Here is a 144,179-nt window from a genome sequence, read left to right as displayed (position 1 = left end):
ACATATTTTTGGTGCCCCCTATTTCCAATGTTTTTGCTGTGATGAGCATACTCTTAGATCACAGTGCCATAGCTGTACACGTATCAACGTCTGAGTTGAAATAATTGTTTTATTAAAAAAACATTTCTGGCAAATCGACATTGGTGTTTGTTTTTAATGTGCGTCAACATAACAAAAAATATATACGGGATAACTAGAACCTGAGGACAAGAGAGGCAAAATATACCAAAGCGTGATCTCAGAAGGGTTAGACCTGCTCCACACGTGTTCCTTGTGTTAGTACAAACCTGGTAATGAGTATAGTTTGGTATCTCACATTCGAGAAAAAGATGACCGGGTTGTGGTTACGACAGTTGGAACATATCCATCATCAAATGTTAAACACATATTTCTTAACGGTCAACCGACTCGTAATGGCGTTCGTAATTTTCAAAGGGGTGATATCAATTTCTGCACTTGGAACTCTTCGTTTTAAAAATTACTAGTGAGTAGCCATTTCAGAAAAAAAGGAGAAGGTCAAAATATAAAACTATAAGAACTTAATAGCACCGAAACAATGAATAAAAAATAAACATTACAGATATATTTAAAAATTCTGTGCTCTAATATCATGACTATTGATTAGAGTCTTGATGGCCTCAAGTGTTCTAAATAGTTTAACAGCTGTATCATCAGCCTGTAAACAATGAGGTTGTAAAAACTGAAAATGTGAGGTGTATGAGACTTTAATTTTATTTAAGTAAGAAAGTCAGTCTTCACCCACTGGTCGGTGTTTCTATCCAGGCACTCTTTTCTCATTCACCATTTAAAAATGACCGCCATGATATATCCAGCCGTGCGATAATTGGCGTTAAACACCAATCAACCAATCAATCAATCAAATATGATAACATTGTACTTTGTTCATAATAAATTTATTTGGAACAATTGGCTATTTTTCCGAAGTGAGTTAGCTTGATAAAGGCATTTTTAAATGAAAATCATGAGTTTAGTCGGTTTTATGGCGCAGCAAACCTTCTAATGGTTTGCCAGGCATTAACCTGGTTTCTCGTAGACATGTCCCTAATCTGACTGCTGTTTTCTCATAACCCTGACTTCCATAATTACCAATATTGAAATAAAAACGACAATAGGAAAACAGCAAACAAACATTAGAAGAAAAGATGCGTTGACATTGATTTTTTTCAATGAATTATTCTCAGCTGCTTTCAAGGAATAAGTTGACTATTGTTCTCTCAAAACGTGTTTTTTTTTTTACATACAACGGCAAGAACATCAGTTGAATCGTGCTTTAAATAACAAGATATAGAAAATGCATCCCGAGCGAACTTAATTAGCAGCTAATACATTTCCATGAGTAAGTCGGGTTGAAAAGTAGCCTATTATTCTCAAATGAAGCAGATGATACCAAGGGGACATTTCAATCTTGCAAGTAGAAAGGAACTTGAAAAAGCCATGGCAGTAGTTATTTAAGGCCGTTTCTGCCACAACACCAAATTATAAAAATGTTTAACATTTTTTAACACAATGTAACATTTGAATAGGTGTAAGAGTGGAATTTTAAAAGTATAATTACAAAATTGGAAAACAAACTTAAAAGAGTTGAGTAATATAGTATTATATCATGATGACTTCTTTTGAAAATGAATTTATAAGTGTCAATCCGTTTGAAGATAAGGTACAGGTACAACAAATTAAGAAATTTTAAAATGGAATGTACTTCCTACCGGGGTTATCTACCATACTGTAGAAGTAAACGAAGTATATGATAAGGTTGATAAGAGTAAAATTGAGAATGGAAATGGGGAATGTGTCAAAGAGACAACAACCCGACCAAATAAAATAACAACAGCAGAAGGTCTCCAACAATTAGTATACTTACCATGAACACTAGGGACGGGGACACGACAAGGATTTTGGCTTGTCATGGGTTAAACAAAGAGAAAGAACCCTTGGAAGATGCTTTTGTAATAAGTAAAGGAATTGAAATAAGTAAAATGACTAAACAAGAGTATTTTTCATACGACTTGGTAACAATGAAAGTAGTTACTACAGTTAACAACTAAGTGATTACCAGTTAATTTTTTGATTTACGTATCACTATATAGCTAGTTTACAAAAATATTTATGAAAATAAAAAAGAAACATCATTAAGAAATGAGTAAGTTATAGTGAAGAAATAAATTAATACAGATAAAATGTCTAGTCCATCTTGATTAACATCCACAACACACATACAGAGTGAAAGTGGTGGTGCTAGATTTGTAAGAACAGATGCACCAAATGAAAAGTTGCAGGTAAGCGTGACTATAAAGCAACAGACAGACATAATACGGCGATGTAGATGAGGCATTTTGTAAGAAGGCTTGCGGGTATAAAATTTTCAGAAAAAAACAAACATTTATTTTTCATTACAAATTGTATTTTTATCTTTCGTAGTTGTTACTTTATCATATTGTTAAAATGTTATGAAAATAATTTCAAAAAAATCAATTCGCTTCCTAGGTGACTTTTAAAATGTAGATATCATTCAAAAAGCTCCAAATTATCTCCCTTTGGTGCAAAAATCACATTTTTTGGCATTAAAATTAAAACATCTTGTTTAATTCATCGGTGGCATACATTTTTAGCTCACAGGGCCCGAAGGGCCAAGTGAAATTTTCTCATCACTTGGCGTCCGTCGTCCGTCGTCCGGCGTTAACTTTTACAAAAATCTTCTTCTCTGAAACTACAGGACCAAATTAAACCAAACTTTGCCACAATTATCATTGATGTATCTAGTTTGAAATTTGTGTTTTTTGACCCGGCCAACCAACCAAGATGGCCGCCATGGCTAAAAATAGAACATAGGGGTAAAATGCAGTTTTTGGCTTATAACTCAAAAACCAAAGCATTTAGAGCAAATCTGACATGGGGTAAAATTGTTTATCATGTTTAGATTTATCTGCCCTGAAATTTTCAGATGAATCAGACAACCAATTGTTGGGTTGCTGCCCCTAAATTGGTAATTTTAAGGAAATTTTACTGTTTTGGGTTATTATCTTGTATATTATTATAGATGGAGATAAACAGTAAACAGCAATAATGTTCAGCAAAGTAAGATTTACAAATAAGTCAACATGACCAAAATGGTCAGTTGACCCCTTTAGGAGTTATTGCCCTTTATAGTCAATTTTTAACCTTTTTTTCGTAAATCTTAGTTAACTTTTACAAAAATCTTTGCCTCTGAAACTACTGGGCCACATTTTACCAAATATAGCCAGAATCATTATTAGGCTATCTAGTTGAAAAATTGTGTTTTGTGACCTGGCAAATCAACCAAGATGGCCGCTACGGCTAAAAATAGAACATAGGGGTAAAATGCAGTTTTTGGCTTATAACTCAAAAACAAAAGCATTTAGAGCAAATCTGACAAGGGAGTTAATTTGTTTATCAGGTCAAGATCTATCTTCCATCAAATTTTCAGATGAATCAGACAACCCATTGTTGGGTTGCTGCCCCTAAATTGGTAATTTTAAGGAAATTTTACTGTTTTTGGTTATTATCTTGAATATTATTATAGATGGAGATAAACTGTAAACAGCAATAATGTTCAGCAAAGTAAGATTTACAAAGAAGTCAAATGAACAAAATGGTCAGTTGACCCCTTTAGGAGTTATTGCCCTTTATAGTCAATTTTTAACCATTTTTCGTAAATCTTAGTTAACTTTTACAAAAATCTTCTCCGCTGAAACTCCTGGGCCAAATTTTAACAAACATAGCCATAACCATCATTAGGCTATCAAGTTTAAAAATTGTGTTTTGTGACCTGGCAAATCAACCAAGATGGCCGCTACGGCTAAAAATAGATCATAGGGGTAAACTGCATTTTTTAGCTTATAACTCAAAAACTAAAGCAATTAGAGCAAATCTGACATGTTGTAAAATTGTTTATCAGGTCAAAATCTATCTGCCCTGAAATTTTCAGATGAATCAGACAACCAATTGTTGGGTTGCTGCCCCTAAATTGGTAATTTTAAGGAAATTTTTCTGTTTTTGGTTATTATCTTGAATATTATAATAGATGGAGATAAACTGTAAACAGCAATAATGTTCAGCAAAGTAAGATTTACAAATAAGTCAACATGACCAAAATGGTCAGTTGACACCTTTAGGAGTTATTGCCCTTTATAGTCAATTGTTAACCATTTTTCGTAAATCTTAGTAAACTTTTACAAAAATCTTCTCCTCTGAAACTACTGGGCCAAATATTACCAGATATAGCCAGAATCATTATTAGGCTATCTAGTTTAAAAATTGTGTTTTGTGACCTGGCAAACCAACCAAGATGGCCACTACAACTAAAAATAGATCATAGGGGTAAATGCATTTTTTGGCTTATAACTCAAAAAACAAAGCATTTAGAGCAAATCTGACAAGGGGGTAAAATTTTTCATCTGGTCAAGATCTATCTGCCCTAAAATTTTAAGATGAATCGGACAACTTTTTGTTAGGTTGCTGCCCCTTAATTGGTAATTTTAAGGAAATTTTGCTGTTTTGGGTTATTATCTTGAATATTATTATAAATAGAGATAAACTGTAAACAGCAATAATGTACAGCAATTTAAGACTCAAAAATAAGTCAAAATGACCAAAATGGTCAATTGACCCCCTAAGAAGTTATTGTCCTATATCATGTATATAATCAATTTTTAACAATTTTCATAAAATTTGTAAATTTTTACAAACATTTTCCACTGAAACTACACGGACAAATTTATTGTAGATAGAGATAATTGTAAGCAGCAAGAATGTTCAGGAAAGTAAGATGTACAAACACATCACAATCACCTAAACACAATTTTGTCATGAACTGTCTGCTTCCTTTGTTTAATTCACATATATCAAGGTGAGCGACACAGGCTCTTTAGAGCCTCTAGTTTATTGTTGTTTTCGAATAAGCTGTTCATTAAGTAAATAATTGTAAAATTTAAGCGATTTCTGTAATCTAGTTCTTTTTTTATTTCGATATTACCTCTATTTCTCCTATTAGTTCAACCGAAAAAAGGACATTCACAAAAATGTATGCTTCTTTCGAAGGCAGATTGTGAGAGTAAATGAACGGTGATTCCATTTTTTTTATTTCATTTTTCTATTCCGTATAAAATAAAGTTAATTTATATAAAAATATAGCGAAATCCTATATTGATTTTTTTTTATTTAGACCCGCAACCCCCCTTAACAGGTAAATATCGTGGTGCAGCACATTAGAAGTGTAACTTAGACTTTCAACTTCCAACCTCTTTTCCTATTATATTTCACAATTTAACAGGGCATGACCCCCACTTCTTTGTAAAGTAATTGGGATGTACCGATGATAAGATTGACTGCATTCCCAATACATGCAATACAGGTGAGAAGTATACTAGTTTTTAAAAGAAAGTAGAGGATACTCAATTATAAATGCGTTTCATTGATTCGCGTATGTTTATTTTAAATACTAACTGCAAAACTATGCAAGACTACCACAATTTATATTTGCAAGGGGATGTAAAACAACTTCAATACAATTTTGAAGACTTTAGAGAAATATGATTACAACATCACGGACTTGACCCTTTACGTTATCACACATCACCGATATATGCGTATGAAGCAGCTTTAAATTTTAGTAAAGTAAAACTGGAATTATTGCACGATATAAATATGTGATACATATTTGAAAATGCCACTCGAGTAGGTGTGTCTTAAATAAGTCATCCACATGGAAAGGCAAACCATAAAGACAAGAATTACCACGATACTACACAACCTACTACTTTTAAGAAATTATATGGGTTGACCATTACAAATACCTTACATACAGCTGACTTTGAATGGGAAGACTAAAAAAATAGTGGAATACATTTTACATTGAGGGATAGGGAGTTGGGGTGTATGATTGAATGTGATTTAAAGTATCTATCAGAGCTCCATGATAGTCATAACGATCATCCCTTTCTACCTGAAAGTATAAACATTAATGAAGTTGATGAATTAATTCCTCATTTAAATTCCAATCATAGATATGTACTACATTATAGAAACAGTGTCTTCCGAATGTCACCCTATTCACCAAAGTAAATCGTGTTATGAATTTGAACAATCACGGTGGCTTAAGTCTTACATTGACAAAAATACAAAACTCAGAGCGTTATACAAATAAACTCATTATAGATACCAGAATAAAATTGTGTATTTACACCAGACGCGCGTTTCGTCTCCAAAACAGAGTCTGTAAGTGATATTTTTTAAATTGATGAACAATTCCGTGTTTGGAAAAACGATGGAAAACATTCGTAAACGTGTAGATGTGTAATTAGTGACGACAGAGAAACAAGGATTTAAACTAGTAGCCAAACCCATGTTTGACCGGCGAGTCGTATTTACTGAAAACATGGCATCTGTGCATATGAAAAAAACCAAACTGAAATCTGACAGGCCTTTTTACTTCGGGTGTTGCATTTTAGACATTTTTAGATTTTTAATGTATGATTTTTATTATGAATTTACACGACAAATGCTTGGGGATAAGGCACAACTTTTGATAACCGATATCGACAGTTTAGCGTAAGAAATTCAAACAGAAGATTTTCACATGAAACCCCACAAACAAGACAAGTTTGACACTACCAACTTTGCCACTGGTATCCTTTAAGAATTCCAACAGGTATGAACTAAAAATCATTGGTCAATTCAAATTGATGATGAATGTGGGGTTAAGTGTTTGGCTGAGTTTGTATGCCTTCGAGCTAAAATGTATTCCCTTCACATGGATGATGACAAATACACTTAAACATCGAAATGTATGAAAAAGGCAGTTATAAAGTAACATTACATTTGACGATTACACAACTTGTTTAACCACGAAACAAGAATGATATAGAACGATGAATGACATTCGTACTCATCTTCATACTATGTACAGTAACGAACTTAACAACCCTTTCAGAGAACGACCACACACGGTACATCTTACCTTTGATAACTATTTACACCAATGGGTTGATGCCACTGCTGGTTGACGTTTCGTCTCCAAGGGTATCACCAGCCCAGTATTCAACATTTCGGTGTTGACATGAATATCAATAATGTGGTCATTTTTATAAATTTCCTGTTTACAAAACTTCGAATTTTTCGAAAAACTAAGGATATTCTAATCCCAGGTATAGATTACCTTAGCCGTATTTGGCACAACGTTTTGGAATTTTGGATCCTCAATGCTCTTCAACCTTGTAATTGTTTGGCTTTATAAATATTTTGATATGAGCGTCACTGATGAGTCGTATGTAGACGAAACGCGCGTCTGGCGTACTAAATTATAATCCTGGTACCTTTGATAACTATTTACCTAATGACATTAGCTCCTTAGCATATGGACATTAGACATTGAAAAAAAATACTTTAAAGGCATATGTTAGTAGAAGTAACCATGCCTGCAATTAAATCTGCTATGAAATTACATCGTAAAAAATCCACTTGTTTAGAACACCAACAGATGTCAACAGATCATTGAATACGCCAATATACGATCGCAATTTTTCGAATTTTTGGAGGCTAGAAAATGACAAACAGAAAGTTAGAGAAAGCGGTTACGAATCTTCAGCTACCACATTTAAGAGATGTATTCATCCGTGATACCTTACCTCCCCTACCTCACCATAAAAAAGTGGTATTTGGAGTCTTGGAACACATTGGGTGTGTTGGTTTAAGAATACAACCACCAGAGTGTTCTTTGATTCTTATGGATTCTTATGGATTACCACCACAAACGAAATGGTAAGTTACGTAAAACCTAAAATCTAATACAAAACCGATGAACTACAGATAAGATGATCAGTGGTGCGTGGACACTTAGTTTGAATGTTTTAAAACGTTTGTCGGATGGTCAAACTTTTGATGACGTCGTGTTTCCATTTGATGTAATAAACAAATGACATATACATTTGGATTTTATGGAAAGAGAAACAGTAATAGGAGTTAATTGCTTGAAGACCTTAACACTAACAACAGTCGTATTACCAACTTTAAACATCCGAGTTAAGGTGCAGATACTACAATAAAACGATGGTCCAACAAGTAAAACCGAAGCATTAAAATCCAAGTGTAAACGGATAGAAATATGACATGATGCATTAGATGTATTAATGGATAGCATGTTGGTGATAGAAAAGCAAACCAAAGAGGACTTGAATAGTATAAGGATATTCATGCAATTGAAACATCCTGCTGAATTATGAGTGGTTCGGTATCTGGTTAAAACATAGCTCAGTTATTTAAACCTTCACCACTATGATATAAATAAAAATGACAGACAAATTTGCAATGTATAGACATGAATACATCAATAGGAATAGTTTTCTTGAAGACCTGGACATGAACAACAATCGAATCACTCACTTAAAATCAAAACAATGGGTCATGTAGCAAGTGAAATACAATATAGAAAATTATAACTATAATTTCAATCCGATTGTAAGCAAATGAAAACGGATATCACAAAAATGAAAAAGGAATATGATGAACCTAAAAAGACTTACGAAGAAAGTCGATACGTTTGAAACCCGACTTCTACAAGAATTCAATGAAAAAAAAAATGAGTTTAAAACTATCTTACAACAAAATATCGATTGTAAAGTATTATCATGTCAAGAATTAATAAATAAATGGAACGTTCGTTGACGATGGGAGAGAAAAAACAAGAAAGATATGAACAATCTTAAAGGGACAGGGTTAACCTTTTTGTTCTTGGGACTCATGAACAAAACGCTAACATATTCTTATTGTATGTCTGATGGTTTGATCCAAGAACTAAAGGACTAAGTGTACCCTTTCCATGGAACAAAGATTTCTTTCACAACACCCTTGGTTCGTTTTAGAAAGATGCGATATATTTTTCGATTCGTCTTTTGAAGTTCGGGCTCGTAGAAGGAATTTAAACCCTTGATACGATACGCTTGAGGCTCAGTGTTTAACACGTGGGACACTGTAAAGACTTATTTGGTCCACCTAGGGGTGTATCCCTTTTCAAACACACCTTTCTTTTTAGTGATTTGATCTGTACCCCTTAATTTAAAGTTTCCCTGTTTTAATGGAAGAGGTTTACCATACAAATTCAAGGACACTTTGTTTTCGTGTTCTTTTAACTTGCAGCGATAGGAGTCACCTTATTTGATCTATGTTTAGACATATTGTACTGATGCACGAGATTTTTCAACACATCGATTGAAATTGGCCAAAATTTATTTAAACATTTTCTCTTTCATGGTACGGTTCCAACGTTCAACGTCACTCGACTTTTCTTCATTCTCGGTAGAGAACAGTTCGAAAGTTCGGAACTGTTTCCCCTATTATACAAAAAGGGCAAAGTAACTTAATTTAAAAGGGTATCTAGAGCGCGCAAAAATTTATAAAAAGGGCACCTAGAGTGTATGGAAAATTAACAAAAGGGCTACAGTTTGCTGCAAAAAAACAAACCCAACAGGTAACCAGTTCAATAATCACTATGTGAAGCATTGGTTGTATCTTAACCTTATTCTAACCTTAATTATAAATTACTGTCCACGTTCTTGATGTTGGTTGGAAGTAATTTAGTCTCATTTAAATTGTTACAAATTTTTTTTTGGTTATAAGTGCACACCAATTAAAGTGCTCCTTAGTAAGGAGTTTTAAAAATATAACAGGTGGATAAGGAGATGATATATTAATGCAATAATACATTGCATACATTGCAGAAGGTATTAACAGTTACTTGTTTACTCCATATATGTTAAAAATAAAAGTATTTGCTAAGTGCTCCTATATAAGGAGGATCATAAATACAAGAAGTACAACAGGAATCGCATGGTGCAATCTTGTTTATATGCAAAATACGAATTACTTTTAAATTAATACTCAGGGTTATGAAACATTTTTTTTTTACCAATTCAGTCAAAACTATGTATACCTTTAAAATTGTTTCACAATTCATTTTGATTTAATAAATTATACCTACTTAATTTTTCAGGTGTACATGGTGTACATGCTGTACATAAACAAATGGTTAACAAATTATGGACTAAAATTCACGGTAGTAAAAATTGTATTATAAAGTCTTGTTACAAAGAACTAGTAGCAAATAGCAATAAATGTAAAAACTTGGCCACTTGTATTATGATCTTGGTATGAATTATTATTGGGACAACCAATGGGTACTTAGTTTGGATAGTTCATTTTTTAAATTTACCAAACAACGAATATATGATCAAGCTAAACAAGAGTTGCATTTCACGCTTGAAACATCACCAAAGTGTAGATTATATAAGTATATTGTGTCAAATGTAGAATTATTATAACAAAAAGAAGGTGGTTTTTCTTCTGTTGATGTTATGTTGTAGTATGTTGGTTGTAGAGTTATTTGTTCTTTGAAGACCCATTTTCTCTCAACAGAAGAATGACTCTGCGAGAGTTGGTCTTATGTTGTTACATGCTGGGGAAAACTAGCCAGACGTAGATGCCGCTGTTAAAGCAAGCCATCGGTCTTTGTTGGTGATGCCCGGTACCTGTTGCCGAAATAGAGGCAGGCCGGACAAAGTTGCCGATGTATAGGCAGGCCGGGATCGACTGACACCTATAAGTTTTAAAATTCAAACTTTTTAATAAAATAAATTAAAACAAAAATAATACAAAACAGTTACAAACAACAATAAAGTAAAACAAATATTTTCAATTATTTCCCTAACAGAAAACAATAAATATTTTGATAAAACTTTATTTATGATCGCTATTAATTATCTTTATTTTAGTTAAACTTATTTCAATATATTTTACTTTAAATCTTTTATACTTTTAAAATCATGACTTACCTATAAGTTTCAAAATTCAAACTTTGACGTCTCAAAGCAGAATTTCTACTTATATAGCAATCATTTAAATTGATGTAATGCCAACGTGGCTTTCTTTTTCACTAATTATTTAGATAATACCTATTATGGTTACTGTCCGAAATTAGGTCAAATGTTGCATAAGTGAATGTTCTATATATAATAGAGAGGTCAATTTAACTTTGGTGATAATAAATAATCTTTAAATGACCGGAGAACTGTTTGCATTATCTAACGGTATACATATTGATAAAGATAATCAATACCTTTCTTATTTAAATAAAATTTAATTAATAATTCTAACGTCAGCTATGTCCAATATTTATGTCAAATATCTGTCACAATAGAATTACAATTTTATTTACTAAAATGTATTCCTGTAATAGCTCGTAAATGGATAACGAGAATTCGCCTGTCCTCACATAATCTATGCATTGAAACTGGTCGTTTTTATGGAATAAGTAGAAATAGTAGAATGTGTATGGTGTGTGATAAAAATGTAGTAGAGGATGAATTTCATTTTATTTTACAATGTACAAATTATAATGATATACGTAAAAAGTTTATCAAGAAATATCATTGGACTAAACCGTCAACTTATAAATTAGTACAATTGCTTTCTGTTGAAAACACTAAGGAACTCTGTAATTTAGAAAAGTACTTACTCTATGCATTTAAGTGCAGGAATAATACTTAAGACCTATGTGTAAACTTTATTATATGTAGTCTGAAACTCACAAACTGTATAATATGTAACTGATCTTTCTGACGTTTGTTATTTATGTGTATGTTAACGCTATACAACTTGTAAACTTGTAAACTGTATATTTATGCATATTATACTGATAAACTGTGTTGTTTAAAGTAAATAAAGAACTGAACATGTGGACATTTTCATTCTGTATTAAAATACCTAGTATTTGTTTAATTATCTTTAATCCTCTAATTAGCAGTAATAAAAATCATTAACAGAGGTGATAAAACTGTCATAGGCATTAATTAGAGTGTTACACAATCAGGTAACAATTTTACCGGAAATGCCAAAGGCATGAAATTTAAAATTTTATTGTTTGAAAAGTCTTCTATTTAAGGTATTTTCGAGACAATGGCGTCTTCTAAAGAAGTGAAAAAAGGGCATGGCGTCATTTATTGAAACTAAAAAGGGCATGGCGTCATTTAAAAATGGCATGGCGTCTATCCATGCTAAACATGCTTTGGAAAACACTTCCATGTTGTGCTTTCAAAAAAACCTCATTAACCTCTTTGTTGTAACATTCGGAACGTTTACATGGTTTATCCATCCTTAAATTTTGAGGAAGTCGTGATGATGATGTGAAGACTGCTTGGAATGCGTCTTTAACTGTCAACCCTTTCTTGTTTCTGAGAGATATGTGCTATCCATAGTTGGAAAACAGATCGATGATGCTTAGAATGAATTAATATTGAGAACTGAAATGGAAATCAAAATACTTTGTTATCTCGAGAAAATGAACTCATGTCGACGAGATCGGCAGTCCAAATCTCTTCAGCACCTCCAGCGATCAAACGCCTTTTCTTGAATTGACGTTAAATTGGTTAATGTAATTCTTCTGCAAATTGATCTGTTCAAAGAACATTTTTTTTTTATCCCAAACCAAACCAAATTAGAGGTTTAACGATACCATGATATATTTTCTCTCTCATTGTTGGATGGTGAATGGAGTTTTATTGTCAAATCTATTTTCACACACGGAATTACGTGTATCTTTATGTCGAGCATATATAACAGGGGTCATGACGATAGACCAAGATTTAGGTGTTTTAGCTGCATTGAGTCGTTGATGTAACTTTGTTATAGGTGCCGTAAACTGATGTCAAGGACGATGTATTTCTACGGTTAGATTTTTTATGAGTTTTTTCATAAACCTCTTACCTGGGATTTTTTTGATCCACACATTTGGCAGATTCCATCTTTTTGTCGTCGTCGGTTGCTAGTCGTCTCTTCATAGAGACCTTACATATATGTCATCCTTTTATATTTCAAACAATAGAGAGCCATTTATTCAAATAAATGAACGTTGAAGAAAACTCAAACAATGAAACGACTGTGAACAGAAATAATCACTTCCTCCTTCCACAGCGTTCGATTTGAGGACTGAATATTGGCAGTCAAACTGCGGAAAGAAAACATTACTTAACAACGTTCTTCTTAAAGAGAACTGGTAAGATTACGATTGCTTGCACGTGTTTGTAAATTACTTCGTCAACCCATCTATCAACTGTTGCAACACGCAATCGAAAATGGATACATAAAAAAGTACATACGATCTTTATTATCTGTGAAAAGAAAATGTCCTCACTATTTCATCGATGTTGTAAAAGACTTACCTCCACCTCAATATTCTAGTGGTATCGAGACCTTTTTTTGTGAACAAGGAGACGATGTACCAAACTCTCGACAAATGGATTCTCATCGTAAAACCTTAATGGTGTTTAATGATTTGATGTTAAGTAAACAAAACAAGTGTGAATATTACTACGTTAGAGGTCGACATAACATCGTGGATTGTTTCTGTTTAACTTTACTTTAATCTTTCACGTCAAACAATTCGGGAAAACAGTAATTGCATATGCTTTTTTTCACCAGACGCTACTTCGTTGAAGTGTTTGGTAGTAGAAGTAGTTGTAGTTGTAACAATGATGATGTGTGTGACAAACAATGTTTAACATGTGGTATTGAACTTCTACTATCAATTGGCCCCAGATTACTTTTAAAATGTAGATATCATTGAAAAAGCTCCAAATTATCTCCCTTTGATGCAAAAATGCAATTTTTTTACATTAAAATTGAAATATCTTTTTTAATTCATCCATGTCATCGGTGACCTATATTTTTTATTGTTGTTTTCGAATAAGCTGTACATAAACCAAATAATTGTAAAAGGAGTAGTTCCAGTAAGACTTTTAGTTATTTATTGGACAGTAGAATGCTTCTGCTACATACATATGGGCTGGGTTTTTTTTTACAATACAATGAAAATATATCGGGTACTAGCACCATTAAGTCATGCTAAACTACTGAAATCTTCACAATTCTAGCATTTTAGTTAAATTTTAAACGGTTTTCGTGTAAAACGAAAGTGGCCACATTCGTGTTCATCCTTAATATTAAAATGTAAGTTGTATTTTTTTATAATACATAACATATATAAAGGTTGAGGATGAACACGGATGCGGCCACTTTCAATTTTTACAAAAACTATCCGAAAAATGATATTTTTCAGCATATTTGGAAGATTTTTCATATTTCAGCTTGAATCGGTCCTTTTTATTTAGCTCACGTGGCTTATAACTCTGAAACCGAAGCATTTAGAGCAAATCTGACATGGGGTTAAAATGTTTATCAAGTCAAGATCTATCTGCCCTGAAATTTTCAAATTAATAGGACAACTGTTTGTTGGGTTGCTGCCCCTGATTTGGCAATTTTAAGGAATTTATACCGTTATTGGTTATTATCTTGAATATTGTTATAGATAGAAACAAACTCTAATTAGCAATTATGTTCAGAAAAGCAAGATCTACAAATAAGTCAAGATGACCAAAATGATCAGTTGACCCCTTAAGGAGTTATTGCCCTTTATAGTAATTTTTTACTAATTTTTCGTAAATTTTTGTAATCTTCTACAAAAATCTTCTCCTCTGAAACTACTGGGCCAAATTTAATCAGACTTAGCCAAAATCATTATAAGGGTATCTAGTTTAAACTAGAGGCTCTAAAGAGCCTGTGTCGCTCATCTTGGTATATGTGAATATTAAACAAAGGAAGCAGATGGATTCATGACAAAATTGTTTTTTGGTGATTGTGATGTATTTGTTCATCTTACTTAACTGAACATTCTTGCTGCTTACAATTATCTCTATCAATAATGAACTTGGCCCAGTAGTTTTAGTGGAAAATGTTAGTAAAAATTTACAAATTTTATGAAAATTGTTAAAAATTGACAATAAAGGACAATAACTCCTTAGGGGGTCAATTGACCATTTCGGTCATGTTGATTTATTTGAAAACTTACTTTGCTGAACATTATTGCTGCTTACAGTTAATCTCTATCTATAATCATATTCAAGATAATAACCAAAAACAGCAAAATTTCCTTAAAATTAACTATTCAGGGGCAGCAACCCAACAACGGACTTCTGACCCATCTGAAAATTTCTGGGCAGATAGATCTTAGCCTGATAAACAATTTTGCATTTTGTCAGATTTGCTGTAAATGCTTTGGTTTTTGAGATATAAGCCAAAAACTGCATTTTAACCCTATGTTCTATTTTTAGCCTTAGTGGCCATCTTGGTTGGATGGCCGGGTCACTGGACACATTTTTCAAACTACATACCCCAAAGATGATTGTGGCCAAGTTTGGATTAATCTAGCCCAGTAGTTTCAGAGGAGAAGATTTTTGTAAAAGATAACCAAGATTTACGAACTAGAGGCTCTCAAGAGCCTGTGTCGCTCACCTCGGTCTATGTGCATATTAAAAAATGGACACAGATAAATTCATGACAAAATTGTGTTTTGGTGATCATGATGTGTTTGTAGATCTTACTTTACTGGCCATTCTTCTTGCTACAATTATCTCTATCTATAATGAACTTGGCCCAGTAATTACAGCGGAAAATATTTTCAAAAAATGTACAAAAATTTATGAAAATTGTTAAAAAATGACTATAAAGGTCAATAACTCCTTAAGGGATAAACTGACAATTTTGGGCATGTTGACTTATTTGTATATCTTACTTTGCTGAACATTATTGCTGTTTACAGTTTATCTTTATCTATAATAATATTCAAGATAATAACCAAAAACTGAAAAATTTCCTTAAAATTACTAATTCTGGGGCAGCAACCCAACAACAGATTGTCTGTTTTGTCTAAAAATTTCAGGGCAGATAGATTTTGACCTGATAAACAATTTATCCCCTGTCAGATTTGCTCTAAATGCTTTGGTTTTCGAGATATAAGCCAAAATCTACATTTCGCCCATATTTACTATTTTTAGCCATGGCGGCCATCTTGGTTGATTGACAGAGTCATGCCACACATTTTTAAAACTAAATACCCAAATGATGATTGTGGCCTAGTTTGGTTAAATTTGACGTAGTAGTTTCAGAGGAGAAGATTTTTTAAAAGAATACTAAAATTTTAGAAAAAATGGTTAAAAAATGACTATAAAGGTCAATAACTCCTTAAGGAATAAACTGACAATTTTGGACATAAAATTGAGAAAGGAAATGGTGAATATGTCAAAGCGACAACCACCCGACCATAGAGCAAACAACAGCCGAGGGCAACCAATGGGTCTTCAATGTAGCGAGAATTCCCGCACCCGTAGGAGTCCTTCAGCTGGTCCCTAAAATATGCATAATAGTACAGTGATAATAGATGTCATACTAAACTCCGAATTATACACAAGAAACTAAAATTTAAAAGTCATACAAGACTGACAAAGGCCAGAGGCTCCTGACTTGGGACAGGCGCAAAATTGCAGCGGGGTTAAACATGTTTATGAGATCTCAACCCTCCCCCTATACCTCTAGCCAATGTAGAAAAGTAAAAGAATAACAATACGCACATTAAAATTCAGTTCAAGAGAAGTCCGAGTCCGATGTCAAAAGATGTAACAAAAGAAAATAAATAAAATGACAATAATACATAAATAACAACAGACTACTAGCAGTTAACTGACATGGCAGCTCCAGACCTCAATTAAACTGATTGAAAGATTATGTCTTCATCATATGAATATCAGGTACAATCCCTCCCGTTAGGGGTTTAGTATCATACTATCATAAAATATATGAGAAGAACATAACCCGTGTCATGCCAACAACTGTTTTTTTAGAAATAAATGTGTTTAGTTCCGATGCAATGACCCTATCAGTGAATCAATGTTAAAGCCAAAATATGCAATCTTTAATTACCTGACAACAGTATCGTAACTATATCCCCTTTTAATAAGTCTATTTAAAGGTTTTGTTAGTTTTTGAGGAGAATACTGGCATTTTTGTGCTTTATAAAGAATATTTCCATAAAATTTTGGATGTGAAATACCTGAACGTATAAGATGTCTGCATGTTGACTTATTTGTAGATCTTACTATGTTGAACATTATTGCTGTTTACAGTTTATCTCTATCTATAATAATATTCAAGATAAAAACCAAAAACTGCAATATTTCCTTAAAATAACTAATTCAAGGGAAGCAACCCAACAACGGGCTGTCGGATTTGTCTGAAAATTTTAGAGCAGATAGAAATTGACCTAATAGACAACATTACCACATGTCAGATTTGCTCTAAATGCTTTAGTTTTAGAGTTATAAGCAAAAATCTACATTTTACCCCTATGTTCTATTTTTAGCCATGGCGGCCATATTGGTTGGTTGGCAGGGTCACGCCACACATTTTTAAAACTAAATACCCCAATGATGATTGTGGCTAAGTTTGTTTAAATTTGGCCCAGTAGTTTCAGAGGAAAAGAATTTTGTAAAAGTTAACATACGCCGGACGACTGACGCCAAGTGATGAGAAAATGTCACTTGACCTTTTAGGTCAGGTGAGCTAAAAAAAGGTTAAAAATTGATTATAAAGGGCATAACTCCTAAAGGTGTCAACTGACCATTTCGGTCATGTTGACTTATTTGTAAATCTTACTTTGCTGAACACTATTGCTGTTTACAGTTTATCTCTATCTATAATAATATTCAAGATAATAACCAAAAACAGCAAAATTTCCTTAAAATTACTAATTCAGGGGCAGCAACCCAACAATGGGTTGTCCGATTCATCTGAAAATTTCAGGGCAGTTAGATCTTGACCTGATAAACAATTCTATCCCATGTCAGTTACTAGGCGAGTTAATAATTATTATTGTAATAAATAACGAAATTAAATATTTTGAAAACAAATGTTAATCATTAATTTATAAAGTGGTTACTCTCAAGACAGCAGCGTATGATGGCTTGATACTCTAGTTTTGAGCTGTATTATGAAAAATGTAAAATAAAAATCGTTGTTATATTTTAGGAAGAGTAAGAGGAAGATGGCAGGTTATATGTTATTATGTCATTTCTATGAAAAATTATCGGTAGTGTAATACATGGCTTACAGGTTAACTGTATGTATTCACTATTGCATGTATAACAACTCAACTTAGTTAGTTTAATCATAACTGCAAAAGAATAAACCTTATGTATTTTAAAGTACAGCTCTTTGTAAAATGCAGGCAGAGGGTGATTCATGACCCTTTCAAAAAGACATGAAATTTTATCACAGTAGCAGGATTAACCCCTGAAAAAAAAATTTGGAACTTTTTTTCCAAAAATTGTACTGGTTGCCATGGTAACCAGGGCAGTACTTTTACCTAATATGGAGGGCTAAATATGTCAAAAATCAACAAATTTCAAATGTCAATATATTTTTATTAGGATTGACAATAAAAATAAAACAAAATATGTTTTGAGCATACCAATTCATACATTTTCATGTTATATTATCAACATTTAAGTAATTGATATCAATAAAATGAAATAATAGACGTGAAAATGTGAAAAAAATGAAAATTTGCTATTTCTCAAAAACTGTGATTTTTTAGGCTTAAGATCGTTTAATTTCTTCAGTTACCAGATTCAATAACTTAATTGATGCTGTGCATGATACTATCCAAAGTATACTTGTTGAACAAAAACTTTTAAAATTTTGGGATCTGCGCCCATCTTTTGTTGCAATGGCAACAAAAATCTCTTATTTTTGAAAATTTCAAAAAATGTGAATTTCACTACTTTTCCAAGAAAACCTATATTTTGTCACAAAATAATAGTATAAAAATAAGAAGTGTGCCTAATAATAATTTAAAAGTTAGATATCACAGAAAGCTCTTAAAAATGTGATATATTACAAATTGCTGTTGCCATGGCAACAAAAAATTCATATTTGAAATAATTGTAAAAAAGTGAAATTTCCTTCTATTTTCAGTAAGATTATATTTTGTCATTAGATAATATTATGCAATTGGTGGTGTTCATAATAATGATTAAAGTACAGACACAATTTGAATTTTTTTTAGAAAAATAATTTTAGAACCATTTCAGTTTCCATGGCAACAAAATCTATGTTATCAAATGTTGAAAGACACATGAATAACACTACTTTTCCTGGTAAGATTTTACTTTGTCACAAAATCATAACATGAAATTGGTGTTGTGCCTTAAATTGATTAAAGTTTAAGACATATATGAACCCACTACAAAAGGAAGAATATAAAACCTGTTTTTGTTGTCATGGCAACAAAAACCTTGAATTTTGAAAATGTAAATGAAATGAATTTAACTGCTATTTAAAGTCACTAATATTTAAAACTATGCTTAATGACAATCAATATAATAAACAACAACGGTTTCAAAATGATTTTTGTCTCCTACTGATACTTTTAGAGCTTCTGCTCTTCACAAAAGAACCCCTTAGTGTGACTGGGGAATAGAAATATGGTCACTTGGTCTACTCCCGAACTACTCTAACATTATCAACAAGCAATTATATTTCTCTATATTTACATTTGATTTCATGGAAGGGTCATTTGGCAGGGGCGGATCCAGCCATTTTAAAAAGGGGTTCCTTACCCAGGACAAAAAAAAGGGGGGGGTCTAATTACATGTTCCCATTCAAATGCATTGGTCGTCAAAAAAAGGGGGTTATATCATTAATTTCACGCATGTCTGTCATTTTCTAATTTTAGTTTGCCTCAACCAAATGTTATGAAACATATACACAATGCTTATTACCACAAAACAGAGATCAAGTTTGAATTTAGTTGGCGTCACTTTAACTGTTCCCGAGATATGCCCGTTATGCGTTACTTTTCTTTGTTTGATACTTTAAAAATTGTTAAAACCGAGAACCAGATCAGATTCATAGGCGGATCATGGGTGGCCCGGGCCCCTTTGGTAGCACTACACAGTTAGGTGTGTAGTTTCGCATTTTGGCCTCTGTGGATTTTTCAAATATGAGAGCTAGTGTGCAATAAAATTTATTTTTGGATAGCTGAGTATTAAAATAGCCTTTGTATTGGGTTTATATGAATATCAAGGTTATGTAATGTATGTAATATAAGCTGTTTTCTGTATGACAGTCCGTATTTGCATGTCCGTACCATACATTGGTACGGCAATTATTGCAATGTTTTTTTCCAACTTTTTATCGCACGAACTTTGTGATTGGATTTTACGAAAAAATGAGGCGAAAGACACCCATTTTTTATTTGATCATTAGGAAGATTTAAGAAAACAGTTTCTAAAAAAGGTATCACTCAAAGGCATTGAAATTCTAGTTTGATCCAAATTTTGGGGGGATATATGACATGTTCACCCCCCTTTTTGCAATATTTTATGGTAAATAAATGCAGAATGTTGCCATGGATACACATAAAAGGAATTAATTTTCATCCTTTTAACTTTTGAAAATTGAATCTATGGAAGATACTGATTACATACATATGCACATGTACAACACAAACAGTTAGGTTAATGTATTAGAAATCCAGGAATAGGAGATGATAAAACATTTTGGGGCTCATTTTTAATTTTATTTTCTAACTGTGGAGTGCTACCTTTTGTGGGAAAAATTTGGTTGATTATATAGGGAATCACTGAAGTGTGACTGGAGCGTCCCCCCCTTAAAAAGAGTTATGGATCCGCCACCGAGTTTAGAACTGTATAGTTTACCTTAAATGACCTGATTAAGTGAAGAAATTTCTAAAAGTGACCATTTGATCTTGAAGGAAAAATTTTCTTGACAACGATTTGGACTAACTTGAAAACTGGGCCAATAATCAAAACCTAAGCACATGTTTAGATTCAGCACATCAAAGAACCCCAAGAATTCAATTTTTGTTGAAATCAAACAAACTTTAATTTTGGACCCCGCTTTGGACCAATTTGAAAACTGGGCCAATAATAAAAAATGTAAGTACATGTTTAGATTCAGCATATCAAAGAACCCAAATTATTCAATTTTTGACTTAGTTTAATTTTGGACCCTTTGGACCGTAATGTAGACCAATTTGAAAACGGGACCAAAACATTCAGAATCTAAAATTGAGAATGGAAATGGGGAATGTGTCAAAGAGACAACAACCCGACCAAAATAAAAAAAAACAAAAAAAAAAAACACAACAGCAGAAGGTCACTAACAGGTCTTCAATGTAGCGAGAAATTCCCGCATCCGGAGGCGTCCTTCAGCTGGCCCCTTAACAAATATATACTAGTTCAGTGATAATGAACGCCATACTAATTTCAAAATTGTACACAAGAAACTAAAATTTAAATAATACAAGACTAACAAAGGCCAGAGGCTCCTGACTTGGGGCAGGCGCAAAAATGCGGCGGGGTTAAACATGTTTGTGAGATCTCAACCCTCCCCCTATACCTCTAACCAGTGTAGAAAAGTAAAAGCATAACAATACGCACATTAAAATTCAGTTCAAGAGAAGTCCGAGTCTGATGTCAGAAGATGTAACCAAAGAAAATAAACAAAATGACAATAATACATAAATAACAACAGACTACTAGCAGTTAACTGACATGCCAGCTCCAGACTTCAATTAAACTGACTGAAAGATTATGATTTCATCATATGAACATCAGGCACAATCCTTCCCGTAAGTGGTTTAGTATCATACCATCATAACATATATGAGAAGAACATAACCCGTGTCATGCCAACAACTGTTTTTAGAATAAATGTGTTTAGTTCCGACGCAAAGACCTGATCAGTGACTCAATATTAACGCCAAAATATGCAATCTTTAATGACTTGACAATCTACATACACAGTTAGATTCGGCACATTAAAGAACCCCAATTATTCAATTTTTGATGAAATCAAACAAAGTTTAATTTTTGGACCCTTTGTGCCCCTTTTTCCTAAACTGTTGGAACCAAATCTATATATTTTATATATGTTTTGTAACAGATATATGTCTATAAAAAATACCGCCAAATTTCTACTATTTATTTATCTTTCTAAAAAAATATTATTCAAATGCTCTGTATTATTAGTAAAAATTCAAGCAATATTTCAACGTACTATGACGAAAAAAATTGAAAGACTTTTAATGTGTTATAATCAGGCTTAACCTTATAAAATTTAGAAAACACTATCAATTTAATAAAATCAAGTCAAATATTATTGTCATATAAACTTTACAGTTTGTGACCAACATATATTAATACAATAAACACAATTAACATATATACATACATATTAAACATACAAAATATGAACAGCATTAAAATTTAAGTTGTTAAGAGTCACCTGCCCTCAGTTCTAATGACTTTTTCAAGAAGGATCCTAACTTATTTGTTTGTAAAGGCGATGCTTGATTTAGTAAGTAATGAATTTTTTCTTCTTCATTTAAATTATTAAAGTTATTATTTTCTGCACATATGTGATGAAAAAAGTCATTTCTTAGAGTTTTATTATACTCACAATATAGTAAAAAATGTTTCTCACCCTCTAGTATTTTACATTTATGGCAAAGACGTTCCTCTCTTGGGATTTTAAAATATCTCCCCTTTTCAATCAAGAGGGAGTGATCACTTATTCTAAATTTAGTGATTAATCTCCTTATCTGAAAATTAGATGTATTTAGATAATATTCTAGTTTGTAATCTTTTTAAAGTTTTTTATAGAGAAAACATTTACTTTTATCATCGATGTTTTGAAATTTACTTTGAATTAAATATTCATATCTATTTTTCATTTTTAACTTTATATCGTTTTTTATTAGGTCTTTTCACTTTTCCGTGGAAAGACCTATTGGTTTTCTTCTGATTATTAGGTCTTTCCACTTTTCCGTGGAAAGACCTATTGGTTTTCTTCTGATTATTAGGTCTTTCCACTTTTCCGTGGAAAGACCTATTGGATTTCTTCTGATTATTAGGTCTTTCCACTTTTCCGTGGAAAGACCTATTGGTTTTCTTCTGATTATTAGGTCTTTCCACTTTTCCGTGGAAAGACCTATTGGATTTCTTCTGATTATTATTATTTTTTTTTTTTTTTTTTTTCTTCCGCCTAATTTTTTTCCTTCGCTGTTTTTTTGTTTCGCAAGATGTCGCTTAGATTTTTTGAATATGATATCGAACAATTTATATGCTTTTGAAACCAACTCTGCTTAACCCAATACTTTCCCAAATAAGAGTTATCTCCCCGAACACTGTTTTCCTTGTTATCTCTAAAGCTTCGCAACCGTATAAGAAACCGACAAATTTATTTTTCCAAATTGCTCGTTATATCCTCAGGATGTGCTGTTTTATTTTGACCGAAGCCGTATATAGATTCCATATGAGAGTTATCCCCCCTTTTATGTTTGATATAAGAATATGCATTTTTAACTAGTAAACCATAAGTGATAGAGACCTAGGGTCTTTTGATTTGAGATCATTGGTCCAAAAAAATGAAAATAAGGTCAAGGTCAAAGGTCAAGGTCATATTATAAATTTTGATTTTGGCTTATTTTCACTTATTTTCAAAAGCCATATAACTTATCGCCAAATTATTTTTAATAAATTGTTAGTTGCGACATGTCGTAACTTATAAATTTTGGTTGAAAGGGTGCGTAGACAATAAATGGGAGTTTTCGCCCCTCTTATGTTTAGAATTATGCGTAAAGTGATATTACTCATGAACCATACATATTAAGGAACTAGTGTCTTTAGGTTTGAGATCCTTAGTCTGTGACCTTGAAATTGAGGTCAAGGTCATAGGTTAATTGGACGTTCTAGATTTTGACCTTTGCTCCAAATTCATATTTAGACATCATAAAGTCATAGGAACTGACATATCAACTGAATTTTTAATATTTTCACATCAAAATATGTTGTAAGTGGTGGAAAGACCATCAATGGTTCTCTGAACAATTGGTTTTTAATTATTATTATTTTTTTTCTTCCGCCAACTTTTTGTTCTTTCGCAATTTTTTTGTTTCGCAAGATGTCGCTTAGACATATGGTATATGATATCGAACAGTTATTACGCTTTTGTAACTGACACCGCGTAACCAAAATCTTTCCCATATAAGAGTTATCTCCCCGAACACTGTTTTTCTTGTTATCGGGTAATCTTCACAACCGTACAAGAAACCGACAAATTTATTTTTGCAAATTGCTCATTATATCCTCAGGATGTGCTGTTTTATTTTGACCGAAGCCGTATAGAGATTCCATATGAGAGTTATTCCCCCTTTTGTATATGATATAAGTGAAATGCATTTCTAACTGGTAAACCATAAGTGATAGAGACCTAGGGTCTTTTGATTTAAGATCCTTGGTCCAAAAAAATGAAAATTAGGTCAAGGTCAAAGGTCAAGGTCAAATTCTAAATTTTGATTTTGGCTTATTTTCACTATTTTCATTAACCTTATAAGATATCGACAAATTATTTTTACTAAATTGTTAGTTGTGACATGTCGTAACTTACAAATTTTGGTTGCAAGGGTGCGTAGACAATAAATGTGAGTTTTCGACCCTCTTATATTTAGAATAATGCGTAAAGTGATATTACTCATGAACCATACATATTAAGGAACAAGTGTCTTTTGATTCGAGATGTTTAGTCTATGACCTTGAAATTGAGGTCAAAGTCAAAGGTTAATAGGACGTTCTAGATTTTGACCTTTGCTTTAAATTCATATTTATACATCATAAAGCCATAGGAACTGACATTTTCAACTGAATTTTAATATTTTCATATCAAAATAGATCTTTATTAGTTGAAAGACCTTCAATTGTTCTGTGAACAATTGGTTTTTAATTATTAATTTTTTTTTCTTTTTTTTTTCTTCCGCCTAATTTTTTTCCTTTGCTGTTTTTTTGTTTCGCAAGATGTCGCTTAGATTTTTGGAATATGATATCGAACAGTTTATACGCTTTTGAAACCAATTCTGCTTAACCGAATACTTTCCCATATAAGAGTTATCTCCCCAAACACTGTTTTTCTTGTTATCTCTAAGGCTTCGCAACCGTATTAGAAACCGACAAATTTATTTTTCCAAATTGCTCGTTATATCCTCAGGATGTTCTGTTTTATTTTGACCAAAGCCGTAAAGAAATTCCATATGAGAGTTATTTCCCCTTTTGTATTTGAAATTTTGAAATGTATTTAAAACTGGAAAACCATAAGTGATAGAGGTCTAGGGTCTTTTTATTTGAGGTCCTTGGTCCAAAAAAATTAAAATGAGGTCAAGGTCAAAGGTCAAGGTCATGTTCAAAATTTTGATTTTGGCTTGTTATCACTTATTTTCAGCAATCATATAAGATATCGACAAAATATTTTCACACAATTGTGAGTTGCAACATGTCGTAACACGTAAATTTTAGTTAAAAGGGTACGTAAATATTTGATGCGAGTTTTTTCCCCCTTTTATATCTTATATTAGTTGTATGGTAAAAATACTCATTAACAATATACAGTAGAGGCCACGGGTCTTTTGATTTGAGGTCCTTGTTTGTTGACCTTGAAATTGAGCTCAAGGTCATAGGCAAAATTAACGTTCTAGATTTTGACCTTTGCTTTTACCTCATATGTATACATGATAAAGACATGGGACCTTTTGCAATGAGTTGCAAGCAATGTGACCTTGTAAAAGCCAACCGGAAGTGACCTTTTGTTTACCGGTAGTAGCTATTTTTTGTTCTAAATAAATGTAAAAGTATATAGAACCATATATTTTTGGAATCAGTGTCACTTAAACTATCAAACTATACCGGAAATAACATCGTTTGAACCGAAAATAAACAATTATCTCCCTTATCTATATCTCTTTCCATAGAAAACATACATTTTGGGAATCAGCGTTCAATAAGCTGTCATTTGACGGTACAATTGACATTTAAAACCAAATTTTAATATTTTCATATAAAAAAAGATCCTTACTGGTGGAAAGACCATCAATGGTTCTCTGAACAATTGGTTTTTAATTACTAGGTCTTTCCACTTTTCTGTGGAAAGACCTATTGTTTTTCTTCTGATTATTTTTTTTTTCTTCCGCCAAATTTTCTTCTTGCGATAAACATTTGTTTTGCAATATGTCGCTTAGATATTTGGTATATGATATCGAACAGTTTATGCGCTTTTGAAATTTACCCTGCGTAAACGAATACTTTTCTTTGTAGGAGTTATCTCCTCAAACACAGTTTTCCTTGTTAGCGCAACTCCTTCGCAATCGTAAAATATTATGACAAATTTATTTTACAAATTTGCTCGTTATATCCTTCGCATGATTTGTCTTATTTTGACCGAAGTGATATGAACGCTCCATATGAGAGTTATTTCCCCTTATGCATTTGATATAAGTGATATGCATTTCTATCTTGTAAACCATAAGTGCTAGAGACCAAGGATCTTTTGATTTGAGGTCCTTGGTCCAAAAAAATAAAAATTAGGTCAAGGTCAAAGGTCATGGTCATATTCTAATTTTTGAATTTGGCTTATATCCACTAATTTTCAGAAACCGTATAAGATATCGACATATTATTTTTTCTAAATTGTTAGTTGCGACATGTCGTAACACATAAATTTTGATTGCAAGGGTACGTTAAACGTAAAAGTGAGTTTTCTCCCCTCTTGTATTTAAAAATACGCGTATGGTTATATAACTGATTAACCAAATATTATTAAGACCTATGGTCTTTTGATTTGAGGTCCTTGGTTTATGACCTTGAAATTGATCTCAAGGTCATAGATTAATTTGCCGTTCTAGTTTTTGACCTTTGCTTTCAGCTCATATGTATACATGATATAGCCATGAGACTTTTGGCAAAAGGTATCAAACCATTTAACCTTGAAAAAAACAACCGGAAGTGACCTTGTGTAAACCGGAAGTAGCTATTTTTTGTACTTTATTAATAAAAACGTATATAGAACCAGATCATTTTGGAATCAGTGTCAATTAAATATTCAAATATTATCGGAAGTAACATTTTTCAAACCGGAAGTAACAAATTATCTCCCTTATTTAAAAAAATATTGTATAGAAACCATATATTTCTGGAATCAGCGTACAATAACCTATCAGTTGACGATTGAAATGACATTTTAAACTTAATTTTACAACTTTCATATTAAAATACATTGTTTTCAATGGAAAGACCTTCAATTGTTCTCTGAACAATTGGTTTTTAATTATTATTATTATTTTTTTTTTTCCTTCCGCCAACTTTTTGTTCCTTCGCAATTTTTTTGTTTCCCAAGATGTTGCTTTGATATATGGTATATGATATCGAACAATTAATACGCTTTTGAAACTGACCCCGCGTAACCAAAATCTTTTCAATGTAAGAGTTATCTCCCCGAACACTGTTTTTCTTGTGATCGCTTAATATTCGCAACCGTATAAGAAACCGACAAATTTATTTAACCAAATTGCTCGTTATATCCTCAGGATGATTTGATTTATTTTGACCAAAGCTATCCGGAGACTCCATATGAGAGTTATTTCCCCTTTTATATTTGATATAAGTGATTTGCATTTTTAACTGGAAAACCATAAGTGTTAGAGGCCTAGAGTCTTTTGTTTTGAGGTCCTTGGTCCAAAAAAATAAAATAAGGTCATAGGTCAAGGTCATGTTCAAAATTTTGATTTTGGCTTGTGATCTCTTATTTTCAGAAATCTTATAAGATATCGACAAAATATTTTCACACATTTGTTAGTTGTGACATGTGGTAACACGTAAATACATGTAGCAGACAAAATTTGCAGGCAATATTAATTAAAATGTGCGCGTGCGCGAGAGAGAGAGAGAGAGAGAGAGAGAGAGATATTGATAAATCTTACCCATCTACTGTAATGATAATTCACTATACACATACTTATATTTAGTTAACACTTATATATTAATACACTTGAAGTTCTTTCATAACAAATAAAACCTTGAGAAAGTCCTGTGTTACTAAAAATAGTTTTTACCCTCATTAAAATATTATTTTATCGATTTCTGTCACACAGTGTACTTGTTGAATTTCTTTGTTGTGATGAACGACTTAATGTTAGGTTGGGGTTTCTTTTTTTTTGCAAAGGTATTTTATTTAGAGTCTGCGAGTGGTTTCTTCGTTGCTGTATTCATTCATTTATAGCATTTTATTTAATTCTTTATATTTTTTTACCTAAACTCTTTATCTATACTAGAGCACACCCGTGATATCGCGGGTCCGTGACTGAATTAAAGTATATAACTATGCGCAAGCCTTATCTTAGTATTAGTACTGTCATCTGATATAAAAGTCATGTCGATTATAAGATACACAATTTTCTCTGCTTTCAAATCTTTCTGTTTGAACCCGTCGAACTGGAACTTATCAATTATTGGTAATATTAAATATTTGGAAAACAAAAGGTCCTTGAATGGAGTATTTTTTAATCAACAGCATTATCCTATATTAGTAATAAATAAAGTTGAATTCTTTGATTCGCTGTTTTACGTCATGCCCGCTAACAAATTGAATCTTATTTTTAGTCCAGATTTTTAGTATTCGTATTGTTATCTTAGAAAGTCTTACGGACTAAAATACTACAATAGGTAACAATTTGACATTTTAGTAGTGTCAACCCTGTGATTATGACCCGTTTATATAGCAAATCCGGAATACACCGTTTGGTGGTGCGCCTGTCAGATGCGGAACGTACAGATAAGGTAATAGGTAACAGGTGATTATACTATTGGTATCGGTATCTGACTCGACCCGGAACTTCCTAATTATTGGCGATATAAATTACGTGGATAACAAAAGGGCCTGGAGTGGTGTAATTTTTAATCTACACCTTTGTACTATATTAGTTGTATATAAAGTTGAATTCTTTGATTCGTCGTTTTTACGTGATGACGGCTGACAAATTGGACCTCGTAATTTTAGTATTATAGATATTTTATAACCCTATTATTCCCTATCTATTTTTTATTTGTTTGCCTTATTTTTCTCTATTCTTTATTTTTTAACCATCTTTCTGTATATTTTGCCGGGTGGATCCAGCCATTAATAACAGGGGTTTCTTACCGAGGAGAAAGAGGGGAGTCCAACTATATGTCCCCATTCAAATGCATTGATCATCAGAAAAGAGGGGGTTCTTACCCTGGACCCCATTAGATCTGCCTCTGTTTGGTCCATGAAACCCCTCCAGACCCTCTTGCCTGTCTTTTTTTTATTTATATTGCTTTATTCTCTTTTCTTTGCATTCAAACCCCCTGTTAATTTATTAGCAAGACAGTTTGTTTTTTGAAATATATTGTTTTCACATGAATACGAACGTAAACATTTAAACTTTATTTAAGAACTGTGCATTAAATAACATAAGACATACCAATATATCTGAAAGCTTTTGTTACTAAATAAGTGTCACAGAATCTTAGAAGGTATTGATTTCTCACTGTCACATTACAATTATCAGTAATCCATCAAATCAAGGTCAAAATTCAAAAAATTGGAATATATATCTAACCAAAAGAGGGACGAAAGACACCAAAGGGACAGTCAAACTCGTTAATCTAAAACAAACTGACAACGCCATGGCTAAAAATGAAAAAGACAAACAGAAAAACAATAGTACACATGACACAACATAGAAAACTAAAGAATAAACAACACGAACCCCACCAAAAACTAGGGGTGATCTCAGGTGCTCCGGAAGGGTAAGCAGATCCTGCTCCACATGCGGCACCCGTCGTGTTGCTTATGTGATTACAAATCCGGTAAATAGTCTAATTCGGTAGGTCAAATTCATGAAAGGGAAGGGGATTGTAGTTACGACGTAAGGAACATATCCGATATATCATTTGTGAAACGGTTATTCCATAACGGTCAACCAACTCGTGATGGCGTCCGTAAAATTTACGAAGGGATGATTTCAACTTCACCCTTTGGAACTCTTGGTCACATCAAAATAAAAATCTGCCCTAATTTTAATTTTGAATCTTCCGTTCTCAATTTTTTTAACCTGATATGGGACGTACTAATTACGAACAGATCAACGAACAAGGCGCTCAGACTATGGAAAATACAATGCCTTATATTTTCGCATTTCAGACTTAAAATTAATAACAAAATATAAGCTTATGGTATAGATACTTTATAATATTTATGTTCAAACTCTTAAATTCAGAAGAAAAAAATCGAAGAAAACTGTTTCGTCTTTTACGTGTAGTAGATATTGCTCTCTTTTAACAACAGTCAGCCAGTTGTCGTCCCCTTCCGACGGACTATCATCGTTCTTCAAAATCATACTCGCAAATGGTGTCAAGGGAGAGCCGAAAATTCATTCCCTGAAGTATTCTCCCCGGAAAGGGGATCGAACCATCAACCTTTGTGTTAGTAGTCCGATGTGCTAAGGACTACACCGCGACACTCCCGACCATTTACCCTGCTGTATTTTTAAGTTTTGATTGTCTTTAATTATAAAAAAAAATGCTGTGAAACAAATGTACACTGACATTCCATTAAAACAGTTTAAATCTAACTTGATTGATGTTATACTAGAAATAAAATGACCAAACAAACAAGCAAACAAACAAAAATATCAAATCAAAATCAAAAACACATCGTTCTTCTTAACTTATTTGATCACCCTCAATTGTCATGAAATATTTTCCACTGTATTTTTAGCAAACTTTCAATTCGATGCGTTTCCCTCAGTTTTAGTTTGTAACCCGGATTTGTTTTTTTTTCTCAATTGATTTATGAATTTCGAACAGCGGTATACTACGGTTGCCTTTATTTATCTAAATTAACGGAAAGGGTTAATCATTTAAAAAGTGTGTACCACCCCTTTTAATCTTATGTGCTACGAATTCATTGGTAATGTTCTATGCTATAATATAAATTTAAAAGACAACAACCATAGATATTTTAAAACGTAATTGCTATTATGTGTAGTTTTATACTTAACAAGCACATCATCAGTACAACATCGATTGATTATTTATCATGGTTAATGATTGGTCAATCATAAACTTTTTCAGTCATTAACAAGTAGTCGGATGGTGTACATACGTAAAGTAGTGATTTGCGGAAACTAAAAAATAAATTTGATAAAAATATAAAAAAAAACGAACTTTAAATTTTCTAGCATTTGAAGGGAAAACGTTTGGTGTGTATACTCAGGTATGACTTTTAAAATTACTTATTTACAAACATATTAATTTTGTTATTGGTATCTATATAATTGAATAAAAACAAAACGCTTCACAAAATTAAAAGGGAAGCAGTTCTATCTATAAACTATAAAACAAACATTATTTTTTTAGCATACCAATCTTAATTACCGGTACAAGTAAGAGTAAGGATTTTAGATTTAAATATTAATATGATCCAAACGTAGCTAATGTTAAAGGGTCATTTTAATTTTAACAAACATTAAACGAAAAGCGATATAATGTAAGTTCAATGACAATTGCACGGTAAAAAATAGTGAACAGCTTAAACTAGAATTATCAATATTTCGACATATTACAGGTTTCAAATTGTTTTAATATTGCCAATTAAAATGTCCTTACCCTTACACCACCCCCTCCCCCAACCCCTTATCCTCTTTCAGGTTTATCAGCTGACTTGAGACCAAATGTTCATGCAACTTCTGTGTTTAAGTGCGAGTTTTTTTTTTCTTCAGTTGTATATCTTTTGTCAATGTTTCTGTTTGACATTCAGTACTTTGGACTATTTCACGGCGCTTAGTTTAAATTAGCAGAGAAACCCACAATGCCAAGAGAGAACCACGACCTTTGACATGAAAACTGACCGATCATCCTGTCTTTTAAAATTCCCTCCATGTCCGAGCTACGAACTCGAACTGATCAGCTAATAATTGCTGTAAATGAACAACTAAGACTGCTTGGCTACCGACATCTCGATGTCATAATGTGGATTAATTCATAAATATTCGTTAGATAAAAATTTTCGTGGATTTCGTTGGTACTGGGGAACCACGAATTTGAACGTTCAACGAATCGCAATGCATCTAAAGGAATGTATTCAAATTTTGCCAAAGCAACGAAGTCCAATGTCTACGAAAAAACAAGACTTCATCAATCCACGAAAATTGGTACCCACGAAAATAAATGAATCCACAGTATGTGGTTTTTATAGTATATCAAGCTCTAACTCGTTCTGTGTCTTGTTTTTCCTGTCCCTATCTTCCATAAATGATAAAAAAAATAATACAAAATATGCTATACTTGAGTGATGTTTATGAAGATCTAGATGGGGTTTACAGAATAGAGATTAGTGAGCATACAATGCATAATACAAAATAATATAAACAATAGAGAATAACAGGGTACTAAAACGAAAGGAATAGAGAATAATGTGCAAAATCAATAAAAAAAAAAAGAGAAATATGGTCTTATAAATTGAATAATAAAGAAATGACACCCCCCCCCCCCCCTTTTCAAAAACAAAATCCAGGTCCTTGTTTAATGCTTATGAACTCCGAACACAAATGAACTTATCATCTATAAATATCATAAATTGTGAGCCTATTGATGGTTTAGCATGACGAACAAGCTGTGTAATACGGCTTTTGCACGTATAGGGGCAATTTGTTGTAATTATATAAAGAAAATCTCGCGTGCGTCTTGTCTATTTCTGAAGAATTTATGGAATCTCCGGTAGAAGAAAATTACACGTCCTAATAAACAATATCATGCAATGCTTCAACTTTGTACATTGTAGGAACGAGATGAATCGTCATTCAAATGAAAGCGAATTTATCAAACCATTTTATATTGTAAGACTTACAAATAAAAGCTGCCCATATTGTACTTTATGGTAGTTCGCCTTGTAGGGTTAGCCAATTAATATACTAGTAAATCAAATAGTTCAATTTGAAATTATTGTAAAAGGAGACATTCTTTTAAAATAAATATCCCTTGAGTCAGATAAGAACGTTTTAATTCTTAGAAAGGTCGCAGTCGTTATTTATCGTTAATTTTTCAGAAATATTTTCCCTAGAATGTGAGTGTCAAATTTAAATACATAATATAAACATTGCATCCGTAAACTCGTTGTTTACATGTTATTTACAAAATATGTAAAATAATAAAACTTAGTCATGTGTTAAAAATTCTCATGGTCATATTTCTAATGTGTTTAAATTGCCAGATAAAAAAATATAGATAGATATTAAATGTCGTAAAAGGAGAAGGTCCGGTAAGGACCGATTTTGGCCTCAAATTTCAGGTTCATCTGACGAAAGATTTTGAACACTTTTTAAACACTTAAGTGTCTATTTTATTTGAATTAATTAGTTTATGTGAAAGACTTTAACAGATTTAGTCATTAAAAACGATCTGATTCAAGTGCAAATATGAAAAATCTACCTAATATGCCGAAAATTGTCACTTTTCAGATGGTTTTTGGAAAAAATGAAAGTGGCCGCATCCGTGTTCATCCTCAACCTTTATATATGTTATGTATTATCGTAAAATACAACTTACATTTCAATATTAAGGATGAACACGAATGCGGCCACTTTCGTTTTACACGAAAACCGTCTAAAATTTAACTAAAATGCTAGAATTATGAGGATTTCAGTAACTTAGCATGACTTAATGGTGCTAGTACCGGATATATGTGCATTTTATTGTCAAAAACAGTCCATATTTATGTAGCAGAAGCATTCTACTGTCCAATAAATAACTAAAGGTTTACATTTTAACAATTTTGTAAAACTGCTATATTTTGGGGCCAAAAAGGGGTCTTACTGAACCTTCTCCTTTCATATTTTTGTTGAGAAAAGTAATGATACATTTAAAGTTAAAGTGGTTTGCATACTTACATCGCGTTTAAAAATACTACTTTTATTTCATTATTACTATCGATCGATTTTTTTTCTCTTCGTTATTGAGTGAACTTTTCATTCTCTTTACCAAAAAGTAACGTCAGCTTTCTGCACATTATTAAAATGAACTACTGCAATTGTTAAGTTTTTCTAATGATGTAACTCAAATAATTATGTGCCCTCTAGCGGCCTATAGCCTATCAAACTATGCAGCAATAGGAGATTGGTAGAATATAACGACTGAATTCGAAATTATTCGGGTTAGTATTGATGATGAATTGATGTTGAACGCTCAGTTACAAATAGAATGAAATTCAAAACAGTGTGGCTGTGGCCATTGATTGACACATTAAAATCATCCATTGACTGGGACAATTTACATGAACGTTTGTCTGTAACGACGACCGTTCACGACGTACCTACGATAGACATTTAAACTGTGGGGTCACCAAAGGTTTCTTTACGCCTTTAATTATAAAATAATTCAAAAAATTAATCAGAATAACCTTTATGTTTTGATTTATATAATTGATATAAATCAAAACATCGTGTTATTTCTGATTAGTTTTTCGAATTACTTTATTAAGGTGTTGAGAACCTTTGGCGACCCCATAGTTTAAGTGTCTTTAAAAAGTACACAGTGAGCAGTGGTTGTTACATACAAACGTTCATCTAAATTGTCCCAGTCAATGGATGATTTTGATGTGTCAATCAATGGCCACAGCCACACTGTTTTGAATTTCATTCTATTATACACGCGAAAGAAAGAACAAGTCAAGCAAACAATATAAAAGCGCACTTCACCGATACATATAAGAATAAAACATTACAGGTATCGGAAGGTAACGCATGTCAAAGAAAACATAGCTTCTTCATTAAGTCTTTGATAAGAAAAGAACACATCAAATGGTAATGATAAGGCATACATCTGAAATCAAACTCGTAAACGAGATATACATTTGAAGAAATGTGGATATCGAACAATGTAGTCAAAATGGATTTTTATGCCCCATTTATGGGCATTATGTTTTCTGGTCTGTGCGTCCGTCCGGCCGTTTGTTCGTCTGTCCCGTTTCAAGTTAAAGTTTTGGTTTAGTTTTTGGTCGAGGTAGTTTTTGATGAAGTTGAAGTCTGATCAACTTGAAACTTAGTAAACATTTTTATCCCTTTTTCACGGTCCACTGAACATAGAAAAGGATAGTGCGGATGGGGCATCCGTGTACTTGGGACACATTCTTGTTTTATATTGTTTTTATCATTACACTTTATTGATTTTGAGGAATTGTGTGATCAATTGATTTTTCAAATAAATCCAAGTATTTATCGAATAAAGTTACGCGCGTATACGTGATCTATTACAACGAACTTTATCTTAATATTGCTTTTTAACATTATCACCCGGATTAAAACAAGTATAAATATGTGCAATAATATGAGATCAAATGCACTTGCGTTTTAAATAAAGTGCTTGTATTTAATTCAAAGTAAATCAATTAATTAGTTAGAAAAGGTCATTACAATATCATCCCTGTTGATTGAATTTTAAACATTGTTCGATTAGATAAACACAACAGTCTTCATTAATGCTCCCTTAGCTATATAAATCGACAAAAATCAATCGCTAAAAGCTTTTAAAATTCCTTTCAATTATTACATACATGCAGATCTTGGCTGATATGCATATATATATAGAACCACTTAAGTTAAGATATCCAATTTATCGTAGGGCATGTAGAAAGATCCGTCCGTTCGGAACAAATCTTAACTTTAGTAGTTTTATGCGATTCAGCCCTGTAGATTGTTTAATCTGATGAATCTGTTCAATACTCGACTTTTAAGTGACATGCTAAAATGTTTATTCCTATTATATAACAATCATAGCAACAACTTCGGAAAAATTTTCTGTGATTATCATCATAGACAATTTAAACTGATAACATATTTTATCATACGTTCAGTTACAAATATTACAGTCATATTTCTGTTTTATGAATGAAACAATTATAACATTTACACAAGAAATACTTGCTGCATGTATTAATTATCATTAACAATAAAATTGATAACATTTATTATACGTTCAGTTGCAGATATTACAGTCATATGTCTGATTTTATGAATGATATAAAGTTCACGAGAGATGCATTTTTTAAATTTTGTCTTTAGAATGCCATTACATCGTTCTTTGTTTGCAAATTTCTTTGAATTCTAAACCAACAATTGAGTGCTTCACTTGAAATATTTGTTGAACGCCTTTGACCTATACTTGCCTTTTATATTTGTTTGTACAAAATGCAATGACATCTTTTTTCAAGGTAAAGGAAGTATTTATGTAATTAACATTATGTGAAGACACACAATTGATAAAATACTTTAGTAGGTAAGATGATTAACAGTTGATGCGGCACATTCTTTCAAGTCGTGATTTTAAAAACTATCACAGATGAAAGTCCAGGAAATATTAAGTAGAAACGTGACTTATTTAACGAACAATTGATCGCATATTTTCGGAATATCATATTTAAAAAGTTAGTAGAGTACAGCACTCAACCTTCGTATTTTTATCAGCTATATCAATTCACGAGGAATTTACCCGGAAGTGTGTACGTGACCTATACCGTGTTCAATACATTACTTATTTTTTTTTATCATGCTGTACTCTTGTGGTTTATTTAATTCTTTTAATAACTGACGATCTACCCGAGTGATTACACAAATGAAATGTTAATGACCATGGCGTGACAATTTGTAAACTTTATTACTTTTGAGTATGTTATGTTGTTCTAAGCGTATGATGATTTTCCGAACCTAGCGGAGAAACAGCAAATACCAAATTGAATTTGAAAATCGTTGGTTTGACCCAGTCGGGGTTCATCCCACGAACTCCCGCACTTGAGGCAAACACACAACCACGAGACCACGGATGTATTTTTGAAAAAGAATTTTTATACTCTGCATTTGTCATTCTTTTCAATTAGTTCCAGAGGCGGATTTAGGGGAGGGGTAGCCGGTCCTCATCCCTTTTAATGGGAAAAAAATTGGTTATTAATATAGAGAATCACTGAAGCATAACTGGAACTGGTCCCCTATTACTAGGCAGTCAATGGGCTCCCTCTTATGAAAATATTTGGATCCGCCACTGAAAACATAAATTACGCCCCTCTTTTATATAAAATATTACTTAATTTATTTGATTGAAGCATTGCAATTTTTTGTAAACTTTGATTACAGAGAAACTGGTTTGTCAATAAATTACCTTTTTTTAAGAAGATTAGGTATCATGCAAATGAGAGATAAATTCTGTTAACTGCAAACAAAAGGGGAATAGTATAAATGAATTGCAATGCACTATACTGTAAAAATGTTTTGAGTAATCAACATCTTTAAGATTAATTAAAAGGGGGGTCATTGTAAATTTTATTCATCAACTGTCACGTACTTTTTATTAAGCTTTTAATCTAATAATCATTTATATATGCTTGGTATGACGAGGAATTTAAAAATTGATATTACCTACAATGAAATTATTTCGTGTGAAACGTGATGATAAATTCGTACGTATTAAGGGTAATTAAAGGTTGTATTTTATCGCGTTTACATTTTTGAAATAAACAAATATTATTCTTTATATCAGATCAATTCAGGTTCGATAGTACTAACATTTCCAATAACGAAGGCTGTATATACTGTATTGTGTTTCTGTTTACCTATTTGCAATAAACAAACATGGTGCACAGGTGCAGTGGTAAATTGCTAAAGATCACCGTTAGATAAATGATCATATATTAAATTCTTTAATACAGTTTCGATTGATGTAAATGCTAAAACAACGCAGTTAATTGTTATTAAACGCACAAATTATGTTATTGTATTTAAAACTAATTTCTGCAATATGAAATCAATCTTTTCTTCTTTTTTTTTGGGAGAGGGGGATGGGGGGTTCTACTTAGAAAACTTCACATATCAAAAAAATAAATTATTTATACATTTCCATTTAAATGTTTTCATCGAAACCTAGAATTCTAAAGTGTCAGAAATAATCCCTTCTGTTGAGCTAGTCCGATTATAAGTAAATTACGTTTAACTACATGTAAGGCAACCAAAACTAGCATTTTGTCTCATTAGAATTGTAAGTTGAAAGAGAGAAGAAAGAAAAACACAGCACAACCTTATTTCTTTTAAAAGGATTCAAAGATGTCTACATATGGACAATAAGAAAGACAATACACTGAGTTTTTCAATGCGTATATAATGTATGTGTCTTTGTTTAATATTATACATTGGGTAGAGGTAAAATGTATAGGTGGAGAGTTGACAACTCACAATACATGTTTAGGATCCTCTGGCATTTATAAGTCATTATTTGCATGTATGTTTTGTTTTGTTTTAATTTTAGTTCATTTATATGTTTTAGAGTTCAGTGTGACGTCCATTTTCATTGAACTAGTATACATTTTTGTTTAGGGGACAGCTGAAGTACGCCTTCGGGTGCGCGATGTTCTCGCTGAAGACCCATTGTTGGCCTATAATTGGGCTTTCTGCTCTTAAGCTGTTTTGTTGTCTCTTTGAAACATTCCCCATTTCCATTCCTAATTTTATAATAAACAGCTACTCAATAATAAACCAACACCATACAATATTACGATAAAAAGTTGTTTTCGTGCATGGGACCGATAAAATCAATGTTGATTAATAAGTCCAGTGGCAAATATTTCAAACTGAAAGAATTGACAAACATCAACAACATTGACCTGTTATTAGTAGGTCAAGAAACTATGTGTAGCTAGACAAATGTCCAGTTTGTAAAAAACCATAATGGCCAAAAGGTGCATAATAAAACATAAATAATGGAGAAATATGGGCAAAAACCAATGGATAATAAGAAGTGTTAAATAGAATGAATAGAGAATAATGAAATAAATAAAGATTAGAAAATAATGAATGAAATAAATAAAGAACAGGGAATAATGAATAAAATAAAGAAAGAACAGAGAATAATTAAAGAAAGAAAGAAAGAAAAAAGAAAAAAAGAAAAACAGAAAGAAAGAAAGAAAGAAAGAATAGAGAACAATGAATGAAATAAATAGAAGAAAATAGTCTAGAAATTAAAGAATAAAAAACAAGGAACCCCCATTCGTACCCTCATGTATGTCTAGAAAATGTCGTCCCAGTAAGCAGACACTAATCACTACTATAACACTGACGTACGTGGTGCAGCTAATATGCAAAAATCGATCGTTATAATTAAGTGATAGTGAGTGCTTATATTACATCACTTGATTGGTTTTAAATATACATTCTTGATAAAGGGGTATGCAGGATGTCAACTCTTTAATCTCTTAAGAATCTTCTTGAAGCAAGACACATGGTAATTAAGCAATTTTACAGTTAGAAACGTTCGACTGTTAAATTTAGTTTCGAACTTCACAAGCAAAAAAGGGAAAATAGCATATTTCTAAGTTTTACCCGACCGGGTTTCGAGTGTTTGAACTGGGTTTTCGATAATTCTCTTTTTTCTAAAATTCTTATTTTAATCTAAAACTGTATTGTAACTTGATAAAGGTGACCGGGAAGTATAGGGGGAGGTTCATGGCGTTACTTTTCTATTGGTATCAAGCTTCTTGACATCGAACTCGATAGGACAACTGGTTCCTCGAGAGCGGAATATTTAGCTTAACTGAAATGGCATATCACAGAGAACAACGAATTCCATGTAGAATTGAGATAGGTTGTGTAACACTGAAAATGAAAGACGTTAAGCTGGGGTCACACATTCACGAGTTTTACTACCGTTCTTGAAAGGACCATTCCCGATTAAAATTTGTCAAAAGTCTGATCAAGATCCTGTGAATCGTGAATGAAAATTCAAACTTGAATTAAAATTTGTAAAACAATAATTTATTCACGACAACAATCAGATATTGTTCAGGAAGCGTCGATTTTCAACCGTTTCGAAGCGAATTTATCCCGATAATTCCGTTCTCAATCCGCTTCTTATACAATTTGTATCTTTCGTCAGGTAAAATTCGACCGAGTATGTTACGACTGCGTCCCGATTCTACCGAATGTAATCCGACAGAGATCAGACAGTCACGACCAGACAGTGAACCGACGCTGACGGAAATTATCCGTTCGAAAACTGTCGGCATAATCCGGATGAGCAGGTACTGTCGGAACGTTATCCTGTTAAGGTCCGCTATATCGCATTGCAAACGGCTTTGTCTGGTCTCAGTCGTATTGTATTTTGTAATTGTCGGGACTCTGAAGTGGGTATTATTGACGAATTTCGTATTATTTAATAACGGGACTGTTCCGGAACGGTTTCGGCAAAAACGGTTCGCAATCCTTACAAGATCTGGACTCAATCGGCAGAAAAACAGCAATGAAAAATTTCTCCAGATCATTTCCGTTCCACAGGACACCGCCCAGAATACACATAACATAGTTAGGATTTTGATCCGATACAGCAGAATCTGTCACGACATAGGCACGATTGTAATCCGACTAAACAAAATCGGCTGAGTTTTCCCGAATGTTACGGGACGCACCTAACAGTCGGGGTGCTTCGGAATCGCCGAACTATTCGGACCCGTAGGAATCTGTTCCGAAATTAAACGACTGCGTTCAAACAATGATAGGACATTCCAGATAATTGAGGATAGTAATCCGACTTTTTCATTTTACGTTTCGTATCGCTGTCTGATCTCAAACGGGAGCAATAATCGGTAATGTGTGAACCCCGCATTAAACCTCTACATACATCAATTTAAATACTACAAGACAATAGGCAGTTTTTGTAGAATTGATAAAGATAGTAAAAGAGGGATCGACTTTTACGCAAAGGAGGTTGTTCACATCTCTAATTCGTTTGTTATATACAAAAAAGGCAGCGTCTGGTTCTTGTAGAATTGAAATAGAATAAAGGGAAATTGTAGACAACTTAAGGGAGGCTGCAGTATGCATCTTACCATTGTAATTATTTTGATTAAAGCTAAGTTTAAGTATTTCCTATAGTCGGTTGAGTTTTAATAAACCGTGAACAAAAAAAACATGTGTGATATTTATACACCAGGCAATGTCTTTCAATGCATCTTTTTTAAAACCATTAATAAGGAAGGGAGCACTGAATACATAAGAGGGGGCTGCTCCAGTCATGTTTCAGTGATTCTTTATTTAAGCCTCCCCTATATCCGCCTCTGATTAACCACGCCAGCTAGAACACTGTCTTTTAGACTGACAACGAAGAACTTCATTAATTAATACGGAATATCTTAAATTTATTTACATGCAACTGAGCCAAAGCCATTAATAATAAACAGTTGACATTAATCAGCATTTGTTTAGAGGCATTAATCTTCTATAAAACGAGATTTTATCGTATATTATAACTAGATTTCATCCTTTATAAAGATACTTTGTCGTTTATAATTCATCCCAAGATAATTATTATATTAACAGCATGTATTGATGATTGACTTATGAATTAATATATTGTAACGTCCAGCACATAGAAAACGAGATAATATAAATGAATTTGGAAATATAAGCAACATAGCTGTAGTAATTAAGTAGAAGACATTTTATTCACAAATTAACCTGCCACAAAGAATTACCCTTTCACGTGTGTGAGAATATGTATAAAGCCAATTCACGGCTTCTGATAATTTATTTGTAGAAAATTTGTTGGGATGTCTTACCGTTGGTCATAAAAAAAAACCTAAGATGATGCCATTAAATAATAAAGATAAACAGCACCACGAGGGTGTGGATGTAAAATTACAGAATAGATGACAATCAGCAAAAATATATAGAATAAAGAAAAATGGACTAAAATGATGAAGAATAGAAAACAATGAGGTGCTTGGATATAATGAATAGAGAATCATGGCCAAAGGTATAAATAATACAGAAAAAAATGACCTAAGAATAGAAATAAAGGATCCCCTAACCCAAACCCTCCACTATGAACAAAACTCTACACATATAACTAAAGAAATAATTACCCTATATACATTTGTGTCTTCTGGAGACAATTTCTGGCTTGATTTTAATCAAAAAAGATCATACTCAATACATTGAAGCCATTAATGCCTAGGTACTTTAACATGTGAAGCATTATCAAGATGTGCATAACGTTGATTGGTTGGTTTCGAACACCACGTTGATTGGTTGGTTTCGAACACCACTTTCATCACTATTGGCCATTTCGTGGTGGAGGAAGCATCGATTTTCGGCAGGAAAACTGTCAATTCTAGACAATACAGATTGAAGTCTAATCCACCTGACACGTGCGTGGTTTGAATTCACAACCTGAATTCTGACAAGCTAGTGATACATAACAATGGGAGACCGAGGCCCTACATAGAAGAAGAAAAAAAAACATTTACAAAAATGTAAATAACACTTAATAAATTGAGTGAAAACTATTACTTTAATGATAAAAATAAATAAGTCTGGTGGTCTCTCATAATCTTCATCAAATGACAAATAAAAATTGATTTTAAATATGTTTGATACGTCATTTTATATCACCTAATAACGTTATACAAAATTTAATTTTATTTAAGAAAAAAATAACCATTCGATTTTACTTTTCAAGTATAATGACCAATTTCCGCCCCTGTATGACCTTTTACAATGATACACAACAGTACATACAAAATGTGGTTTTCAATTTCCGTGTTTTTGTTGTTAGCTATAATATAGAGTGTCCGTTCCTATAAATCTTTATTTTACAGAAACTCAAAGGGGTTTAAAAATATCATTTCTAAAATACATGTTCTACATAACTTAATTCTGTCTAGTAACCAATAAAACACATAATCGTCAAGATTATTTAAAACCATGCAGGATTTCCTCTCTGTGTTGAAGACTCATTAGTTGGTGGCTTTCTTCTGTTTTCTGCTCTTAGTCGGGTTGTTGTCTATTTGACGTATTCCCCATTCCCATTTTAAAATTTAAGATCTGCAAAACCGAATTCTACGAACAGCAGAAATATTATTAGATTACATTTAATAAAGTATTTCATTATCTTTCTTTATATTTCATGATTTATGAAAATTTGAAAAGCTGTTTGACATGAACATGTGAAATTTACTAATTATGCCGTAGAAGATCAATTTTGCACTTGGATTTAAGTTGATTTTTGTGTTTTAGTTTTTTTTTTACAATTTAATTTGCTGTGGTTGCCATGGACTCAAGTCGATATATGACATGGTAGTTACACTTATACAAGTTTTGCAAGACCATTCATGTTAAGACAATTTAAGCCAAAGCATTATTTATCACATTTCTTGTATAAGTGTAGTATGAAGCTTATTAGTGATGGTATTTTAATATGATGGTTGTGAATTAGAATAGTTTATAATACAAATAATATATATATTGTACTTTTCATACTTCAGTTTTTAGAAACAAATTAAGTTGCGTAGAAATAATTTCTAACGCAATAGAGACAAACAGCAGTATAACAGTGTTAACTACAGAAAAGGGAAGTTATTTGATAAATTGATAAAAATACATTTACGAGAAAAACTAAAAATAAACACGAGATCTCTTCTCGGTAATACACTTCACCGAGAAACGATTTCTCAATAACACTGAGTACATTGAAAGATTTCGTCATTACTTTGTTTACAAACGTGACGTAGAACTTACGCGGAGGTCAATCCCATAGGTTAAACCGCCCGCAAGTTGTCCGATGAAGCTGTCTACGTGATGATTCTCATGCAGACGAACGGATAGATTTTTCTCTGGCTTTATATAAAGCAGCGCGAAAAATTAATTGCAATTTTCATTTCGAAAGGAAATATTAAACATATCATTAAAATTTAAAAGGTATGTTTGTTTATTGATTTTTAAATTTTAAGTAAAAGTTTACTTTAAACAATCAAATGGGATGTTATTGGAAATTAAAAAAAAACATTTTACACTTTATAAATAACGATTTTTAAAATATTTTGTAAAACGGGGTAATTGAAGAATAAAAGGGGTTGGGGAAAGGGGGTGAGGCGGGGGGGGGGGGGGGGGTGGGGGGGGTATACGTCAGTTTCATATTAACGATATATTTGTGAAATATTATGCTATTTTACTTTCCGTAAAGACATTTATTTTCAATTTGGTTCAACAAAGAAGTTATTTTACTAAGAAGAATATTACATGTATAATTAGATAATGGAAAGCTAAACAAATATCGCTCAAGTGTTTTATCTAGATTTAGATTTAAAGATCTATTTATAAGTATGAAAGCTATATTAACAGTTAAAACAATTAAAGTAATATAAGATTATATGATAATCATTAAAATCTTTATTTACATGTATATACATTTATTACTGATTTGAAAAGACTTCGGCATCATGCAACAGCCGTTTTTTTTTATTAAATATTTCACAGCTCTAAACGGAAGTAAAAGGCATGAATGTTTTCTATTTTATGTTTCAGGAAGTTATATTATTGACATTATTTGTTTTAAAACATTCCTGTATTATGAAAATTTGAAAAGTACATATGATCCTTCACTCATCAAAACAATTAATTCTACACCATTCACACAAAAACGTCTACAATTAAAAAAAACATATCGGTAGTCTTCTTTTGGGCCTTCATAATATTGTAAAGTTTAACCAGTTTATTTTTTTCTACACTCCCCCTTTTTGCCTATCTAGACTTTTTTTGTCAAAAACAAAAATACACTAGCACTGTTCATTTACCTGTTATATGACCATTAAATTTGGACTTAGAAATATTAAACAGCACATGAACTGCAAAGCAGGGCTAATATGTGCTCGCCACTGTAGGAAGCTAGCTTAAAGGTAGCTTCGGTTGTCGTTTCGATACTCGTCAAAAAGGTAAAAAAAAAAAAATATATATATTTCATAACCATGCATACATATGTAGTATAGCGTAGTATAACGAAATCACAGATTCATATTTCATTAGATTGATATATAATTGACGCAAACCCAAAATCATAGTCCCTCTCTCTTATTTATAATACGAATGGTGCTCAAATCATGTTTATATTTTAAAAGTTACATTCAGAAGACATGACTACTTTTTTTTTCAAAAGGGCTACGCATAGATTCAAGGCGAGCGAAGGCGTTACACTCCAACCTTTGAAATAAGGAAAATAGTACATGGAAATCGGAGTTTTCATACCATACGTCCTTAAAAATGTTTTTTTTTACTTTGCTTTGCCCTCGGCAATTATTCAGATAATTTGATTTTTTTTTGTATTAGAATCCGCCTTTTGGATTATAGCTCTTCATCTTTTATATAAGCTTTGGATTTCAAATATTTTGGCCACGAGCATCACTGAAGAGACATGTATTGTCGAAATGCGCATCTGGTGCAAGAAAATTGGTAACGTCAATTTTATTATAACAATAAACGTACCACCCGTTGATATACACGAATCTTGTAAATACTACTCAGGTTTACTTGTAGAGATAATGCTTTTATTATACACGGTTGATGATCAAAAATATTAAGATCAATCAATATAATCCATAACAACACACTTTCTATCATTGCTTTAACCTTGTTTGGTCTCCAAGGGCAAACGAACCAATTCTATCGATGAAAATCAATTCCATTAACAGAAATTGACATTCCTAAAATGTATTCCCAGTTCAATTATGTGGTTTTCAGTGTTAGATTACAAATCACAAACCACATAGAACATATACATTATTAAACCGGATTGATAGTTATGTTATAAAATAAATACAAGATAACACAAACAATAAAATTTTTAATAAAAAAAGGTAGAAATGTAGACAATGAAAATAGATCCTGCAATAGATCGTACAAAAGACTGCCATCAAAAAAATCAAATGCATTTTGGGTGTTCTATCAAAAAGCGTTGTAATTGGTTTAAAGCGTGATGAGCAATGGTTCTTCAACTGATATTGTTGGTTACTTCACTCCAGTGACAAATATTTCATGCATGTTAAGGAAAAATTAACAATATATACAATAAGCACATCCTGCAATAGATCGTACAAAAGACTGCCACAGGAAAATGAGTGTTAATTGGATAGAGTCAGATTTTTTGTTTTGCATCAGGCATTCTACAGAACCCTCAAGGGTCTTTCACGTACAGAGAGCATGTTACTAACTCTACACGAGGCATCGTATTGAATGTTCCCATTCTGTACATCCCCCACAGTAAAAACAGACTTTAGGAAGGGTTGAACGGCCGGTCGGCAGAATACCTGCAGTGGCCACATTTCTATACCTCTGTTAACCTTCAGGGAATTGATAATGTGATGCTAGTTTTATTGAAGTATACAACAATGAACCGTTTAAAATACCGATAGAGTAGTAAATACTCAAATAAAAAGTTAACATTTGGAAACTAATGAAAGAAGAGCAAATCAAATCGAAGTCTGATTATGTGCCATGTCTTATTGGCACTATTAAATTTTACACTATCACGTAGTTTATTAGGGTTAATATTCATATTACACGAACATGTTTCCGTCATAAATATGCATTTAATTTGCCGCTTGACGTATCAGTGCTTTTGTTGGAATACAGTAAACATTAGTTGCTCTTAATTGACCAAGTACCAGAATGTCATACCACATAAGAGGTAACAGGTAAACATACGTATAAGTTGGTAATATAAACATTAAGGAAAAGAAGTTGTGATATAAGTGCAAATGAGACAACACTCCATCGAACAAAACCATGAACGAAAATCAAATAAATATACAACAGCCACTGAATTATAGGCTCCTGCTAAGCTTAAGGGACAGGCATTTATAGAATGTGACGAGGTTAACTGGGGTTATTCAATTAATTATTTCAGAAGCAATGGCACAAAAAGTTGGCAAAACAGTAATGAAGTCGATGTTGCACCATAAAGATGTAAGTTAACTTGTTGTTTTACTTTGTGATCAAATATACCGTATGAAGTCATCTACAGTGCGCTCGATTAACCCCTATGCAGCCATCTACGGTACGCTCAATTATAACATATGCATTCATTTACGGCACGTTCAAATATACCATATGCAGCCATCTTACGGCGCGCTCAATTATACCATATGCAATCATCTACAGTGCGATCAATTATACCATATGCAAGCATCTAAAGCGCGCTAAATTATACCATATACAGTCATCTACAGCGCGCTCAATTATACCATATGCAGCCATTTACGGCATGTTCAAATATACCATATGCAGTCATCTACAGTACGCTCAATTATATCATATAATGAAATTATCTACGGCGCGTTCTAATATACAATTGCAATTTATCGTCAAAGCTTTAAAGAAAAAATGTCGGTTGACAACAATTCTTTCGAATGTTTAATTATCCGTTATGTATACCGGGTCTAAAAATAAAATATACTATTTAATTTACAAACTCAGTGTCTAAAGTTACACTGCCGTGCGTACACGTTCAAATATACAATTTACAGTCCGCAACAATGCGTCTCAATGTAGCTTAACAGTTTTTAACTTATCAGATTAATGATTCACGTCATCCGATTTATTCTTTATATCGTTACTCCACAAACCTATCAGCTATAAATAAAGGCAACAGTAGTTTACTCTATTCTGTGTCGTCATTTAAACTAATCGTATTGAAATGGATATCATGTGACTCTATTAATTATCTGACAGGAACGAGACTTAAAAATCCAGTTAATGAGATTTTATCTTTTGCTTTTTAGGTTATGGCAGTTATGGGTTTAGTGGGTGCTGCTGGCGTGTTAGGAGGTATAGCTCTTATCTACAGCGCAGTTCATGATCCAGACATCAGGTAGGAAACTGTTTGTTTCACAACAAAATGTATGATCATAATTTGTATACTCTTCAACAATTTACTTGTTTGGCTTTTATAACTTTTTGGATCTGAGCGTCAATGTCTTATGTAGATGATACGCGCGTCTGTCCTACTGTATTATAATCCTGGTACCTTTAATAACTATTGTATTTGTGATTTTGTATTTTTTGTTTGTTATTTGAGGGAGGGTTGGGCATAAAAAATAAGATACTGGGATATGCCGCGATTTGCCGAGAAGAATTTTATTTTCTGGCAGATTATATAACGTAGGATACCAGAATATCCGATTAATTTGCCTAGAGGTTTTTGAAGGACAGGAGATTCAAGTTCAGATTTTGATTTCATTTGACCCAATAAACCATCAATAGAAGACTTGGTAATTTGACCTGATAATCCCTCAATTGAAGACTTGGTAATTTGACCCGATAAACCATGAATAGAAGATTTGGTAATTTGACCCGATAAACCCTCAATAGAAGACATGGTAATTTGACCCGATAAACCCTCAATAGAAGATTTGGTAATTTACCCCGATAAACCCTCAATAGAAGATTTGGTAATTTGACCCGATAAACCCCCAATAGAAGACTTGGTAATTTGACCCGATAAACCCTCAATAGAAGACTTGGTAATTTGACCCGATAAACCATGAATAGAAGATTTGGTAATTTGACCCGATAAACCCTCAATAGAAGACATGGTTATTTGACCCAATAAACCATCAATAGAAGACTTGGTAATTTGACCCGATAATCCCTCAATAGAAGACTTGGTAATTTGACCCGATAATCCATGAATAGAAGATTTGGTGATTTGACCCGATAAACCATGAATAGAAGACTTGGTAATTTGACCCGATAAACCCTCAATAGAAGACTTGGTAATTTGACCCGATAAACCATGAATAGAAGACTTGGTAATTTGACCCGATAAACCATGAATAGAAGATTTGGTAATTTGACCCGATAAACCCTCAATAGAAGGCATGGTTATTTGACCCGATAAATCCTCAATAGAAGATTTGGTAATTTGCCCCGATAAACCCTCAATAGAAGACTTGGTAATTTAACCCGATAAACCATCAATAGAAGACTTGGTAATTTGACCCGATAAACCCTCAATAGAAGACTTGGTAATTTGACCCGATAAACCCTCAATAGAAGACTTGGTAATTTGACCCGATAATCCCCCAATAGAAGACTTGGTAATTTGACCCGATAAACCATGAATAGAAGACTTGGTAATTTGACCCGATAAACCCTCAATAGAAGACTTGGTAATTTGACCCGATAAACCATGAATAGAAGACTTGGTAATTTGACCCGATAAACCATGAATAGAAGATTTGGTAATTTGACCCGATAAACCCTCAATAGAAGACATGGTTATTTGACCCGATAAACCCCCAATAGAAGATTTGGTAATTTGCCCCGATAAACCCTCAATAGAAGACTTGGTAATTTAACCCGATAAACCATCAATAGAAGACTTGGTAATTTGACCCGATAAACCCTCAATAGAAGACTTGGTAATTTGACCCGATAAACCCTCAATAGAAGACTTGGTAATTTGACCCGATAAACCCTCAATAGAAGACTTGGTAATTTGACCCGATAAACCCTCAATAGAAGACTTGGTAATTTGACCCGATAAACCATGAATAGAAGATTTGATAATTTGACCCGATAAATAAACCGTCAATAGAAGACTTGGTAATTTGACCCGATAAACCTCAATAGAAGACTTGGTAATTTAACCCGATAAACTATCGATAGAAGACTTGGTAATTTGACCCGATAAACCCTCAATAGAAGACTTGGTAATTTGACCCGATAAACCCTCAATAGAAGACTTGGTAATTTGACCCGATAAACCCTCGATAGAAGACTTGGTAATTTGACCCGATAAACCCTCAATAGAAGACTTGGTAATTTGACCCGATAAACCCTCAATAGAAGACATGGTTATTTGACCCGATAAACCCCCAATAGAAGATTTGGTAATTTGCCCCGATAAACCCTCAATAGAAGACTTGGTAATTTAACCCGATAAACCATCAATAGAAGACTTGGTAATTTGACCCGATAAACCCTCAATAGAAGACTTGGTAATTTGACCCGATAAACCCTCAATAGAAGACTTGGTAATTTGACCCGATAAACCCTCAATAGAAGACTTGGTAATTTGACCCGATAAACCCTCAATAGAAGACTTGGTAATTTGACCCGATAAACCATGAATAGAAGATTTGATAATTTGACCCGATAAATAAACCGTCAATAGAAGACTTGGTAATTTGACCCGATAAACCTCAATAGAAGACTTGGTAATTTAACCCGATAAACTATCGATAGAAGACTTGGTAATTTGACCCGATAAACCCTCAATAGAAGACTTGGTAATTTGACCCGATAAACCCTCAATAGAAGACTTGGTAATTTGACCCGATAAACCATCAATAGAAGACTTGGTAATTTGACCCGATAAACCCTCAATAGAAGACTTGGTAATTTGACCCGATAAACCCTCAATAGAAGACTTGGTAATTTGACCCGACAAACCCTCAATAGAAGACTTGGTAATTTGACCCGATAAACCCTCAATAGAAGAATTGATAATTTGACCCGATAAACCATCAATAGAAGACTTGGTAATTTGACCCGATAAACCCTCAATAGAAGACTTGGTAATTTGACCCGATAAACCCTCAATAGAAGATTTGGTAATTTGCCCCGATAAACCCTCAATAGAAGATTTGGTAATTTGACCCGATAAACCCCCAATAGAAGACTTGGTAATTTGACCCGATAAACCCCCAATAGAAGACTTGGTAATTTGACCCGATAAACCCTCAATAGAAGACTTGGTAATTTGACCCGATAAACCATGAATAGAAGATTTGGTAATTTGACCCGATAAACCCTCAATAGAAGACATGGTTATTTGACCCAATAAACCATCAATAGAAGACTTGGTAATTTGACCCGATAATCCCTCAATAGAAGACTTGGTAATTTGACCCGATAATCCATGAATAGAAGATTTGGTAATTTGACCCGATAAACCATGAATAGAAGACTTGGTAATTTGACCCGATAAACCCTCAATAGAAGACTTGGTAATTTGACCCGATAAACCATGAATAGAAGACTTGGTAATTTGACCCGATAAACCATGAATAGAAGATTTGGTAATTTGACCCGATAAACCCTCAATAGAAGACATGGTTATTTGACCCGATAAACCCTCGATAGAAGACTTGGTAATTTGACCCGATAAACCCTCGATAGAAGACTTGGTAATTTGACCCGATAAACCCTCGATAGAAGACTTGGTAATTTGACCCGATAAACCCTCAATAGAAGACTTGGTAATTTGACCCGATAAACCCTCAATAGAAGACTTGGTAATTTGACCCGATAAACCCTCAATAGAAGACTTGGTAATTTGACCCGATAAACCCTCAATAGAAGACTTGGTAATTTGACCCGATAAACCCTCAATAGAAGACTTGGTAATTTGACCCGATAAACCCTCAATAGAAGACTTGGTAATTTGACCCGATAAACCCTCAATAGAAGACTTGGTAATTTGACCCGATAAACCCTCAATAGAAGACTTGGTAATTTGACCCGATAAACCCTCAGTAGAAGACTTGGTAATTTGACCCGATAAACCCTCAATAGAAGACTTGGTCATTTGACCCGATAAACCCTCAATAGAAGACTTGGTCATTTGACCCGATAAACCCTCAATAGAAGACTTGGTCATTTGACCCGATAAACCCTCGATAGAAGACTTGGTCATTTGACCCGATAAACCATCGATAGAAGACTTGGTCATTTGACCCGATAAACCATCGATAGAAGACTTGGTAATTTGACCCGATAAACCATCAATAGAAGAATTTGTAATTTCAACTTCCGTTTAAACATGCTCTCTACATGTATGTCATGACAATTACATAACTTATATGGAGTTTATGCCGTGTTATAAACTATAATAATCTCTTGCCGATTCAAATGCTACCACATGATTTACGTATTCATAAGGTGAATACATTTATGCAGGTCAATTTGTCTACTAAACTTCAGAATAATGCATGACCAGTTAATGTTTTTTTTCCAGTTTTGTTCCTGCTTCTAAACTACAAAGAAATCTAAAATCAAGTCCCACAACAAGTCCGGTAAGTTCGTTATGCACATTCAAATTATTGTTTTGTATTGAATTAATACAGATTTTGGTATACGAGAGCCGTATAATAGGAATATAGATACTAAAAAAAAAACGAAGACAAACTGGCCATACCATGGCAACAAAAAAACCCAAACAAACACAAAACGACAAACAACGACATACAAAAGTCAACGATGTTGTTGGTTGCTTTCATACCATTACTGATTTTCGTTTATTGTTTTTAAAAGGTGATGATCTTTCTGGATTTTATTTTTTCACATTTCTAGATCTATTGCCGTGGTTTTATTATTCTATAAACTACGTGTACGATACTGTTATGGGTATAGCTCACTATTGAAAGCCGAACAGTGATATCTAGTTGCATATATCGTCGTCCTTTTGTCTTTGGTTCATGTTGCATACATCTGCTCATTTCTATATCGAGAGTTATTACAATATTGAATACTGCACCGCACGGCATTTTTTACTGTTTTGTATTTTTCAGCTGAAAGTATTTTACCCAGAGACGTACCAACCTATACCTCAGTTAGAAGCTGTCCACAAGGATATGATGAACAAATAAGGGAGGAGATTCATAGGATATTTTAAATTTGACATTTATCTCACTGTGGTGCTCCTAGATAGGAAGTATATACACAATATACATACTGTTCAGTTTGATTTCTATCTTTCTAGAGACATACACTGTTTTATAAGTTTTGTCATCATTGTGTTGCTGAAAACAAATCGTGCTCAGACATAACATTTGATGTGGACTTTCTGACTTTCTGAATTTTGATATGATTTCGCCTTTTCAGAATTAGAAAGAAAATGGGTAATTTCGTACACCAAGATTACAATACCGTTACGCTATTATTTAAACACATTTGTGTTGAGTGTATGGCAGTCGCAATGTTTCGATGTACACTTTCGAAAATATTACCCAGCAGGCATCAGAATCGGAAACGATTAATTACAGCAACACGATAATGTAATGTTTGCAATACAAACAAAATTTAAATCAGCGGGAATTTTGATCCCTTCCTGGCAATCAGTAAGTGTAACTATCTTGCCAGCAATATAATCATAATTATGTATTTGAAATTGCATTAGATTGCAATTATGAATGTTTTTAAATGTGTATAAATCGTAGAAGTTGATCATCATTATTTATTTAAATGTTTTGTTTATTTATTGTTATTACATTTTGTATTTTGTATTTTGTATTTTATTTTTGTTTTATTATTGCCTTTTACTGGAGTGCTTTTTACTAGAATTGAGTTATCGTCCTTTCCGCGCCAGACGACTATTGAAAGGCTATTAAAATTACGGGTGTTACTTCCTCTAAAACACAACTGTAGATTCTTTTTTATGCCCCACCTACGATAGTAGAGGGGCATTATGTTTTCTGGTCTGTTCGTTCGTTCGTTCGTCCGTTCGTTCGTCCGTCCGTTCGTTCGTCCCGCTTCAGGTTAAAGTTTTTGGTCAAGGTAGTTTTTGATGAAGCTGAAGTCCAATCAACTTGACACTTAGTACACTGGTTGCTTATGATATGATCTTTCTAATTTTAAAGCCAAATTAGACTTTTGACCCCAATTTAACGGTCCACTGAACATAGAAATGAAAGTGCGAGTTTCAGCTTAAAGCTTTTGGTCAAGGTAGTTTTTGATGAAGTTGAAGACCAAACAACTTGAAACTTAGTACACATGTTCCATATGGTATGATGTTTCTAAATTTATTGCAAATTTAGATTTTTTATCCAATTTCACGGTCCATTGGACATGGAAATTGGTAGTGCGAGTGGGGCATCCGTGTACTTAGGACACATTCTTGTTTATTACTAGTTGGATACCAACTTTTGATGATTTCGAGGGTAAAGGTAAACCGCAAAATTAAATTTTCTATCAGCTTCTATGTAATAGAATTCCGCAGAACATGAACATCCACGAATATGTAAGTTTTCCTTAATCCACGAAAATAAATGAATCCACAGTATATGAAAGTCACATTTTATAAAACAAGTATGCGTCTGCGTTGATTTTCCAGATTTACCTTCATCAGGTACGTCCAAACACAAACTTGTGAAAGGCCAATGTCAATGTAACAAAACAAGTGATAGACTGATATATAAACAAATAGGACATAACACAGGGCGGTCTAAAGCCCACCTAGGGTTGCAGGATTTTCCTTCTGTATTGATGACCCTTTGGTGGCCTGGGGCTGTTTTGTGATCTTTAGTCGGATTATCTATGACCCATTCCCGTTTCCATTAAGACATTTTCATGAAGAAATAAATATATGGGTAGTAAAAAGTATTCTGAATATTACGTACATGTGTGCGAAACAGCTTGTAGAACTGCAGATCACTTAAATAATGTATTGCTATTTACCCAACACCCGAAGACATATATTACCTATATATATATATATATATGTATATGTATATTCAGGACGATTGCAAATGAAAACAATAATTAAGTATAGTTAAGTTCTCCTGAGTTGGTAGAGCGGGGAAAAAAGGCGGGAATTTATATTGCCATTGGAAAAGGAGGAATCATATGATTGATTAGGGCACTCATGGGCCCTGTTATAAACCACCTACAGAACGTAAAATGAGTTGCTGCAAATATGCCATTTTCCAGGAGTCAAAATAAACATATTTATACCCAACGGAATATGATAAACATTTGCACTTACATATATGTAGTTTGCATGCATGCTACTTCCAAGAGTCTTTGATATGCAAAATAAATAAAATTTGACGTTTGTCTGATAAACCGGTATATATACATATTATTTTTTTTAAGAAGAGACAACAGTGCAAAGTTTTTGTATTTCAGCATTGAGTCTGATAAGGAACCGATTGTATTGACCACGCGATTCAGACATAGCCTGACTTACGGAACACAAGTGTTAGCTAATACTACTTTTAAATAAATGTCTTCTTAAGAAGACACGAACAATGAAATACGATATATAAAGCAATAATGTAACTATATATCAGTCTTATAAAGTTGAATGATGTCAGTGATTAAATTGCCTAGAATAGATATAGAATAGATATAGAATAGATTTTGCCAAAGGGTAAAAATATTGCAAATCTGTCTTTATCTGTAGTCCGAGGTATCTCTGGAAGGTTAGAAATGATAAACAATTCTTAGTCAATTAATGGGTTTATGAGATGGCGGTATTGTTATCGGAATTTGTTTTATATGGCAAATTTATCGCTCCATGCCAAGTAATTGGAGTATACAATATTTTCTAATAGGAAGTTAATTATCGTTCTCTTGGAAATGCTGGGACAATGCAAGATTGATCTAAGAAAAATTAGAACGTCAGAATATGTTTTTATAATAATACAGAGATGCGATATTAAAGTGGCCAACTATCCACCAGAGACCAAGTATAAAGAATGTAAAGAACTATAGTTAAGCTACAAAAGGCACCGACATGACAAATTATGTAAACTAATGTACTAGCATGTTAACACATCTAATTGGTTTATTTCGAACCCATCGAGACATGTAAATCTAATATATATATCTGTGTTTATGATTTTCCAGTGTACGGGTCACATTTTGTCCATCGGATAATTATAGATTATCGTTGATCATCTCAACGAGATTGATTTTCTCGCTTGAGCTGGAACAGCGAAAGTGAGAAAATCAATCGAGTTGAGATGACCAATGATAATCTGTTTATCGCTATTTTACCTGTGACGACGTTGACAATTTCATGTCAATTTCGTTAGCAACGCCACGTGTCCTTAGTTTCTAGCGATAATTTTTCCATCTCAAGCGAGAAGCATGATATGAAAATTATCACAAAATAAGATCAAAAGAAAAATGCACAAAATAGCGATAATGAACCTTATGTATTCATCACATGAGTCAGACACACACTGTTAACTTTTACTCGAGTACACTGCTAAATATGTTCCAACAAGCACTACCTAATAAATATATTCAAGAACAGTCGAATAACTATCTAAGGCAATGATTTAACAGTGGTTAAATCGTTTAGAATAGATATAACCGAAGGGTAAAATATTGCAGTTCTGTCTTTGTCTAGATTTCTACAATATCTCATAAAGGTGGAAACTGATAAACAATACGAAATCAGTTAATGGGTTTAAGTTATAGATAATGCATATATTAAGGTTTTTCTTGTCGTAGAACACACCGAGGGGTGTCAGGATTGATCAAATGAAAGACCGACCGTCTAAACTAGGAAAAGTAAAAATTGCCAGAGGTTTCTGCATAGTTATAAGGGAATACGGTATAATGGCCGATAAGACAACTATCCACCAGATATCAAAGGTATAAACGTAGCCATAGACCACTACACAGAAATCTACTTTTAGCAAAATCCATACCGTATGGTAAAGCTGTTCTAAAAAGGAAGTGGCATGACGTTAATACACCAGTTTCACATTTAACTGCGCATGTCTAATCTAATTAGCAAAACTAAGAAATCACGCGATAAGTCTCGAGAGTTTATCAACTGGGGGCTAACGGTTGTAAGCAGTGACCATTAAGACTAGGAAAAACAAGCATCTGATTGAGTGTTTGTGTTTACATTTCTAACAACATGAGCATCATTTGAATCAAAATATAAAATTTATATTGACCAGACAACTTTAATTATTAATAATTGACACATTAAAAGATTTGAAAACGGACTACTGCTGTGTTGTTGATTGCAGTAATATACGATCTGATATGCCACCTGGCTTTATATTAATTGTACCTTTAAATGTCACGAATTCACGCTGAGATCGTTCACCTAACGGGAAGAATAAATTAGATAAATAACCGGGGATTGCAGTGGAAAGAGCTGCTGAGTTATTGTTATAGTCGTCCGGTATTACTATGTACTATGTATCCATTTAAAATAAAAACGTGTTTAAAGCCACAATCCGTAATAAAAAAAAAATAATGGTAGATTGAACTCAGACATAATATTATTTCGCAACCAATGCATATTTTTGTATCTGCAAGCTGAACATCTACTTATGAGAGATCAAAATATTTACCAAATGATTAGTGTCTCTCGATGCTACTTAACAAGTCTGTAGATGATTGCATCCATTAACCTTGGCGACTCGTCAAGGGCAAACTTTCACTCGATCGATTTTGAAACGCAGCATATTCTGCATCATGATCGATCAGGATATTTCATGAAATTAAATTAAGATACTTCTTAAAAGCCGGAAACACTCCAAATGAAAAAATGGTAAAAAATGAAGAGATAAAAGAATCATTTTAAAAAACATTTTTTACCATTTTTCCATTTGGTTATAGTTGCTGATAATAAGATCTTATTTGCAGTTTTTTGTTTTCTCTTTTTTTAGAAAGTTTCCAAAAGAGCAAATAAATAAGTATTATGTTTTCTTTTAGGTTAACAACTCATACAAATACCTTCAAAGAGACATATACGATCTACGGGTTAAATTGTACCCTTAGGATCATCAGTTATACATATATCAATAATAATGCAATGTAAAAACAACAAAATTAAAAAAAATGTAGTTGCTAATGATTTGGTTTATTTTAATCAGATGTTGTCTTGATTACCATTTTAACCGTGTACTATTTTTCTCTCTATCTTCATATGTATTATATTACTAAAGCTACAAAATATTTGGTAAAAATTGTATAAGAAGTCATTTACCAATTTTCATGATTTTTTAATTTGTACATCTTGCTGGACCTTTTCCTACTTATAGTTTCTGAGTACAATTAACAATTGTTTAGTTCGGTAATCTTAAAACGTTTCTCATAAAAATAAAGAAAAACAAAAAGTGTTGTGAGATTCAACTAAAGTTATATACAAATAAACTCATCATAGATACCAGAACTAAATTTAGTATATACACCAGACGCGCGTTTCGTCTACAAAAGACTCATCAGTTACGCTCGAATCCAAAAAAGTTTAAAAGGCCAAATAAAGTACGAAGTTGAAGAGCATTGAGAACCAAAATTCCTAAAAGTTTTGCCAAATACAGCTAAGGTAATCTATGCCTGAGGTAAAAAAGCCTTAGTATTTCAAAACATTCAAAAATTTGTAAACAGTAAATTTATAAATATAACCATATCAATGACAATTCATGTCAGCACAATTGAGTTATTTCCCTTAGAATGTTTTAATGTTTTAATTGGTACATGTTTTGTTTTGTTGATCTTTGCTCTCTAATCTGCTTTACAAGAACCTTTCATTTCAAAGATGTCTGCATAAGGTATGTTTAAATTAAGGAATTGCTTAAAAAAAACGTGAACATTCTTAATTGTGTACAAGGACCTCAGGAACTGGACATTTTAAAATTCTTTTATGGCCAACATTGTCAACCTGATATATTTCTTCGCATGTGTCCTGTTTATATTTAATCAAACCTGTTTGCAAATGGAGAACACAACCTCTCAAAGGTGTCTTGTAAAACTTTTCACCACAAAAAACTTCAACAGCAACAATAAAACAATGAATTATGTTCTTTTATAGCACTGTGTATAACTCCTTTTTGATTTTCAGTGAACAAACTTAATTTTAAGGTCAACACTTTTGTTTGCTCATTTTCAGTAGAAATTGAATCAATGATTTTATAACTATATATTTTTTGACCACTTGAAATCTTTGGTTGCATTCCAGACAGTAAACATATAGGATAGTTTGAATTGTCATGCTTGCAATTGCATTTTAATTTGAGCATACATGACATATAGTTAATATCTTAAAGAGAAATAAAACAAAGAACTGCGGACAGTAGACTTTCCCTTATTAAGACATAATCAACACTACTTAAGCCATGTTGATCCAAACAAGTAAGAAATCCTAATGAGTCACCTAAATATACCTATCAAAATGGTCTTTACTTTACAATCAATTTAAAAAAATACATAGAATGGGAAAAAATAAGTGTTGTATTTCATCATAGCAGACAAAATGTATATTCCTACACGTTCCATTATGACTGAGATTTATTTCGTATTGACATCGTATATCAATATTTCCTTGTTACAACAAGCTAAATGTTATATAATTCTTGGAAAAATTGTTATATAATAAAGGCGGTTTGTTTTCGGTTGTGAATAAATCTTCAAATTACCCGGATATTTTTTTAGTCTACAAAGGGCATTGAAATGTTTTGATGTTATCTAAACCTGACCTTTTTATGAAATTGAATGATTTTATCTGTTTATTTTCCCAAACAAATCTGAAAACAATATAATAAAGTCAACAGATGGTCTTCAACCATCTTCGGGCCTTGTAATTTGTCATTATGGTATAATTCTTGAATTTTTGATAGTCCTCTTACTTCAAATTAAAATGCCATTTTTTTATTGTAACATTCAGATTATAATTTAATAACGTTCCGAATTGAACAAAAACAACAACATAAATATTATCAATTTAAATTAGTCTTCTTAAAACTTTGCTGGTCAAAGGGATCGTACCTCAGTCGCTCGTTGCATGTGGTTTTCATAGGTCACAAACACTAACTGAACCTATGGTAATACAATGTTCATAACGTGCAATGAGCGTGGCACTCTCTTTACATGAGGCATCGGATTTAACGTCCCTATTCTGACCGGACATGGCTGCAACCTTGATACATCCCGCACAGCCAAACGGATGACCGACTTTGAAAATAAGCGTTTAACTGCCGGTCGAAAGAACACCTAGTGACCATATTTCTATCCTTCAGTCACCCATGGGGCACAAAACGTACAGAAAGCCAGTTATTCTTATCCGAGAACATCCTGATATAACAGTGTAATTTTATATAAACTTTATTGTAAGCTCACTAGATATATAGGAAAATATTCAAAATAATAACAGCATATAAATTTGAAAAGATCACACACATATATATTGGACAAAACACAAACCAATTTATTTGATGTATGCAGTATAACTGCATGTTTTTGGTCTTCCAGAACACCTGAGAGTATATTCCTTTTTTTTGCGGGGGTCATAATACGAACACAAACTCACGAGGACGTTGGGAATTTAACTGGTATCAATTTATGATGTAAGTTTGACATAGACACATACATTTAATCACCACAGCTTACTAAAAGTTAACGGGGCCTCTATGGCCAAGTTATCTATCAACAATTAGGTTGTTAGTTCAAACACCGCTCGTGGTAGGCGAGTTCGACTGCTATCTTAATTGATTAAGATTGATAGCTTTCTTGTCGAAGGTAAGTGGTTTTATTCGTGTACTATAGTTATCTGTCTACTGTGGCACTCTCTCTAACACGAAACATCGGATTTAACGTCCCCATTCTGATACATCACGCAGAGCCAAACAGACGCCCCACTTTGGTAAGGATTTTCCTGCTGTGAGGAAAAAGTCCTATGATGACCATATTTTTTCCCCTTGTCATCCGTAAGGACAAAAAAATGATTTTTTTTCTAGACGTTAAGCAAGCATGTAACGATAAACCAATTAGACTAGAGGCTCTAAAGGGCATGTGTCGCTCACCTTGATCTATGGGCATATCATAAACGAATAAAAATTTACAAAATTTACAAAATTTATGAAAATTGACAAAAATTGACTATAAAGGGCAATAACTCCTTAAGGGGTCAACTGACCATTTTGGTCATGTTGACTTATTTGTAGATCTTACTTTGTTGAACATTATTCCTGTTTACAGTTTACCTCTATCTATAATAATATTCAAGATGATAACCAAAAACGGCAAAATTTCCTTAAAATTACCAATTCTGGGGCAGCAACCCAACAACGGATTGCCATCTGAAAATTTCAGGGCAGATAGATCTTGACCTGATGATCAATTTTATCCTGTCAGATTTGCTCTAAATGCTTTGGTTTCAGAGATATAAGCCAAAAACTGCATTTTACCCCTATGTTCTATAATTAGCCATGGTGGCCATCTTGGTTGGTTGGCCGGGTCAACAGACACATTTTTAAAACTAGATACCCAAATGATGATTGTGGCCAAGTTTAGTTAAATTTGGCTCAGTAGTTTCAGAGGAGAAGATTTTTTTTAAAAGTTAACGACGGACGCAGGACGACGACGGACGACGACGAGGAACGCCAAGTGATGAGAAAAGCTTACTTGGCCCTTCGGGCCAGGTGAGCTAAAAAACAATATGAATAATGATAAATAATAGTTCTAACGCTATTCCTTTGTAACGATAATTTTCATTGGACGTTGACAAATATTTTGAAGGGGAAAGTTCCACGTTCTATCAGTCCGTAACTAAGAGAGCCACCATAATTCCGATATTTTTTCGGTATGTAATATCTCACAAAATATTCATATATCACATTTTGAGCCTTATAATCTTCTTTTTGTTAAAGTTGCAACCATTTTGAAGCGTACCAAAGGTATAAATACGTCTAGTGTTTATGTTTGACATCGTGAGTATACACATTACGTCACATTGTTTAGCTGCTAAAGACAATGCAACAGTTTCGTGGACTTTTTCATTATGTCATTTTACGCCAAAATATATTTTAAATAGTATTTAGTCTTATATACAGCATTATAATTAGAATGCATTAGCGCGTCGCTAGGTAAACTCAATTTGCGACAGTAAAATCTACGTTTCACGAAGGCCAAGCTTAAAATACAAAACAGTTATCTCCTAAATAGCATTTTAAGTAGCAAAATAGTACTCTTAAGTTAATTTCCTAGAGTGCAGTTTGCATACCCGACTGTGGCAGTTTAACGATTAAGTCGATTTTTTCGGTGGCTTGTATTTCCCTTATACTTTCTACTTCCATATCGGAGATCCGCCATGTTTCCTCGTCGTTGTTTATCTTTTCTTTAAGTCTTGACTGAAAACAAATGTTTTCGGATAATTGATCAAAATCAGGTTCAACTGGATTTTTAAACAAAATGTCAGATTTCATCAGGACCCATGGCACGAAACCACCAGCAATGGTCGCTAGGAGCTGATTTGAAATGGAAATGCTGTATGTGTCACCAAATGCCAGCACTATAAGTGTCACAAAGATCAGGAACATGACTATGGACATAAAACGCCGGAATGATTTCATAATCTGTTCATGAACCGGCCCCGGACACGATGGGTGATCAATCTGACAAGCCTTCCGGAAAAAAGCTCGTTCTATATATAGATTGTCATACTTATCCAGAAGCAGTACTACGCCTTTCGTTGTCAACATGGGTTTTCCATTATTATTGACGAAAAATTCCGCGTTGCATTTGGCGTGTTTGACTAGGAAGGCGGTGTTAGTTTGGTGGGTTGAATCTAGATCAGCCACCAGTTGTAATTCGTCTTTATTTTCGTTTTGTAATATGCGCAATATTACCTTTGTATATTTCAAATAGATACCACTATTCCCTTCAAAGCATTTTTGGAAGTAAAACCAGGCGATAGAGAAGGCAGAAACCAATTGCATTGCATGGGATGAGTTTAAAATTAGGCCAATCATTGTATATACCGCAACATCGATTAGGAAAACTACGCACTCTACCGTGATTAAACCAATTGAACACACTGCTAAAATGGAGAACAGAATTTGTACGAATCTTATAATTTTCCCGCGACTTTTACGATATTCAATATATCCTATATCAAATGTATTCTGAATCGGATCTGTAAAGAATGTTAACAATGGGAACCGGTGTTGTTTTATGCTGACGCTGCAAGATCGAAAATCCGGAATGGTGTCGAAAACAATGATCCAAAACAACGAAACACAAAGCCTGATTGTGGGGAATATGTGATAGCAGACGACAATTACAACGTACGGCAATGTTATTGGCCAAAATATCACGCCCAGAAAAAATCCGAAAATACCACAGCTCTTTATTGGAATACTCAGTGTATTGATTGCCCAAAAGAATACCTTTTTCATTTTTGCTGAATCATTCATACCATGAAAGCAAATTTGCAACATCTCCTTTGTCAAATATTTGACATTTTTACTCATAAATCTGAAGGAAATCCATTCTAACGCTAGGATGACGTAGCAAGCTATAAATAGTACATGGATAGGTGTAAGATAGAACATTAAGTTTTCGTGTAGTCTTAACTTTAAATTCCTCTTTTCTGCCGCTTTAAGACGTTCATTTCTTAGTGAATATTCGTAGAGGTAATAGACACATATTCGGAACACCCAAGGGGAGCAGACGACTGCCGCGAGAACGATATGCATAAAGACGCGTAAGCATTTGTACCAAGGGTATTCCTTTCCTAATGGCTTGAAACAACCGAGTACATTTCGATAGCAACAGTTAAATGGATTTTTCTTAATCCAAATATTTCTATCATATTTCTTTCTTCGTCCACATTTGATGAACAAGTTATAACAAATGTGTAATAACCCAGTTTCAATTTTACTTTCGGAAATTATCTCTCTGTGTTTAACCTTGAAATGCAATTGACTTATGACTATTTCGTAAAACCCATTACGAGACATTTTCTCCAAAGTACTTTGAAAATATTTCCCGAATGTATATTCTGAGACAATCTTATCTTCGTCTTCCTCTGGTTTATTTTTAACAAATCTTGCCAGATATACTAGCCTTCTTAAACCATTCTGTCTCCAAGTAAGGTCAGTACCCGTCTTTTTACATCTTATTCTCAATGGTTCAGCTAGACGGTGGACGAACTCTAGCTTTCGCTTGTATAAAGAAGACGGTATCAGAAGGGGACAGTACAGGATAACAAGAACGACAACTATATAAGAGCAAATGTCAATCATATTCATCGGTAAATTCTTCCTGACAACATAGCACTCAACCGTGTCCGCACCTAAAGAACAGCATTCATGATCGAATTCCGCAAAACCGTAGTCGTCCCGTATATGGATATTGCAAACTTCTTCATTTGTACCAATATGTTGAAGCAAGAACATCCGTATAATTAATTCAAATTCTGATGCGTTCATTCCTTGTAAGCAGTCATGTGGAAATTGTGTTAATTTAATGTTGTTTCTTCTTGTGTGCACACTTAATGATTTTAACGAGAGGATTTCATAGATAGATCTTAACTGCAACAATCCACTTCCATATGTTCCGGATGTTATAATCCATTCGTGTGGATTGTACAAAGTGATGGTGTCTTGTAGAACTAACATTGTAGTAGTGTTCTGAAAGTCCAGTGTAATGTGTAAAAGTTTCGCAGATGTATTGACTCTACTTTGACCATCTTTCTCGTCTTCAAAAGCTACTTTACACAAGGCATCTGGAATAAAAAATCTCATCAATGATTCCAGTCTTATACGTTGGTAAACCAGACATTCGTTGCGTCTACATAATACACATTATTATAAAATCCTGAATAAAAAACAGAATGTGGTCGGTCATATAACCATAAGTGAGATGTCGTAAAAGTATAAAACTACAAATTCGGTCGGAAAGAACATACAAGACAGTATTAAAACTAGCTGTATCTTTGTCAATAGATGAACTATTTGTGTAGTTATGGTTTCAAATGAAATCTTAGGGACTTACGTTCACTGTAGAACCCTTGTTGAAAGTTTGAACAATAAAGAAATCCATAAAATTGTAAGAGGATGGCACATTTGACTCGCTGTTGAGATCGAAAATACTTGTTTTTGTACTGTTAAACTTCTGAGAACCAGTACTCTCTTATATGCAAATAAGAGTATGTTGGATCGTTCAGCAGCACAAGTCAGGATAACGTTAAGTTTAGAAATGAAATGACTGACACTTTATTTAAACTTAAGACAAGGTACCTATTATGGTTTGAAATCGCAGAATTTATCTTAGAAAGCAATGGTCTAAGAATTAGTGGTTTTATACCTATTACTATCCTTTCCTTGCATGTCATTTTGATGTAACATTTTGTCACTGTTTCATTCAGATAGTTTACAATCTTAAATATTTTATTTATATTCGTTTTGTTTTATTGGGACATTATATATATTTTTTTGCATTATTCAAAACGTACAATACTGATATTTCTTTTAATTAGATATTAATTAAGGGGCTTACTATGGGAATAATTGTGAAACCTCATTGACTTTACTATTTTGTTTTTTCCATCGTTCTTTTTCAATTACAGTGGTAAAACAAAAATGATCAATACAAACTGCATGCACTTGTATCAATTTATCAACTACCGACCAAATTATTGATTAATTGATATGTACATAACATCAGGCAGCATTATTTCATGCACATTCCAGAAGAGTAGAATTAATAAACAGATACACTAGGCAGGTGTTAACGAGTACTGCATAAATTCCATCAGCACAAAATAATACGAATAATAAAAATAAATGGAAAATAAATCCTCTGGTATATAGATAATTTCGAGCAATCATTTGTTATTATATCAAAATACCAACATGTAATTTAAAACAACAATATGAGCTTGAAATTGTTTGCCCCTGTCCTAAGTCAGGAATCTGATGTTCAGTAGTTGCCGTTATGTTGATGTGGTTCATAAGTCTTTCTCGTTTCTCTTTTTATTTCTATAGATTAGACCGTTGGTTTTCCCAGTTTGAATGGTTAAACACTAGTATTTTTCGGAGGCCCATTACAGCTTGCTGTTCGGTGTGAGTCAAGGCTTCATGTTGACAACCGTACCTTGATTTATAATGGTTAACTTTTATAAATTGTGATTTTAATGGAGAGTTGTCTCATTGGCACTTATACAACATCTCATTATATATATTTGAAAATCTATAGATCTCTTACACTTTATAAAATAATATGGATTTTCTGTGAGTGTGCATGTACTTAATTAGTTAGTTCTTTCAAGGACGAGGAAACAAGTTTTTCAGTAACAAAAGAAAAATAACAAGACTGTCTTATGTTTGATTCCTGTTTCTAGTAACAAATAAAAACAGAATCTGAAAGGAGTCATCCTTTTACGAAACATAAATATATCCTTATAGTTACTGCAACCAGATATTCATTCTCATGTTGCCTTTGGTTCTTGCTATTCTTTGTAAACAAACACTTTTTCAGTACTAATTTTAAAACTTATTTGATTGTTTTTTGTATGTTTTTTGTTGTGCATTTACTGATATTGTCATGGATAGATACCCGATATCCTTTGTATTTTTTCTATTATTCAATAAAAAAAGATAAAAATCTTTTGATTTTAAATCAGGTCTGTTTGTAACCTGGATTTGTTTTCTTTCAATCGATTTATGAATTTCGAACAGCGGTAAATTACTCTTGCCTTTATTTAACGCTAAATTGATAGCTAACAACGATTTTGTTGCATATGTTAAAATTGAGGATAACATAATTCTTGCATTATTGAAGTGGTGAAATAAATCGGAACTATACTATTCAGACAACAGAACCATTTGTTCGATTATTATTATAATTACAGGGATAATACGATTTGAAGACAATATAGATGAGGTAGTTTTCAGTATTTATAAAGGAGGTAATCTTTTGCCATTAGCGAGGCCCCTCATGGGGGGGGGGGGGTCCTAGTAATCACATAATCACCATTTTTTTGCCAATATAATCACATAATCATTAAATATTTGCTTATCTTTAGTAATCAAATAATCATAAACTAAAAATACAGTCCTAGGTAATCAAATAATCATGAAATATTTGGCTTAATAATCAAATAATCATTAAAAAAACGGCCAAGTAATCACATAATCAAAAACCCCATGAGGGCCCTCATCTCCGCTGGAAATATTATGTTCGCTCCTCTTGTTTTTGAATTTTTGCCAGATATTCGAAATCCTCTGGTTTTTTAATCCTCATATTTTTATCATATAAAATAAAAAGAAGCCATATTTGTAAATCTTATAAAATCCTTGTTATATGTTCATTGTTTTGAAAGAAAAAAGTAGCGAATGTTAAATGTTAAATGTTTGAAAATCCTAGAGAGAATCATTTCCCGCCAAATTTTCAATGCCTTATATCTCGAAAACAGGAATATTGTTTTCTGCATTTTTAGTTCCTGTTTATATACTATCAAATTGTAATAGTCTTTTAAATAGCTTGTTATTTTAAAACATAGTAGCGAACATCTTTAAACAGTGTTCTAGGTTATGTGGAGAATGAACTCATCTTAAATATAAGAATTAAAATGTTGTACGCCAGACGTCATGGATGGAATGCATCGGCCATTACTTTTCAAATGTTATTTATTTTATCAAAATTTGTTTCGACAATGAAAGAGGGACGAAAGATACCAAAGGGACAGTCAAACTCATAAATCTAAACCAAACTGACAACGCCATGGCTAAAAACGAAAAAGACAAACAGAAAAACAATAGTACACATGACACAACATACAAAACTGAAGAATAAACAACACGAACCCCATGAAATTGAGAATGGAAATGGGAAATGCGTCAAAGGGACCAAATAGTATAAAAAGTCTTTAAAATATTACCTGTATTGTTTTTCGGTACACAATTGACTGCCACAAATGTCAACAAAACGATACTAAACTGAATAATTCCTACTATTAGTTTAGAACACATTTTCCTTTGGTATTTTTATTTTTGTAGAATTGCTGAAATAAAAACATTATTTTGTTAAAATTTACTATATGGCAAGAATATTACCCTTTTCAATTTCTCCTATTATATGTATCCAATTAAATTTATATGAATTAAATTCAGTGTCAATGAATAAGGCCAAAGTTGTATTTGCCGTTATTATATGTTATATGAATGCATCTTGGTTGTTTTTGAATAGTCCTAAGTAAACAAATCTTATGTTATAATGAAACAAAACGACATTTCTAAATGCGGTGTAAGTTACATTTTGGCATTTTAAGTTGAAAAAAAAAGAAAACCCAGTCTTTACTTTCTTCTCTTCGTATCAGCTTCCTATTATAAGGAACACCCCTTAACGGGTAATATTTAAATGTTCAATTAGGGGGGAGGTAAAATATATTACATCAAGGTACAATCCAGTGGTGGTGCGCTGTACATTGAAAGTGAAATGTACAAATCTTAGTAGATAAAATAGACAATATTACACATAAACAGGATAACAGAAATCTTCACAAGGTCAAATAACCCAAATAATCAGTAATTCATTTTACCAGCAAATAGCTTTTTTTTTCTTTCTCTATATATATCACATGTTTAAAAATATGTTTAAAACATCTACAAGTTTGGTATATTAAATAATAAATTGTTATTTTAAGACATTTGTGGTTCCATTTTGTATGTCAAAATATCACTGAGAGGGCACCTGACTGTCATAATGACTTTAAGCATTAGTTTGACCATTAATAAGAGAGTGTTGTTACTGTGAAAAAAAAAGTAAAAAGTAAGAAAACTAAATACAGGTCCATAGAAAGAACACTTCAGTTGACTAATTAGACACGCAATAAATTCATTAGAATTATTATATAATATTGATTAACAGTTGCAAAATATGAAGAAAAACAAAATAAAAAATTGGCATAAAACTCAATTTAGGTTTTGTTTTATTTAGGTTTTCGTCGGTAAGATTTTCAAATTTGAACAAATTTAAACAAATAAAAACCTCAGACAAAGTTTGAACAAACATTTTTTTTTCAATTTTAAACAGAGACCTCCTTTCGTGGGTTATACTGATTAGCGGATTTCTATTTATTTCTACTCATTGATTATAAGTCTGCTGTTGTACCTGATTGAGCTTTTTTCATATATAACATTAAATAGCACACTTACATATATCCTGCTAATATCACTAAATTATGATTATTTATTTGAAACGAAACAAGATATTTCACGTAGTACATGTACTACAATGTATATTGCCGCTTTTTCTAGTTTCAAGTCAAATTTCATAACTGGAGTCGTCAGCACAAAATAGCTATATCGCAGCGATAGCCATATTCAATATTCAAACAAAAGACTTTATTTTTATATAATGCAAAAGGTATAAAACGTACTTATAGTTTAGTTCTAAGCGAAACTACTAATTTACAATTAAATTCACTGATACGATAAAGTGGTAAAAAGGAAAAATTAATTACAACTGGACTATAATTAAATACATCAAACATATTAACGTTAAAACATTTTCTCCTGATATTGGACGAGTTTATTTATTCAGTTAAAACTGTATACTTGCAATCTTAGAGTATATATTCTGGCTGAATCTAACCGTTTTGTTTGGTGTTATAAGTCTAAACATAACAGAAACAGAAAGGATTGTGAATTCAGTTTTTTTTCTATTGGTTTATGTCAAATTTTGATATCTTATATTTTAAGTGTTTACCTCAGTTTTAGTTTGTAACTCGGATTTGTTGTCTCTCAACTAATTTATGACTTTCGAACAGCGGCATACTACTGTTGCCTTTATTTATTCAGAAGTCAATATGTGGCCGGTTACAAAGACAAGACCATTTCCAATTCCAACACAACTTCGGGTGCCGGAATTTCTCGCTGCGTTGAAGATCAGTTGGTGGTGTTCGGCTTTTATCTGCACTTTGGTTGGGTTGTTATCTCTTTGACATATTCCCGATTTCCATTCTCAATTTTTTTCTATTACAACAACAACCCGAATGGTCAATCTCTGTACATTTTAGTACCCATTTATTGACGTATTGCTATGTAATATTCAGTTATGAATTTCAATTAATTAGTTCCTGTAGAAGAGATAGCATCTACGCTTGGCGAGAGTACTAATCAAAATGAAAAATTACGTCGTGTCATATTTTTACGTACCTAATGTCAGTTATATTACTTATGTAAATATATGGTGCTACATTATCAATTTCTTATATTATGCTAGACAAGTATCAAACCTTTCTTTCTGCAAACCTCATTTGAATGGTCAGCATGTTCCAAAATATGTCTTCATAGGTTTTTCGTATTTGTAAAATACAGTTTTCGCTCTAGTCTTCAAGTGACTGTTAAGTTGTCGTTTCAAAGTTCTATATATGATTATGGGAGGTATCACAGCAAATTGAAAAATATTTCCTTACACGTGCTTATTTCAAAGAAATGACAATATTTTATCATTGAAAGGTTTCGATTCCCAGGAAAGTTTTTCTATACGCCAGACACCAAATTATCAGTTTCAAAGTGTTTAGAGCTTAATTCCATGTAAGAACTGTCTTTTTCCCCACGAAAAAGGTGGGAATTTAACTGGTATCAATTTATGATGTAAGTTTGACATAGACACATACATTTAATCACCACAGCTTAGAAAGTGTTTTCAGTTTTCCTCTTTCCAATTACATGACATAACATTAAATGTTAACATAGTCAAGATACTACTTTTGGATTTTCTGACCCGTTTTTTTTTTCTGAGATGGATGATGTGATGTTGCAACCTACAAATATGGATTTAGACGTTCCGCTTTTGGTATGAAAAACACAACCATTCGTATAATGAGGTATGCCAAAAAATACTACCCATATGTTATCTAAGAAAATTATAACATAAAAATTGTAAGGGGATCTCCATTGATCATTTATAAACACTTGAAAAAAAAGTTTAAAAAAAATAATTTTCAGAGCATTACCGGTTATTGTCAGAATATTATAGAACCGTCCATTGTCTACGAATAAATTTGTTGGTGAATAAAAATGGGAGCTAACGTCAATTTAGATATACAAAAATATTAAAGTTTCATGAAAATTGGTGGATGCATTTTTGATTTATTGTCCGAAGTGTCGACGGTTCGCCATAATAGGTCCCAAACAAACATAACAAAATAAGTTGAAGTGTACTTCAAAATTACTAATAACAAAATAGAAGGAAAAAGTTCCAATGTCCCCCGTGTTGCACCTATTTTTTCTGTCCAACATCAACGTTGCTGTTTTTTATATTTGTTTAAGATTATCTTAAGAGCAATGTCTGATGTTTTAATATTTCTAACTAATTTAAAACATGTGATTGGCAGTTCATTTCAAAATTTTTCCAGACATTACTGATATAAAACTACTACATAAGAATAATGAAAAGCTGGCAAGAATATTTCACATGAGAGCGCTTACAATTTTCCATGTCATCAATATTTATAAGGGCCATAACTCATATAACATTTATTGATCGGAACTAATCTTCGAACTTGTCCGAGACACTACTGATATAAACTTACAATTTAAGTTTCACAAAAATATTTCCATATTATTAGCTTACCTGTCCCGAAGGTTCAAGATAGCTTTGCTCAACACTTAGCGTCCGTCGTCTGTCGATAATTTTTACAAAAATCTTTCTCTCTGAAACTAATGGGCTAAATTAAACCCAACCTAGCAACGCTCATCATTTGGTTATCTTGTTTATAAATTATTTTGATGTCCTGGACTGCCAAACTAGACGGTAGATATAAGTAAAAGTAGAACATACGGGTAAAATGCAATTTTTTCGTACTATTTTGAAAACCGAAAAAAACGCTGACAAAATAAAATTGTTAAACATGTTGAGCTCCACCAATTGTCCAAAATATGTCAAAATTAAATATGAATTCAAGACCTCGAATAAGAAATTGTTTAGTTATTACCTTAAACACTATGATTATTACAGAAGAAATCGTCAGTTGTCTTTAATAAAGTTATTTCCCTTTGATGACAATAATTGTACACATGAGAGCGCTAGCGATTCAATTTTTCTTCTGATTTATGTTTCTAAGGCGTATAACTCTTTTAAAACTGTTTTTCAACCGGTCCTTGACATTGGTGATTTTTTTGTAAGAGGTGGCAAGAATTGTACACATGAGCGCTAGAGATTCAATAAGTGTCTTCTAACTTATGTTTCTTAGGGGTATAACTCTTTTAAAACTATTTTCGGCACTGGTTTTTCAACCTGTCCTAGACATTTGTAAATGTTTTGTAAGAGTTGGCAATAATTGTACACATAAGAGCGCTAGCGATTCAATAAGTTTCTTCTAAATTATGTTTCTAAGGGGTATAACTCTTTTAAAATTATTTTCGGCACTGGTTTTTCAACCTGTCCTAGACATTGCTGATTTTGTTTTTTAAAAAGTGGCAAGAATTGTACATGCGATAGCGCTATGAAGACAGGGACGGTATTTCTTTGTCTCCACAAAGTGTTGCGCGGAGGACAAACATAATAAAACTATCTTAGCAATACGAAGGGGAATATTTTTTCTATTTAATATTTCTCAATTTGTTAGCTCATATGTGTATAAACTTCAAATAACTGCTTCTGATTTGGGTAAAAAAAAATCTAATATTCCGACACATTAAAAAACAGGAAGTTAAAATTTATTTTTTGATTTAATATGAATAAAATTGAGAATGAAAATGGAGAATGTGTCAGAGAGACAACAACTCGACCATAGAACAGACAACAGCAGAAGGTCACAAATAGGTCTGCAATGCAGCAGGAAACTTCCGCACCCCGAGGCGTCCTTCAGCTTGCCCCTAAACATATACATGTATATACTAGTTCAGTGATAATGGACGTTGATGATTGCATTTTACAATTTTATTTTATTACATAGTACCTCAATGAAATCATATTTGGTATAGTTGGAATCAAGTATTGGCTGGGAAAAACAGTTTAGAATTTGATGATTTGAACTGTAAATAAACAAACATCCAATAAAATATAGATGATTTACATTGATACCTACAATAACATTATGGGATAAGGAAACTTATACAATTCCCACCATTTAATCGTATTTTATTGTGTCATCAAATGTCTAAAACATAATTTATTAACATGTTCAACGTCCTAAATATGCTTGAAATATTCGCCGCGCAAACAGCATCTATTTTATGATAGCGTCCGAAGTTTCTAGTCCTACACAGAGTTTATACAATAATAAATTTGCCAAAATACTATAAATCTTTCAATATCAAAATTTTCATTTTAAGACAACTGCCGTCTTTCAGAAATGTTATACTTTTGGATCAAAATTACTTTTCTGACACCAGTGAATCAAAAGCAAACTACGTCGGATAATAAAACAGATTGCCAAAAATTAAAAAAAAATATTTAAAAACTGACGGTATTTTTTATTGAAATGTATCAGAAAGCTAGAAACGTAAAAAGAATAGGGATACAGGCTAAAGAAGACGAAAAAGACAAGAACGAGACGAATAGGAGGAACAAAGGCAAAGAGACGTTTTGATTGAAGTGGCCAGGATATTTACATCACAAAAAATAAAATGAGTTCGGTAAAAACAAAGTCTTAAACATAGGTTTATAATTATTTTGCTCTTAAAAATATCAAATTGTATTTCTGGTGGTATTGCTGTTTGCTGTTAGAAATTACTTGAGAAAATTGGGAATCCCTTGAATACGAACTGTTCATTTGTATTTGTAATTAAATTAATAGAAAAACCTTAAATTTGCCTGAAGATGTTGTGTTTGGATTATAATCCCCCATATGAACATAATTTTGCTAAAAGGTGTGTATTTATGTTCTCTTATTTAGCGATCTTACCCATTATTATGAAGCAAATGATCGCGATGATAGATTTAAAAAAAAAAATCTGTTTGATTATAATGATTTTTCATATTAAGATATGGTACACCTAACTGCGGACAAGCGACATAAATTGTCAAACAAACTTTATTAGATGAACTCGCAAAGGAACGATCGTTTTCATTGGTTAATTCAAACATTCGAACTCACACCTACGAAAATGGAATGGTCGCCCCGATATTCCGTTACCCCGTTAGTCCGACACCCCATTAGTCCGACACCTCATTGGTCTGACACCCCAATAGTCCGACAAAGGTAAATAACCGCCGAAATATAAAGGTTAGAGAATAATTGCAAACAGTATAAAGAATAGAGAAAATTGCATATCAATTAAAGAATATCTATATGAACGACCCCTCCCCAAATCCCAACACTCCTTCGTAGAATCTTGATATTTGAACTACTCTTGCTTACGAGTATATCACAGAAACAGATAATATCATGTCACCTGTTTGATATTAATATTGAAGAAGTACCATGACTACGTCCATATAAGAAAAACCAAGGTCCTTGCAAGTTTTGGTAAACTAATTTAAGATATGTTCTATATGGGAACACATTCTACTAAAAAAATAAATGTTATCAGCAGTCTCTCATCATAATGAATCGTGTACACGTGATAAGGTCTCGGATACAGTCAAAACTGGAAAAACTGTCATTTTACCATAAAGAGGGACTATTGATTCCAACCATTACTATTTCGATTCATATATATATACAGTACACGAACTTAATTATCGAACGCTGAGAGCCATGGAGAGTGTTTTAAGTTTATAACATCTATAGTGAAATTGTCCAATCGGTAATTATCTTTCTATACAAAGAAGACTTGATTAAGTTTGAAACTTCGATATAAATGGATGAAATGTGCTGTCAGAATGAACATGAACTAAATAGTCATGAAACATTTGCCACTGGACATTAGACAAACATTAACTACCAATCATGTATTCAAACCGTCATGTCCATGAATGATGACATAAGCAACAATATTTGTAATTGCATATTCATAAAGCAACAAACTTTCTGTAATTAATTTTAGTTATTTTCATTTGTGTTCTTTGTTGCATCTTTAAAAACACAACTTGTCGGTTGTCTTTTAAACAAACCAGGCAAACATGTGACATGAAAATAAATCTAGCAACAAACTCCACTTCTCGTGACATTGACACTGTTACAGGAATGTACTGGTTTTCATTATTTCTTTTTACCAGTACATTTTTGGCTGATTCTTAACGGAGAACGCACCAAACTTTACAAAGTTCTGTTTGGTTCACCCTTTTTTTAAGTGTTTAATGTATTTGCTTTAAATAATTCACTCTTCAATAAGTACAAACATTGTTGCATGAAGACAAACTAAGCTTAAATAGTCTTTTCTGTACACCACACCGAATCAACTTCGCATCTTACATACAAACTTTTATTCAGTAAAGCCTAATTGGAGCCTAAACTTTCTTATTTCCCTCCTTTGGGAGAAACACAAAGTAGCGTATCGCCATATTAGTTATTCGACAAAAAGTACATTTAGTTTTACAAAATGTTCGCTACTCGGCATCTGAATCAGATTTTCTGTATCCGGTTTGAATAAATATATGCCATTATTTTCACTAATACCAACCAACCTTGATATTCCTAAGTTGCATTACCTGTTGTCAGTCATTCGATGGACAAGGTCAATGAGTTTTGATATCTATTTAAAATTAAAGTGGAAATAGAATTATGGTCACTTTTGCCTCTTTCCAACTATCAGTAAACCCTGGGTGCATGGGAAGTCCGTTTGATTGGTCGAGGTATATAATTTTCCACAAATGTCAGAGTGGTGACGTTTTATCCGATGCCTCATGTAGAGAGAGTACCACGCTCTCTGCAGGTTAAGAAACATTGCAACAAATCTAGGGATCGTCGGTAGCATTTTGTCTGAGCCTGTTGCAAGGCAAATGTTTGTCCCTATTCAATATACCTTTATCATCCAGCAGCACTCCAAGTTTCATTGACCTTTTTTTAACCCCGGATGGTATCTATTACAGTACCTACCTATTGTATTTATTGTTAAATTGTTTTCGCATGTAATATTTGTCACTGTACATTAAGCAAACTTATAATATTGTAAGTACTTCATGAATTATGTTATTATAATTATGAGGACTCTCATTAGGATTTGTTTTAACTAATGATATTATTCTCTTGAAATGAAGATAATGTATTTCTTCGTTCATTTTTCCTAATGTGCTTCGTCTATTATATGCATTTTCAGCTCATCTGGCCCATCATTTGGCGTCCGTCGACCGGCGTCGTCCGTTAATTTTTACAAAAACCTTCTCTGAAACTACTGGGCCAAATTTCAAATTCAACCAAATTTGACCACAATCATCATTTAGGTATCAGCTAGTTAAAAACATGTGTCCGATGAACCGGCCAATTAACCAAGGCGGTGGCTGGCATGGTGAAAAATAGAACATATGAGTAAAATGTAGATTCTGGAATATATCTCCAAATCCAAAGGATTTAGAGCAAATCTGAAATAGGTTTAAATTGTTTACTAGATCAAGATCTTATCTGCCCTGAAATTTTCAGACAAATCGTACAACCCGTTGTCGGGTTGCTGCAACTGAAATTTGTAAATTTTAAGGAAATTTTGCAGTTTTAGGTTATGATCTTAAATATTATGATAGATAGAGCTACACTGTACGATCTACAAATTCAAACATGACCAAAATGGTCAATTGACCCCTGGATTTTTCTTCTCCCCTGAAACTACTGAGGAAATTTTAACCAAACTTGGTCACAATCAGCATTATGATTATGGTATCTAGTTTTAGAAATGTGTTTGGTGACCCTGCCATCCAACCAACATAGCAGACATGGCTAAAAATATAACAAAGGAGGGAATCGCAGATTTTGACTTATATTTCTGAAACTAAAGCAAAAGAATAACGGTTGCATTATTTCATGCATCAATTATAAATAAAAATATCAGGAAAGCGACACAGGCTCCTTGCAGCCTCTAGTTGTGTGTCCTTGTTACATGTTTATTGTTATAGAGATTATAACACAATGTTGACTATTGTACCCCTAATTTTGACATTTTTACCTATTATGTTTGTTTTAATTTGTTCACATATTGTTGTCAATATAGTGGAATTTTATACGACTGTCATGCAAGGGAGAGGTTCAGAGAATATGTACATTATGTAATGAGGGAATAGGGATGAGTTTCATATATTGTTCATCTGTAAAAATGCTGATGCAACTGCTCTTAAATCAACGTTTATACCAAATTATTATGTTATGAATCCAAGCAAGAACAAATTTACTGGCTTGTTGTCGATATGTAACGTACAAGTTCAAAGGAAATTATCAATTTTCGTGAAGAAAATTATGAAATACTTTAACTAATTATACCAATTGTCCTTTATAATATACTATATGTATTTATGTTTCGTCTGTTCTGTCTCGCTATGTATTATCTCATGTTTGTATATATTGTCCTGTTGTACACCTGTATGAGTCTGAGGTTATGAATAAAATCTTTAAAATCTTGAATCTTGAAACTATATCTATGAAACCATATTTAAACTACCGTTTATAAGGAAATGCTTTTACCAAGTCAGGAATATGGCAGTTGTTATCCATTCATTTGATGAGTGGGCTTTTGATTTATCCATTTGACTAATTTAGACTTTCCGTTTTCTTCGGAGTTTTGTATTTTCATATCTTACTTTTTATTATAATATTGTTCAATTATATCCATGTAGGACTAATGGGGTGTCGGACTATTGGGTGTCGGAATAACGGGGCTGGAACACGTGTACTATAAAGTTGAATGGACTGATCAATATTCATGTCGCTGGTCAAGGTAGTTAAAACTTCCATCGCCGTATTCACGTACATGATTGTGTTCTTGATTATCCCATAGTAATTCTAGCTTTTATACATGTGCATGTATTATTCATTGATTTTATAAATATATTCTTAGACAACGTCCTTCACCTGATTATTATGTTAACTTATTTGGTCCACGGCCGACACTCGGCTAACCGAGAGATTGGTCGGTTAATCTATATTGAGTATGTGGCTATATCGGCGGTGGGTCTGTTAATCGGGTTGGCTAAAGTCTGTTAATCAGGTGTTATCGAGGAAATCATTGGAAATTCTGCCTGTTTCATTGTATAACTTTTTAAATATATGTTTATCATAAAAATTATTCATGTCTAACAAAACAATTCAATGTACTGAATCCAGTGGTGTAATTATTATTTTTCTAGCTTCGATGTACGATCTATAAAATGAAAAGGCGTGTTACTCATCAATAAATTTATACACATTTTACACACACAAAATGTACACAAAAAGACACGTTGGTTGAATTTACTTGCATGCGAGGGTTGAGATCTCATAAACATGTTTAACCCCGCCGCAATTTTGCGCCTGTCCCAAGTCAGGAGCCTCTGGCCTTTGTTAGTCTTGTATGATTTTAAATTTTAGTTTCTTGTGTATAATTCGGAGTTTAGTATGACGTCCATTATCACTGTACTATTATGCATATTTTAGGGGCCAGCTGAAGGACACCTACGGGTGCGGGAATTCTCGCTACATTGAAGACCCATTGGTTGCCTTCGGCTGTTGTTTGCTCTATGGTCGGGTGGTTGTCGCTTTGACATATTCACCATTTCCTTTCTCAATTTTGATATTTTGAACATCGAACAAAGACAGGCGTTATGTTTGTCAACCAAATTGATATCATTGTGTGAAAAATCTACACAAAAATCTGTATTTTGGTGACATAAATCAATCTTTATTTAAAACCTGGTCTGTTAATGGGTCGGATGTATAAAACCCGGTCTGTTAATTGGTCTGTTAAGAGTTATGAATGGCAATAAAAGTATAATTTTATTGCTGTATGGGGTGTTATCGGATCACATGGGTAGGCTCAAGACGAGTGGCTAAAATATACGGAAACAACACATGAGCAATGAAACATAATATATACGGAAACACTGACATGAACAATGAATTTAGGCCATGAATATTGAAAACTGATATAAAAAAGTGTAATATTAAAGTATTATTATACATCATGTTAAAATGCCATATTTTGATTGCCTAATACTAAGGTGTTAATTAACTCTATCACATGGCTGAGCGGGTGACAATGTTTTGGAATGTCACCCTCTCGGCTAGACCAATCAAAAACGGGCAGTTTAAACGACAATGATTTGAATCTACATCAAGTTATTTTATAGACAATGTTTAAAGTTCTAATTTACTATACAACGAAGCGTGGAACGACTCAAACTTATTTCTTTTACAATTGTTGGAAAAACGTATTTCACTTGTTAATATTTTTACTTTAAAACCTATAAATCATTGTGTGTTATGCTTATTGTTGATATTAAACGCATTCGTTCACCATCGATGGGTTTCAACTGGTGATGTACATTTCATCATGTTCATTGTGATGTATATTTCTCAGCCAGATATGAGGCCTTTTAAAAGGGATATTTACCCAAAATTTAAATAAAATAAATAACAATAACAAAATAACAACAATTGAAAATATTTTTTTTCTTGATAGCAGAGCTTTTTTCCCGTTTCGGGCCTAATCCTTGTATCGTTTATATGTCAAGTCAATGCACTACTATTGTCTATTTACTTCACTTCTGATGATTTTTCAGATACCCGTTACGCTGTCAAGTACGTGACTACATAGAAAATACTTTATAATAAAACTCATCTGTTAAAGAAAATGATGATAGGACATTCATTATAATAAATCAAATATCACATAATTGAGAGGGTGATAGAGCAGATCGGTATCCCTCGAAAAAACATTGTCAACCTCGGCTTCGCCGCGGTTGACAATGTTTTCTCGGGACCAAATTTGCTCTATCACCCTCTCAGCTATGTGTTATTTATATCTTATCACATATTTGTTACGGATACGGATACATTTTTAAGATTTACCTGTTATGTTTCATTAAATTGTTATAATTGAACTTTTTTTCCCTCTTTTCTGCAACACTTAAATATGTGATAAATAGCTTAAAGATTATAACATGTTTTTCCATATTTGCCCTGGTATCATCCCTCGACCCATATCGGCCCTCGGCTAAAGCCTCGAGGCCGATATGGGAGTCTCGGGATGATACCAGGGCTAATATAGAAAAGGGCATGTTATAATCTATACATATTGATTTCATCCAAGAATGGTCGCATATATCATGTAGATTCTGTTTAGGTTGTCATGAATGACACTAATTTGTATCTAAATTGGTATTAACCAGTATATAAATCAGAGATAAACGTCGTAATGTAACTAAACATCAGTAAGTAAAATATATTGGGATGCTAGAATATATAAAGAATAAAGAAATAATAATGAGTAAGATAAAATAAAATGTAGAGAAAAGTAACAGACAATTTAAAGAATATAGAAATAAACAACACCCCCAATCCGGACCCTCATTGTATACACGAGAATCTGGATGGAAACACAGAATATATAGAATAATAGATAAGGACAGTAGGAAGTGATGCATTAATAAAAAAAAAGATAGAAAAAAATAATTATTTGAGAATAAAGACATTAAACACCCCTGGGTGTTGAAACAGTAACGGATTGCTATGTACTCATATTGGTAATAAATGCTAAAAGTTTACATGCGGACAACTGCAGTTCTCCTCTGCACTTATGTAGAAAGAAACTAAACGGAATAAAATGAATTAAAACTTAAGATAACCAAATGTAGCTGCATTCGCTCCTTTCCATTTACTTCTTTAGACTGATTTGTAAACAACAGATGATTCAGTAATAGAAGAAAAGAACCAATCGGATGATGTTGACGATTTAGAGTTTAACGTCCAGTGACAAATATCATGTGCATATGAGAACGACAACACGTTATATGTACCCTGTGTTGTATTAGAAAGACACTTTCGGACGGATTTGAGAACGTGCTACTTTAAACAGACACAAAAATTAAGGCTGAAGAAAACGTTAATAATAGATATTCCAGCAGGCAATCCATATCCATATATTGAAGTGACACACCCCTTAATAAAATGCAAAGGAAGTCAAAATAAAAATGTTCTTACTAGAAGGATACTGTTGCAGCGTATTGTCATTTTTTTTGCTCAAGAGCATCTCATTCTTAACTTTTTCAAAGGGAAAATATAAAGGTAGCACAACTATTGTCGTGGCTAAATAACTCTTAACTGACACAATTTCAATTGTCCAACCCATTAACAGACTTTATTCCCATAATGTTCACTAAAACGTAGTATTACTCACGTTATATTACAATTATGAAATATTTACTAATTTCAATTTATATTTTAGAACCAAAGTACGATTTTGTGTCCTTTAAATGATATCTAAAATTGTTTTTTTCGCCTTTCATTACAAAAATTGCTATGCGTATAAGCATAAATACTACATACTTGCGCGACGCCTTTTAGTTTTACTGAAAACTGCGCAGACTATGAAATGTTTTTATCGTTGGAAAATGTTCTATGATATATATCATTTTGTCAGACACTTTTCTTTTTTTGATTTGATTCTTATAATGTACCTAAAATCTGTATATTAAATAGATTTTAATATTAAAATTGTGCGTTTTACTCTTAACAGACGTATAACCAACCCGATTAACAGACCAACCGCCGATATAGCCGCATACTCAATATAGATTAACCGACCTATCTCTCGGTTAGCCGAGTGTCGGCCGTGTGGTCGTTAACAGCAAATTAATTGTACTAAATTATTTGCAGATGGATTTGATAAATTAACTAGAAGAATTTAGAGTTTTGTTGATTATAATATAAGTTCCCAAAATATAATTTGTAAAATTACAGATATGAGTTTTAGGCATTTGATTAGGGACCCGTTTTGAATTTTCCTCGGAGTTCCGTTTTTTTTTATTTTACTTTTTTTGAAGCAAAGACTTACAATCTCTTTTTCATTTCTTTAGGGATATAAATGAAAATAAAAAATAGTACACAAACTCGGACCAAACTTCAATTTGAATCGTATGACAAGGGTCGAAATTAACAAAGCTCTAAAGAATGTTTAAAATATCAAACCACACCCTACGACCATTTGATAACAAACTGTCCCATTCAAAGAAAATAGCAACGGTCTTTTAATTCAGGCCAATAATATAATACGAAAATCAATTATGGTAGACAGCAAAACAATGGAATTAGTCAAATAGGATTGAAGGAAATTTTGTTTCCCAACTTTGATTGATTCATTGTTGGTTGTTTAGCGTTAAGTGATAAGTATTTCGAGACGAACATACACTAACATTAAATGCAATAGGAAGCCATGTTATAGTCGCCATCCAGGATAGAGGACAGAAGTTGTGCCTTGCAAAATGCCACGAACAGACGTTCAAACAGCGTGGCACACGATTTATTTGCCACTTCGGATTTCACGTCTCCAAATAGAAATATGTTCACGTAGGTCTTCTTCTGACCTTTCAAATGCGTCTGCTTGGGTGTGCGAGATGACACAGATGACTCCGAGTTTTCAATCCACTACACTCTTTATAAATTCCTAGAATTTAAATTAATTCTTATATTGTTCATTAGACAATTATGCTTTCTGCACTTCATCAACTTGGAATGTTAAAACTTGGTAAATTTGTCATTTTCATACACCCAAGATGAGATCGTGAATTGAGATACAGGAATAATGAGGCCCCTCATGGGGGGGGGGGGGGGGGGGGGGGTCCTAGTAATCACATAATCACCATTTTTTTGCCAATATAATCACATAATCATTAAATATTTGCTTATCTTTAGTAATCAAATAATCATAAACTAAAAATATAGTCCTAGGTAATCAAATAATCATGAAATATTTGGCTTAATAATCAAATAATCATTAAAAAAACGGCCAAGTAATCACATAATCAAAAACCCCATGAGGGCCCTCAATAATATTCCCGGTTAGTTTGAACAGAAAAGAGGATTTAAATTACATTCCTTGAAAGACTTCAGTATCATATCTTCTTATTCATGGTCAAGTTATACGAGAAGGAAATAGTGAGGAATTTGAGAATGAGATATTGCATAGAATTGATGAACTGATTGTAAACCTTTCTTAAGGTTTGGATAACAAGTCTCATATATATACTTCTATGAATATGATGAATAATAGGGGTATCGGGTATCTACACATATTTAAAGTTAAAACGCTTCTAATATATCAACTCTAAATATATTCTATTTTACATATCTGGTCGATAATTATAAGGTTCATGACAAAAGACAATTTAACATCGTTTGATATCAACTTGAGTTTTTAGATTTCAATAAAATACTAAAGGAGTCTTTGGTGAGGTTGTTATTGCTTTTTAAATTGAATCGTAATGCTAAATCTTTAGATCTCGGTAGTATTTTATGTTCTTGTTTGACACCTTTTTATGAAAAATGTGAAAATAACACGTTATAAATTTTATGAGTCCGAGGAACTTTTTTGGATTGACCTTCATATGGAACGCTCAAAGCCGATATTTAAAATCCAAGGATCTATAAGGACAGAATTTGTTGAAAAGCTATAAACCAAAAAGGATCTTAAAATAACCAAATCCATCTGGAGCCAACTTTTCCTGGGGAGTTGAAACCATAGTTTCTATATAATTTATAAATTGATTATTTTAGATACTTTGTAAGAAATCATGTCAGTACCGTAGTACTGACTACCGAGCTGCTGATAGCCTCAATTTTAGCTGTAGTCTGTTTTTTTTTTGCAAGAACGAATTTGATTTTCCTTGGAATCCTCTTAATTTGGAGTTTATATAGTGACAAATGGTGGTAACTATTTCATACAAATGAAATCAGCAGTAAAAGTGAAACTATAAAATCATTAATCACGTGATTTCTATAAGGATTAGGAATTAAATATATACGACTTAATTAATTTATGGTGATTCCAGCAATTTCGCATCCTTAAAAAGCATATTACTGTATAATGATATTTAACTTATCTACAATATCAATATTCAAGACGTTTTTCGTAAGTTTGAATATCAGACCTTCAGAAAGTAAGAAAATAACATCGTAACAATGAAACATGAAAACAATACTTATTCAAGTTGAATGAATAAAGTTTGTTTGCATTGCTGTTTGATGTTTGTGTAGTTCCAAGCAAGAAAATAACAAATCAAAAAGACGAAACGGGCATCTGGCGTATTAAATTATAATCATGGTAACTATTGACGTAATGGTTATTGTATGTTCACTCTCGACCCAACGCATTAAGCTAACGTTCCAAATCAAGCTCCCCTTGTGACAATGGTCGTGTTCTTATTGCAAATGTAAATGTGGAACTGGCAGGTAAATACAGGTGTTGTTTTAACTGAATTTGCTGTCATAAAATTTCGATTTTATTTTATTGAGGAATATTATCCTTAATGCATAACTCAGATTACTTTTTCTAGTCTGGATATCGCTCTTTTTTTCTTTTTTTATTATCATCTTTAAACGTTTGTATTAGATTTTGAAGGAGTAAAGCAACATATATTGTCCGAAACCTACAGCATAAAAAACAAGAAATATTGTAAACAACAAATTACCATTATTTTAGTGAATTTAACAGTTTAATATATGCCCAGTACACCAAAAATATAAACATTAATTGATTGATTGTTGGTTGCTTAACGTCCAGTGGCAAATATTTCATGAATATTCAGGACGAGAACAAGTTCACAATAAATACAATAGGTAGGTTGTTGTAATAGAGGCCATCTAGGATGATGGTCGGTGAAATTTGGACTGCAACTGGAAAATGAGGGTATATTGGATAGGGACAGAAATTTTGCCTTGCAACAGGCCACCTACGGACCCCTCAAAGAGTTGTTGTAAAGGTTCTTAACGTGCAAAGAGCGTGGCACTCTCTTTACACGAGGCATCGGATTTAACGTCCACTTCTGACGGACGTGACTGCGAACTTGATACATCCCGCACAGCCAAACGGACGCCCCACTTCAGCAAGCGTTTTACTGCCGGTCGGGAGAAGACCAAGCGACCATATGTCTATACCCCAGTCACCCTTGGGGGAAAATATATATATATGCCCAGTACACCAAAAATATAAACAACATCTATTAATAGCATACTTTTAATAAATATTGCTGTCTATATCTGAAATCCTTCGATTAGGTACCAATTCAAAACAGTTTCCAACCGGAAAATGCCCATCGAGCTCTACCGTCGCTCATAAATAGTCCTTCGCCGGCACTTGCCGACCGAATAAAGACAAAATCACCAACATTGACCTTTTCGATGACAAAGGCGGTTGAACAATCGAGATCGTTGGTGATTTCCGAATCAACATGATTAACCCCACGTTGACGTCCATTAATAACCAGTTCAACTTGTATTTCACCATGATTGTCAGCACAAATTGTCCACGTAAAGCCATACACACCGGTTGATGGTGCACGGAATGTTCCTGTGACATTGTCATATCCATTTCCGACGTTGGTGTCGCTTACATCATAAACAACCTCATGGCCTTTCCCTAAGCTAGCAGCTGTAAATCCGGATGAAATATGCGCAGAAAAGGCTACATGGTCAGATTGGTCAATTTCTGGTAACAACAATCGTTTTCTGTGTACAAGTCCTGTAAAAAAGTGGAAATGCATAAGCTTCATATACTAATTAGTTATCAAAGGTACCAGGATTATAATTTATTACGCCAGACGCGCGTTTCGTCTACATAAGACTCATCAGTGACGCTCAGATCAAATAGTTGTAAAGCCAAACAAATACAAAGTTGAAGAGCATTGAGGACCCAAAATTCCAAAAAGTTGTGCCAAATACGGCTAAGGTAATCTATTCCTGAATAAAATAGTTATATAAACTTGATGGATTTAAAGAGTTCATATCGGCAGCTATAGCTGGGTTTTGGATACCAGTGATGTTAATATTAATTAATTTACAAACATCTTTAGCAACTTGTTCAACAATTATGTTTACACCAAACGCGGGTTTCGTCTACAAAAAACATATCAGTGGCGGTCACAAAAAAAACCCCACAAAAAGTACGAAGTTTAAGAGCATTGATACTAAAGGTATTGTCAAATATAGGTAAGGTAACATATTTCTGGTCTAGACGTCGTTGGTTTGGTTTTATTAGTCATATATAAGAAATGCATTATCGTATGATTAGATAACAATAAATAAAATATGCTACATACCCAAAGACTTTAACGATGAGACACACGTTTTATGACTTTGCTCCAAGTTTTCAACCTGTATTTTCAAGCGGTGCAGTTCATCTTGCAAGTTTTTCACAACTGATGTGAGATCTAAGTCATGTGTATTTGGTTGAGATGTCACCAAGGTAAACAATAGAATTATACTGAATATTGGCATAATATTAACACACGACATAGTTAATATAATTGACAATTTCTAATCAGATATCGTGAGAAATAACATCTTGGTCTAGAGATTACACACACCTTTAATAGTCACAAGTTTATTCGGTCGTAGGTCAATAGTATTGCACTTATCTCATATCATTTAGTATACAAACATCTTTTTTTACAGCGTTACAAAAATTAAATAAACATTTTAAAGACAGTCTGTATGTCATTTGTTATCAGACAGTAATTTTTTAGTTCACCTGGCCCTAAGGGCCAAGTGAGCTTTTCTCTTCACTTGGCGTCCGTCGTCGTCCTGCGTCTGAAACTACTGGGCCAACTTTAACCAAACTTGGCCACAATCATCATTTGGGTATCTAGTATCAAAAATGTGTCCGGTGACCCGGCCACCCAACCAAGATGGCCGCCATGGCTAAAAATAGAACATAGGGGGTAAAATGGCGATTTTGGCTTTTAACTCCGAAACCAATGCATTTAGAGCAAATCTGACAAAATTGTTTATCAAGAGAAGGTCTATCTGCCCTGAAATTTTCAGATGAATTGGACAACCTGTTGTTGGGTTCCTGCCCCTGATTGGTAATTTTTAAAGAAATTTTGCCGTTTTTGGTTATTATCTTGAATACTATTATAGATAGAGATAAACTGTAAACAGCAATAATGTTCAGCAAAATAAGATCTACAAATAAGTCAAATGACCAAAATGGTCAGTTGACCCTTTAAGGGGTTATTGCCCTTTAAAGTCATTTTTAACAATTTTCATTAATTTGGTAAATTTTTACCAAATAATTTCCTCTGTTACTAATGGGCAAAGTTCATTATAGATATAATTGTAAGTGGCAAGAACGTTCAGTAAAGTAAGAACTTTAAACACATCACCATTACCAAAACATAATTTTGTCATGAATTCATCTGTGTCCTTTGTTTAATATGCACATAGACCAAGGTGAGCGACACAGGCTCTTTAGGGCCTCTAGTTTATGTATGCTGTCGTTAGCTTTTCTACTAGTTCAGTGTTTTAGTTGTTACATTGTTTTCCTCTTATGATTGATGTTTCCCTCGGTTTTAATTTGTTGTTCGTACTTGTTTCTGTTTAATAGGATTATGAATATTAAACAGCGGTATAAGGCAACAGCTTTTATAGTGAAATATTTTCATGAAATGTTATTATTAAAACATCAAAAATGATATACCCACCATTTGTTTCTTAAAATGTCCTGTATCAAGTCCGGAAAATGGCGATTGTTATATTATAGCTTGTTTCTTTGTGTGTTACATTTTAATGTTGTGGTTCTGTTCTGTCGAAGTTCTCCTCTTATATTTGATGCGTTTCCCTCAGTTTTAGTTTGTAACCCGGATTTGTGTTTTTCTCAATCGATTGATGAATTTTGAACAGCGGTATACTGCTGTTGCCTTTGTATATAATTACTGACTAACAGGGTAATTCCCCCCCCCCCCCAAAAAAAAATAAATATATATGTGATGATCTTTTGCAAAAATTCAAATACATAAAATATAAATCTATGTATTTCAATACATAGCGCTTTTTCTCAGTGCATATCATAAAAATGCTGCAGAATTATTGCAAGAAACAGTAGGCATTTCTGTTTTTCGTGAAACAAGAGGCTCTCACCTGTAATGGTTTGCGGTTTGCCATGTATACTTTCTTTGTATTGGTCATATTTTCGTCAAAAGCTTATGAATAGTACCCCTATGTCCCATATAAGCCATAGTTTCTCGAAGTACAAGGAAATTACATAAAATAATTTATACTCTAAAACTCATTCAGCTCAAGTTTGGCTGACATTGATTCAGCAGGTTCACAGGAGAAATTTTTTTAAAGGGAGGCAAACTAGATGAAAATATTATGAAACAATGTTTTAAAGGGCAATAACTACTTATGAGGTCAATTGACAATTTTGGTCATATTAACTTATTTGCACATTATTAGTACTGAATTTTATTTTGATAGAAGACATGTATTAGTACAGAATTATATTTTGAGAGAAGACTTGTATTAGTAAAGAGGGAACATTTTGATAGAAGACTTGTATTAGTACAGAATTGTATTTTTAGAGAAGATTGTATTAGTAAAGAATGATATTTTGAGAGAAGACAGGTATTCGTTAAGAATTGCATTTTTAGCTCACCTGGCCTAAAAGGCCATGTGAGCTTTTCTCATTACTTGGCGTCCGTCGTCGTCGTCTGTCGTCGTTAACAATTTTTCAAACATCTTCTCCTCTGAAACTACTTCGATTTTTGATCCGTAAAAAAACATGGCCGCCGTTACTTAAAATAGAACATAGGGGTCAAATGCAGTTTTTGGCTTATATCTCAAAAACGAAAGCATTTAGAGCAAATCTGACATGGGGTAAAAATGTTCATTAGGTCAAGATCTATCAGCCCTGAAATTTTCAGATGAATCAAACAAACCATTGTTGGGTTGCTGCCACTTAATTGGTAATTTCAAGGAAATTTTGCAGTTTTTGGTCATTATCTTGAATATTATTATAGATAAAGATAAACTGTAAACAGCAAAAATGATCAGCAAAGTAAGATCTACAAATAAGTTAATATGACCAAAATTTTCAATTGACTCCTTAAGGGGTTATTGTCCTTTAATGACAATTTTTCACAATTTGTTCATCATATTTGCTAACTTTAAAAAATCTTCTCCTGTGAAACTACTGAATGGATTAGAATGAAACTTAGCATGATTGTTCCTTAGATTATCCTGCACAAAGTGTGTGCTTTGATTTTTGATCCGTCAAAAAACATGGCCGCCGTTACTTAAAATAGAACATAGGGGTCAAATGCAGTTTTTGGCTTATATCTCAAAAACGAAAGCATTTAGAGCAAATCTGACATGGGGTATAAATGTTCATTAGGTCAAGATCTATCAGCCCTGAAATTTAAAGATGAATCAAACAAACCATTGTTGGGTTGCTGCCACTTAATTGGAAATTTTAAGGAAATTTTGCAGTTTTTGGTCATTATCTTGAATATTATTATAGATAAAGATAAACTGTAAACAGCAAAAATGATCAGCAAAGTAAGATCTACAAATAAGTTAATATGACCAAAATTGTCAAATGACCCCGTAAGGGGTTATTGTCCTTTAATGACAATTTTTCACAATTTGTTCATCATATTTGCTAACTTTAAAAAATCTTCTCCTCTAAAACTACTAAACCAAATTCAACCAAACTTCAACTGAATGATCAGTAGGGTGTATAAAATAAAGTTTGTGCTTTATTTATTATTTCGTCAAAAAACATGGCCGTCATGGCTAAAAATAGAACACAGGGTAAAATGCAGTTTTTGGCTTATATCTCAAAAACTCCAGCATTTAGAGCAAATAAGACAAGAAGTTAAAGTATTTATTAGGTCAAGGTCTACCTGTCCTGAAATTTTCAGCCGAATTGGGTAACTGGTTTTTCAGGTATAATGTCCCTGAATTGATGATTTTAAAGAAATTTTGCAGTTTTTGGTTATTATCTTGAATATTATTATAGATACAGATAAACTGTTCATAGCAAAAATGTTAAGCAAAGTAAGATCAACAAATAAGTCAATTTGACCAAAATTGTCAATTGACCCCTTAAGGAGTTATTGCCCTTTAAAGACTTTTTTCACAATTTGTTCATCATGTTGACTTACTTTAAAAAATCTTCTCCTTTGAAACTGCTGTATCAATTTCAGCCAAACGTAGGCTAAATGAGTTTCAGAGTATCTAGTATAAATTTTATATTTCATTTCCTTGTATGTCAGAAACATAGCTCCTATGGCTAAAATAGAACATAGGAGAAAATGATTTTTTTTTGCTTTTGAAGAAAAATAGGACGATTCAAAGAACATTTAAATAAATTGAAGAGCCAAAATAATCATTGATGAGAGATTTAACCAAAAAAATTAAGGTGAGCGATTCAGGCTCTTGAGAGCCTCTTGTTGAGAAACGTGAACTATTATAATGTTTATTGAATAAATGCACATTTATACCCCAATGGGGTTGAAGGCATTCATTAATCAACAAAATAATTTTACAATACATCATAAACTAGATTGATTGATTGTTGGTTGCTTAACGTCCAGTAGCAAATATTTCATGCATATTCAGGACGAGAACAAGTTCATAATAAATACAATATGTAGGTTGTTATAATAGAGGCCATATAGGATGATGGTCGGGGAAATTTGGACTGCCACTGGAAAATGAGGATATATTGGATAGGGACAGAAATTTTGCCTTGCAACAGGCCACCTACGGACCCCTCAAAGAGTTGTTGTAAGGGTTCTTAACGTGCAAAGAGCGTGGCACTCTCTTTACACGAGGCATCGGATTTAACGTCCCCAATCTGACCGGACGTTACTGCGAACTTGATACATCCCGCACAGCCAAACGGACGCCCCACTTCAGCAAGCGTTTTACTGCCGGTCGGGAGAAGTCCAAGTGACCATATTTCTATACCCCAGTCACCCTTGGGGATTCATAAACTAGAGGCTCTAAAGAGCATGTGTCGCTCACCTTGGTCTATGTGAATATTAAACAAAGGACGCAGATGGATTTATCACAAAATTGTGTTTTGATGATGGTGATGTGTTTGTACATCTTACTTTACTGAACATTCTTGCTGCTTACAATTATCTCTATCTATAATGAACTTGGCCCAGTAGTTTCAGTGGAAAATTGTTAAAAATTGACTGTACAGGACAATAACTCCTTAGGGGGTCAATTGACCATTTCGGTCATGTTGACTTATTTGTAAATCTTACTTTGCTGAACATAATTGCTGTTTACAGTTTATCTCTATCTATAATAATATTCTAGATAATAACCAAAAACAGCAAAATTTCCTTAAAATTACCAATTCAGGTGCAGCAACCCAACAACGAAATGTCCGATTCATCTGAAAATTTCAGGGCAGATAGATCTTGACCTTATTAACAATTTTAACCCATGTCAGATTTGCTCTTAATGCTTTGGTTATTGAGTTATAAGCCAAAAACTGCATTTTACCCCTATGTTCTATTTTTAACCCTTGGCGGCCATCTTGCTTGGATGGCCGGGTCACTGGACACATCTTTTAAACAAGATACCCTAAAGATGATTGTGGCCAAGTTTGGATTAATTTGGCTAAGTAGTTTCAGAGGAGAAGATGTTTGTAAAAGATAACTAAGATTTACGAAAAATTGTTAAAAATTGACTATAAAGAGCAATAACTCCTAAAGGGGTCAACTGACCATTTCGGTCATGTTGACTTATTTGGAAATCTTACTTTGTTGAACAATATTGCTGTTTACAGTTTATTGCTATCTATAATAATATTCTAGATAATAACCAAAAAGCAAAATTTCCTTAAAATTACCAATTCAGGGGCAGCAACCCAACAACGGTTTGTCCAATTCATCTGAAAATTAATGCTTTGGTTTTTGAGTTATAAGCCAAAAACTGCATTTTACCCCTATGTTCTATTTTTAGCCATGGCGGCCATCTTGGTTGAATGGCCAGGTCACCGGACATATTTTTTTAAACTAGATACCCCAAAGATGATTGTGGCCAAGTTTGGATTAATTTGGCCTAGTTGTTTCAGAGGAGAATATTTTTGTAAAAGATAACTTAGATTTACGAAAAATGGTTATAAATTGACTATAAAGGGCAATTACTCCTTAAGGGATCATTTGACCATTTTGGTCATGTTGACTTATTTGTAAATCTTATTTTGCTGAACATTATTGCTGTTTACAGTTTATCTCTATCTATAATAATATTCAAGATAATAACCAAAAACAGTAAAATTTCCTTAAAATTACCAATTCAGGTGCAGCAACCCAACATCGGATTGTCCGATATACCTAAAAATTGTAGGGCAGATAGATCTTGACCTGTTAAACAATTTTACCCCTGTCAGATTTGCTCTAAATGCTTTTGTTTTTGAGTTAGAGGCCAAAAACTGCATTTAACCCCTATGTTCTATTTTTAGCCATGGCGGCCATCTTGGTTGGATGGCCGGGTCATCGGACACATTTATAAACTACATACCCCAAAGATTATTGTGGCCAAGTTTGGATTAATTTGGCCTAGTTGTTTCAGAGAAGATTTTTGTAAAAGATTACTAAGATTTACGAAAAATGGTTATGACTTATTTGTAAATCTAATTTTGCTGAACATTATTGCTGTTTACAGTTTATCTCTATCTATAATAATATTCAAGATAACCAAAAACAGTAAAATTTCCTTAAAATTACCAATTCAGGTGCAGCAACCCAACATCGGGTTGTCCGATATACCTGAAAATTTCTGGGCAGATAGATTTTGACCTGATAAACAATTTTACCCCATGTCAGATTTGCTCTAAATGCTTTGGTTTTTGAGTTATAAGCTACAAACTGCATTGTATCCCTATGTTCTATTTTTAGCCATGGCGGCCATCTTGGTTGGTTTGCCGGGTCACCGGACACATTTTTTAAACTAGATACCCTAAAGATGATTGTGGCCAAGTTTGGATTAATTTGGCTAAGTAGTTTCAGAGGAGAAGATGTTTGTAAAAGATAACTAAGATTTACGAAAAATTGTTAAAAATTGACTATAAAGAGCAATAACTCCTAAAGGGGTCAACTGACCATTTCGGTCATGTTGACTTATTTGGAAATCTTACTTTGTTGAACAATATTGCTGTTTACAGTTTATTGCTATCTATAATAATATTCTAGATAATAACCAAAAATAGCAAAATTTCCTTAAAATTACCAATTCAGGGGCAGCAACCCAACAACGGTTTGTCCAATTCATCTGAAAATTAATGCTTTGGTTTTTGAGTTATAAGCCAAAAACTGCATTTTACCCCTATGTTCTATTTTTAGCCATGGCGGCCATCTTGGTTGAATGGCCTGGCCCTGTGGGCCAAGTGAGCTAAAAAACAACAAAAGAACAAAACATTTTACACATGTTATGTCATGTATGTATCTATCATTCAGTTGTTGAGTCCACCCTCATCAGTGACCATGACTTTTTAACAAATGGGGCAGCATAATCGACGGACACGACGATTATCTTGACCGTTTCATGAAATTCTGTTGTGTGGTATCAGAGGAGTTGCGATGACAAACTGTTGCAGTAGTATATTGAAACAAATACGTTAAAGGGGGCGTAACTCCTAGAAAACCAGGTGCTCCACAGGGCGCAGCTTTATACAACCGCAGAGGTCGACAAGTATGGACATAACAATCAAGCTTGGAAGCTTGAAGCTCTGAATTTGGATTGTGATTTTATTAGTTGACATAGCTTAGGTTTCTGACACAGAATAAATGTGAATTAAATGAAACTTAAAAATTTCTTTTTGCTTTTTAGCAAAACACTATGCTGTAGAATATTAATCCTTCAAAAAAAAAAATTTTCTTTTTAATTTCTGAAATCTGAAATGAGAAAAACAGTGCCCCCTTTACAAATTCTTATTCAACACCCCAACCCCTCATCCCCACTTTTTTTCAAATATTATAGTCATGGTTAAATTTAATATTTATTAATAGTAACTACTAAGAATAAATTTACAGCTAATCATCTTAATACATAATTTTCAAGCAATGTAAGGGAGGTAATCAAACATATATACATAAAAGTATTCTTTAAAAGAGGGACGAAAGATACCAAAGGGACAGTCAAACTCATAAATCTAAAATAAACTGACGCCATGGCTAAAAATGAAAAAGACAAACAATAGTACACATGACATAACATAGAAAACTAAAGAATAAACAACACGAACCCCAACAAAAACTAGGGGTGATCGCAGGTGCTCCGGAAGGGTAAGCAGATCCTGCTCCTGCTTAAAATGGAATTGGCCTACCTCCCTAACACTGCTTTTAAATTGTTTAAATTGTCCTTTATACATAACAGTATTCTTTAAAATGGAATTGGGTTACCTCCCATACACTGCTTTTAAATTGTCCTTTATATAGAAAAACCCTTGTTTCCCCCCTTTTTGCCCCTAATTGCTAACTGATTTGAGCCATACTCCCTCTAACCATTCCTTTGTAGTATGAAAACGTGTGGTATAGTTTAAGAGATATTTATACACTTCAACACAAGTTATAGATATTTATACACTTCAACACAAGTTATAGATATTTATACACTTCAACACAAGTTATAGACTGGTAACTATAAAAATGCTTATTTGGGCCCCTTTTTGCCCCTAATTTCTTACCCTTTGGGATCATAACCCCCATAATCAATCACAACCTTCCTTTTGTGGTATTGAACTTCCTTTTTATATTTTGCCGGTGTCTATTAATAGGCTCTGTCATTTTTGTTAAGCATTCTTGTTTTTTTTTGGGGGGGGGGTGTTTTTTCCCCTACGGAACAGGATGAGATATTATATTTTGTCACATAACATCAACTCTTCTTATTATATATATAGAAGATTATAAAATCCAATGTATCATCAAAAAGGTCATAAAAAATTTAAGCAGATTCTAAATTGTTTCTTATAGAGGCTCTTTTCCCGCCATTGTATCTGTATGGTTACGTTGTAGCTACCACATTGGATGCTGAGTATGAACATGATGGAAAAAAATGGCAAAATCTCCGCAGTAATGAATGAAATCGATAACATTTAGGGTCGTTGGAATTTTATGGAGACACCAGAGGAACGAACTAAATCAAATAGTTGAATCGTGTGATGGACTTGTTGTGAGACAAAAATAGTTTGTGTCCACATGGAGTTAATTCGTGACAAATGTCTTGTGCCCTTAATTTTTGGCAAGAAATAAAAATGACCCCCTCCCCCCTTTCCTCTTCCCATTTTTGCCCTCAGAAGAATAATATTTGCCTTTTCTTAGCATTCTTTAATTAAACACTTAAGATATCGTATGTATGGTTGTAATTATCTTCAATATGCCACGTAATTGATTCCAAATTCACATCTAATGATTAGTATCGACTTTACTAAACACGTCTAATATGATAGATTCGTGACAGTCCTTACAGATGAACAATATCCAGCAAGCCATATATGTTTGTGATGTAAGTTGTGATAGAATTATCGTTCCTGCAATTGTGAAAGTCTTTATTGAAATTTTTATGCTCGTTTACGTATTTTCGTGTTATTATTGGCTCTTTCTTTCTTCCTTTCTTTTTTTTTTTTTTTTTTTTATCTTTGTTAACAAAGGTTTTAAATTCACGGAAGCCCATATAAATGCTTCATTCGACCTTACCAATTTTGGAGTTGTGTTATTCAAGGTTTTATGCAGATTACTATTAGAAATGGCGCATATCGAGAAGGTGCAAGCGTGGGCAACCAACCGTAAAAAATCTAGATGAAAATACTGCAGACAAATTTTAAAGAAGGGATTCAACCGCACTGAATCGTTGTCTTTGATGGACATTAGAAGACATAAAACATTCAATAATCCGCAAGGACAAGAAAATATGTTAAAAGTCAGTAGAGAAGACATTTGTAAAGAAAACTCAAGCAAACGGAGCATCAACATGGTGGCGAATGACACCGAGCCTCAATTCGACATCATAGCCGACAGTTCAATAACCGGAATCGGATTCGATCTGCATCTTCATCAACCAGACGGAGAGTACCTATACATCCGGGCATTAATGGATCAACAGAAGACCATTCAACTGAGTGCAACATGATTAACACAAACTTCACAGAACAGCACATATAAAGGTGCAGTTCCTGGAGTCGGAGACATATTTTCGTGACAGGATCCTCAATTATGCATATAATCGGTGACAATAGTTGTGACTAAAGATTTATGTTATTGACTTTGTTTGTATGTATGATTTTTAATTGATAACATTGAAAGTTAAATTCCGTATTACAACGGAGGGCAATTGGTGTTCAATCCAAGTCAGGCCATGTTAAGGTAGCAATACACAGTTAGGAGTTTAGTTTCGCATTTTGGCCCCGGTGGATTTTTCAAATAGGAAAGTTATTGTGTAATAAAATTCATTTTTAGACAGATGAGTGCTAATTTAGCCTTCAAAGATGGTTTATAAGTGCATCAAGATTATTTTTTACATGTTTTATGGGCTGTTTTCTGTTTGACAATCCGTATTTTCATAGCTAGACCGGCCATCGGTCCAGAAATTAATGTACTGTTTACAAACACTCTTTTTCTACACGAAGTTTTTGACGCAATTTTACAAAAAAATGAGACGAAAGACATATGATTTTCATTGGATTTGCTGAATAATATATGTACACAGTTTCAGAAAAGGTATTACTTCAAGCGATTGAAATTCTACTTTTAGCCAAATTTTGGGGAAATATGTGACATCTTTCCCCCCTTTTTGCAAAATTTTATAACAAATAAATGCAGATTGTTGCCATGGATACACCAAAAAGAAATTATATTTTACCATTTTATATACTGGATATAAAATCTATGTAAGATTCTGATTACATACATATGCCCATATATGACACAAACAGTAAGCTTGATATTGCAAGAAAGCAATGAAAAGGGGATGGTAAAATTCATAAGGGCAAACTTAAGTATTTTTTCCTAACTGTTTATTGCTACCTAAACCCAAATTGCAGTCAATAACACCTTTGTCAGCGGTCAATGGTCAAACTATCGATATCTTCTAGGTTTTGTAAACAATTCGGCTGTTGTCATCTCTTTGGTCGGGTTGTTGTCGCTTTGACACATTCCCCATTTCCTTTCTAAATTTTATAATCTATACAATTTAGCTTTCTTTGATAGCACAAGACGTTGAATAAGTATGAGGGGCCGTTTTTATATTTATTCCCTATTGTTTGATATAAAAAAATCAAACAATGAAGTATATTTTCAAATATCAACAAGATGATTTTCTGATATAAATATAAAAAAAAATTATTATTGATATCAGGAATTTGATTTTTTGATAAAAAAAATAAATTCCTTTTTCATTCGATTTCTTTATATCTTTTTTTTTATATCCGAAAAATACTTCAATAAACGAAAAACAAATATGCAGCACATCAACAAACGCAACTACTGAATTGCAGGCTCGGACTTGATATTGGGGCCACAGTCGGAATTAAGGGGGTGACCGGGGCCACTCCCTTTACTTGGAAAAATGGTTAATTATATACTAGTGGGTAATCACCGAAGCATGGCCACTCACCAGAGCGGGTCCTCAATAGTGAAAATTTCCAGATCCGCCTCTTGGGACATGCACCTTCTTACAGAATTTTGCGGGGTTAAACATGCAAGATGGATCTCAACCCTCCCCATACCTGTGATGCTTTATTTTCATTCTGACTTGTGAAATGTTTTAAGCCTTGGTGTTGTAAATATTTCTTGATTTTACCTCCAACGAATTCACCTCCTTTCCGTGGTTTACGTATCGATGATCAAGCAGAAACAATGGATGATATATTAGAAAGTTTAAACCAGATTTCGTAGGAGTATAACATAGAAAAAATGTTGAAAAAAGAACATGAAGAGGATAATAAACCAGATGAACTACGTGTATATCGGCTAAGTCAAAATGTGAACCAAGAATTCGAACTAAGTCCAGGCCCACAAGGAATTCGTTCTACGGTTCCAAAAGAAGTACATGTACAGGTAGATGAAACAAATGGAGAGGATATTACAGAACCTGGAGAAATAGTGTCCATATTTTTGGTAACTACAAGAAGGTATGCAGAGAGGGAACATATTTTCAGAAAGAAGAGATCAAATTTGTTCATCCTCTTTGCACCATGATCCTATATATGTAGATTGGGAACGTTTGACGGAATCCAAGATGAAATTGCGTCTCATGCTCAGAATCAACATAGGAGACAGATGGAGGCGAACGATGCGGACTGAACATTTAAGTAATTTTAACAATATGTTTTTGGTTATTAGTATTATTTTCTGTTAATATTTCAATAGGAAAGAGAATTTTAAACAATCAGAAGTATCAGAAGAGTGCTTAATAGCATATTCTGATATATTAGAAAAAGCCATTCAAGCACGCCCTTTCATCAAATAACAACATAATATCTATTCCGTTTCCAACCAATTTATTCAAGTTCCTATTTGGTCCATACAACAGTTAGCTCGAAAACAAAGACGACCTTAAAGGCCTACCGTTGTCTTCTCATTGGTTTTTGAAATTAATTGTTAATAGTCAAGGTACCAAACTAGAATTTCCGGTACAAGTAAAATCAGTGGTAAGTCAGAAAAAAGTATATTTGCCCATCAACAACCAGTCTGAAAAGAATTATATTTCGACAGAAACATTCATAATTGTGTCTTCAACAAATAATGTTCCATAGAGAACAATGATATGTGAATTTTATAGGATAAGAATTATAATAACTTTTACGGCATCAATAAAAGTGTCTTTGCTCAATGAATATTATGGTTTACGACATTACGTGCATACCTGTATATATTGTTTGGTACATATGCTATACTTTTTAGACTTATAGATGAATGCATATCCATGTATATTGATATTATATTGAATACTGTCACCTACTGACAGTCTAAAATATCAGAACAGCATTAATCTGTCTACACAGATTAGTTCTGGTTTTAATCAAAGAGCAGATTGCTCCGAGGGATACGATTGCCATTGTTTTCATTGACACATGTATGGCTGGATAGTATTATTTTGATTTTTCAAAACTAATTCAACTACACATGAAAAAATGTAATCTGAATAGTTACTCAACTCTTAAAATAGCCAATCCCTCGATACAAGTGTATGAACAATGTACTTATTGTAATTTAGTTTTGTACTATCAAGTCCCAGTTTACTTTCCACAGCAGTCACTGAGAGTGAGAGAAGGTATTTCATTTCGTATCTTATAACCTTATTTCTTACGTTAATTCTAGGAGGAACCCCATTTCTAACTTATCGTATTTAGGAAGTTACATACGAAAGGGAGACAACTCGAAACGATAATATGGAAGACTTCATTTCGGCTAAAAGGGTGTTGTAGTTACACCTTTACGATGTGGACTACATTTATTTTAATTTAAATGATGCATACGATTTAAAATTATTCAACAACAATAACCCTCATTAGCAGACAGACACAGAAAAGATCTCGTGAGTTTCAAATTATTCAATGGAGTGGGGGATCCAGAGCAACCATTCAATCTGATACCCCTGGAAGTCAAGAAAATTATACGCATGCGCATAATTACCTAAACAAACTCTAGACTTGTGATTTGAAGCAACAACGTATATTAAATGTTAATTAAACGACCTTTATTTGTGGAAGTACAATATCAAATATCAGTTTCATAACGGTGACATATAAGAAAACTCCATATGACAGAAATATGTTTTATCTGAATTCAGAGAACTCTCGCATTTTATCAAAACTGGGGAATTCCCTCTGACGTGTTTCTAAATTTATAAAAACACTAAATATAGATACTGCCTAATTCTGATTTTCCGTGTTGACGTAAGGGAATGGCCCTGAGTCAATGGTATAAGTCTACAGATTGCTTGAAAGCAATCGTATCCCAAAAACAAACAATATGTAGATAAGACAGAAGTTGCACTTACTCTGCATAATTAAGTAAATTTTTCCGTTCCATTGGAATTGATACTGGTTTAACCTATGTAGATATATGTTACACACAATTTTCTTATAAGCAATTATTTCAATGTGATAGACTTGAGTCTCGGTTTAGAATTCTTTGTTCAGAAGTATTGATTGATTGTTGTTTGTTTAACGTCCAGTGGCAAATTATCATGCATGTTAAGGTCGAGAACAAATAAAAATACATACAATAGATAGGTCTTGTAGTAACGGCCATCCGGGATGATGGTCGGGAAAATTTGGGCTGCCACTGGAAAAGGAGGGTATATTGGAAAGGGACAGAAATTTTGCACAAATTCCAGCTTCTAAGCTATCAAAATATAAACTTTATAAGGAACCATACCAAACTTCTGTATTATTCAGTTTGGAACAGTGTAAAACCGAAACTTATACGAAGATAACACATTTGTAGATTTGATAGAAGTTCATGCAGATAGTTCTGAGTTTGGTATTGATGATCAAGAAGAAACAATTAATGAACCGTTAGAAAGTTAAAACCAGATTTCGAAGGAGTACTAGTATAAAAAAAATGTTGAAATAAGAACATGTTGAAGATAATAAACCAGATGACCTACATGTATATGTGTTAAATCAAAATGTGAATTAAGAATTCGCATCAAGTCCAAGTCCATATGGAATTTGTTCGACGGTTCCAAGAGAAGTACAGGTACAGGTAGAAGAAACAAATGAAGATGATGTTACAGAAACTGGAGAAATAGTTTCCGTAACTTTGGTAACTACAAGGAAGTATATGGGAGAGGACATATTGTCCGAAAGAAGGGAACACATTTGCTCATGCTCTTTGCACCATGGTCCTATAGATGTTCATTGGGAACGTTTCGGGAGTCCAAGATGAAATTGCGGATCATGCTCAGGATCAACGTAGGAGACAGACAGAGGCGGCAGATTCAAACTAAACATTTAATTATTTTACTGTAGTTTTGTGACATTTTACTCTTTTTGTGGTGGCTTGGGATATATGGCAATATGCAACAGTGGGAACATTAAACACACACTTATAGTACAGATAATTACACATATTCACAGCCCTATTTATAAATGTTTTTCCTCTTTCAGTTACGTGACTGTCAAAGATTTCCTTGAAATAAAAGACGACCACAGAAAGTTACAGAGAAGAGTGAGAGAGCTTGAAAAACTTATAAAAAAGAAGTCAACATATCAGACAAAACAAACAAGTATACCTGTTGAACCTGTAGTAATTCCTATAGCTAGTACACCTGAAAGCCCATCAAGACTGATTGTGGAACCTATTCAAAACTTTATTTTTTGGTTTAAGTTTGTTTGTTTGCCTTTTTTAAATGTTATTATGTAACTAGGAACGACGAGAGCTTTAAATTGGCGCTCGAAACCTTTAGTTGGTGTTTCATAAGTTTTTGGTAAAAATAAAATAAAAAAAATTTACTCTTAAATTTAATGTTACCCATACATGCATTAATTAACTGGTTACACTGAGAGAATTAAATAGTCAAAATGACTAGAAAAGGTAGTAATACAATAATTCAGGCTTGTCAAACAAATATTGACGAAGATAAGTCGTCTCCCACTGACCGATATCCATCACGTGTGCGCGTCCGGTATCGCATTTCAATCCCGCTTCTGACCGCGTGTTAGTTGAAGACAAAGGATCAAAAAGGAAGAAAGAAGATTATATTGGTAATTTTGTAACACTTAGTAGTCATTAATGATTTTTGAAATTACAAAACAGTATTATGCATGATTATTTACATTTCTTTGATGTAATTGTCACATTTAACCGAGTATGTCACTGTCGCAGTTCATCATAATTGAATGAACCCCAGGAATGAACTATTGCAGGATTCGAGATCTTCTATATACTTTTTATTTAGGACTTTTATTTGTTTTCACAAATTTGTGTCAAAAACGAATGACAATCCTACTGGGTTCTGCATATCTGGGACTCACCGACGAGTAGGTGTACAGTAACTTGACATATTTTAGTACAATTCATTGGCCCTCCCCCTTTTATATATATATTAGTTGTAATCTAGATAGGAAAATAAGTATATATGACAGTTAGTAATCAAGGGAAATTACATAAATTATTGAGAAATAAGAAAAACATATTAACGCCAAGAAAAGAAAAAAAAAAGGGGGGGGGGTCAAGTCAATGTACATGTGGTTCCCCTTTAAAAGATAACGTATAGGCTATGGGTCTCCGTTCACACATCTCTGTTGTTTCATAAATTCGGAAAGAGAACGGCATTTATACACAAATTGTAATTTTTAATCTATTTTTTAATGTATTGATTATTTTATTCGTTTCCCTAGTCATAATTCTTAAATTTTATTGACCTGGTTCCCTGTGCTATAATTATATTTAAGATTAGGCCTACACCAATAAGAACCAGATATAGAGTATCATTATTCATGGAGGGGAAAGTTTGTGAACGTTGGCTTATGCCAGTTGCATATTATTATTTATTTAATTGGGTTTTTAAACCGAAGGTTTGTCTTTATTACGATGTGAATGTTGAGATCATCATTTACTAATGATTTAGTAAGATATATTCATAGTGTAGTCTTTCTTGATAGGTTTGGTGCCAATGATTGACGATGTACGTTGTTCAACTTGTTGAACGTACACCACAGGAGTTTAAAATCCTATCACAGTAACGGGGTAAAGATATACCGAACTCGACTATCACAGTAGAGCTTCTCCATACCAAACTCGACCATAGGCGGATCCGAGGGGGGAGTCCTGGGGGGCCCGACCCCCCCCTTTTCGTGGGAAAAATTTGGTTGATTATATAGGGAATCATTGAATCATGACTGGAGTGGGCCCCCCCTTAGGAAAAGTTCTGGATCCGACACTGTCGACTATCAAAGTAGAGCTTCTTCTCGTCAAAGACTATTCATGACAGTTGACACCTACTGTTCACTACAATATAGAACAGTAAATCTAGTAGTTACATGTAAATAGTTTTAACCACATGTCATGTTAGTATTTGTTTAATTTTGGCACTATTCTTTTGTAAATATAAGTTGCTCCTTTCTTCTTGAGATCAATCTGCTGATATGTCTTTGGTTTGGTTGTTCCCGCCTATACTTAAGCTTTCTCGACCATAAATTGTCATAATAACAAATTTTTGTGTTTTTTCGTGTTTGGGTGGCGATAATGTCCTTGTAAAAATAGTAATTGCATTAGTGACCTGTCTCCATTAATCCTAATAGTGTTTACACGAGTTCCACTACACATGCAGCTTGTGAGTGATGCTCTGTAAACAGAGGAATCTACGTACATACATACATACACACACACATACATGGTAACAATAATTTCTATTATTTTTGACATCTAAGCAGGTGATTACTGATTTGGCAAGGAGTTAGAAATTCAAAATATGATAAATTTTTTTGTACATTTATACACGCATGTTTATTCTATACATTGTACGTGTATATATTCATGTACAGTATATCATATATACATTTATCATGTATAAACAAGCATATGAATATATTTATACAAATAGTACTAGAATGAATTGATTCGTTGTAGCTTTACTAAATGGGACGTCACAACAAGGCTAATGTTCAAGCATATAGACAACGCAGAAAAATTAAAAAAAGACAGAAAAAAAAGTTGTTGAAACAGCAGACTTCAGATAAAGCAGTTATTACTTTAAAGCAGTCTTGTGATATTGAAGACTTGGACAAGAAAAATTATAATGTGTCTGAAAATATGAGTGGTATACATGTTAATACAGAAAATGAGCAACTCAAGTCAATAGAAAGTCAGTCCACAAAAAGTTCTGGAAATTTAGACTCGGACACAGAATCTAAAACTAGTGATTTTTCATGTAGGTCTCCGTTCAGTATGTCAGAATCAGAATCCCTTGTAATTAACAAGAAATTACCCACACAGAAGGCTAAAAGACCTAGCTTGGATGACCCTTTCATGTCAGATCCATTATACTTCAAATGGAAAGAATTTCAGCTCCTGTCAAATAGACTCAATAAGTTAAAAACATCATTTTAGCAGCTTTAATTTATGCATATGGATTAGAAACATTTACATTTTACAGTTGCTGAAAATGAACCACTGTACCAAGTGTAACTTTGAAACAAGAACATTTGCAAAACTTGTAATTCATTATAGATTTGTACACAGTCATGAACGTGATTTTCAAATTACGTGCTCAGTTGATGGATGTGTTCGAACTTATAATAACACAGACTCATTTCTTAAACATGTTAAAAGGAAACACAAAACTTTTCACGAGAATCATTTGTCAAGATGGCGAGAATTTAATGCGCAGGCAGATGTTGCTCAAAATTTACAACCAATTGAAGATAATTGTCTAGATTCTGATGGTGAAAATTTGTTGGACAATGCTGAGGAGCAAAATGAAATTGATATATCTGACATTGATTTTAAGAGACGATTTGCAATTTTCCTTCTGAATTTAAGAGAAAATTTTAAGCTACCTTCAAATTCCATTTCACAAGTTGTAAACGAATTGACAGACATGATTTGTTTTCATCAAGCTGAAGTATTAAAGAAAGTTATTTCATTCTGTTCTGATAAAGGATTAGGTGAAGGCGAAATTGATCAACTTAAACTCTTAATGACAGAACAATCCCAAATTGAAAGTGCTTGTTTGCAACTGAATTCAGAATATAAATTAAACAAATATGTGAGAGAAAATTTTGGATTTGTACCACCAGTTCAATATGATTTGAACAGAAACTCAAAGCATGGAAAATATCAATATATACCTATTTTTCAAACTTTAGAAAAACTTTTAAGCCATGATGATGTATTTTCCTATATAATAAATGACCACCAATCTGGTGAGAATAACTTGAGGGATTTTTGTGATGGTGATTTGTATAAAAACCATGAACTTTTCTCATCAGATCATACTGCTTTACAAATTATATTTTATTTTGATGAGTTTACTGCAAGTAATCCTATTGGTCATAAAGTAAAAAACTTCAAGATAGGTGCCTTTTATATGACACTTGGAAATATACCTCCTAAATACAGATCACAGTTGTACACTATTCAACTTGTAGCGTTGTGTATGTCCAGTCTGCTTAAGACACATGGTTTTAAGGAGGTTTTACAACCATTAATTTATGATCTCAAACTTTTAGAGACTGAAGGAATAACCATTACAAAATCTGATGGTGATCACAAATTTTATGGAAGTCTAAGTGTTGTACTAGCAGATAACTTGGGGGCTCATGGAATTGGTGGATTTTTAGAATCGTTTTCTTGCCTGCGAAATTGTAGGTTTTGCTTTGTAACAAGGGATAATATGCAAACACAGCTCAACTGTGATGACTTCAACTTAAGGACTGAGGAAATGCATAGTGCTCAATTAAAAAACTTAGAAAGAGATAGCAGCCTTTCTTCAGTTTATGGTGTTAAAGGTGATTCCCCTTTAAACAGTTTGGAGTATTTTCATGTAACTCAAGGTTTACCCTCTGATTTGGCCCATGATCTATTTGAAGGAGTTGTTTGTTATGTACTGACTAATACAGTTGAGAGCCTTGTAAGAGCTGGATTGTTCACATTAGAAGATCTGAACGATGCAATTTTGAATTTTCAGTTTGAAATGACTGATGTCTCCAACAAACCGACCACTGTTCAAAAAACTTTAAGAAATTTTAATATCAAGCAAACGGCTGCACAGACTTGGTGTTTGGCCAGATTTTTGCCATTGATAATTGGAGGAAAAATTAATAGAGGAAATGCTATATGGGAAACTTATTTGCATTTACGTGACATGTTATTCTATGTATGTGCTCCGGCAATAAATAGAGGACAAGTTTTGTTTATGAAGGAAATAATTGAGGACTTTCATGAATCTTATCGTCAAAATTATCCAAATGACACTGTTAAGCCCAAATTTCATTTTACACTTCACTACCCAATGGAAACATTAAAGTTTGGTCCTTTGATTCATTTGCAAACCCTAAGATTTGAAGGAAAGCACAATTATTTTAAGGAACTTGTTTACAGAACAAAAAACAAAATCAATATTTGTAAGTCACTTGCACTGCGCCATCAATATTACCAATGTATTTTCACTGCAAGTGACAATTTTTTACATTCAGGTCAATTTGATACGTCAAATGGATCAGTTACACCTGTTTGTCTTTTAAAAGATGAATATCAAGAGTTTCTGAGAGAAGCCTTGCATGAATCGACTGAAGTATATTTAGCAAATTCTGTGTCTTGTAATGGTATTAAATACATTAAAGGTGGCAGTCTAATAAGAAGTCAAGATGGAGATCTCTTTTGTTTTAACCGAATTCGTCAGTGTGTAGTAATACATGGCAAGATATATTTTCTCTGTACAAGACTGAGGACAGTAAACTTTGACTGCCATTATCATGCATACATAGTGTGTGACACCAATGAGTGTGATGTTGTAAAACTTGAAACTTTGAAAGAACCACATATGTATGGCCTTTATCATTGTTCTATTGCACGAAATTCTTTCTTTGTTGTACTGAAATATAATGTACTTTTAGATTAAGCTATGATTGATTTCACATTTGTAATTAAGAGGAAACATTTCAGTATTTGTAATTTGGAAAGACATTATCAGAAAGCATAAAGATTTCATCAATTATTAACTTTATAGGATTGTAAAAGCGTTGACCGTGCGCACATTTTTAGTATGAAGCGCTTCCGCGCTTCATACAAAATGTACTTCGGTCAATGCTTTTACACCCCAATAAATTTACAAAAAAGAGCATTCAATTCTTAAATGAAAGGTGTAAATTTTAAATACTGTAGATGTACATTTTATACGTATGTAAATAAGTGATATGAGATGAAATTAAAGCATGACATAAAGAATTTAAACTTACTTGCTTATTGTAAATATTTTTTAGTCATACATGTATAATACATTTATATAAACATGTGTATGTACATGTACAAACATTGACAAATATACAAATATTACTGTAAATTTTTCTCTTTTGTTTCCAATATAATTTTATACCTACAACAATAATGTTTGTATATAATATGTTATGTACAAAAATGTAAGACCAACTTGAAGTTAGATATTAATTTAAGGTAAGATTTATTTAATTTTTTTCCCAAACTTTGATAGGGAAGAGCTCGAGGGGCATTTTGTTTTCTGATCTGTTTGCTCATTAAAAATAGATGGGGTAAAAGTTTTTGGTAAAGTTGTTTGATTTTAATTTAAAAGATTGCTGTCATATCAACTTGAAAGAAGGTACACATGAAATGTGAACTTTTCAACTTTAACATGTTATCCATGTTTAACATCAAATTGTTTTTATCTGGATTTTAGTGTTCACATAACATAAAAAATAAAGAGCAAGGGGCATTGTTTCCACCGACACAGATTCTTATTTATATCAATGTAGATATTCACATTAAAATATCTTAACTTTTAGCTTTTCCAACACAATTTGTTGATCCTGAATAAAGCTGAGATATTAGGAACATTGTATGGTACAATGTACAATGTATATACTATGTGTAAGGGACAAATGTTTACCAGTTGTAACAAAATCATGATCAGCTTTTTGCACCTTTTAGAAATAGATCTAATACTTTAAATGTTTTAGCTAAACAAAACGTGGTGCCCTTATAGTACAAAATTTATGTGTACCTTTTCATTTATTTTATGCAGGAGTGTGATCATGGATAAAAAATTCCTAGTTGTTTCATTTGGAAGTCAACCAAAAAAACTGCAGTGGACGAAATGGCATATGATGGAATTGTAAATGTAATAAAAGAACGGTTAGGTGTGACTAGTCCAATAATGAAGTATTTCGATACTGATGTAAATGAGTATATAGACCTAGAGTTAAACAGCTGTGATTTTGTAAAAGATTACAAGGTACTAAAGGTGAAGGTATCTCAAGGTTTCTCTGAGATGGAAGACACACTGAATGCTGCCAACAATCATGACTCACAAGAAGCTGCATCTTCCTCACAGACCAGAACAATACCAGGACCATTATCCCCAACAAGGTCAGGGTCACCTTCAAGACCATCAACCCCTCAACATTCTCAAAGTAGACCTCATACACCAGTGAACACCACACCATCACATCACAGTCAACCGTTATCTCCTTTGATAAGAACTGTAACACCAACAGGCCTGTCTGCAACATCTCATAAGAGATCTGGGTAAATATATATTATATATACATTGTACTGAGAGATTTTGTCCACAGAATAACATTCAACTTGTTCTACATATATTTACTATCCCTTTAACTTGATCATTTATATTTATGTCACCAAATGCTTCAAGAAAGAAATTGATAGTCATTATTTTATTAATGATTATTGTAGAAAATTAAAGATCATTTGGTTCCAAAATTGCAGAAAAGAAAACTCATATACATGTATTTATAGCCAATAGACTATCATTAATGTAATTATATTTTGATATATTTAATTTAAATGATTACTAGAACCATGCACAATGTATGTTGCCTATTGTGATTTAAACAATCAAATTTACATTGACAGTTAAATTACATTTATTAAATTGTGTCTCTCTATACATGTATACAAACTTGCACAATTTATTCATGATTTTTTTCTTATGTTATTTGAAAATAGATTTCTGTTAGCTGTTAATATTCTTGATCAAAATTCATAGATAATGCTAAATACTGAAATATCTTTAACACAATCAAATATAATCAACTTTCAGAAAATCCTGGCCAAAGAAGTACACATTCCCAGTTGAAAGCATACCAAGATCTGTGCAACAACAGTTTGATTTAAAACAACCACTCCCAAAAAAGGAAATGAGAATGTTTATGGACACATTGTACCTGGATATTACAAAATATGATGGTGGATTGTAAGTTTAGCATGTTTAGTAGATCAATTTTCTTTAAGCTTAGAAATAAAAGTAAGATTAACATAATTGGACGAACAACTCTTCAGTCTGACAGAGGCAAATTAAGGGAGGCCCAGGTTGCCCCCTCAGCTTTTGTTATAATTTTTTAAGTAGGAAATTACTGATGCATGACTGGTGTAGGCACCCTCTTCGGCAGTTAGTGGGCCCTAATGAAAATTTCTGAATCCACTGACTGATGAAACAACAACATTTTTTTTTGGCTCAGATCAAATCTCAGGATTTTCAAACTAACACAAGTCGGGTCATGGTCAGGCATCCAATATCTACTTGCGTTTACTTGTAAAGATTAGTTAGAGTAAATTCAAAAAGAACTTTTTATGCATCAGCTCATAGATATTTGTTTTTACATTTTGGATTTTACAATTGATTGGCCTTAAGCATTACTGACACTACATTTATCATCCAAAAGTGCATTGGATTTAGTTAAACTGGAAATGTTTTAATATATCACTGAGTACATTTGTACCATGAATAAAAATGGCAAATGTTTAATATTTAAATAACGTTTTCAGATATCCATCATCAGAAATGTATGAGGAGATAGTGGATGCAATCCTTGGAGCTCATCCATATCTGCTGAAAGTGGACGGTCTTCCATTAGTATCAGTTAGGGTATGTAGAAAAGAAATTTCTGGGCATATACTTGATATACAAATCTATTTGAAACTTACCAATTTTCAACAATGAGGTTTTTTTTCAATAAAAAATTACATGAACAAACTTTTAAATGTTCAAATTGATAGGATATACAAATGTGGTGAGCTTTTTTTCAGTACAGGGAATTTTGCATACTGTAAATTCAGAAATTATTGCGATGTTTTTATTATTGGGGAAAATGCGACAGAATTGTAAACATAATAATTTGAACTCACATTTTGAAATATTTACATATACATCAAACCGATTTTTTTTCAAAATTGTTAAATTTAAAAAAACGCATTTACAGTATTTAATGAATTTACAGTACTTGTCAAGTTCAAGATATCTAACTGCACTTAATTTTGATTCTCTTTGAAGTCTTTGTGATTACTGTTTCTATATGTTCAATTTTTATTAATTCAGGCTTATTGGAAAGGAAAGCTTGTTTACAAGTTTGGAAATTCAAGAAAGAGACATGATGGCAACCTGCCTGAAGTTGTTGAAAGGAAGAGAAAGAAAGAGAAAGAACCAGAAAGAAAAGAGGGTGGAATTTTGACATGGGGACTAGAGAATTATTCACCCTCTCAGAGTATATCAGAGGATGAAGCCTCCATCAATAGCCACAAAGAATGGATGTTAAGGGAATGGCGGAGATCAGAACCAGACCTTAACATTCTTGATATGAAGATGGACCTTACATTTCCAAGTAGGAGAAGCCTCATTCTGAAAGAGGCAACAGTAAAAGAAGTCATCCAAGAATATCCATGGCTTCAATCCCATAGACAGGTATGGTAACTTTTTAAATTAAAAAAAAAAAGATAATTATTGGTTAGTTTCAGTTTATTATGGTTACAAAATTAATGATAACAAACAAAAACAAAGGATATATTAAAATTCAACAATATAGCCAAGTTGATATAATAAAATGATATTTGTTCAATCATATGGATAGATTTTTTTTTTCTAAGTACATGTATTTTTATGCTGAAAATTTTATCCTGCATGTAGACAGGTAAAGTTATCTTTTCTTAAACTGTTAAAACAAAACAGCTATTCTTTACTACAAGCATTGTACTGTGATTTACATAAAACGAAAATCTTTTATTTTAGTTGCTGAGAGAGTTTGTAAGACTTGGGCCTAATGTTCGAGTGAAGGATATTGAAGAGTTGCTGTATGATGGATTGGCAAAATACATGGAAGCCATAGTCCGTTTGTCAAGGAAAAAGAAATGCATCAAGCAACTCCAAGAAATGCATGATGCATTAAGTATTCAAAGAATTGAATCACAGAGAAAATGTAAGTACTTTTAATGTTAATACTATCACTGATCTTTTATTATAACAATGTATTTTTATAAATATAAACATAAGGAGATGTGGTATGATTCAACTAGACATCAAACAAAGCAGATGTAAACAACTTTAAATCACTGTACATGTACAACCTTTAACTATGAGCAAACTCGAACTCCAAAGTAATGAATATAAAAAGCCCAAATAGGACAAACTTGTGAAAAGACAAAAACAGGAAAAAAAACAAATAATGACAATTCTAAATTGCAGGTTCTTGACATGGGACAGTTACAATCAGCATGTGGCTGGGTTGAATATGTTTGGGAAGACTCACTCCTCCCTTAACCTAAGATAGTTGTGTTTATGCACAATATAAGAATGAATTGTTTAAATCCGTTTGATAGGGTTTGACTCATCAGATCAGTACATAAATTTGTTTTTACATTTCTGTCAAAATTATTGCCTTAATCATGTTAATAGTCTTTTATGTAATTAAACAAATTCACTAGATTTCTCATCTGTATATACTTTTCCAGTATCTATCTTAATGAAAAAAAATAAACGAAATGTCTCCTCCAAAACTGAAAAAAAAAACTGCTGGCTCTATTATTTTCTCTGGAGAATAACCAGAAACATTGATAAATTTGTATACTGTCAAACTTGTTTTACAATGTTAAACATTAAATTAGACTGTATTCACTTGTATTTCAGATACAAGTCAGTGTTGTGCAGTTCTAGGGATTGCTGTTCTCTTTAGAGAGAAATCAGAGAGAATACTATTCTTTGGAGATGAAGAAGCAGAAGATTCTCAACTGGAGCTCCATGTTAGACAGGGGGTCCTTACAGTGGACAATAAGGCCTTCTTTTTAAAGTTAGAGGGTTCCATTTTATTTGAGTGTGACACTTTCCTGGAACTTATTTCTGGCTTAATAGCCACAATTTATGCATTTAATTTGGTGTATCCCAAGGTTTGGGAGAAAACTCTTACATTTATTCAAAATGTAATTCTCGGCCTGAAAGATGGTGATAACGTCGATAAAAGAATTGTATCAGTTCTGACTGACATAAATAGAGAATCTCAAAGTCTTTTGAAATACAAATCTTTAGCCTATAATTTTGCCTCATGTTTTACAAATAATAAAGTTCCTTAATAATCTGTGGTATATAAAGAAAATGGAGATGAAGTGTGATTGCCTATGGAACAACTATCCACAACTATATCTGTTTTATATTCCTCTTAAAGTTTTGATATTTGGATTTCATACATAAAGACGCATAGTTGGATTATAACTTTAGAAAGGATAATTGTCACTATCCATTAGCTATTCAAAGGGCAAGGTGAAATATGAAATATTGATCCTTTAGCCAATGAACCAGCATGGTGAGAGACTAAACATGTGCAGGGAACAAAAATCTACCAATAATGCTCTCAATATAAATATTGTGAATACTAATAATAATACTAAAAAGACAAATATATCTGATTACAACTTTTTGTTATTAAATTAATTAAATACTGGTTGAAATAATTGTTTTTTATGCACATATAAATTGAGACTTGTGTTTTGTAAATATTTTTTTATTATCATCAAGAAGTTTGTTCACATTTAAAATTTCAATCTTGTTTTGGGAAACTAGTCCTCTCGATTATAACTTTAGAATGCAGTTTAACTAAGATTGACAAATATATACATCTTCATTTAATAATAATCATCCCTGTGACCAATGACATTCTGTCTCAAAAATATGTTGATTTTTTCATACAAATTTATATAGAGTGCAGTAAAATAAAGCATGAAATTGGCTTTGCTGTAAATATTCTTTCATTTAGTTACATTGTATATATATTTTTTTTTAGTTTTAGTGTTTTGATTTGTGTTTAATTAATTTGTTTTTGTCTTGCCTTTGTACTTATTTTATAAGTAAATTTTATTCAGTTTCAAGATTGAGTCATGTTGTGTAAACACTGTTGAGAAAAATAAAGAACTTTTTTATTTGAATGTGATTCTTTCAATATCATTATTTCTGTTGAGTGAAATAAAATTAACATTTTTATTAAACAATCAATGCTTCTCACTGTTTGCTTCATTTTGATACTTTGTATTATTGTTTCTTGTTTGAGTACATGGTACAAAATAAATGATGTTTTGACTGTTGATACTGTTGTTATAAAGCCTATAATTTTGCCTCATGTTTTACAAATAATAAAGTTCCTTAATAATCTGTGGTATATAAAGAAAATGGAGATGAAGTGTGATTGCCAATGGAACAACTATCCACAATTATGTCTGTTTTATATTCCTCTTAAAGTTTTGATATTTGGATTTCATACATAAAGTCGCATAGTTGGAATATGTTAGTTTGAAAATTGAATCCTGCACTGATCAGTATTACGTGCAATCTTGTTTTGTCACTGTTTGGGGTAAACAGTTTTCTAAAGGATTGGTTTTTCAATTTTGATCGATCCATTTGACCAACATAAAGTTAATTTGACTATTAATATTAGTTTGATAGACTAATATACAAGTCAGTATGACTGTGACTAAGAGTAGATATGACTATGCTGGCTAGTCAACTTTACAATTGAAGTTGGTCATCTTAACTTTAACCATCAGTCAATTTTACCATTTGAAGAAGTCTGTTTGACTATTATATTTAGTTGCATAGAGGTTCAGGTTTAGTCAAAATGACTTTCAGGGCTAGTCAAAATTACTTTCAGAATAGTTGTTGAATGGACAGTCAAGTTAACTATTTTAAATAGTCATACTGACTAATTATTTCTGTCAGTGTAGTTGTAATATACATATACTTGAGGAATGTTAAATATTTATTAGTTTTCACCAATTGCACATTAATTATATTTAAATGGTCACATCAAACAGATACAATGTTTTTAGAAAGGCAAGCGGAGTTAAACATTTATTTTACACATATTTATATAAATAGTTATGTTCTTATTCACTTGTTCAAACGAACATAAAGTATTTATGTGCACATCGCTACTTAATTTCTGAAACCTTCTTCAAACCCAAACTATATCATTTTGTATAAAATAAAGAAACACATTTCTGATTTTGTCCAGCACGGTGACCATGTCCATTTTATTAAACATTTATTTGTACAATCTTAATCATCATTAATTTTGATTGTCCACCAAAACATTGGATTCACTGAATGCAAATACGTAAAGTCCAGTAAATAAAAAAATCATGGTACACTGGCCTTACAGAATATCTAAAAATAAACAAATATCATGATTAGTACACATCCAATTGACCTCTGAACTACATAACAATTCTACACTACTATAAATATGTCTACACTGTATAGTAGAAATCAACGTAGTGGTCACCGCCTAACCTCGATAACTGAATCAAAGCGCGAAAGCGCTGTAAAGGCAGTTAATTACAGGTTGTGTGTATTTCTAGTCCAGTTATATCATTATCTTCCATAGAACAGAGGTGGTTTGTAGAATTTAAGATTTAGAGTTCTTTTGTACCTAGTTCACCTATATCTATAGTCTACTGTTTACAGTATATTTTCTGTGCCTCGCCATGAAATGCATTTTTAGCCATGGCCTTGTCAGTTTGCTTTAAATTTATGAGTTTGACTGTCCCTTTGGTGTCTTTCGTCCCTCTTCTTTAGACATATAAGAACTTTTCCTTTTCAATAAAATAGACTATTTTTAATTATTGATTGTATATGCATATTTTATGACTCCCATAAAAAATAGTTCACAAAGATTGACTAGTCTCTGTACTGTGTGTATAGCAAGAACATCAAGTAACATAATGGTAAATGTACGTAGTAACACATCAACTTTTTTGATGACCATACCTGCCAACTGTCAGTATTTGCAGAGTATTTTCCCCATCGAGCTCGAGGCTCCCAAATGGAAATTTTGTAAGAGCAATTTTGTCGACTATTTTAAAGAAAACAATTAATTCAACAATGGCAATGAGCTTGTTTATGCACGAAGAAGCCAAAAACCACATTAGAATATATTTGAAGGGAATCCATGACAAATCGCCCCATTAGCAAATAGCCCCACTTTTTCACTAACTCGCCCCACTTTAAAAAAAAACTGCCCCAACCTGGATAACCAAATCGCCCCACTTGTGAAATGTGTTATATCCCTTAATATTACTCCTGCCAACTTGCCCCACCTAATAAAAAACGATAATATCTAGATAAATATATTATTAACCAGGAAGAATTTACTAATGCCAACTCGCCCCACTCATGTAAAAAGATGTTATCCCGTTGTATATAAGTTAAATTCCGTTAATATTACTCCTGCTAACTGGTCCCACCTAATGGAAATCGGTGAAATCTAGATAAATATATTATTAACCAGGATGAATTTAGTAATGCCAACTCTCCCCACTTATGGAAAAAGATGTTATCCCGTTGAATATAAGTTAAATTCCTTATATTGCATTATGATACAATTAACAGGTTTCTTTTCAATTGTTATGCAAATAACTAAGCTTCAAAACTTAGTTATTCTTCAACAATACATTTTTTTTTTAGAATTATAATTTCAGTATATCAATAATAGTAATTAAATAAATTTTCGGTTTGTTTGTTTTCTGTGTAGATTAGTTTTCATTAAAGTGGTGCGAGTTTTTATTTTTAATTATATATATATATATTAATCTAAATATTACCGTTTTTTTATTTTTTATAAGTAGGGCGGGTTGCCAGGAGTAATATTTAACATGATTTAACCAATTTCACATGTGGGGCGATTTGATAAATCAGTTTGTGGCGTTTTTTTTAAAAGTGGGCGATTAGCCAGTGGGGCGACTTGTCCTGCTTCCATTTGAAGGCCCCCTTGAAGGTTTTGTATGACTATATGAACCATCTTTCACGTAAAACCCCCATGTGCATTTTGAAAAGTTGGCAGATATGTTTCTAACTCCAGGCAAAATCTACCGGTATGAATGAAAAAAAGTTTTCAATTAAGGCTCTGTGGCCATAACAGCTGTCAATATTTGCAATTAAAACAATAGAAGAAAATTATTCAACGCAAAAACAAAACTTACTTGTAAATATGAAATTCTCTTTACGGTATGAGTTTTTCTCATTGTTTGAGATTGTACAGTAGTACCTGTAACTGCTTATACCTATTTCTTATTCACTTTTGCTTAATAAACTCACTAAATATCATGTATATACATTGTACCACATCTCCTTATTTTTATATGCATTCCAATAACATGAACAATTGTAATTCAATTCTATATACCAAAGCAAAATGAACTGCACCACTTTCATTCACTAGTATGCATCTTTTGGCAAAATACAAGTTCTTAAATGACACAAGATATATTTATTGATAAAAAAATAAAATTTAGTATACAACTCTTTAACAGGTATAAAAAAAAAGCACAGCTGTCAGTGTGTCATAACTTGTGAAATCTGTGCTGAAAACATAGACATTGATGGTATTTGAGTAATTCCATATGTGAAGCTCAACATTAGCTCGTCAGTTGGTGGTGGACAGTTATAGTTCCTTTCTGCAGGCTAGGATGAATGACTTTTCAGGAAAACCAATTTCACAAATCAAAACTTTCCTCTAGATTTCTCCTACAATATTCATCCAGTTTAGTTCTTTTGGTTTAATTGGACACCGTCCTGATTTTTAATTTTGCAAACCATTCAGTCTCTTGCTTGCAAATGGTGCATGAAAATAGGATGGGTATGGCAGTAGACAAGTCTCTTTAAAGTGGGTTTGTGCCCTGAAAAAAGTTTTATAACTTAGGTTTTTTTTAAACTTGTGCAACACACATACCCAAATAACTATAAAATAGAAGAGAGCATCATTCGTGTCAATGTTTTGTTCCTGTTTACATTGTCATTGATATTTTTTCAGAAAGCCTGTCAGGCATAGCTCATGAATTCCTGTCATTACATCCTAAATTAACATAATTACTGCTAGAATAATTATCAGTATGATATACGTACACTATCATTGTACAGCCCAAGTCTTCAGTATATATAATTGTTGCATTCATTCACTCCTGTGTTCAGTCGTTCAAAACATCAACAAATGAACTTTAATAAGGACAAGAAAACACAAGAAAAGATACGTACATACAACCCGTGTTTAAGTGTATTTGAAAGAGAAATATATCTGGTTAAACGATGTATAAAGGAGGAAAAAATTGTAGATATTGCATTACGATGCTTTCTACCTAATAGCACGTGGATATGTTTACATATTTAGACTTGACCCAGTATGACCCGTACCTTGTAGGTCACCGCCGTCGTTTAAACACTAGACTACAGTCGTGTATAAGACAATACAATGCTTAAGCCTGTACTATTTGTGTGAAGTAAATGTGTTTTTTCTGTACATTTAAATTGTTTTAACTGATAGCAAGGACGTATATCTATCCGTTTCCTTCTCAATTCACTTTGTCAATTTCTTCGACCTTCTTCAAAACATACGTATTACTGCGCCCGGAAGTGAAAAAAATATTAGAAATCCTCGTAAAATAATGCTATTTTCAATTTTGTGGAATCCATTTTTTTATATTTATTATACAAAGATAAAAAAAAGTTACGATTAATTATGAATTTGCATATCATTATACGGAACGTTTATGGACTATTTTTCCATAGCTGTAAGTCGGTCATTTTGGCGGGAAATCATGTACACATACACACGTAGATTGGCTGGTACCTGATCGTAATGTTACACATCAGATATATCAAATAGCTAATACCCGGAACGTAGTACCGGGAACCAGGATAATACGTAGACAACATACATAACTAATACCGAAATTGAAAACGCTTTACGGTTTCTCGTTTATAAACCGAATTCCGCTTTGAATTATAGAAGATGCAATATTAATCATGTTCAGTCGACTTTTCATTGTTATATCAACGTCTGAACTAATTAAAAAATCTTTAGATGTCAGATAACACTCGAAATTGACCCGACCTCTTTCTACACGGAATACAAATAATGATAGTTTGTAGTCAGGTTGACTGCTTATAATGCAAAATACACATTAATAACAAGTTCTATAAAACGAACAATACACACTGATCGTTTCTTTAGTTCCCAATATAAATGAAAGAAACAAAAACCATATCATACCATAAAAAGAAGAGGAGAAATTCGAACATTTCCGAATCTATTCCTGGCCAAAAGACCCCCTGCATAGATTGCGTATGAAAAGATTAACCTCATGACTTGAAAGTCAGGCCTTAAAGCACTGCCTTTAAAAAAACGTGCTTCTTTTCTTGTATACTACCCGCGAAATCCAAACCGTTTCTTACAATAGATACTACGCGTCTAAAATAACTACGCGTAGAGCTCATAAATATATATATGGAGTAAAATTCAGAAAAAACCCCAGAGATTTCTTTGATCTCACAAATAGTGATTTGAATAACATGAAACAAAAATTCCAATATCTTTCTCAACATGGGAACCGATCTGAATCATGTAGTTTATGGCAACACAGAGTGTTTAATACTGGCAAGTGTTTCTTGTTCATTGATTGATTGATTGTTGGTTGCTTAAAGTCCAGTGGCAAATATTTCATGCATATTCAGGACGAGAACAAGTTCACAATAATTACAATAGGTAGGTTGTTGTTATAGAGGCCATCTAGGATGATGGTCGGGGAAATTTTGACTGCCACTGGAAAATGAGGGTATATTGGATAGGGACAGAAATTTTGCCTTGCAACAGGTCACCTACGGACCCCCCCCCCCCCCCCCCCAAAGAGTTGTTGCAAGGGTTCTTAACGTGCAAAGAGCGTGGCACTCTCTTTACACGAGGCATCGGATTTAACGTCCCCCTTCTGACCGGACGTGACTGCGAACTTGATACATCCCGCACAGCCAAACGGACGCCCAACTTCAGCAAGCTGTTTACTGCCGGTCGGGAGAAGACCAAGTGACCATATTTCTATACCCCAGTCACCCTTGGGGTATGTTTCTTGTTCATAATGATATTGATAAAAATTTTACTTGCTATGGATCGAAAAGTATTGCTTTTGATTTGTTTAACATTTCAAAAACTTATCTTATTCACATGTGTGTGTATTATGAATGTCAATGACAATAGCATTATATTACTAAATAAAAATAACTATTTCATCTGTTGTAATAATGATTACTTGAAAGTATTTTTTTTAATTGTCAGTCATACAGGGGTGACTTTACGTAATGGAGGTGTTCCAAACGCTCAAAGACTGTCAACTGTCCAGCAACAGTCTCAAATTTATAGAGTAACATCATACAGTACGGAAGATTTTCTATTTATTCGTTTAAATAAGTTTTTTGTAACATTGATTATTTGGTATTCTTCTTTAAGTTGGACACAGTACTTGTAGTGTGCAATGACAAGAGACACGTGATGTTTGCTTCACCCAACCAGTTTCATATCCTTCAACAAGACAAGCAGTGGTTCTGTGACGGTACTTTCAAGAACCTTGCAGATCCCTTAGCTCAGCTTTGGTCCATCCATGCCTTTACCCACACGGCTATTGTTATGTCCAATTGAAACTGTAAATATAATACTATTAATACTATGAATTGTTATCAAATGAACGAACTGAAACCTCAAATTGATGAAAATCATATGGCACCGCCTAGACTGTTATACCTACCACAGTTGTATCAATTGTCGCGATATAATATGTCAACTTGCCTGATTATTTTAGTATAGAATAAAATTCTAATCTGAACAGATGCCTTCTACTCTCAATAGTGTTATAGTAAGTAAACAAAAGTGTGTATAGGATATTAATAACAGATTTCTCGCACATATTTATATATCGATAATTACTTTTTCCAGGTGCATGGGAAAGCTATCTGTACGTAATTTCCTTCTTCTACCATCAAATATTGTGCCTTCCACTTTGACCAGGCAAATTGAAGTAAGACGCAAGAGTTGGGCCTAAAGACTACATATACCAGCAGGGGTGCAGAATATAGGTACATCCTTTCTCCAATAGCACTTCACTTCTTACCAGCTGCCGATATCCAGCAACTGAGCCAGCGTTCGGGAAGCTTAAACCAAGAGCTACATCTTCAGAGCTGAAGCAACTAGTCAGATACGTAGACAACACATCGCTCTGCAACACTGTTTGACACCCATGCAACTGGAACACCTTTCAGACCAGCAAAAACAACCAATAAATATGTTTACTTTAATACAAGACTTTGTTCTGCCTGCACCAGGTTCATTTTTTTTTTATTTTTGTGTCGTGTTCTAGGGTAATCCTGTATCAGTGTATCATTGGCTTAGGCCATCCGTATGTACGGGTGATGGGTTCGACCTAAAACTTGAACACCCAACAATACAGAACAAACACGGATGCGCACTTTCTGTTAGTTGTACACATTTTAATATAAGTACGGTTAAAGAAGACAGAAACTGACAATAATATTATGACTTATATTGAACGTATGCAGTCAGTACTGTATCAAAATACCAATGTTGACAAAAACATTTTGTTACCGGAAGTCATTAATAAAATTAATGGTACCAATTTTCTTGCACCAGATGCGCATTTCGACAATACATGTCTCTTTAGTGATGCTCGTTGCCAAAAAATATAGGCGTTAACTGACAATAATATTATGACTTATATTGAACGTATGCAATCAGTACTGTATCAAAAGACCAATGTTGACAAAAACATTTTGTTACCGGAAGTGACTAATATAGGCGTTATCTGAATATATACCTGCAGTTTCACTTACCCTCCAAACACGTCAAGCTTTTGAATAACAATACATCAATTACCCTTCGACACACGTAAATAGTCTTAAATGATCTTCGTAAAGATGAAAAGGACCGTTAAGGATCGGAGTGTACTACTCTCATTAAAGGGTAATGCTTCCGCCCATTACTCCACAACGATGTATTGTACATCTTGACCTAAACCTGTAGTGCGTTACTGTCAATTACTAGTGTTGAATGTGTTGCATTGTTTCTAAGACATGTTCGGGACTACTTTTAAATTCACACTTGTAATGGGAAACTTGTAATCTTGAAATTCATCCAAATTAAATTTGTAGTTCAAACGTGTAAACTGTGGATGTTGGACAGAAAGTCGATGACGAAAAATCAATGACCAATAATTATACATCAGTTTTGAGATAAAGCTTTCGTTGAAATTTATTAACACTTTAATTTTAAAACAATTTTTTTTTTTTTTATCATACAACTCTTTCTAATCTAAGTTGTTTCGTAAAACATCAAATTGATCAAGTCATGGTTAAGATAGCAATGTGCTAATCTTGGTACTGTTATAAATGTCTTCATGATGCTTGATTTAGAAGTGATCAATTTTCGTTTTTCAAAGCTTATGAATATGTTCCTCAACTTCAAAAGTATTCTGAACTCAGAAGAAATGGAAGGTCCCTAATCAAATGGAAAAATCAAAAGTTCAAACACACCAAACAAATGGATAGCAATACTCCTGACTTGGTAGACAATGTTGGATTGAACCTGGTTTAATGTCTAGCTAAACCGCTCACTTGCATGACAGTCGCATCAAATTCCATTATATTCAAAGCGATGTGTGAACAAAACAAACAAACATAATAGGTTAAAATGTCAGAAATAGGGGTACAGCAGTCAAAATAGTGTTATAATCTTACTCACATTGTAAACAAATATGTATCAGAGAAGCAGAGAAAAAGGTATATATATAGTGGAAGCACTTTAGCAAACTTGAAGACCAGAATACAATAAACAGCTGCGCCATGAGCGCATGATACGCCCGTCGTCTTCTGAAAGTTGTATGCAATAATCATAAATAGTTTCTGAGAAAGTTATAAGCAATAACCATATATTGTTTTTGAGATACGGAGGGACATATGAACCACCATCCCCTCTTTTTTTTCTTAAAAAAAAATATCTCTAAAATAAAATTTTCAATCAAAACCAAAAAGTATACAGATCTTTAGATTAATATAACAAAGAAGTGTGTAAAGTTTTAAGCAATAATCATAAATAAGTTTTTCCTCTGAAGTACCTGACATATGTACATTTACGAAATCAGTAATGTCATAAAAATTTATAGTTACATCATTAAAGGAAGATTTAAAAAATAATTGTGGGTCTTTCCACTAAATAATGTAAGAAAAACAGTCAAATTCTTGAATAATTTCAGGATGCACTGTTGATTGTCCTTTGTGTTTGTTTAGACTATCGCCTAACGGTAACGATTGTTGCTGTTGAAGCTGTTTCGTTATAGCTTGCACGTATATATCTCCACTTCCGAATTGAACTGCACCGCCCTCTGTCGTCTCTGTTGCGCATGCGTTGAGTTGAGCTGCAGGTGAAGTTAGCGGAAGATGTTCATTCGCCGGTATGTTGGATTCTCTCTCCGCTGGAAACGTAGATCTTACTGCACCCAGCAGTAGCCGTTATTGTCCGATGGGGATCTTCGACTTTGTCAAATCTTCAGACCGGAGGCAAGAAAGCGCTTCTAGGATATTGTCGTCCGATGGGGATCTTCGACTTCGTCAAATCTTCAGACAGGAGGCAAGAAAGCGCTTCTTTGGAGTAATATCCTAGCCTGATTAACTCCGCCTCCGAATGTTCATTTACTTTTTTGTTGGCCGCCCACTTTTTGACCCGGTCAATTTCAGATAGCTCGACCATCGGGTTTCCGTTCTCCTCGTTTTCTAATTCAAACATTGTTTAAGTTTATTACCGATGCAAGTGTTCAAAATGTAAATCCAATGGCTATATCAAATCCTTTACGCGTGTCTGGAATATCTGTTGTGAATATCACACAATTTGAGAATATCTCCACAAAATAGACACTCGTTGCATTGCGCTGCACAATCCATTCGTAATGTCCAATAAAAGCTCGTTAAATTTCCTCTACAGTTCTTAAGTTCTCTGGCCACATATCGATTTTCAGCATTAGAGAAAATATACCATTCCGGAATATTAAGAATGTTTCTAATTTGTTGTTCCGCACGAACATATGCACGTTCAGACGTCATATGTTAAACAAACATGTTTAAAAAACGTTCAGCTTTAAAAGTTAAAATAATTCCAGTGATGAACAAAATTGAATTGTAACTGGAATATGAAAAGCAGCCTGCACACGCTTTGTGCAAATTCTAAAGTGATCAAGCGCGACTGCGATAAAACAAAGACTGTAATTAACAATCTGATTGGATAATTTAAATAAATCAAGAACAATGATTGGCTAGCATCCTAGATACCAACCAAGTAAAAGATAAGGGCTGCAGAAATTATGATTTCCAATCATGATTGGATAAAAGGAACTTCCTGGAGACGGTAATTAATTAAGTAAGCAAATGCTATGTTCAAGTTCCCTCTGTATTAATACTTTATTTAATAAAAATAAGCACGATAAAATATTTTTGAACAAACACTCAATGTGTAATACAAAATGAAAGTATCCGCATGTTATCCATTTGTAATGTTTATGTACCGCATGTTAACCTTTCATGAAGTTAAAAGAAAGTGATAAGAACTTGTGCTCGAACACTTGTATACAAATGAAATAGAACTATTTGTCCTGTGACTTTTAGTCCAATCGTATTTGTGACTTTCCATCAGATTACCATAATCCAAACCGCTATTATAACACTACTTTAAATTCCTTAAAGGGTTAATCGTAAATGGTAGTAATATTAAAGATGACCCATCGAACGATCCGCATTAGTATATTATATGATCTAAACTGATGGAAGCCGATTTCAAATAAACTCCTCTCTTCTCACAAATTGTAAGAAGTCACTCTTTGTTGTCAATATAACTCCGACTTGTGAATATTTTTTGTAGTTTTAAACATCCCTTTTTGGTATCTAGTTTTCTAGGTCCGCTATTTACATAGTCGTCCTTTCCGATTGGGTACAATCATCATTCCTCGCACGAATTTTCCAGTATTTATATGACGCCGCTAGAAAAGTGACCCAATACGCTCCTCTTTGAAACGAATTTTCAAGTAACTTTTAGTTTGATTTTCTCAGTATCTATAAAAAATTATAAAATGATTTTGAAGAAATTATGTTGATAATTCAAGAGAGAGTGATACGCTCTTTGTACGTTACGAACATTTGCAACAGCTCTTTGATTGATCTGTAGGTGACCTGTTGCTAGGCCAAAATTCTGTCCCTCTCCATTATACTCTCATTTGAATTGGCAGTCTTAATTTTTCCGACGTTATTCCCGGACGCCTCTATTACAGAAGCTACCTATTGTATCATTGTTAATTTGTTCTCGTCCTGAATATGCATGCTATATTTGCCACTGACTATATGGAAAATACAATTTTTGTGCTATAAGGGCTATTCGTTGAAACGAAGGAAGAAGTAAGCTGATAATATGTCAACCTATCCGGTTGATTACTCCTTCTATTGCATCTACTCAACACTTGTACAGTTTTTAAAAGATTCAATAATTTACAATGAGTCTTAACTTCGGATGCTTATTATCGAAGTTAAGTTTAAAGTTTATAAAGGAGTTAAATTGAAAGCTAGTAATTAAATTTAAAAAAAATCATTTTAAAAGAATTGTCTTAATAACTGTGTAATACATGTTTACAATAAGTCTTAATTTCGGATGATAATTATCAAACTTGAAATTTAAAATAGTGTTTAATTGTAAACCAGTAATGAAAAGGCAAACTTTTTATTTAATTGTCTTAATAACTTCACAATAAAATAAAAAAAAAAGCGACCGATGATGCTGCCACAGTCGAAAGAAGAGTAAAAATAAATGTTAAATGAATATTATTTCCTCTTTATTTGAAAGTTAAATAATGATTCTTCAGAAACTCTTAATGATGAAGGAAGGGTAACATTTTTAATTGTGTAGAATCTACATGTGAAGGATTTTTACTGATTTAACGAATAATGTCTCTATCGTGAGCAATCATCACTCATTGCTTTTCTCGTTTTTTCTTGCCTCCTACTCTATTTGCCAATATGACAAAGTCTTATTAAATCACTAGATTCCAGCTCCTTGTTTAACATCTTTTCCACTTTAACAGTGGAAACGGACAAACTTTTCCAAACGGTTCTTATATGTTACAGCACTTAATGGCCTGACATCTTCCTCCTCTTTAAAACTATTTGTTTCATCGTTATAAATATCATTATTAAACTTCATTATGAGTTCTCAATACATTTCAACACTAGACTCTGAAAGTTATTCGTCCAACAGCATAATAAGATATATACCAAGTTTATCTAAAGATAACGGTGCTTACTGACCAAAGCCAGTGATCAAACTGACAATTGTCCCGGGAAATTATATCTGTACAGGAACATGAGTGAATCATTCAAAGTAGTTGCTGTGTGCACTTTGAACCTATTTCTTCGCGTATCTTGTAAATTTCCAGAAAACACAGCAGGTTGCAGAGTATTAGAACCCCATGTAAAGGAAAGAGGGACGAAAGATACCAAAGGGACAGTCAATCTCATAAATCTAAAACAAACTGACAACGCCATGGCTAAAAATGAAAAAGACAAACAGTAAAACAATAGTACACATGACACAACATAGAAAACTAAAGAATAAACAACACGAACCCCACAAAAAACTAGGAGTGATCTCAGGTGCTCCGGAAGGGTAAGCAGATCCTGCTCTCACCGTATGCAGGTGCTGCTGGAATGTTGCTACTAAGAAATGTAAAGTTCACAATTGGAAAGCTGAAATCATCTCTTGTGTCGTAAAGTTTTGTTTTCAACCGACCCTCATTGTCAATTTCTAGATGTAAGTCAAGATATGTAAGTGTTGTTAGAATTAACAGAACTCCGTTGTTCCATTACAACTTTTGTAATATTCCCTATTCTAGTATGTTGAAGTTCATTTGGCCAAATAACTGGTAACTTAAACTATTCCAATAAATCTGTTTTAACACGATTCTACGTAATTACGTCCTGTATTTTTTTTTAAAAAGAGTCACTTTCTTGTTGGTTGTTTTTAAATGAATATGGAAAATATCGACTTGATGATATTCTTTTCCTTGAGAAGTCATTGTGTATAGTAGTCCTAAAAATAATCAAAAGTTAAATAATAAACTTTATATATATATATATTTATATTAAATCGAATTCTTTTTTAGCATTATTCCCATTAAAGAAACGGCATCACTTCACTTTGTGAAATGTGAAAGCAAAGCAACCAAAAATACTATTTTCTGACAAATCATCAATCTTCACTAGATATCCACCAATCTCTCTGCATTTTCTCTACTAAAATAATAAACATGACCAATGTGAATTTTAATCCATAAAATCCGTGATGGTGATAGGGTAAATTTGGACTATCACAGAAAAATGAGGGTATTGGATAGGGACAGAAATGTTGCCTTGCAACAGACCACCTACGGACCCCTCAAAGAGTAATTGCAAGCGTTATCAACGTGCAAAGAGCGTGGCACTCTCTTTACACGAGGCATCAGATTTAACGTCCCGATTCTGACCGGATGTGGCTTCAAATTTGATACATACCACATAGCCAAACGGACGCCTTACTTTGGCAAGCGTATTACTGTCGGAAGAAGACCAAGTGACCATATTTCTATTCCCCAGTCACCCATGCTACATAGCATAAGTTCAAGAGCTTGAAGAGGCAAGTGAAATCTCCCTCAATGTGATTATATAATTATTTTTAACAATAATACGAATCAAATTTATATCAAGTGGTTATTTTTCCTTAGATGATCACATATTGTAACAAATTGTTACTACTAAAATTAAGTCAAACATAAAATACTAATACGATAGGCAGTCTTCCCTATTCATCACTTTAATCTTCCCTTCCACTGTATCAAATAATTCGTTATTGGACAGTGTAAATTCAAAGACACAAGTAGCTTCAACATGGATATTTTGAATCTGTTCGCTTTTAATTCATCAACACTGTTGATAGAAGGCTCTATCTCTCCACTTAAGTACGCAACACCGTCACCTCGACAATTAATTATATGTTCACTCCTATAACATTCTGCTGTATTTGTAACACTTCCCAGATGGGTTATTGGTAACAAATAACACACGACAACAAACAAAAACGTGGCAATCATCTTTAATTGTATTTCCAGATTAAAAAAAAACTATTTATTTTGTTTTATATCAAATAATTAATCATTATTAATTATTAAAAAATATCATTATTTATTATTAAAAAATGAAGACTTTATTACTATATTTGTTTTAGGAATCGATGGAAGTGGATGTCGCACATAGATTCATTGACGACCAATTTTTCTCATCACTTGGCGTCCGTCGTCATCGTCGTTCTTTTTACATTTTGAACTTCTCCTAGAGAACTACTGAATGGAATGAAACCAAACATGGCATAAATGTTCCTTATGAGGTGCTGATCAAGTGTTGTTACTTTGTAGCCGATCCATCATCCAAGATGGCTGCCAACGGGGGACTTAGTTTAACATAGGACCCTATGGAAAATACATACAAATTTCTTCTATTAGAGAACCACTGAATTGAATGAAACCAAACATGTTTGTTCCTTTCTTTTTGAGGTGCTGGCTAAGTGTTGTTACTTTGTAGTCTTTTTTTTATATAATTTCAAAAACCGAAGAAAAGTCAGGTGAGCGATACAGGCTCTTGAGAGCCTCTAGTTATTTATTGTAAGCAAAAGCTAGAAGTAGAGAGGAGTATTGAAAGAAGCAGGAAAAGAATAACAGACAATCTTGATTTTTTTTTTTTAAATTTCAAATAAATGGCGAACTAATGAAATTTTCGGATTTAACGTCGCCATTCTGGCTGGACGTGTCTGCAAACTTGATACATCTCGCGTTGCCAAACAGACGCGCCACTTTAACAAGCGTTTTACTGCTGGTCGGAAGAAGACCAAGTGACTATATTTCGTTTCCCCAGTCACCATTGGGGGTCATAAATATTGAAGTTGTAATAACAACCACAGTTGAGTTGCACGTTTTATTTTAATAAGGCAAGTTACAAGGATGGGGAAGGTAACGAAGTCACCTATGCATAAGTAGTAACTACATGATAACAATTGAATGATATTACAGAAGTTGTACGTACATTTTCTATTATAATAGTCTCGACAAACTTTAATTTACATCAGTAATGATCAATTATTTATCCAAATTTTAACTTCAGCGATTCCACAACAAACAACCTCAGCAAGTAATGGGTATACATTAACCATATCATAACTGACCTATCATCTAACCATACTATATAAAATAAAATGAACACATTGTTGAATACATGTGCAAAGACTTCCACTCAAAAATGTTCTTATCGCATAGACATTGTTATAACAATAATCTGAAACCTCTAAAATATCAAATTTATAACTTTACATCTACATATAAAAAAGTCAAATAAGATAAATAAGATAAAAAAAAAATTCAGGTTCAACATTCAAATATGAGTAAAAGGATTATATGATTTGTAAATTTTGCAAATAAAAACTCAACATTAATATATCAAAATGGAGTACATGTTTACCTGAAAGATTTAGAAATGTTTCACATTGGTTAATAAAAAGCACCATGATCTTTGTAAATATAATAAAAAGGGCAATGAAAAGCACCATGATCTTTGCAAATAAAGAAGAAATACTCTTGTAAACTTAATAGATTTAAAAAAAAAATCACATTATTTGACAATGAAAAGTCTATCATTTAACTGTTTACAAGCATCAACCAAATATATACATGTTATAGTTCAGTTAATGTGTTCTATATATATTAACGCAATCAAAAGTAATACAAGCATTTTTTGTAAAAAACAATATTCACCTATGTATCACAACCGAATATATAGACAAAATTTTCATAAGGAATTTTACATCCTTTTCCAAAAAATTCTAGAATAATCAATGTTTACCAGTTCTAAATATTATTCGATGAATGTTTACCGAGCATGATTTTAGTATAAATACCCTCCCCCTCCCATATACAGATCACATTTTTGCTTATATCAACAGATACAACTATACCTTAAAATTAAAAAGGATCTCTCTATGAAAGTCGCTAGTGAATTAGAAAAGATGCCAAATCTGAGATGGGTAGACTGCAGGCAGTTTCCATGTCTTTGCTGTACCATCGATTTGGACAGTAGAAAGCAGATGGCATTAATTTCGAGTATAACTGATAATACCAATTTTAGTAAAAAGAAAGTTGGGTTTTACCACACCATTTTACATGGGAACATTAATAAGTCGGAGAACCTCCTATACTATGGAGATAACACAGCACTTTTAGGAATGAAAATTCTGGCTGAAAGAGTGCAAAATACTTGCATTCTTCAGATGTGCAACAAAATTTAAAAAAAGGTGAGTTATTTTTTTTTTACATATGATAATAATCCGGTTTATTCTTCAGTCTATTTGAACGCCTCAGTGGTGCTTGAGGGGGTGGTGCAGGTGCTCCTCTGATAACAGGTGGGAGTGGTGCCAGAGGTTCATTGATAACAGGTGGGAGTGGTGCAGGTGGTCCAATTATATCAGGTGGGAGTGGTGTCGTTGGTCCATTTATTATAGGTTGGAGTGGTGCCGGTGGTCCATTGATAACAGGTGGGAGTGATGCAGGTGGTCCATTTATAACAGGATTAGGGTTTTGCATGTCATCATACATCTGCCGAAGTCTTCGATAAAATAGAAAAATAAGCCCCACTCCTGTTAAATAATCAGTACAAATATTGCATTCATCCAATCTAAAATAATTAATTTATATTAAAAAGGTAATAATTTAATAATCCTAGGTGATGTTTCTAATTATGATTGCTTCATGAAAATAGAACACATTTAATTAGCTCACTATGGTGAAGTAATCAGGGGTTAAGAAATTTTGTTATAGCTCACTAGCCCAGGGCTAATTGGTAGCAGGATTTTACTAGCCCTGTTGGAAGAACTACTAGCACAACAAAATTGACCTGCTAGCCCGAGTATGCCTTACAAATTCAGAGTTTACTGCAATATACAATGAATTCTATAAACTTAACAATTTTTATCTGTTGTACAGTAGATCTTTGCAAATTGGATACCCAAAACTTATGTCAGCAAAAAAATATCCCATTAGCAGATATATTCAATTAATCGATAATTGAATATTCTGTAATAATGAGTTGACCAAATCCCGAGATGGCACAAGTCTTGACCACTGCTATACATGGTTATATAAAAGAGGATTGGAGTGATTTTTATCAGATACATTATCACGTTTGTGTAAAAGAATTACCAGCTGGTTGTATGCAATGCTCATATTTGTTTTCAGTTTAACTTTTAAAGTTCTATTTATTTAAATAAATCAAATGACCTCAAATATTTATATGAAAAAATATCACCTTCCAGAGTTTGTGTCTTTTATAATTGTTTTATAAACGAAGTACAGTAATATCCACATATTTAAATTTATTTATTAGGTAAGCTAATTGTGGGCTATCAATAGATAACAAACTGAGCACAGTCTCTAAACTGAAATTGTATTTGTTATAAATTTTATTACTTCAAAAATCGAATTAATTTGAATATAAATGAAGATAATCATGATTAATGAAATATTATTGCATCAAGTTTAAGTTTTCTGAAGACTGTTAATGTTTAGGTCTTGGTTCTGGAGGCTTCACACTGAAACTGCTATAAGAGGGTGGTAAAGGGTTATTTTCGTGCAACGTGTTTTTCCATTTTTATTTCACGTGCAGCCGTGAAAAAGGTTCGTTATTCACCGTGTTTCGTGAAATCGGTAAAAAGATCAACGTGCAAGAAATTTTCAATTGTTCGATGAACGTGAAATGGCAATTTTATTTCGCGTTCTTCCGTGCAGATACCCCCCCCCCCTTTTTACGCCCCTCCTATAACAGTAGTCTCAGCTTCACAGTATGTAAACAAAAACAAAATGGCGTCCATAACATGTGCACATGTTATAAATTTATATCTGACAAAAGTCAGGTTTCTGCTGTCAAAAGGGATTCACATTTATATTGCAATAAATTATTCAGAAGGAGGTACAATCAGGTTACATTATATTTCTCTGGTTGCATAATCAATGTACAATACCCCCTGTACTTTGTGTACTGACAAATCGATATTGAAAGTACGGGATCCACACCCGAGTTATTTGTTCTATTTTAAAACCTTTACAAAATCAGTTCAAATTCTGGGAATCCAGGATGACGTATTCGAATCTGATTGGCTAAGATAGAATAGTGATGAGGGGAGTTTCCACTTTCTATTTTGGAAACGCCAAGAATTTTTTGTTACTAGTCCGTCGGGCATATTGGGTTACAAATTTTGGTTGCCCGAGGCCTGAATGCTGTAGTCCCGGACGTCGGGCTAGTGGATTTTTTAACCCATGAGTAAGCTCCATCTCTTCAATCCCCCGACTTTCTCTCATTCGTTCCGAAAAGGCACGCTGCCTTACATTTCTCCTCATATACTGCCTCCTGCGCCTGTTCATCAATAACTTGGCAACTTCTTAAGTTATCAATCCCACTGTTCCTTAATTATAAAATAAGTATTTCAAAAATCGGCGTTAAAATTATACTAGACATATAACCAATCATTTGTGGTATACACTTGTCAGAGTATTAAGAACAGCGAAAGAAAATTTTTAATCATCACCCTCCTATGTCCATAATTAATTAGTAAATATATGTTCGCACTGGAGAGCACATTTCTTTTTTTGCATGTATTACAATGACATGAATGATATACATTTGTACAATAGAAGAAATTACAGTAAAAACCACAAACCCAACCACCCATTCAATAGTGGTCTGTTCTGATTCCTAGAATAAACATTTATTATTATTTTATTTTTTTTATTTACAGAACTGAAATGGCTGACACCCTCCTAAACCAGCTCTTATGGAATCAAGAAGTGGGAGAGGAGGATTAGATGCAGGAAAGTGGTGAACAATCTGTAGATAATGTGCAATCACCATGCACCTCAATTAGGATGAACAAGTTGAATCATGTATATACTAGACATTTGTTTTTGTTATATACATTAAATATATATATATATATATAGTCAACAGCATTTAAAAAAAAATTCGTTAAGAACAATTAAGGTTGGTTTAAAAACAAAATAATTGAATGATGTATGATTACAAATGAGATAATTATTTGTCATACAATGTAGATCGTATGTTGATGTTTAGCTATCTATAGTATGATCTTTACCAAAACTCATTAGTAGCAAAGCAAAGCAATGAAGGTTCTAAAATATTGTATTACTTTTAACATACATACCACAGTGGTGGACTCCATTGGTGGTGTGGTGGGCACATGTTTGAATTCGTTCATGTCGTCGTCCTACTCTTTGCATTTGGGGTTTCAGTTTTAGGTCTAGAAGTTGTTGTACGTCTAGTTACAGATGAAGTTGAAGTGGGTAACGAAGTGTGTTGTTTATCAGTTGTGGTGGTGATTCCTCAGAATTATGTGAAAACAAAACGCTATGATAAGCCTTTGCTGTGATATGGAAGATGAATAAAACATGGTTGTCTTTTTAATAATGTAGAAAAGTCTTGATCTTGTCAATAAAGAAGACTTTTTTTTTATTGGTAACACAAGGTTATATTGAATATTTCAAATCAATTTAGATATAAATAAGATGTGATATGAGTGCCAATGAGACAACTTGTAACTCTGTATCTATACCACCTTTGTTGGGGAACCAAACTTTTGTATGCTGAACATATGTGCTGGAATATATACGACTATAATTCAAGTCATGACATATTTAAAGTAAACAATTATAGGTCAAAGTATGGCCTTCATCAGAGAGTGTCGGAGATAGTTTTGATATAGTACATGTTGTTGGGTTAGAATCTTTCATAACATGGAAGGATCTATTGATCCGTCTTTGAACAAATGTTACAGGAATTTTCACTTTTGCATCGATGGTAAAATTTGTACCCAAAAAAGTGGAGTCATTGGAGATTGGTAAATATTTTATTTTTTTGGTGGTTGGATATACACTGCAACAAATGAGTGCAAATTTAAGTGAAAATCGCTCATTTCAGTGCGTTGATAATTACAACTGTCTTCCTGGACGTACACCTTATAGTCAGTGCTTCGGTATTGACATGATTTAACAAACTTTACTAAAATTGATCGTTTATAAATTTGGAAATTATTTTAAAACTAAGGTTTCAACTCCAAAAAGTTTGTTTTAGATGAATTTGGCAATTTATTTAGGTATTGTTGACATATAGCCTTTCGACGATTTTCTTTACTTATCCATCTTCGGATTTCAAATGTTTGGCTTTGAGCGTTCCTGATGAAGGTAAATCCAGAAAAGCGCTTCGGACGCAATAAGTTATTAAACGTGTAGTTGTTTATATGTCTGTTTGTCGTTTTTTTCCTTTTTTAGCCATGGCGTTGTCAGTTTATTTTCGATTTATGAGTTTGACTGTCCCTCTGGTATCTTTTGTCCCTCTTTTCATATATCTATAAATCACATTTATTTAACAGAAATTTATAGACTGACAGTTTATTTTTCCTCTCCGAACCTTTACCACATCAACCTCTCCATCCACAAACAGAAATGAATGTTCTGACAATCTGTCAAAAATGATCCTTTTCATCTTCTGCTCTTTTTGCCTCATATGTGTACAGCCCATCACCTTTAAACTTGCGATAGTATCTCTCCAAACTATAATCAATTGGGTTGAACTGCTCAACACATTCCTTCACATCAAGCGAACACAAAACACCTCCCAACAAAGACCTAAAAGTAGTACTGTAATAGGCATACCAGCACAGAATTAGCAAGGATTAGCAAAAATGTAAGGAATGTGGTCACGTGGAATGTGATTACGTGGAATGTGGTCACATGGAATGTGCTCACGAGGAATGTTGCTAGCTTCGAATGCAGTGTTAAAAGAAGGTAGAAATACAAAAGTATGATAACTGATTTTCTTTTTATTATATTTGCAACAACTCTCAAGCTGAGCATATGGCTTGTTCAAATGCAAAGTTTATAGACATGATTCCAACTATAGACCCTTATGAAGATATGAATTCAACAAGAGATCATAGCGTCGCAGGCATCACATTTAGAACTTCGAGATTGAGGTCTAGTTTAAGTTCTCTGTACGCAAATTATGACTTTCACTTAGACATGGTGAAAGTGATGGGGGTAATTGTCCTCCTTTCAGTGACGAGTGCAACACTAGCCGTTACTAACAATCTGCATGTTTGTAAATCATACAAGTCGCACAATGCTACAGATTGTATTAGATTAACACACCACCCAGTAGATTCTCTAAGACAATACAATTCATCCATATGTGACTTTTTTCAACAATTTGACCTCCCACAGGACTATAAGGCTACTGTGTGTCGATATCAGAGAGAAGTGAGGATTGATTTTAGACAATTTATTAGTGAACACCCAACAATCAAAGGACTTTATTTCATTACAAGACAGTGGCAATATCTAAAGAGACTAATACCACACATTGACAAGTCTATCACTAAAGCACTGATTTAAAACAATCCATCATATTTGTGATTTTATTTTTATCAATAAAGCTGTGTTAAATAAGCATTGTATGTCAAGTTGTTTGCTTATTATCCATTTATACAAATGGATTGCTTGTGATTTTATTGGTTAAGTGAATAATCACTAGGTTTTAAATGGTCAGTACAGCAAACTCTCATGATTTTATCAGTTAAGTGAATAATTACTAGGTTTTAACTGGTCAGTCCAACAAACTCTCATGATTTTATCAGTTCAGTGAATAATCACTGGGTTTTAAATGGTCAATCCAGCAAACCTCATCTGATTGTAAATGACCGTCAAAGGCTACAATTCATCCTTTCAATATAACAAAACCAATGTGTGAAAAGTTTTCTCGTGATGTTTTAACAGAAACAAACTTTTAAACAATTTATTTCCAGATCTTTAAGACAAAAAAAAAAGACTCTTTTCAAATAACAATTTTAATATCATAATATCAAATCAGCTAACTGTTATATATATACATACAAACAATTTTTGCAACATTACCAGTAGAAAATATTCATTGTAAAAATGTGTAAAAGTTATCGAATACAACCAAAGTATTTAAGTGGTGAGTTGAAATCATATTCCAAAATAATGTTCACTGAGACATTTTGAATTACTGAGATTTTAGAAATATTGTATTAACCATGAATAACATATGGTGGAAACAACTCACTGATAATAAGAACAAACTTTTTTTTATTCAAAATGCTATAAAAGTGCTAAAACTTGCATATACATATCAATGGAGAAAATTGACATTACATTTCTCATAAAAATATGAAACAACAACAGCATTAATCAAAAACAATGTCATACAAAAGTAACAAATCAGCTAACTGCTGAATATATATATATATATATATATATCACCAACACAACCATTAGAAAAGATTTATTGTAAAAATAAAACTCATCCAAACAATACTGATTTTAAAAAACATTGACTAGAAACTGCAACCAAGATTGGAATGAGGATTTAAGTAAAAATTTGTAAAACAAAGGACAAACAAAAAAACCCAAACAAAATGTGTGTTGTTTAAAGGTATATAACTTCATTTTAAACGACAGGAATAAACTCACAAAATGCACCAGTATAAGGGGGAAAACAGATGTTGTTATCGAAATTATAATCCTAAGTTAAAAAATAAATAAAATTAATGCATATATCAATCAAGAAAATTGACATTACATTTCTCATAAAAAAAAAAAAAAGCCCACCAACAACAGCCTCGACTAAAAACAATTTTGCATAAAAGTAACAAATCAGCTAACTGCTGAATATACATATATCACCAACACAACCACTAATAAGATTTATTGTAGAAATATATAAAAAAAACATCTATACCATTCTGATTTTTTTTTTTTAACATTGACTAGAAACTACAACCAAGATTGGAATGTTGATTTAAGTTAAATTTTAAAATGAGTAAAACATATACAACTTATCTGAATACTGATTTTGTTATTAACATTGACTAGAAAATACATAAAAATTGAAATGATGATTTAACATGTTTAATTGAAAATTGATAAAAAAAAAACAATGAGATATGAGAAACAATGATGGAGGTTAAATTTAAAAAAAAAAAAAAAAAACTTATTTTAATCAAGAACATTTACATCATGAAAAATATAAAGCTTATTGTAAAAGTAAATGGAATTGCGGATTGAATTTTCAATAAATCTAATGAGTCCCAACCGAGAGCAAAAGACATAGGGATGTAGATTCATTTTGATTAAACAATTAAGATTGAATGGAAAATATGTCAAGTAAATGAGGTAGATAACAATAAAAAATAATAACACATTGTTGAATACATGTTCAAAGACTCCCACTAGGAAATGTTCTTATCACATAGACATTGTTATAACAATAATATGAAATCTCTAAAATATCTAATTTATAACTATACATAAACATATATAAAAAAAAATGTCAAATGAGAAAGGATTATATGATTTGTAAATTTTGTAAATAAAAACAACTTTAATATATCAAAATGGAGTACATGTTTACCTGGAAAATTTAAAAATGTGTCACATTGGTTAATGAAAAGCACCATGATTTTTGTAAATAAAATAAAAAGGACAATGAAAAGCACCATGATCTTGGTAAATAAAATAAAAAGGACAATGAAAAGCACCATGATTTTTGAAAATAAAAAAGAAAGACTCTTGTTAACTTGATAGATTTAAAAAATCACATTATTTGACTGAAAAGTCTATTATTTAAATGTTTACAAGCATCAACAAAATATATACATGAAATAGATCAGTAAATGTGTTCAATTTTCATTAAGGCAATCAAAATTAATACAAGTATTTTTTGGAAGAAAAAAAAAAGTCATCTGTGTATCACTACCAAATATATAGACAAAATATGGAATTTAATACCATTTCAAAAAAAAAGTTCTAGAATAAATCAATTTTTACCAGTTCTTAAAATTATTCGATGAATGTTCGCTGAGCATGATTTTAGTATAAATACCCTACCCCCTCCCATATACAGATCACACTTTTCCTTATTTAAACAGAAAAAAACTACTTCTATACAATGGACCTCTTCACGATAGTCTCAAATGAATTAGAGAAGGTGCCCAATCTAAGATGGGCCGATTGTAGACAGATCCCCTGCCTCTTCTGCACCGCGGATTCAGATAGTAGGAGACAGATGGCATTACTATCCAACCTTACAGATAACACCAATTATAGTAAAATGGTGCTTGGAATCTACCACTACATTTTACATGGGACCATAACAAGATCAGAGGACCTCCTGTACTATGGAGACAATATGGTGTTGATGGGGGTGAAAGTTTTGGCAGAAAGGACGCAAAATATTTGCATCCTTCAAATGTGTACCAAAATTTAGAAAAAGAGGTAAGTTATTATTTTTACATATTATGATAATAATCTGGCTTATTCTTCAATCTATTCGAACGCCTCAATGGTGCTTGAGGAAGTGCTGCAGGTGGTCCATTTATGACAGGTGGGAGTGCTGCGGGTGGTCCATTTATTACGGGTGGGAGTGCTGCAGGTGGTCCATTTATAACGGGTTGGAGTGCTACGGGTGGTCCATTTATAACGGGTGGGAGTGCTGCAGGTGGTCCATTTATGACGGGTGGGAGTGCTGCGGGTGGTCCATTTATAACAGGTGGGAGTGCTACAGGTGGTCCATTTATTACGGGTGGGAGTGGTCCCAGTGCTCCAATGATAACAGGTAGGAGTGGTGCAGGTGGTCCATTTATAACAGGAGTGGGGTTTTGCATATCATCATACATCTGTCGAAGTCCTCGATAGAATTGAAAAATAAGCCCCACTCCTGCTATAATCAGTACAAATATTGCATGCATCCAATCTACAATAATTAATTAACTTATATTAGAGAGGTAATAATTTAATAACCTTAGGTGATGTTTCTAATTGTGATTGCTTTAATGAAAATAGAACACATTTAATTAGATCACTATGGTGTAGTTAGTTCAAATTCTTCAATCCCCCTACTCCCCCTCATTCTCTCCGAAAAGGCACGCTGCCTTACATTTCTCCTCAAATACTGCCTCCTGCGCCTCTTCATCAATAATTTAACAACTTCCCAAGTTATAAATGCCACTGTTCCTAAATAATAAAATAAGTATTTCAAAAATCTGCCTTAAAAATACCCTGCAATCAATCATTTACGGTATACATGTACACTTGTCAGAGTATTAAGAACAGTGAAAGAACATTTTTAATCATCATCTTAGTGATATGTCCATAATTAATTTGTAATTATTTGTATTAACTGGTGAGCACATTTCTTTTTAAACATGTTGATCAAACTTGCATGCATTACCATGATTACAATGACATGAATGATAATAGAAGAAATAACAGCAAATTAACAACTTACCAATGCAAGAAACCACAAACCCAACCACCCATCCAATACTGCTTGATTCTGCTTCCTAGAATAAAACAAATATATTATTTATTTTTTTTAATTTACAGAACTGAAATGACAGACAACTTCTTGGATCAGCCTCCATGGAACCATGAAGTGGGGGTAGAGGAGGACGATATGTCAGAGACACAAAGTGTACAATCGGTAGATGAGGTACAATCGTCATGTACCTCAATCAGGGACGAGATGTTAGAGACCATAAGTTTACAATCAGTAGATGAGGTACAATCGTCATGTACCTCAATCAAGGAGGAACAATTATAATCATGTATTATGTAAATTTGTTTTTGTTATATAAATTAAATATATTTCGGGTCAACTGCTTTTTTTTTAATTTCTTTAAGAACATGAAGAACACTAATTAAGGTTTGTTTAAAAGCAAAATAATTGAATGATGTAAGATTACAAATGAGACAAGTCTTTGTCATTCAATGTAGAGTGTATGTCAATGTTAAGCTATCTATATGCCAAAGTATGATATCCAACAAAACTCATTAATTGTAAAGCAAAGCATTGAAGGTTTCAAAATATTGTATTACTTTTACCCATATGTATACATACCATAGTGGTGGACTCCATTGGTGGTGTGGTGGGGCACATGTTCATATCCGCTCCTCCTGTTGTCTTTCTTACATTTGAGGTTGCAGGCCTGGATGTCCTCTTAACATTTGGGGTCGTTGTAGTTACAGATGATCTTGAAGAACTTGAAGAAGTGGGTGAAATAGTTGGTTGTTTGTCAGTTTTCATTGTTGAAGATTCCTCAGAATTCTGTGAAAACAAAATACTATGATGTGATATGAAGCATGAATAAAACATGATCATATATTTAGAAAAGTCTCGATCTTGTCAATAAAGGAGGCTTTTTTTATATTGGTAACACAATGCTATATTAAATATTTCAAAACTATATAGATATCAATAAGAGGTGATACGAGTGCCAATGAGACAACTTCTTATAACTCTGTATCTAAATCCCCTTTGTTGAAAAAAACAAACTTGTGTATGCTGAACGTGTGTGCTGGAATATATGTGACTATTATTCAAGTCATAACAAGTAAACAATTATAGCTTAAAAATGGTCTTCATCAGAGAGTCTTGGAGATGGTTTCAATATATAAATGTACATTTTGTAGTACATGTTGTCGGGTTAGAATCTATCATTGATCATAGCATGAAAGGATCTATTGATCTGTCTTTGAAAAGAAAAAGTTTCAAGAACTTTAAACTTTTACATCATGGTAATTTTGTAACCCAAAAAGTGGCGTCATTGAAGATTGGTAAAGATTTGATTTTTGTTTAGAATAAGACCCCCACTGCAACGCATGAGTGCAAATTTTGTGAAAATCTTACACATTTCAGTGTGTTGATCCAAATTTCTGTTTCCTTCGAGGTACATCTCACTGATGGACAGCTGATGTCTCCTCCCAAAATTTCTACAACGCCAACATCTCCATCAATGAAGAGAAAAGATTTCTCTGTTAACCTGTCAAATTTTATCTTGATGATGTTGTCCTTTACACCCTCATAGGTGTAAAGTCCATCTCCTTGAAACTTGCAGCTGTATTCCTCCAACACAAAATCAATACTATACTTCTTCTCACAATCCCGTACATCAAAACGACTCTCAACACCACCAAGCATGAACATAAACAAAAAGCAAATTCGGATCACAACAAAAGCAGCCATATTTCTTACATAAGTTACAGTCGCAGGTGAAATGCATTGTGGGATTGTTTTACGTAAGTCCATTCAATCGGCAATCCTACGGAATCGACCGAATGGTGACGAATGGTTGTACGGTTGTATAATTAGGATGATAGAGTTAGCTCCCATACACTATACGGTAAAAATGTGATCACTGTTCAAAGGGGAACAATTGTTGTATTATGTACAGTGTGGTCATCGTGAAACTATCGTTTAAAAACTTTTGGTAGAAAATACGGTACAGTCATCGTGAAAAGTGTATTTGAACAGTTTTTTGAAAATACATATGATTGATTGATTGTTGGTTGCTTAACGTCCAGTGGCAAATATTTCATGCATATTCAGGACGAGAACAAGTTCACAATAAATACAATAGGTAGGTTGTTGTAATAGAGGCCATCTAGGATGATGGTCGGGGAAATTTGGACTGCCACTGGAAAATGAGGGTATATTGGATAGGGACAGAAATTTTGCCTTGCAACAGGCCACCTACGGACCCCTCAAAGAGTTGTTGCAAGGGTTCTTAACGTGCAAATAGCGTGGCACTCTCTTTACACGAGGCATCGGATTTAACGTCCCCTTCTGACGGACGTGACTGCGAACTTGATACATCCCGCACAGCCAAACGGACGCCCCACTCCAGCAAGCGTTTTACTGCCGGTCGGGAGAAGACCAAGTGACCATATTTCTATACCCCAGGAAAATACATATGATGAAATTATGATCAGTATATTCAAACACTGTTTGTTACCACATTATTTATTTATTGGAAATAAAGTGTTGAAACTGACGATATTTATTCAATTATACCCGATATATTATAAATACCATCAATTCATGTAACAACGATGAAAAACATTTGTGTACTTCTAAATTTAAGTGAATCATTGGGTTGTTGGACACACTGTGCCCTTGACTTCTGTGTTTTACTAGTTTGCACCGAGCGGTTAACAAAACACCACAAACAATGGAACACAATGCACTATAAATTGTGAAGGTCTTAATAGTTAGAACACTAGATATTGAGAAAACATGTCTCCAAACTTTGATAAGGAGCATGTCTATCATTATAGATATTCATTGAGCATACTGATAAAATCTGAAAAAAGAGCATCGCAAACCTCAATCATATTTTCTCAAATTTCAAAGCGTGATTAACTGATAATCAGAAGCATCTAACATGTACTCGGTTGATAGAATTGATCAATCTTTTTGGTTTTCATTGAGCACTTTGTCTTGAAATCAGAAAAAGAAAGAATCTAACATGTACTCGGTTGATAAAACTAACTTATCTTTGGTTTTCATCAAACATTTCATCTCTCAAGTATTGATAAAATCAAAGAAAGCAAACTCGTCACACACCTCGACTATATTTCTCAAAATCTCAAAATCATCTGAACTCAAATTGATTGATAAAACTAAATTATCTTTTGGTTTTCATCGAACACTTTGTCCTACAAGTGGCGGTACAATCGGAAAATCAAACCCATCACGCAAATTGATTGTATTTTCTTAAAAAAAAAACCCAGATCAAGTGAAAATCAGAAGCAGCTAAGCTCATATTAATTAACAAAACGTACTTATCTTTTTTTTCCCATCGAGCACTTTGTCTAGAACCACTAGAAGGTGGTCTTCTTTTCTATGACTATAATCAACTAGTGAATCAAAGAAGGGGTATAAATATGACAGTGTTTGATACACTTTACCAAAACAATTTGAATCAACAGAACTATGGATCAATACGCATTCGCCAAAAAGAACAGCATGAAGGGGAATTTAGAGATGAGAACCATGTTTGGTAGAAACATGGCTCTTGTTTTGACAAAAGTTAACGGTTTCTATTATGTTAACTTGTACAACAATAACCCGCGCAACCCAGGCAGGTGTTCCCTAGGGTGGGATGAATTCATTGAGATGACGTCGATGCGAAATATGTTGGAGCAGCTACATTCACAATTTGAGGTAAGTTTTGTATTTTGTTAAGGTGTAATGTGGTACTGCTCGAAGGTCCTTCTTTTTTCATCTCTTCAACTTTTTAGTTATTTTTTTTCTAACAACTGATGTGATGTTTTTTTTTTTTAATTTTTAAGGACCCACAACAACAACCAAAAGAACAGATGTTCACCCCGCCAACACCACCACCACCCTTCATTGCCACGCCAATAGTAACACCAGGGGGAAAAAGACAGCAAGACGCGGTTGGGGACGAACCAAAACCGAAGAGGCAGATTGTTGCAACAGAGGGAAATTTTAACCCTCTTGATTTTTTCCAACAATTGCAGCAGTTTGAGGGAAAATAGTTGTTTTTATATGTAGAATATAGGCGACAAAAGACGTATAGACAATATACTTTTTATTTATAAATGTTTTAACAATAGATCGAACAACATTTGTTTACATTTGGTATTCTAAAATGTCCATATGAATAACTGTTAATTGAGTTTTTCCGAAACCTTTTATCATCAAAGTTACATAAACCAACTTTTCGAACATTATTAATGTATAAAGTATGATTTTCACTTCGTATTAAATCCATATCATTTATTGTCATCGTGTTATCAACTAAGCATTGTTTATAATGAATATGTCGTATTTGTTTATCAATAGCACATTTAGCAACCCCCTTTGCAGTCCGCTTTTCCTTTTCTAATAACTTTCAATGATAATTGATAATACCAATTTCGGTAAAATGGTGATTAAGCTTTACCACACCATTTTACATGGGACCTCCTATACTATGGAGATAACACAGCACTTATAGGACTGAAAGTTTTGGTTGAAAGAGTGCAAAATACTAGCATTCTTCAGATGTGCAAAAAAAAATTAAAAAGGTGGGTTACTTTTTTTTTTACATAAGTATAGATACCGTACCCCTCCCATATACAGATCACATTTTTGCTTATATTAACAGATACAACTATACTTCTTTAAATTAAAATTAAAATGGATCTCTCTATGAAAGTCTCTAGCGAATTAGAAAAGATGCCAAATCTGAGATGGGTAGATTACAGGAAGATTCCATGTCTTAACTGTACCATTGACCTGGACAGTAGGAAGCAGATGGCATTAATTTCGAGTATAACTTTACCACACCATTTTACATGGGAACATTAATAAGTCGGAGGGCCTCCTATACTATGGAGATAACACAGCACTTATAGGATTAAAAGTTTTGGTTGAAAGAGTACAAAATACTTGCATTCTTCAGATGTGCAACAAAATTTTGAAAAAAGGTTAGTTATGTTTTTTTTACATATGATAATAATCCGGTTTATTCTTCTGTCTATTTGAACGCCTCAGTGGTGCTTGATGGTGGTGCAGGTGCTCCATTGATAACAGGTGGGAGTGGTCCCAGAGGTCCATTGATAACAGGTGCAAGTGGTGCAGGTGGTCCATTTATAATAGGTGGGAGTGGTGCAGGTGGTCCATATATAACAGGTGGGAGTGGTGCCGGTGGTCCATTTATTACGGGTGGAAGGCGTGCCGGTGGTCCATTGATAACAGATGGAAGTGGTGCGGGTGGTCCATTGATAACAGGTGGGAGTGGTGCAGGTGTTGCATTTATAACCGTAGTGGGTTTTGCATATCATCATACATTTGTCGAAGTCTTCTATAGAATTGATAAATAAGCTCCGTTCTGCTTCCTAGAATAAATATAAATATTTTTTTTTTATTTTTTAATTTACAGAACTGGAATGGCTGACACATTCCTAAACCAGCCCCCATGGAATCAAAAAGTGGGAGAGGAGGAGGATGAGATGCAGGTAAGTGGTGAATTAAATAACCTTAGTGAGCACGCTCACATACCCCACATTGTCATTGGAGAAATTAAATAAGTGTAAGAAAAAAATATTGAATAATAATATGCACATCTACATAGTATGTCCTTATTATCTACAACATTTCATGAAATTCTGCTGTGTGGTTTCAGAGGATCTGATTAAACGGGCTAATCATTTTTTTCTCCATCAAGCACTTTGTCCAGAACCAACCACAAGGAGGTGGTCTTCTTTTCTATAATCAGCTAGCAAATCAAATACTAGTAAAGGATATAAATATGAAAGTGTTTGATACATTTTACCAAAACGATTTAATCCAACCGAACGAATATGGAGCAATACTCATTCTGCCAAAAAAAAAAACAGCATAAAGGGGAATTTGGAGGTGAGAAGAAACATGGCACTTGTTTGAACAAAAGCTAATGGATATGTTTATGTGGACTTATACAATAATAACCCACGCAACACAGGCATATATTCCCTAGGCTGGGATGAATTCATCGAGATGGCTTAAATGCAGAATGTGTTGGAGCAGCTACATTCTCAATTTGAGGTAGGTTAAGAAACATTATGGTACTGTTCAAAGGTCCTTCTTTTTCATCTCTTCAACTTTTTAGTTATTTTTTCTAACAACTGGTGTAATGTTGTTTTTTTTGTATAATTTTTAAGGACCAACAACAACAACCAAAGGAACAAACGTTCACCCCACCACCACCACCCTACATTGCCAAACCATTATCAACACCAGGGGAAAAAAGACAGCACGACACGGTTGGGGACGAATCCCAACCGAAGAGACAGATTGTGTCAACAGAGGGAAATATTAACCCCCTAGAATTTTTCCAACATCTACAACAGTTTCGGGAAAAATAGAGATACATTTTATGAATAATTCATATCCTCTGTTTTTATATATATAGACAACACAAAGACGAATAGACAATATACTTCTTTATATAAGTAGCCAAAATCATTCCTTGCCTCCTACTTTCTAGGTATGTTGCATTGGATATTAGGAGACTGATAAAATTTCAACATTCTATGAACTTTCATTATTTTTATTTCCAAGTTTGTGTCCAATTGTAAATATCGGTAATGTGTGACATAATTGTCGTTTTTAGTGCTGACTATATAGATTACGATACAGAATTTTGCTTTAGCTTGATTGTTCATCATCCGTTACATTTTTAAGTAAAGGTGCTAGGGGATAAGAGTTGTGCGAGTCGTGCAAGTACCATATTCAATGTCTACCTACAACACGTAAAGTTGTTGGAAATGAGTGAACCCATCAATTTCTTAATAATCTACCAAATATTCTCAGCTTTCAGACATATAATGATAGTAGCCAAAAATCTAAAATTTCCAACTGAGATGGAAATGTTTTTCC

The 144,179-nt window shown here is 33.1% G+C and overlaps 4 protein-coding genes and 2 long non-coding RNA genes across 6 annotated transcripts; 2 read left to right on the top strand and 4 right to left on the bottom strand.

Annotated features, from left to right (window-relative positions):
• Nucleotides 1-59,487: 59,487 nt before the first annotated feature.
• On the bottom strand, nt 59,488-69,527 carry LOC139495193 (uncharacterized). The gene is made up of 3 exons (XR_011657284.1): nt 69,420-69,527; nt 67,062-67,184; nt 59,488-63,905 (listed from the first exon to the last, which is right to left on the bottom strand). It is a non-coding gene; the product is annotated as an uncharacterized lncRNA (long non-coding RNA).
• Nucleotides 69,528-84,190: 14,663 nt separating this feature from the next.
• LOC139494760 (heavy metal-binding protein HIP-like) lies at nt 84,191-85,508 on the bottom strand. The gene is made up of 2 exons (XM_071282959.1): nt 85,286-85,508; nt 84,191-84,708 (listed from the first exon to the last, which is right to left on the bottom strand). The coding sequence occupies exons 1-2, from the start codon at nt 85,479-85,481 to the stop codon at nt 84,254-84,256; spliced, it is 651 nt and encodes a 216-aa protein (XP_071139060.1). The 5' UTR covers nt 85,482-85,508; the 3' UTR covers nt 84,191-84,253.
• Nucleotides 85,509-101,412: 15,904 nt separating this feature from the next.
• Nucleotides 101,413-112,033, top strand: LOC139495192 (sterile alpha motif domain-containing protein 3-like). The gene is made up of 7 exons (XM_071283393.1): nt 101,413-101,511; nt 106,695-107,197; nt 107,733-107,885; nt 108,458-108,557; nt 109,008-109,370; nt 109,695-109,881; nt 110,589-112,033. Exons 2-7 carry the CDS (start codon nt 106,767-106,769, stop codon nt 111,026-111,028), a joined length of 1,674 nt encoding a protein of 557 aa, XP_071139494.1. The 5' UTR covers nt 101,413-101,511; nt 106,695-106,766; the 3' UTR covers nt 111,029-112,033.
• Nucleotides 103,101-105,557, top strand: LOC139494001 (uncharacterized). Its single transcript, XM_071282168.1, has one exon. It carries the CDS (start codon nt 103,101-103,103, stop codon nt 105,555-105,557), a length of 2,457 nt encoding a protein of 818 aa, XP_071138269.1.
• Nucleotides 112,034-115,197: 3,164 nt separating the features above from the next.
• LOC139495191 (uncharacterized) lies at nt 115,198-117,119 on the bottom strand. The gene is made up of 2 exons (XR_011657283.1): nt 115,848-117,119; nt 115,198-115,621 (listed from the first exon to the last, which is right to left on the bottom strand). It is a non-coding gene; the product is annotated as an uncharacterized lncRNA (long non-coding RNA).
• Nucleotides 117,120-136,225: 19,106 nt separating this feature from the next.
• On the bottom strand, nt 136,226-138,138 carry LOC139495190 (uncharacterized). Its single transcript, XM_071283392.1, has 3 exons — nt 137,871-138,138; nt 137,259-137,313; nt 136,226-136,984 (listed from the first exon to the last, which is right to left on the bottom strand). The coding sequence occupies exons 1-3, from the start codon at nt 138,129-138,131 to the stop codon at nt 136,833-136,835; spliced, it is 468 nt and encodes a 155-aa protein (XP_071139493.1). The 5' UTR covers nt 138,132-138,138; the 3' UTR covers nt 136,226-136,832.
• Between the last annotated feature and the right edge of the window lie 6,041 nt (nt 138,139-144,179).

The sequence above is a fragment of the Mytilus edulis genome, chromosome 11, assembly GCF_963676685.1.
Source record: "Mytilus edulis chromosome 11, xbMytEdul2.2, whole genome shotgun sequence".
Lineage (NCBI taxonomy): Eukaryota > Metazoa > Mollusca > Bivalvia > Mytilida > Mytilidae > Mytilus > Mytilus edulis.
Note: the sequence above shows the minus strand (reverse complement) of the source record. Positions and strands in the feature narration are given on the sequence as shown.

Coding starts and splice junctions, on each gene's coding strand:
- LOC139494001 (XM_071282168.1), top strand. CDS start 103,101: ATGAACCACTGTACCAAGTGTAACTTTGAAACAAGAACATTTGCAAAA.
- LOC139495190 (XM_071283392.1), bottom strand. CDS start 138,131: ATGATCATGTTTTATTCATGCTTCATATCACATCATAGTATTTTGTTT. Junction 137,314..137,870: donor CAATGGAGTCCACCACTATG/GTATGTATACAT, acceptor GTTTTATTCTAG/GAAGCAGAATCAAGCAGTAT. Junction 136,985..137,258: donor GTTTGTGGTTTCTTGCATTG/GTAAGTTGTTAA, acceptor TTTATTATTTAG/GAACAGTGGCATTTATAACT.
- LOC139494760 (XM_071282959.1), bottom strand. CDS start 85,481: ATGTCGTGTGTTAATATTATGCCAATATTCAGTATAATTCTATTGTTT. Junction 84,709..85,285: donor CTCATCGTTAAAGTCTTTGG/GTATGTAGCATA, acceptor ACTTTTTTACAG/GACTTGTACACAGAAAACGA.
- LOC139495192 (XM_071283393.1), top strand. CDS start 106,767: ATGGCATATGATGGAATTGTAAATGTAATAAAAGAACGGTTAGGTGTG. Junction 107,198..107,732: donor ACATCTCATAAGAGATCTGG/GTAAATATATAT, acceptor ATCAACTTTCAG/AAAATCCTGGCCAAAGAAGT. Junction 109,371..109,694: donor GGCTTCAATCCCATAGACAG/GTATGGTAACTT, acceptor CTTTTATTTTAG/TTGCTGAGAGAGTTTGTAAG.